Source organism: Saccoglossus kowalevskii, chromosome 5, assembly GCF_978046115.1.
Source record: "Saccoglossus kowalevskii chromosome 5, keSacKowa6.1, whole genome shotgun sequence".
Classification (NCBI taxonomy): Eukaryota; Metazoa; Hemichordata; class Enteropneusta; family Harrimaniidae; genus Saccoglossus; species Saccoglossus kowalevskii.
Genome location: NC_140645.1, coordinates 3543539 through 3687717, shown reverse-complemented (window position 1 = coordinate 3687717; position 144179 = coordinate 3543539). Strand labels below are relative to the sequence as shown.

The following is a 144179-nucleotide window of genomic DNA, read 5'->3' as shown; positions in this document are numbered from 1 at the left end:
AGGAGTGTCCAATCCGTGATTCGAACTTGCGATCTTTTAGTTCCCAGCGCACTGTCTTGTCCACTGTACTACGAGTGTCTTCACACAGGAGTTAGGATTTAAGTCCTATTCATAGGAGCACTGTCTTCACTAGCATTCAAAAATCTAACTAAACATACTGGATCGAACCAGCGATCGCTCACATTGCTGTCATAGTACAAATCAACTGAGCTATGTGGGTGGTCATGCAAATTAAATAATTTGTTGTCATATTTAGCTTTATTGCCAAATGGTGTTTGCGAGAAAAAGATGGGCAGGCAAGGGAATTGAACCCAGGTCCTCCTGTTCACTATGTAGAGAACTGACCCACAAGACCACAATGGATTAACTGGATGTGTTTGCATTTGATAAGACTATATAGTGTGTATATATATAGAAATACAACATATTTCTATTATTGAGTTACAATTGTCCAAAAAATTGCCAATTTTGTGTTTTTACTTGTGTAAACTACATGCATGCCATAACCCGTTAGTGTACATCTTGCCAATTGGGTGTTTGCCATTTGCGTTGCCCATACCTGACCCGACCCTAACCCTAATGTCAAGACACGTTCCTGTTAATAATTCCGTTGCCCATACCTGACCCGACCCTAACCCTAATGCCAAGACACGTTCCTGTTTATAATTGCTCAATAATGATACTCTGTTGTGCACTGTCTGCGGGTACTGTAAAATGACTAATTTTCATTGGGTGTAATTTTCACTGATTTACAATTTCAGGCATATTAAGTGGGTTTTAAATTCACGGTTTCGTCATTTAGATAATGTGTTCTATGCTAAATTGTACATATTCACTGTGTTTTAATTTAGCGCATTTTCCAGTCAGCGAAATAAGCTAAATTAAAACCCAGTGAATAATTACCCCATTTACAGTAAGTTGCATTGATGTCAACTGATTAAACAAGTCGCATTTAAGTAATTTCCACTATTAACAAGTGGTTAAATTGTGACAATAAATGTGTGGACAAATATTTGAGATTATTTTTGGTGTAGACAACTCTCGTTTAATTATTTTACACCATTACAAGTTGTTAAATTGAGAGAATAAATGTCTCAACAAATATTAAATACTTAGTTTGATGTAAACAACTCACGTTTGATTAATTCCCACAATTACAGGTTGTTAAATTGAAAGAATAAATGTGCGGACAAATATTTTAGACTTATTTTGGTGTAGACAGCTCTCGTTTAATTATTTTACACAATTCCAAGTTGTTAAATTGAGAGAATAAATGTATGGACAAATATTTTAGACTTATTTTGGTGTAGACAGCTCTCGTTTAATTATTTTACACCATTACAAGTTGTTAAATTGAGAGAATAAGTGTGCGAACAAATATTTTAGACTTATTTTGGTGTAGACAGCTCTCATTTGATTAATTCCCACAATTACAAGTTGTTAAATTGAGAGAATAAATGTACGGACAAATATTTTAGACTTATTTTGGTGTAGACAGCTATCGTTTAATTATTTTACACCATTACAAGTTGTTAAATTGAGAGAATAAATGTGCGGACAAATATTTTAGACTTATTTTGGTGTAGACAACTCTCGTTTAATTATTTTACACCATTACAAGTTGTTAACGTGAGAGAATAAATGTATGGACAAATATTTTAGACTTATTTTGGTGTAGACAGCTCTCGTTTAATTATTTTACACCATTACAAATTGTTAAATTAAGAGAATAAATGTGCGGACAAATATTTTAGACTTATTTTGGTGTAGACAGCTCTCGTTTAATTATTTTACACCATTACAAGTTGTTAAATTGAGAGAATAAATGTGCGGACAAATATTTTAGACTTATTTTGGTGTAGACAACTCTCGTTTAATTATTTTACACCATTACAAGTTGTTAAATTGAGAGAATAAATGTATGGACAAGTATTTGAAACTTATTTTGGTGTAGACAACTCTCATTTGATTAATTCCAACAATTACAAGTTCTTAAATTGACAGAATGAATGTATGGACAAATATTGACCATTATATTTGTGAGTAAATACCTGTTGTTTAATTAATTTCCACCTCTACAAGGTTGAGAGAATAAATGTGTCGACAAATATTTGATACTTATTTAGGTGTAAGAACTCGTGTTTGACCAACTTCCACCATTGCAAGTTGTTAAAATAATGAAATAAATATACTGGTATCATTGGATATTTGATTTAATTGTGAAACTTTCTAACAAAATGTTAACTGCTGGCTTCAAACCCTCAATCAACAATTCCGCAGACACGGTATAAATTCCACAACACCACAGAAGATATTCGTCTGTTGCCTGAATTGTTTTCGTAATATAGGGAACGCCATCGACACTTTAACAAAACTTACCTTGACTTGGGTCTTGCTCATCTCATGTCACAATCTGGAAACTGTTGAACAAATTGCGCGTCGTTTACTTGTTTACGGTTTGAAAGATTTCAGTTTATTTGATTTACGTTTTTACGGTAGCTCTGAGCGGGACTCGAACCCACTGTCTTTTCAAGCTGATTTTGTTTTATTTTGATGGCACGCTTGTGTACCACGCCACGACGTTGGTCGTTAAGTGGTGTTCATTTTTCTAACTACTCCAGTGTTCCGATGAGTTGAACGAAAAAGCCAAAACGATTGCTGGTTTCTGATTGCTTCGGTTCTGGTGAGTGTGTATCTAGTGTGATTCGAACCCATGTCGTTTGTATTGGGCGTTTTTTTATTTTCCATGTTAGCTACGCCGTAATATGCAACCACTTCCCCGTTTTATTGTGATTTTGAGTGTTTAATGATGTCTTCCTCACCCGTCACGCCATGACCCAGTTTCAACCACACGGCCATTTTGCAACACAGTTCGTGACCCTCGGCGTCACCCGACTGACTATATGAGCGTTCTGTTCAACTGTTAAGCTAGGATTTATTACCGTTATTATCATTATATTGTCACGTGATTTGTTTTACCTTATGTGTAATGTCTTAAGTATCTTTATTGTAATTTGTATATACCAATTCGTATATACCGAGGAAACGACCCCGATTGAAGGTCATGTATTTTATGACGTCGCCAATTCGTGTGTAGGTACTGCTTCTAGATCTGTGCCCCGATCTGTGGAGACTAGTCATCGGAGATTTTTTTTTTTTTTTTTTGAGAACAGGCGAAAACTAATGCGCGCGCGGATGTCATCCATAAAATTAAATCAGTGTAGCCTAATTAAAAAAAAATTATAAAATCAGTCAACTTACATTGTACCTGTTAGGATAAACTTAATTTGTTCACTTTGTACACGTCATATAATACTAGATGTGATTTCTGATTGGCTGAGGAGATGATGTCATGTATAATTAATGAGTTGTACCACAATTCCTTGCGTTGTGTTCTTCAGTGTTATCTGTTAATAAAGTACTCGCATAGATCACTTCGATTCATTGTCTAGCCTTGTATTTTACAAGATGGATCAACGATGTCCAACAGGTTATGGGCCCAGGACGCGGTTGCTGTTTGACGGTGATGAATCGAAGTATGAACTTTGGGAGGTGAAATTCCTCGGGCATATGCGCCTACAAAAATTGGATGAAGTGATTGCACCAGCCCAAGATGGCGCCGAAGAACCAGAAGCGGGTAAAAATAAGGATGCGTATGCCGAGCTTGTGCAGTGCCTCGATGATAAGAGTTTATCGTTAGTTATAAGGGAAGCACACAACGACACAGGCGCTCGGAACGTTTCTTGGCTAATAAAAAACGACCTGAAGTGGGATCGGCAAATTTAGTCAGTCGCCGGTAAATTCCCCTACTACTCATATAATAACACAAGGTAGGAAAGCGTTGACACCATGACATCGAAACTTCCCGAAAATAACACGATTTTCCAAATTATATTTCGATCCGCTTCACACAACTCAAGCATGATATCGGTAGAAACTATCGATCGACTTACATTTCCTTTATTCGAACTAAAATGGGTTAAATCCTGTGAAAATCGAAACACCAGAGCAATATGAATCAACCCGTCTACGCGGATATTTTGAAGCAGAGGCTCGTGCATGCGTAAATGTTTGGAACTGCGCATGGGTGGAGCTGCGCATGCACGAGCCTCTGATACGTCTACGCTGTATATTTGAAGCAGAGGCTCGTGCATGCGCAGCTCCACCCATGCGCAGTTCCAAACATTTACGCATGCTCGTGCCTCTGCTTCAAAATATCCGCGTAAACGGGTTGATTCATATTGCTCTGGTGTTTCGATTTTCACAGGATTTAACCCATTTTAGTTCGAATAAAGGAAATGTAAGTCGATCGATAGTTTCTACCGATATCATGCTTGAGTTGTGTGAAGCGGATCGAAATATAATTTGGAAAATCGTGTTATTTTCGGGAAGTTTCGATGTCATGGTGTCAACGCTTTCCTACCTTGTGTTATTATATGAGTAGTAGGGAAATTTACCGGCGACTGACTAACTATGCCGATCCCACTTTAGGTCATTTTATATTATCCAGGAAACGTTCCGAGCGCCTGTGCACAACGACGGACGAAAGGCTCTCAAAGTTTTACGCGAACATTACGTTGGGCAAAGCAAACCTCGAGTTATCGCTTTATACAATGAGCTGACGACACTGTTGATGAAAGACAGCGAGGATGTGACCGACTATATAATCAGAGCCGAAAGTGCCGCTACGTCACTCAAGGCTGCAGGTGAGGTGATCAGTGACAGTCTTTTAATCGCCATGATGTTGAAGGGACTCCCCCCGCAATTCAGAACATTTGTTGCCGTCATAACTCAGAGGGAGAAGCAGCAAACATTTTCAAATTTTAAAGTAGCGTTAAAGAGCTACGAGGAGACCGATAAATGCGGCCAGCAGCGGGAAAACGTACCCGTGCAAGATGGTGTGATGAAGGTCACGCAAAGCCAAAATTTTTCAAACAGAGAGCGGGCACGCCAGTTTCCTTCACAGACGGGAACAAAATGTTACCGATGGGGCATAAAATAGCAGATTGCTGGGCAAAGCCTAAGAAGTGGTGCGACGTCTGCAAATCCACGACTCACGTGACAAAAGAGTGCAGACGAAAAGATGCGGTCAAAAGCAGTAATGACGAAAATGAACACTCATTTTGTTTTGCGCTCAGTCATGATAATTTTTGTAACTCTGTAACTAAACAGCACAGCTTGTTGGTTGATTGTGGGGCAACTACACACATTGTAAATGATAAAGCAAAATTTGTGAGTTTTGATAGAGATTTTGACACGAAAAGCCATGTGATAGAGCTGGCTGATGGCAGCCGTACAAATAATGTAGTTTATGGCAGGAGCAATGCCTGTGTTGTATTATATGATGTAAATGGTCATGCTCATGATGTTATTTTAGAAAATACTCTATATGTACCATCTTATAAGCAGGATATTTTTTCTGTTCAGGCTGCTACAAGTAAAGGAGTATCAGTAAATTTTTATCCAAATGGTGCCAATATGAAAGCCAGAGATGGTACAATTTTTGATGTAGAAAAGGATGGTAGATTATATTTTTTAAACAAAGTTTCCTGTACATCTGTTTCCAAAACATTAGAAGAGTGGCACAAAATGTTGGGACACTGTAATGTCAAAGATATTATTAAATTACAGAGTGTAGTTGATGGGTTAAAAATAACTGATAAACAAGATTTCAACTGTGACACCTGTATTTTGGGGAAAATGGTTCAAACCTTCAATAGAGAAGCTGATAAACGGGCTACAAAGCCAATGGAGTTTGTCCACTGTGACCTAGCGGGGCCAGTTGAGCCTATTGCTAGAGATTGTTTTAAATATGCTATTTGTTTTACTGATGATTATTCAGGTGCTGTTTTTGTATATTTTCTTGTTAGTAAGAGCGATACTGTTGCAGCAACAGAAAGGTTTTTGGCTGATAGTGCACCCTATGGTGTAATTAAGAGGTTAAGATGTGATAATGGTACTGAATTTACCTCAGAGAAATTTAGGTCCTTAATGATCAAAAATAAAATTAGTCAAGAGTTTTCAGCTCCATACTCACCCCATCAAAATGGCACTGTTGAGCGCAGTTGGCGAACATTGTTTGAAATGGGCAGGTGTATTTTATTTGAGTCCAAACTACCTAAACAGTTTTGGACTTATGCAGTTATGGCTTCAGCTTACACACGTAATAGATGTTATAATCCACGGACAAATCAGACTCCATTTCAATGTTTAACAGGGAAAAGACCCAACTTGAGTAACTTGAATATGTTTGGATCTGTGTGTTACGCCTATGTTCAGGTAAAGACAAAGCTTGACCCTCGCTGTACCAGGGGTATATTTGTAGGGTATGACAAGGAAAGTCCCGCCTATTTGGTGTATTTTCAAGGAAATTAATAAGATCAGAAGGGTCAGATGTGTAAAATTTGTAAAAGAGTTTGAACATGATGTAAACACTAGTGATGTACTTCATGATAACGATTTTCTCCTCAGAAAAAATGATATTATAAATGATAAAAATGAACCTCAAGCTGGTGAGCTTGAATGTGAGCAAAATGCCACGAAAAGTGAAGGGGAAGTGAGAGTTAGACCAAAACGATTGTATAGAAGGCCAGAGTATCTTAAGGACTATGTCACAGTCACTGATGACAATGAAAATAATTGTGTTGACTATTGTTATAGAGTCTGTAATGTACCAAACACTTATCAGGAAGCTATTGAATCGCCTGACAAATGCAAGTGGCAAAAGGCTATGAAAGAGGAAATGTCAGCTCTTGAGGAAAATGATACATTTGATTTGGTTACCTTACCTAAAGGCCAAAATGTAGTTGGTGGTAAATGGGTTTTTAATTTGAAGGTGAGCCCAGATGGTGTTGAGAAACATAAAGCCAGATATGTTGCTAGAGGTTTTTCCCAAAGGCAGGACATTGATTACCATGAGACTTTTGCCCCAACAGCACGTATGACGTCAGTGCGAATGTTAATGCAGTTAGCATTGTATGAGAATTTTATTATACATCAGATGGATGTAAAAACAGCATATTTACATGCCCCGCTTGATTGTGTTATTTATATGCAACAACCAGAGGGTTTTATTGTAACAGGTGAAAATAATGAAAATTTGGTGCTTAAGCTCAACAAGTCTATCTATGGCTTGAAACAAAGCGGGAGAATGTGGAATCAGATGTTGCATACATTTTTGATGAGTGAGGATTTTGAGCAATCTTTAGTCGATTATTGTGTGTATACAAAATGTATTGGTGATTGTAAAGTGGTAATGATTGTTTGGGTTGATGACATTATAATAGCAGCAAATAGTGAGACTGTTTTAATGAACATCAAACAATCACTCAGTCATAAGTTTAAAATGAAGGATTTAGGTGTTTTGTCATGGTTTCTGGGTATTGAATTTGATTACCGTGAGGACACTATAACAATGAAACAAACAAAATATGTGGAAAACATGCTAGACAGATTTGACATGAGTGATTGTAAGCCAAAACCCACTCCATGTGATATGGGAGCTTGCAAAGCTATAAATGATCAGTCATCTCCACTATCAAATGATAAAATTTACCGAGAGATAGTTGGCAGTTTAATTTATTTGATGACTGCAACTAGACCAGATATTTCATTTATTGTTACCAAGTTGTCTCAGTTTATGTCTAAGCCTTTACAGAAACACTTGTGTATGGCTAAACATGTATTAAGGTACTTAAAGGGAACACAGCATTTAGGGCTAAGGTACAGTCGTTTAGACTCTGAGCCAAGTTTATTTGGATACTGTGACTCAGACTGGGCAGGCTCTGATGACAGAAAAAGTATTTCTGGCTATGGGTTTTTGTTAAGTGAAAGCGGGCCACTCATTTCATGGAAAAGCTGTAAACAGCAGTGTGTTGCCTTATCCACCTGTGAAGCAGAATATATTGCATTGGCCAGTGCTGTTCAAGAAATAAAGTTCTTGAAACAGTTGTTTTCTGACATGGGTGGACAGTCAGTCGGAAGGCCGATTTTGTTTGTTGATAACCAGAGTGCCATTGCTTTAGCTAAAAACCCAGTGTGTCATAAACGATCAAAGCACATAGACATAAAGTATCATTTTTTGAGATCTGAAGTTCAAAATGATAATGTTGAACTTATTTATGTTGAAACCAGTAATAATATAGCTGATGTATTTACTAAACCAGTATCAAAGGCCAAGTTGAATGTTTTGAACTTAGAGCCAATTTAAGTTTAAGAGGGGGTGTTAGGATAAACTTAATTTGTTCACTTTGTACACGTCATATAATACTAGATGTGATTTCTGATTGGCTGAGGAGATGATGTCATGTATAATTAATGAGTTGTACCACAATTCCTTGCGTTGTGTTCTTCAGTGTTATCTGTTAATAAAGTACTCGCATAGATCACTTCGATTCATTGTCTAGCCTTGTATTTTACAAGATGGATCAACGATGTCCAACATACCGATTCATAAAAAATCTTCTACTAGTGGTTTGCAAATTCACTTCTGACCTATTCGTGGCCCATCGCTCTATGTTGTCAAAAATATTTATTTTCCTGGCATTCCTTCTCGCGATGGTGCGCTTTTAACGGACTTGACGCAATGTTCCCGGAACCACCGTAGGTGGCGCAGCACACGACTAAGGCTTTCACGGAACACTATCAATATCTTTCGTAGTAAAATATCAGGTAATGACCTAAAATGCCCCACATATGTATGTTGTAGCCAACATTTTCACATTGTATCGGATGGGACGCCTGAGAATGGTTTCAAGGGGGTTGGAAACGATGGAAAACATACGAAACAGTATATATCTGAGCCAGAAAATCAATTTTATGATTACATTTAATAGACCTGTGACGTCACAAAAAACGTCATCTTCGGCAGGTCTTACGAAGTAACGGGCTCGGAAGCATTCGCTTATGATTTCACTGATGTCACCAAAACGTCATCTTCGGCTGGTTTTCGAAAGCAACGTCCTCGGAATCATTCGGGTGCTCTGAAATATTATCCAAACAAAGTTTGAAGATGATGGATAGGTAAGTGATAATGTGATACTTCAAATTCATCTGCAGTAGCCTAACTGTTTACATTTTACAATCGAATCATTATTCGCTACGAAAAAATATATATTTGGAAAAATCGTGGACTTGACCATGCGAAAGATTCATCTACTGAAAAGGAATGTGTTTTGAAACTCGTGTCGTGACATTGTCAATGTTGCTATAGGCGTACAACTCGAGTCGTGTCGTGACATTGTCAATGTTGCTATATAGGCGCACATCTCGAGTCGTGTCGTGACATTGTCAATGTTCCTCTAGGTGTACATCTCGTGACAATTTCAGCAGTGCATACTCAAATATCTGGAAATTGCGGGTTATTAGTTTACACCTATACTTTCCACCGTAACAGCGTCCCCACTAAAAATGGAAACGACGAAACCATACAACGTTGTAGCGCGTGAAAGTCCAACAATGTGCGCAGACGATAACAAAGTCTTGAAACTGAACTGCCGTATTAAACTAGAAGCCTAGTCATAATTTTGGAAAAAATTGGTCATCAATCGCATGACAATGATCATTAGTTTATTATGTACAATCATGAAGCTAATGTCTCATGGTTCAATAAAATAACATTGTTTATTTGAGAAACGTGTCCTAATATTTTTTTTAAAATTGGTATTTTTAGAACAATTCCATAGAACACAATGTTAAAGAAAAAATACATTTTTTTACACTTTTTAAAACGCGATTTTTTAAATAATTCACAACAACCAAAAGTACTCCATCATTAACAATATATGATTTTTTCAGCCTATGTAACCAGGTTAGATTTTCAGATATTGCATAATATCTCTGCCATAGGAACTGTCAAAATGGTCACTTTCCACTAAAAAATAACCATCAATTTCCCGAAAAAAAGGCTGATGACCACCAACTTTTTTTAGGTCAATACTCCATGCCTTAGAGGACAATTTATTGCAAAATAAATAAATTCTGGGTTTTTTTAATTTAGGAGTAGGCTTCTACCTTAAGTTTATTATTTATGTAAATACCGATAATACACAAAACATATTTGATGTATAAACGTGGCGCTAAACAAACATTACAGTCAGAACATTGCCGTTTTGGTTTGTCTGACTAAAACGATCTCATGAATAATTATTCACGTTACTTAATATACCAATGCACAGTTTATGGGGTCAATCTGACATGATTCAGACACTTAAGCAATTTCAGATTATTTGTTTCTCTCCTCTATTTTCACTTCACAATGAACAACAAAGTGGAGTAATTATATCTAAGTTGATTTTTTATGAAAATTTGTTGTCCTTGAAATGAAATTGACTAGAAAATAACCTTTATTTTTGCAATGATTCCGACACCATGTCCATGATTCGGACACATATGAAAAAATGCTTACAACATCATGCCTTGCCAAATAAAATCAATAATCATAATCATTAAGTTGCCACCGTTTATTTTCCTAAAAAATGTCATTTGACTGCGCAAAACTCAAAACAAGAACATTGGTGCATGGACAAATCCAAGATTAGTTTCTCGATTTTATTTGTAATGTCAACTCCTGTTAGAACCCTGCTACTGGTGGATCGCCACTCATTCTTATTGGGTGCGAGCACAAAGCAACTCGGGCTACGTCATTTGATCACTCTAAAAATAGATTCCTGCAATTTTAGATTATTGGAGTACCTTAATGTTTGTTTCTCTCAACTATTTTAAATTAACAATGAACAACAAAGTAAAGTCATTATATCCAAGTTGATATTTTATGAAAATTTGTTGTGCCCTTCAAGCGACAAAAGGCTTAATTAAAATCTTGTGCCTTGCAAACTAAAATTATACCTCATGAATTCAGTTATCAAAATCATTAAGTTGCCATCGTTTATTGGCCAACAAAGTGTCATTGGACTGTGCACAACTACCAATAAGGAAATTGCTGCAGGGACACACAGAAGATTATATTTTCATAGTTTTTTAAGGCAAAGTGCTGCTAAAAACGAGTAATTTCTCAAATTTATTTGGAACGTCAACGTTCACCGCTGGTTGGTTAATGGGTCAATATTTACTAATATTTCTCCAAAGCTTCCTAATTCCCTGACCATTTTGCATGCAACGAAAATCAAAAATTGGTAATACTCTTAGGAACATTTAATTTGGGGTCAATTGACAGTTCAAATGATGAGAACAACCTAATTTTACTAAACAAATTAAAATGTGAAAGGAAGATATTTTACTTGCAGTGAGGTGCGGAACGTCAGCCCATTGACACACTATCTTAATCCAGAATGTGAAAAGACATGCTTTTACGTCTTCAACAAAATTGAAAGTTAGGAACATCACACGACTTTCTCATTCCACGCTTACAATAAAAAAATATGTACAATGAACATATCCAAAGGAAAACTAGCCGTGTTACATTTTAATGCGCAATTTTAAAACATATTTTTAAGCGGTTACACCCACCAGTTTGTGTGTGGATATTTTGATGAAGAGAAATCATACTATAAATGCAAAAGCATTGGGTGCCCCGCGATGGGACCCAAACGCATACAAACAACTTATCATCTCCTACAATCATCGCATTACCTGGGATCGTCGCATCAACAAACAACAATTTCAATTCAACTTTAGTCTGTAACCACACTCACAAATGTCACAATAGTTTTGTCAAAGAAAAACAGTGAATAACATTGCATGACATCCATGGCAGCATTCGTACAGAGAATACTGTATTATCATCAACGGAAACACATTAAGCATCACACAAAAATGGATTCTTGATGGTCAAGCATGTTAATTGTCACTATGTGATGATGTTCACTGCGGACCTTGTATTTTGAGATGTGCGAGTGCGATAGCACACCATTACACACCTAAAATGGTTTTGAGGAGTGCAATTTTTCAGTACACTTGAGCCTGGTAAAATTACACACAATTAGCTACAAAACGCACACCTACAACACACTTGAATTAATTTAAAAGTGCTTTTGGTACCACACCATGTATTTCCAAAATTCAAGGCCTCGGTCAGTCACATTATGCTCACGACTAGAATCGGACACCTGGGGATTTGAAATTGTTTTGCGTCATTAAAAGTATTGATAAATCTTAGGCCTCAGACAGATAGATGCACTATTAGATGTGACATATGTGAATTAATTCCTATCATAAAATGTCATTTTTTAAGATAGAAAATCGGGATGCAGCCTCAAGTTTCAAAATAGAGTGATCCTTAAAGTGTTAAAAATAAGGATGTCAGAAAATGCAAAAAAAAAAAAGAGGAATTAAATTTAGCCTGATATTTGGGATATAAAACTGGTATATTCTGTTCATCAACTTCAAATTATCTACAGCTGCATTGCCAATTTGAACTTGCATAAATTTAATGGTCCAGAATCCAAGGTATGTGCCATGGATTTAGGACAATACATTATTTATACTACCGAGTCACTCAAAGTTGATATAAAAATTTGCCAAAATAATTGGGTCCTTCTGTATCTTCCTGTTTAACATGTTTAACTTGCGTGCATTTCCTATGCAAGTCGACGTGATCACACTTACGATAGCAACTGTTGGTTTGCCGCCAAAAACAAGACATGCATTATTTTGCACATACACATTTCTACATAGGATATTGTGGGCATTATCATGTTTGAGTCACTCACATATCTGCCACTTTTAATCCTTTTTGAATCAAAAACATCATCATAGTCACCTTCTACACATTGTAAGCTACATTTTGTTAGGATCATTTGAGATTTTATAGAGGAAAAACCAGAATCAGGTATGCATTTTGAGAAATATCAAAAACCATAATAAGAATTTGGTAAAATAAACAAGGATTTCACTAAAATGAGATGTTGTTACAAGAGTGCGCAGCAAACTTTTTTTCTTAACCCGATTACAAATTTTGGACCATTTCATTTCGAGATAGATCCAGCACAATGCATACAAACTGTTTACAGAAAGAAATTATGGAGAAAAAAAAAATTGTACTTTAATATGTATTACACACGCCTATTTATAGTCCTTGTAGATCGCCAAATAATGTGGCATAGCAGACTTCTGGCATCAAGTGGCATTGGTGCATCACAGACTACAGGCGAATTTAAAAGGTTATTTTGACAACATGATTTGCCAATGATTTTTTCTTCTTTATAAAATAATTCATGTGCAGAAATTACAAGTCATTTGTATACAAACTCGCTAATACCTGATCTGAGACGGTACACAAAGTGCCTTTCAAAATAAATCTTTTTGAAAAGTTATAAGAATATAAAGGAAACTTCTATGCCTACGCTTCGTGAGCACAAGAACTCAGGGAACTTCTATGACTGGACTGGGCCCTGAAAATGCTATTTTAAAACCTTGAAATTAGTTCACCACAAGCCACCAGGTGCAATTTACCCCCACTCATTGTCATTTTCCTTATCCTTTCCAATTTCAGCAATATTTTGCTATAGTTTCTCTGAGTAGAAGTCATACCCATCATAAATTGGCACATAATCCTCTGTAAACTTGTCTTTCTGCTTTCAGCCATTCCTAGTTATCATCGCATTCCAACAGCTACCTGTCTGTGATCCTTCCGACCTTCAATTCTGCCTGCCACAACGTGCCCTCCGACCTTCAGTTCTGCTTGCCAACTACACTTCATAGCACTGAATCATCAGGTATGTAACGCCTTCCTATCATGTCTAACCATTACATTATCATTTTTATGACCATCTGGGCGATGAGGGGGGAATTTATGTCTCTCATCATGTATGTGCTTTTAAACTCGTTATCCAAAATTATTTTATCACCCTGTGCGTCAAGTTGGCTTTTAAGTCACATCAAAGCCTATTTTGAGGTAGAGCTAAAATAAACATGTAATTTTTTACTTTAAGGAGAAATGCTTGATAAATACCTTACTAAGATTTTATTTACACAATTGGCTCATGCAATCCAGATGCTTTTTAGTACTGAAAAAAACAAGTTTCAATAAGATGTGATGAGTATGAATATTACAAAAAATGCTTCAGTGGATAGACCATTTCTGCAGTGAAATTGACTAATGCTAGGAATCAAGGGTTACTAAGCTATCATTTGCTGTATTCAAAAACATTGTAATCATCACACTAGTTCACAATAGCAATGGATAATAGAAATGGGATTTTCATTCAGTTTACATGCTGGAAAATAAGAAATATAGTTCTTGCTTTAAATATTATTTTGTAGTCTATGAGTCAAATTGAAAATGTTTCTTTATTGGAATATGTTTGGAAGTATGTGGCTAGTATTTCAACCAATTATCATTCTCTATTTATTAAAACAGATGATCACATAAACATAACAAATGGTCTTCCATGCAAAACATTTAGCTAAAGATTATATTTAATTGTCAAGTGTGAGTGAAACATTTTAAATTACTAGTATTTTTCCTATCATATTTTACAAGAATGGTTTTCTTTTAATATGTTGTCAATATCAAAATCGGTTTGCAGCTGTACAGGCCAATTTCATTTTCATTTCATTTGTGCAGGAATATAGTGTCATTTTCATTCATGGTTATATTGTGTGTGGTGGGTATAATAATAAAGTACAGGGGGGTTGTCACTGCAGCGGCCTCAGCCTTGCTTGGGTATTTTACTGCGGTGCTCTTGCCACAGTGCGAGTCTACATTGTGACTCGTACTGTGACAACAGCCCCCTCAACGCCCACTGGCAGGGTTGCTGTATTGGGTGTTGTAATAAATTTTTAAATTTGTATCAATGTGCATTTTCTAATAATCTATACAAAGTTTGATGTTTAACTTTCTAAAAAATAATTTGGCTGATTACGCAGTAATCTGAGTTTAACGTAAAGGACTGGATGCACACCATCTCATCTTGCACTTCTTAATCTTAAGTCGTAACCCTGGTAACACTGGGCCCCACACCTGCAGTTAATTAACTACACCCATCTGTGTTTACATGTCAGCTGACTCCTTTGTTCATGTCTACACCTCGTTAATATTTAATCCACCTTTGCTTATATTCCTTAACGACACTTTTGTTTCATGTTTACATCATGCATGCACATTCATTCCACTTGTTTATTCCATAATCCTCATATCTTCACCCAATCAACTCTTTCCTAATTTGTAATCCTCATATCTACACCCAATCATATTCGTCCTGTACATCGCTATCACTCTCTTCACTAGTAGTACAGACCACTTGCATTGTAACTGCCATCGTGCATGCTGCTAGTTTTCTCACCTCCCACCCACCCAACAAAGAAAAAAAAAAAAAGAAAAAAAAAAGTTACATATATATTGTTGGTACCCAGCGTGTACTCTGTAAAATATGCATTTATTTCTTTATCAATAAAGTTTGATGTTTAACTTTCTAAAAAATAATACATATTTTAAAGGTTCTGATCACATTCTCATCCCCCAGGGCTACACAAGAAGTAGTGTATTTCTGGATGTTAAATTGAAGCACCTATTTTTCTGATTATAAATAAAAAATGTAACCACCAAATTCATTGTAGTTTTGATGATATATAGCATAAAAGGTTATTTTGCTATGCCTATTTTCAATTTCTTATGTATTTACATAACACCCTCATCCCCAGAGTTACATGCTTTCTTTGGTCTCTGGAGAGTAAACAAGAAACAATCTAAAGGTTACATATCACAAAATGCACTTCAGGGTGAAGGTCAATTAGTTAAAAGTAAATATAACCATGTTCAGATAGGAACCTACACCTTTAATAGATTTTATGGGATGTTTCCAGGGTCCCTAAATATAACATGTACTATGCATTGGACTACCCTGGCAAAGGAAGACTTAAAAAATAAATGCATATGAGTAAAATCCATCATGGGAAAAATGCACCCGTTTCCTGATTAGGTGCAGCGCCACATTATTCGAACTCGCGGAATAAATCAAAGCCATTTCTCAACTTATCACTTAGACATGTCTGTGTTATGTAATAATTATTTCAATGCTAGACCCAATAAGGGGTCAAAGGTCAAAAGAAAGGCCAAATTGTCCACTCTGTCCGGTTTCAAAGATGGAGATCCAAAGTGTTAAAGGTGACCTCATTGCCAAATATTTACCTTTTGGTCACAGGTCAAAAGAAAGGTCAAATTTTAAACTTTATGGAATTTCAAAGCTTAAGGTGTAAAATTGTTTTTCTTGCACCAGTAATCAAAAGTGTCAATAGTAACCCCATTCCCGGACCTTTCCCTTGGCATCCAAGGTCAAAACAAACGTCCAATTTTCAACTTTTTCCAATTACAAAGCTTAAGGTGTAAAATTCTTGGACCAGCGATCAAAAGGGTCAATAGTGACCCTGTCATCCAACATTTTCTGGGGGGAAAATGTAAAAAGAGTAGTCAAATTCTCGACTATTTCCGATTTCAAAGGTTAAAGTGTTAAATTGTTCGTCATCGATCAGCAATCAAAAGTGTCAATGGTGGCAACGTCATCCGACCTTACGTCGGATGACCCTGTGACTATGAAGTTATATTTATTGCTTTTCTTATTTATTCACTATTGCATTCCCTTCTGTAGGTTTTTTTCCCTGAAGAGATATGGCTGCATTCCAAAATCCATGCTCCATTTGCCATCAGTCTTCATCAACGCAGTACACGATTCAGATTGCACCATTACGTAATACCTCTTACGTAATACCTTGGCGACAAACAGGGCATGGCAGTTGGCTCACTTACCTGTACACAATGTGCTACTTTCATCTGCCCTCCAACTGAGCAACACAAAAGAGCACCATGTTGGTCTTATGCCTGGCCAGCATGTATTTGGACATGTCTGACTTCTTCAAATTATACTGACCCCAACCAATTTATGAATTTCTTGCCAAGTTCACTCTGACAACTTTGGTTACATTCAATAGACCAATAGCTGCCAGCCATGCAAAATTTAATTCATACACCATCTTACTTCCAAGATGTCACATCTCACTTACAAAGCCTGAAAGCTCACTATGACAGTGGAGTTCTTTCTAACGTGATCAAAGCCCTTGATGACTTCTGTTATCCAACAGTACGGTGCCCAGTTGGTTGCTTCATGTTTATTGATGACCTCCTCAGAGACAGGCTTACTCTTGCCACAGCAACCCATTACATGGCCACTATATGCCACTCCTTTCGTGCTTTTAAAGCAGATCCTCACTTCCTGGATGGGGCCCATTCTGATTGGACTTATCCTTATGAGGACCTAAAATGGAAATGTGCTCCAAGCGTACTAATTGATGATGAAAAAGGCTTAATGTTCCTCATGTGCTCATCTACTGTGCATTGTCCACCACATATCAACAGACTTCATGTGCCCACCAACCCAGTCCTGCTCCAGTAGTGCTCACCAGCAATATGTGCCGACCAGGACACACAGGCCGATACAATTCTTCATTTCCTGTATACAGGCAAACTGGGAACACTTCTGGCCTCTCTACCTTTCGCTTGTCTTCCAAAGGGCAAACATACACTCCATCACCAGAGATCGCTACTGCCAAAGGCTTGGTGTTACAGCATCGGCCAGATATTTTACATGTAGCTCAGCAAACCACTCAAATTGCCGCCACAATTCCAAGTTTACTTGACAACTACACATCTGCTCCTAACCATCCCACAGTCCACGATTTGGCCTCCCACAAAGAAACTGGTTCATACATAGATATGGAAGATGCTTTCTTTTTATCTGATGTGTACAATACATCATACACCACAATTACTCCCCTCCAGCAAACAAACAATCAAAACCCACAAGGCCACAAATTACAACCACAGCACTGTGTTCTTACTGTACACCCGGCAGATGGCACTGGTTCTAAACTACTTCACATACCTAATACACATTTCATTGGCCAATGAAACAACACTTTCGGTCCAATAATATACTCAACCTTAATGATATTCCTCAACAGCTCATCCCTCAATGAAGCCTTCCTACAGTCTGTGAGAAATGCTGAAAATATCTCATCCTTGCAAAATACCTTGCTATCTGTTCTCAAACAGTTGCGAACTTCCCATGCAGGTGGACCTGTAAATCATCAGGACATTCAAAACCTAAGTACGATCCTGGGTACAGTACAAGGCAATTTCCCTGAACAGCGCATCACACGCTTCATCCAGCTTGCATGTCACCAAGTTGGATCCTTTGACTTTCAAACGCTACAGGACTTGCAACAAATCATGCCCAATGCTGAATCTAACATTATCTTCTTCACAACAAATGCACTTGGGCTTGAAAACATCAATGTACCAACTGATATGCTTGATCGTCAGTGGAACCTTATGCTTTCACTTAGTGCAAGAGAAACTTTCCAGATGCATGCACGTTACAGCATCAATACTGCATGGCAAACACTCACTGGTCAAGCAATACCAAACCGTCTGCCTGGACAGCAGCATCTCCTTATGTATGTTCGCTCAGGCTATCGGATCCAACCAGCTCAGAGACTGATGCTTGAAAGATGCTGCGGTCAAACACAAGCATATTGCATCATTCACAATCATTTGCTTATTCGCCAAGCACAAGGCAATCAGCTCACATGCAGTGTACCAACATGCAATTGTGTTCTTTTCTGGTGTTGCCCCAAAAACTTTGGGGAGAAACAACAGTGCACTGTTGGTTTGTGCAAGAAACATTTCAAGTCAGCTATTCATGGCATTCCAAATGGAACATTCACTGTAGGTAATTATGGCCCTAACCCTCAAACGCCAACTATGCAAACTTCTAGAAAACGACGTCGCATTCAAGATGACCACAATGAGCCTTCGGATAATGAACACTCTGACACTGGCGATGACCAAGATGTGACTTTCGCTTTGGAATACCATCACCCTGTTTTTGAGGAAAATGATGAACAACCACAGGACCTGTACCCAATTGGTAACACAAATCAAATTGCAAACATCTGCCCTCTTGTGACCTCTTCGGATATTACTCCCCTTTTCATTGCTGAAAATAGCTCTACTACTTCCGGACACTTCTATCTTAACCACCATCTGCGAGTCATGGCTAGAACATCTTTCTCTCAAAAACCACCAGTCGCAACTCTCCAACTTCTCCAGAACATTTGCAGTAAGAGTCCTAATTGGAGTGTGCCACTCATATATCCCGAAGGTATGCTCTTCCCACGCATTTTCTGGGTTACTGAAGGACATTCAGTTGTTGGTGCTATTCCATCAATCTTCTACACAAATCTCATACAGAAGTTCCACCAGAAAACATTAGCACCCCTAAAAGATCACCTCATGACAAGAATACTGGATAACAGTCTTTTGACATCACATGACATGTCATACCTTCAATTTGCATTTGACATCATACTCAACAGTGACCTAAATAGAAATTCTGCAAAAATTGCTTGCCATAGAGGCTTAGAGGCTGTGGTTAGAGATGGGCAGAAAATACAATCAGAAATAGATGGTGGCCTCCTCCAATTTGATGATATCGACTCTCGAAAACAAGTAAATCAGCTCGTTGCCACACTCAGAACAGAGGGACCTTGGTCGTATTTCCTCACCCTCACCTGCAATGACAGTGCCACTCCAGGTGTGGCCCCACTTAGAGCTGCCATACAGCAACATTCTGACCAACACTACCCAGGAAAACGTCATGACTTGCTACAAAATTACTCTGTGATCCTTACACGATGGGAACGCACAGTTCATTTCATGTGGCAATACATCACAACTAGCCATGAACAACCTTTAGGCCCTGTAAAAAGTTCTTGGATGAGATTCGAATTTCAGAGTTCTGGGGCTCTGGGGAATCGACCTCATGTACATGCAGGCATCACAGTAGAAGATGAACCCCTGCCTACAACACTTGCACGTGTTCGTTGTTCAAACATGTCCATGTGGCCACCAGATACAGGTACTGACTTTCAGACTTTGAATGCACATGGTCTCATCCAGTCTTCCACAGATTTTGAAAACTTGCAACATTTGGCATCAACACTGCAGCAACATTCATGCACAAATGCAGGCGGCAGATGCATGAAACGTAAGGCTCAAGATGACACGTTTCTTTGCCGAGTTCCCAAACACCCTCCAAGTTTCGCCTACAGATTTGAGGACCATGGCATCCTGTATCCTGAGGACACGTACAACAACCTCGCCTCCAGCACCACATATGTCCATGAATCCACTAAATCCCCTGAGTGTCGCTCAGCCATCTTCAAGCACAAACAACCTAATCTTCAACATCACCAACAACAAGATGGTGGTGGTGGACTCCCACAGACAGCTGCTGACCGATTGGCCCTACCACTGTGGAGACAATTCACACCAGCTCAGGTTACTGTCATCTGTAGTCACCACCAAAGCCATTACTACCTAGACAACACCACCGCATTTTCAATTAGACCACCAGAGCTCCTTCTCTTTTCCACTTTGGAAACCTACTTACGCTGGTTCACATGGAAAAAGGACTCTAAAGCACATCTCAATCCAATCTTAAACGCTTCGTATCTTATTGACGGTGTTGGTCGTTGTGTTCGCATTTGTGGTGCTCATGTCTCACATGCTGCATCCTACATCCATGCCCTTACAACCAACCCTGATCCAAATATCGCTGTCATTGCTATTGATCTATATGCTCACATATTTGGACCTGTGCAACAACAACAACAGCAGGTTCAGGCAACTCAACACTACCAGCGTTTCGTTGACACAACAGACATGAGACGCAATGTACCGTAAAATCTGTATTAGAAGCCGCATCCCTAATATAAGTCGCACCCATTCTTTTTGAACAGTTTAGAACCAAAAATTCACCATTTCTCATATGTGTAGATGCTCTAATAGAAGCCGCATCCCCTCTGTTGCATTGTACCATTTTAATAGAAGCCGTGGTTTCTAATACAGATTTTACAGTAGTTGTCTTCAAGGCACCATTTCCATCAAACCTACCTGAATTCTTTGTACACATCATCTTGACCATGGGACATTTCAGTACTGAACAAGACATATATGATCAACCAAACATGACTGCAGCCTTAAGGGCAGCAAAACTGATTAGTGATGATGGGCCTGATGAAACTGATGTCAAGAACATCACCCGTGCATATGTCACAGACCAACTGCTTTGGTATCCCTTCGGCTCAAAAACATTCAGCAAGCACCTCAGTGATGCCCTTCATACATTGCGCGCTATACTACTTGACCCACAAGTAAACATTGAGGTCCCATCAACTACAGAAGAAGACATTGCAGATTCTGTTACACATGACCTTATCCGGCATGAACATTTCCTAAGAGATACTGCTATAGATGCCTTGGGAGGAGAACCTATTCCCAATTTCCCAGACATTGAACATTTTAAAGAAGGTACAGTTGAGTTCCTACCACAAATTACACCAATCAGAAATCAAAATGCAGCATCATTAGAAGAACAGAACAGGGCACTCAATACATGCATTACAGCAATAAACACATTACACAATAACCAACCCAGTACCCGCAATTGCTTTGTGCTTGTTGGTCCTCCTGGAGCAGGGAAAACACACATTTTGCTCATTGGCAGCCATAACCTCAGAACGAGCAAGACGCCTTGGAGGAACCCATATCCATATGCTCTTCAACATTCCAGTCTTAAATGCCAAAATCAAAACAGTACAAAACATTGTGTCCAAAGCTCTCTTGAGTCTCTCAAAGAAACCTGTACAACTCGCTATGCTGCAGCGACTAAAAGTGCTATTCATAGAAGAAATAGGCCTACTTTCAGCTCAACTTTTTGCTGCTCTTGACAACATCCTCCGATATGTTAGAGGCTCCAACCAGCCAATGGGAGGCATTTTGGTCATAGCCACTGGAGATCCATACCAGTTGGCTCCAGTTGATGGCACACCCTTTTGGGCCAGTCATCATCTCATGACCTCTTTCCACATTATTACAATGAGCCACTATGTCAGAGCATGCCAAGATGCCGACCTACAGCAACTTATACAGATACTGCGCAATGTCAACATCACAAATCAGGACATTGAGAATTTCATACACATCATTGCAAATCGATGCCTGCCTCATGCTGTAACATCATGGGATGATGTACCACAACATGCCTTAAAAATCGTGGGTACTAAGGCTGCTTGCCAAGAAATAATTAGCACGTACATCGCACAAAAACAATCTGACCCAACTGTACAATGCAAAACATTCCTTGCTACTGATGAGGTTGAGACTACTCAAGGGGTATGGGGCCAGGCCAATGCCAATGTTCAATTCCAGCTTGACAAAGCCTGTCTGGAGCCTAAGAGGTTGGTACTATTTAAGGGACAGGTACTTCGACTGACATACAACAATACTGTTGCAACAAATGAAGTACCTCGTTTCTCTCAAGGTCAACTCTGTATTATCATAGACTTGCCAAGTGAAACTGAACTATTGCGTTTGATGCTTGTCCCACCGGGAGTAAGGCAAATTCAAGAACACATGCAAAATAACCATCCCTGGTCGTTATTCTCCCTTTCACCAACTCAGGCACCCTTAGTCATTGTTGGGAAGGGTCATACTAAAGCACGCCGCATCCAATTTCGTGTAACCTACTATATTTGTAGCACGGTTCACAAGGCACTTGGGGAGACATGTCCACAAATTGCTACTCAGATTTCAAGTCAACAACGCAAGTACAGACTTTGGGAAAGAGACCAGTTATTGGTCCTCATCAGTCGAGTGAAAAAATTGGAGAACATAATATTTGTGACGCATGATAGCAATGACACTATCATGGGCATAAGGAAACTGCCCCAAAGTACTCCACAATGGTTACACCACATCAAAAACATTCTCTCGGCACTGGACAATACAACACCATCAGCCACAATTCAACATACTCATGACCCCTATCCCCCTACAATTCGAATGCAACAGTTACCTGACAGCAGCATTGGCTTTGTTTACATGTTGGTGAGCAACAACCATCGCAACTTTGCCTATTTGGTGAAACAGCTTGTATCCAACGCAGACTCCAACAACACAACACTCGTCATGGTTCCAATTTTATGAACAACCCACAACTTCGCCCTTGGGTGTGCTTTGTGCTAGTGTACCGATTCCCTAAAAATGGTGACCATCAGGCAAACATCACTGCCAGGAAGAGCTTTGAATATCAGTGGCACACACTCAATGCTCAAGATCACCTTCCAAACACTCGCACCATCTACACGAATGGCCTAATTGTCTTCGATCGCATACGTCAACACTACCCTAATCTAATTTGGGAGGACTTTGGACACTTCCACCCATGAACACCTCCAGCAAATATAAGTACAGACATTATCCCAACATTTCCTTCCAACATCAAAATCAGTAGGTGAGAGGATGCATTCCCCGTATGGGTAATGCTTCCTCTCACCACCAGAATCCTTCAACAACACTCATCCTCCAAGCACAGGACCATAACACAAAAGTAAGTGGAACATCAAAACAGTTCAAGACATGTACCAGTACATTGAAATCCATTCAGCATGCCTTCAACAAACACTCCCTCTAGCTAAAGTAATTGCACCTGTTGATTTAGCTAACACTTTCATGTTTTAATTATTCTCCAACACTAGCATTAACCTATAACTCATACCCCCAAATCTTCAAATCAGAAAGATGTTTTATATAGATTTCATTCTATTCCAGATATCACCATGCTAGCACAATACCTTGAATCAGGGGACCTTGATGCAGCCATGGCAATATTTAATCATCCCACGGTGACTAATGTGACATTATCAGAAATCTTGACCACCACATCAGAGAATACAACATTGACAGCCCAAGTTCTCTCAGTGAAGAAACCCAAGCCCAAGAAGTTACAAAAAGATGGCAACAAATTTTCCAAACTAGAAAAACAGTATGACCGGCTTGTTCTCCTCAGGTAAAAACATAACAAACTTGCAAACAATTGTAATCATAACTTTAAGTCAGTCAGCAGACTTGCCCTCAAAACAATACTTAATCAACCAGAATTGTGAGGTCTATTGCAACAAGACACCTCTACTATGCTTCTCCATCTCAAATATTACCAACATTCTAACATTACGTAGTCACAGTTTTCAAGCACTGTAACTTTCACGCATTACCTAAACATTTTGGTATCAATCTTTCAGAGAACTCACCGAAGGTGACCTCTTCTATCTCCTCACCGAAACACCTATGGACACAAGACAACTCTTCAAAATCCAGAACTATACTTGGATTGGAGCAACTGTTGGGTTATTTGAGGCTGAATACAACACCATGCTGAACCATATTCCCATCCTAAAGCTTGACCAACCACTTCTGCCTATAATACCTACAGTTATCTACCACATCACAAGACCATTTGTCGCAGAGTACTCAGATAAACTCATCCCAAGACCTCTTTACATCAACCAAGCCACACTCACTGTCACCAAAACTAATGTTATCATCGGTTGTGGAGCAGACTTTTGTGACAGCCAACATAACATCAACACTCACTGTCCAGCTACCGTCACCCAGGACATAGCAAAGCGAGTGATACAATGCCGCATTACATCTAAAGAAGCTAATATAACAAACACTCCATTCACCTCTGCATCCTTTTCCAAACTCTTCCTCTCAGAACATGCAATGAAGGTAAGTGACAGTGTATCGAATTTATTCTCAACCATATAATATCAAACCACCACCTCTACACTCAAACTAAATTGGATAGAATGACAGAAAACAGAGCCATTAACAATCATTATGACTATTTACTTTAGTCTGGTTCCCTGCCCAAGTTTTCACCGCTGAGGGCTCAAAGAAAAACAAGGTCAGGTACGGGCCGACATCTTGGTCAGATTTCTGGCCAAAATGGATGACAGTCACATGATGGTCACATGGTTACTTCGCAACAAACAAAATGGCTGCCTCCACTGTGACATGTACGCCGGTCAAGATAAGTAATTCATCTCAAGCGTGTTTTGTTTGTAGTACAGTGGGGACACGAACAAAAAAAATCCACGAAGGTACCGGGAAACATAACTTGAAGTTGTTGTTGTCGAAATATGGCGAAGTAGAGGTGATTGAGGGTTTGATTTGTAGGAATTGTGAACGCCATTTGTTGACACTAGATCGTCAGGTGAATGAATTTCGAGAGAAATGCCAAACTTCGAGCAGACTAAATTCGAATGTGAAGCGATGTGCGAGATCTCCATTGGTTGCTGAAGGAAAAAGCTTTAAGAAACACTCCAATTTGTCAAGTTGTAAGATCACCGAAATCACTGACAGTGTTGAAATAAGATGTGCAGAAGAATGTCCAACTCCATGTTTGTTTACATTTACGGGGAGCGTGACATAAAACTGTCGTCTTCACGGCAACAAAACAGCAGGTGGCCTGGCTGCGTCAGATTTCTTGAACGCGCTCGTAGTTTGTTTTAAAATTGGGTCAAGTCTCAGACTAGTACGAAACCTTTACTCTAATCTCGGGAAAACGATATATTTATTCAGTTACCGGTGATACACACTTCGAACCCAGTTTTAAAACGTTGAAAAATTATTCAAACAAATCGACCACTTCGGAAACATATTTTCTATATTTATTCAATCAATTGGCCCACCCCCCAAAATATTTATTTTTACATGGCCGAATTGATTGAGTTTTTACGGTACAATGTAATTCCCAGGGGACACTTAATTATAATAACTTATTTTGGTGAATATTTGTTCATCCAAACAATTCATATTTCTCTTTTCAAAAGAATTTGATTTTATATATAATGGTCAGCACATTTTGTGTGGCAAAACCCCATCACAAATATGGGTTCCAGGTCTTCAAGCGAGTCAGATTCCAGGGTTTTAGTGGTCCTATGCTATGTTATGCCACCATAAATAGTCTTTAACCCCTATGCTTATCTGATATCACATATTTAGTGTAATGTTTATAATGGCACTAAATTTCCTCTATGATATACTCGACCTCAGAAAATTAATTTACAAGTAATTTGTGTACCATATGTGTATTTGCTACATTAGAAGCGCACCTAAACCAAAATTTGAATTGTTTGTATACTGTAGTGTTAGAGTATCAATTATTTTTGCCAGACAGACCTTGACATGTAGTTAAGAGCATGCGCTTCTAATGTAACAAATACAGTACATCTAAGTATGAGTGAGTGGTCATGTTCACTGGATTTATAAATTAGAAACTGCAACATTTATGCGCATCACAGCCATAGAGTGCCATGTAAAAATCAAAATGTTATTGGCCCAAATGACACTAATGCTGTGACACTGATTTAAATGCATCAGCAATTTTACAAATGTGGGCTTCATAGTGTGACAATTTCCAGGGTTACATCTTTCCACCACTGTGAATATTACATATGCAAGTAAGACAGCACAATGTTTTTTTTAAGTTAAAGATAATCATTTATTATATACATGTTTCACTGCAAGTTTGGTACATACCACATAAAATATTTGTAAATAAACATCCCTGTCTCATCAATTTAGTAATTGTGTCATTGGTATTTTTCGACCCAAAGAAAGCTTCAAAAGGGCTCCCACATATTGTGAACAATCGTATTGGACAGACATCAAGAAATGTGTGCAGAGTTGCATGAACCTAATTGCACATTGCACAAGAGTTGTTACAAGAGTGAGGTTGACTTGATTGCATTAACAAACAAGTCATGCACAGCACAGTCCTTGTGAATTACCAACTTGTATGCTGTGTATCAGCACTTAGATATGCATATGTATAGAAATTAATTGCTGCAGGCTGGCATATCCAAATTATATATACATTTGTAAAACAAGCAGTCTATCGGTTGATACAGCTCTGCTGTATTGTGAAATGTACCAGCTTAACACATTTGAAATATAGCTGCAAGCAGCGATCAACTAGTTTCGAACCTATGGCAGCATTGGTACAGGGCTGTAATACACCAAATTTAGTTCAAGGGGTCTTGAAAAAAACTATATCACACCACCCTCTTCTCCCCTCCAAATATAAGTCCCTTTAAAAACTTTAAAACATTCGATTGGGACCCTTACTCATCACACCAATTTTGGTTCAAATCGGTCACATGGCCTTGGAGTTAAATGAATTCATACCCCCCCCCCCAAAAAAAAAAAAACTGCTATTAGGACACCCGCAGGGGTACTCTTTGTCATCACACCAAATTTGATCCAAATCGGTCAAGGGGTTTTGGAGTAAAACGCAAATATATAAAAATCACACACCCCCTCCCCTCAAAATTTACCCTCTCAGAAAAGTAACACCATTATAACATTCACTAGGAGACTCTTTGTCACAACACCAAAATTGGTCAAGGAGTCTTGGAGTAAAACGCAAATATATAAAAATCACACCCCCCTCCCCTCAAAATTGACCCTCTCAGAAAAGTAACACCATTATAACATTCACTAGGAGACTCTTTGTCACAACACCAAAATTGGTCAAGGAGTCTTGGAGTAAAAGGCAAATATATAAAAACCACCCTCTGCCCCCTCAAAAATGCCCCTCTCAGAAAAGTAACATCATTATAACATTCACTGAGGGACTCTTTGTCATCACACCAAATTTGGTCCAAATCGGTCAAGGTGTCTAGAAGTAAGATGCAAATATATAATGTCTAATCCTTAAATTTGGTACAAATACGTTCAGACAATTCAAACTAAGTAACAAAAACCATATGAGAATTAGCTGGTTAATTCCCAAAACTGATAAACTGATAAGCTCCGAGGATTTTAATGGAAATACCATGAACAGTTTTTTTTAAATAAAGGATATCCTGGTAGATCAAAGCAAAAACATATCTCTTCTCACAGGATAGTGACATAAGTTTTTCCTTCTGATTATCTAAGCAATAGACCCCTTTCATAAATCTAGCATAGTTCCTCTCTAAATACACAGGAAACCTCATCCTTGAACTCTACAAAATATAAAAATACTAATTATTTCACAACCAAGGGAGTTTATTAGCTTTCAAAAGGACCGTCTGCACTGTACACTCTATGGTAAAAACACACTGCTAAGCATTCATTACCTACTGGCCTCACTCTGGGTTAAGGTCAACGGTTAATGAGTGAGGGCGCTTGATTTATGAAAGGGGTCTATGTGCCATGAATTTATTGCTGTGAATCCTGTGCATCCAGGATATCAAATGGTCTAGCCCTAATCTAAATTGCAGTTGAGAGCAAGCATACAAATTGATATATATATATATATAGGACTTCAAGACACACAGATTCAAAACTTAGGTGAAATATATTGTCAAAGTAAGGTGTATCACTGAAAACTGAGGGGGATTATGAACACTAAGGCACAGCGCTTAATTGATGTGTGTGATAAAATGTATCATACAAACACACATTTTTTGTCATGAACTAGAAATCATTGTCAAAGAGTATTGGACATCCAGTTGAAAACAGTATTGTTTTATCAATGTATTGCATGCCATTGTTTGAGCTCCCAATCAGTATATACATTGACAATATATAGAGTATCACTACATGCTAACAATAAGTGAGTTGCCATATTAAGGATAAATTAGTCTTTGGTCACTTTATTGAATATACGTAACAGTACTCCATCAACACATCCAACAAAGTGATCAACTTTCAGAATTTATCCTTATTTTTACAGCATGAAACCCTGCTCTAACAAAATGTCTCACTATTGTTTTGAATATGCATGTCTTGAAGCACCCATATATACATATATATTAATTTGTATGCTTTCAACTGGAAGCAAACACATGAGCAAATAACATTTCCCCTCAGTTTCCAGTGAAAATTTGAGGTACATAACTATAAAGATTCTCCTCTTTCTACACTTGCAAAATAAGAGAAATTATATTATCAACATATTGATCCTCCAAATAAAAATCAGAAATCAAAAACTTGCGATTGGAGTATCTTGTATATTTTGAAGATATCTTCTCCGCTAAAGATGGTGTCCATCCTGTGACAACTGAAGGAGAAGGTGCATTACAGATGTTATTTTCAGCTTCAAAATACTGTAATAACACATCACATATTACCTGTGCTTTGTGATCATCAAAATCACTTTCATCAGCATCTGACTGTACATCAGATTCTGCTCCTGATGGCTGCTAACAGCCATCAGTTTCAGCTGGCTGCTAACAGCCTGCAACAATAGGATCTGATGTACAGCCTGATGATAATGAAACTGAGAATCACAGATGGTACAGTCACACAATAGCTTGCAATTGTCACAGCACTGATGTTTAATGATATAGTCCTTGGGAAATTCCTGACCAAAATGTGAGGCTAGTGACACTCTACGACATTCATCTGTTGTACAGTATTTCCTCATTTCCTCAGTCATGCCTTTCACATTGTGTGCTATGTCAGATGCGTTGTAGTACAAAATAGCCTCAGATTCTTCCCCATCTCTCCCACATCTGCCAACTTCCTGAATGTATGCTAATGAACAAATGAGAATTGTATTTAACATTTAAGTAGCTTCACTACAAGTTACAAAAATAGTGCAATATGGTACTGGACTGTATTTGCTGTATTACTAGAGCATACATTGTATGCATAGGTAAATGACATGGTAATATATCTCTATACAGTACAGGAAAAGTTTAGTTTATTGTACACTTCTATTGAAGATGCACTTCTCATATTGAGCAAATGCGTATTTTCATGAGTTCTCTTGGGTGACTGACATCAATTGTTATATCCATTCTATGATGTAACCTGTGGCATTTCATCATAAAATAACTTTCCTAGCCATCATCGTCATCCAATAACTACACTCATTACAGGATTACAGGATTATTGGGACTTCAGATTCTCTTGAACCAACCAATTGCTTGTGGTCATTAAATAATCAAAACAAATAAAACATTCAAATAGTTGGCAACACTTACAAGCAGTATAATAATAAGATCATGCACACAATAAAGGAACTTGGTTTTACACATTGTATGTCAAATATGTACAATGCGCTCTGAAAATTCATGAATTTTGTGCGTAACATTGCATTACTACATTTAGACTGAACTACATGCATTTTAACATACTTTCCATTGTTCTTGGTACACCAGCATGGATAATTCGCCTGACTTGTTTTGGATCTGCACCCATCCCATATGCCTCAGTTGCAAATAACAATCTGATACCACAATTCATGGTCTGCATGCCATCGATCACCTCTTTCTTCATCTGCTTAATGATAAAAGTATGATATATAAATTGTCAATATGCAAGTTGATATGAAATAGCCAAATGGCTCAAGTTAATTGTTGTGGTAAAGGTAATGTAACAGAATATCATATGATAGTTAAATGACAGAGGTGCATTTATAGTAAAAAAAATGCACAAATTATTAATATACAGAACAGTATACAACAAATTTTGATGGCTTATCTGTTCTTGTGTTGGATATAAACATCTAATATAGCAAATACAGTTAAAGGGGCACAGTCGCTATATCTTTTATACAAATTTGGCTTAAGTGTAAAGTGAACTGCATTCACCAATTTGATAAAGAACACACACTTATCACGTGTCTGATCTTTCAGTGTGTCATTTGATGAGGCAACAGCCACATTGTTTACCTAAATGTTATAGACAAAGCTGCTTATAAACCCGGAACAAATGATTTATATATATAACAATTAACAAATAAATATTCACTTTATTTTTTTATTGGTAAAACCATCAGAGGACCAATTTGTTATTTACTATACAACAACAAAAATAACATACCATACCATACAGAATATGGAAAACAATCGTTAAACAGTAGAAGTCATATCCAAGTTAGTATTTATAGTTAACAAAATAACTTAAATTTACCTTGTTAGTGCATGAGGCATGGAATTGAGCCACCAGACCAGATATATCATCTATATCACTGTCAAAAGTTGGCATTAAGGACAATTCGTGAGCAAATCCACACCATTTAAGTGATGAGTAAACAATTGTTCGTGGAAAACATTCCTGTTTACTGCGCAATTCATCAATAAGTGGTTTGAAGATCTCCTTAAAAGACTCTTCAATTCTGTTGTTTGGAAGTCTTTTTGTCACATGGAACATTATGTTTGGTCTATCTATGCTGGCAGCGATAATAACAGGATTGGTAAGCAGAAGATGTGATGATATTTCTTGCTGTGTTCTTTTCGTACCGGTGGCCATAGGTCTTTCAGATTTCGATATTCCGGACGGAAATCACTTCCCCATTGTACTACACAGTGTGCTTCGTCAACAACAATATGAGATACCTTGTGTTGCCAAATGTCGCCACGAAATACGGCGAAGAGTTTCTTGGTCATTATGTGTTCTGGGTGAGACAGTATATACAAATACTCACAACTAATGAAACTGGACAAACTACAGTCAAACTCCGGATTTAACCGCACTGACCTTGCGCCGAGTCTACGAGACTGTTCTTCTATAATAGCATTCAATGGCGAGATCAAGATCACTGTCCTGGGACTGTGTGAAGCTGACATGTAGGGAAGGCACTCAAAAATCAGTGATTTTCCATAACCGGTAGGCAACAAGCCTATACAATCACTATCAGTGGATGCCTTCAAACAATCAACTTGCTTTGGTCTTAAATATGTGTAACATGAATGACTGTTTGCGTTTACATGTGCTAAAGCAATCTTTGTTTTCATAACAAACTCCATGTCCATGGAAGCCGCCATGTTGAATTGTCTCAGTGACGAATCAGATGTTCCGTACGTAACTACCAATAACCGCCTTGGATGTAATACCCCGTACCTGACCCTTGTCTAAAACCGCCCTCAGCGTTGAAATGGGGCAGGGAACCAGACTATATTTACTTTACTTCATCATGCCATAACTTCTCAGTGCATCAATTCATGTATTCTTTTAGGACCCTTAAAAATTCCTGTATACTTAAAAATCAGGTCTCATTAAAAAAAAACCATTCATAATGGGAGCACTCCTTATTGATTTCAAACTACTTAAAAAGCATGGGTCTGACACAGAGTAATTGTGGTCAAGTAATGCTCCTTACTGGGTCTAATCTAGGGCCACTCGCTGAGCCTGAATTCATGGACTATTCCTGTGTCAATGAGCACTTTCTAAATAAGAGCCCATAGCGATGTCTATTCATATACTTCATGAATATTAGGAAAACACTAAGTACAATTGTTCAGTTCAACCTGATGCGCGTGACAGTATTTTGCAAACTTCTGCCAAGTGTGTGTCACGCTCTTGCAGGGAACAAATCGCAAAACTACCACACACACACCCCCACACCCCCCACTATTGCACCACTGTATTCATATAACTTATTACTTGGAAATTCATAGGGTGATCCAGAACAATGCATATTTTCCTGTGATTTCTGGACGTGTTAACTACACATTCACCAAAAATTAGTAAAACAAATACAACATGGTTTATTTCAGCAGGTATTGCCTTTTCAAGATTACTCGGTGTGACTATTTCCTGTTGCTTGGCATCCGGAAGTTGTCACATGCATCCAACACCTTGCAATCAGTAATTTCCATTAATTCCCTCTATATCATGCTATATTTGTATAATACCTCATCTACAAAATGATATATGTCCTGACTAATGTTACTACCTTTATTTCAGACAACAAGCACCCAAATTCCAATGCTAGAGTTCCGAAATCACGTACGTGACGTACTACGTTATTACGCTGACCAGGGTGTCACCTGGCAAATCTCAGGATGGTATAAGCCTGGCCTTCGGGCCAATGATGAACAAGTGCGTGAACCAAAATTCCATGTCACCTGCGTAACACCAGAGAGGGTCTTGGAAAATGCACCCCTTTTCAACGTAAATATACCTGATGTCGAACGACAAGTTTTACAAGCCGCCATTCAAAGGCCATGCCACCAACGTGTCCTGGCTGCACACCAGCAACGCCCACAACCAAATCCACATGCCCAGCAGCAACGCCAGCAACCACAAGCCACCCCACACCAGCAACGTCAACAACAAAATGCAGATGACCATCAGCAACGCCAGCAACCACAAGCCGCTCCACGTCGTCAACGTCAAGAACATCAAGCTGCACAACAGCAACACCCACAACCCAATCCACATGTCCAGCAGCAACACCAGCAACTACAACCAGATCCGCAGCAGCAATGTCAAGAACAAAATGTAGATGACCATCAGCAACACCAGCAACCTCCACGCCATCAACGTCAACATGAAAATGAAGCTGCACACCAGCAACCCAATCCACATGCCCAGCAGCAGCGACAGCAACCACCAGGAGCTCCGCAGCAGCAGCAACATCAATAACTATAGCCACCTCCACAGCAGCAATGTCAGCAACCGAGTTTACCAGTGCAGTAGGAACGTTAGCAACCACAAACATGTCTCCAACAGCAACATCAGCAACCATCAAACGTATTTCATTAAAGTCTTCATTGAACCAAAGAAGGGACTGATAAACTGTGTATGACACAAACTATAGAAAGCATTGTGTATGTGCTTCCTACTTTATGAGACACTTCTATGGACCTAAAACTGTTACGAGACATCATTCATTATTAGTACCTGTGATGGCAATCATACTTCACCTTTTAATACCAGTGCCATTCTTTGTGGACTTTGAAATATTAGGTGATTCACAAAAAAGCTAGCTCCCTCTCAGTGGGACGAGATTGACAGAAAATGTTCATACTATGTTAATAACCAAATACGCAGTTTGAAAAATGGCCTCACCATGACAATTTTCCTGTCATAATTTCACCATTGGCCAATGCCTTAAAGTTATGACTAAGCACTTCATTTTTGAATACAAATGAATTCAACATTCAAGAAATTATTAATTTTTATCGTAAGAATATTTTAACAAACTTAACAATCATCTATCATTTCAGAAATACGAAGCTAGTGCTGCCGATATATATTTTCCTATTCACAGCCAACTCTTCCATCCCTCTTCTACGGGTCAAACAAAATGTGCTTTATCCTTTTTAAATGAGGTATTCATTCACGTGCATATACTCTAAGTATCATGTATGCAGCAAAAGTCAAATTTCCATATATCACTACTGCACACAGAGGACTCATGCATATACTTGGTTTAATGATACCCATGTTTTACCATATTTATGTGTACATGTATTTAGACACAGTTTCTTTATGATACGAGTGTGCTTAACAACAAACAAAGTAAACCAGCATTTACCTACTGGTATCTGTTTATGAACAGAAACTTTAATCTCATAAAATCAATGCTAAAACAAGCTGCATACTTTTATAATCACATGCAGTGGCAGCACTAATTTCTTTGGCAACCATTACAATCCCCCCCCCCCCAACCGGAATCATAAAAAGTAAAAGAAAATAGAGAAAAGGACAGAAAAATCAAGAAAATTAGCAATTTGGTCTACTGCCAGCAAACAAATATGCCAAAAAAGATGTTTTTTTCCAGGGGGTGCACCCTGAACCCAAATTGCCTTCACCACTTTTCCCCCATTAAATTTGGCTTGCCCTCTACTTGCCCCCCCCCCCCCAACATTCAGATACTGCTGTCGCCACTCCTCACATGTGCCTATATACCATAAATGCCATATTAGGTCAGTTATCAGCCTTTTACCATGTTACTTTACCATCTACTATAACCTTGCACGAGAAACCTCTGAAACTTGACACCCCCCCCCCCCCACAACCATTTCCCTCATCAAGCTTCAACACATCACAAGTGGTTATTAGGTATTTCTAAATACATGTACATCACATTCCTTTTTATATCTCAGTTTCTCGCTATAAGCTGGGTATTTTGCTTGTTGTATAGTACATGTTCTTTTAAAAATGTACCCTAGTTATGAGCATGCACTAATAAATAAAAATCCCTTCAATGACCATTACAACTTGGTACAACCACATTGACTGGCTATTCGGCTCTTAAAGGAGCATTTCATGATCCACTTTCAATCATCAAGGTCAACTCTATCGAAATTCACATTTTTACCTGGTAAGAATCCTCGACTGCTTTATATTACAATCCGCAAACCATTGTTTCAAATATCCTTCCATTTGGCCAAGAACTGAGAAAATGTGTCATTTTCTAATTATTATTGAGAACCTGACAGTAATTACAACACAATAGTCTATGGAGACTTGAAAACGAATGATCTGAATCAAGTGAAATTTTCCAGCTACATTAATGTTTTACTCTATTTTTATTTAGGTAGAAAAGTGGTGAGGTTTTGGGCACAACAGAATCATGAATTGCACCTTCACTATACATCATTTCTTTGTGAAATTGTGGGTCAGAAGTGAATAAAGATAGAAAACTAATATTCAATCATTTCGTTCACTTATTAAGGCAATGTACTTGTATATCTGAAAAAAATCTGCTCCCTTATTATTAGCACTGTGGGCTTAACTGCACATAAATATGATACAAGTCAATTTATCACAACTTCCATCAAATGTACATGTGTAATATTTAATAAAGCATTATTTCTTCACACAAATTTCTCAGCCATCCTTATATACATGAACACGCACTATTGCCGCTGTCGCCTTGTCCAATATCCATCACCCTCTCTCCGGTTTTTCACTTGCTCCCATAATCGCCTCACTGGTAAAGACGTGGGAATGACAGAACAACGAAAAAACTTCTTAGGGAGTGTACCTATAAGGGCATTCCAATACTGCCACAACACTCCACCCCCTACTCTTCTCAAGAGGTTGTTTCCTTGCTCCCATACTTGCTTCACTTGTGAGTGATGACAATCATGCATTATATCTGATTGAAGGAATCCTCATTGCGAGGTGAGTGTACTTCCTCCTCAACTATACGTGTACTCTTCCATGAATGATTAACGTTTGCACCCTCATTCAAAAAAAAAATTATCTTAAATACTAAGGTCAACAGACTTTTCATAAATATAAACATTACTCTTATATCGGGCCACTCAACAGTCTATGGTGTCATTGTCTTTTATTGGGCACAGGCAGGGGGGGATATCTTATCCACATTCTGACCATCCTGCATACCCCTCACCTCTAGAACACCGTGTAAGCATTTCTCCAACACAATATCGCTCATCAAATAAGCACAATTCCAACACATAAATAAAACATTACTGTTGACATGCATAATAGAATTTGCACATGTCCCTCATAACCCCCCTCCCACAGATGCGCCACAACATCTATAAATGTACAGGTAGTCCCTTCCATCTGGCCAGATGCAACACATGGCATCTATCTCTAGTTCCGAAAAACTCTGGGTAAGGAAAGACCAAGCTTTACTTTTCTGCAGCGCAGCCATGTTTGCTCTGTATGTGATACTCACGCATGCGCATTATCAACCTATGACTCTGCAATCTCTGTATTTACATTGATTTTGCTAGTACGTACAATATCAAACCGTAGAATCGTGTTTTGTTTTTTCACTGAACAAATATTATTTAGTGCGTTACAAGAGTTATGCTTTTTGATTCTGATAAATCACATTACAATCTCTTCTATAGCATGTAGTATCAAACGACCGTGAGAAAACATTCAATTTCTCGTCCATATTGCTTCTTTAATACTGGTAAACAAAATTACGATTCTATTTAAAATCATATGTACTACGTTATGGGTTTTGATTAGAGACAGATTTTACAAATACAAACACGGGCAACAATTATTTAAAGCGTGGTAGTTGTATGACAATAGTAAGTAGTAAAACAGTACTACTCACCGTGTCCTGCTGTCCTCCCAGCTGCTCCTACGGATGTTAAGACTTCAAAAGTGTCCCTGACTTCAAAAGTGTCCCAGAGCGTATATGCAGTAAGATAGGGGGTTATGCTCGGTGTGTATCCCATGTGACGATGTAGTAAGTCAGCATAGTGAAATGACAGCAATGCTAGCAGACACTAAACACCGAAGGGATATATAGTTTATTATATAAATATTAAGTTATAAATAAATGATATATACAGGTCGTATAATGTAACATACAAAATAGTTTTAACAAACACAATTAATATTATTTATAATTTAATATTTATAACATATTAAAGTTTCGTTTAGAGATTGCTAAGATTTAGTGACTAAGGCTAATTTGAAAGTGTGATGAAAATTAGTTCATATATGTATTTCTAGTGCGTGCAAAATAAATGCAAATTATTAAATTAAAAATATTAAGTGACTCTTTTGAAGTCATATTAATTTGTTATATTCATGAACAAGTAATGGTGACATATATGCAAATTATTAAATTAAATATATTAAGGGACACTTTTGAAGACACAGGACACTTTTGAAGTCGTATTAATTTGTTATATTCACAAACCACTAATTGTACCATGAATGCAAATTATTAAATTAAAAATATCAGGGGACACTTTTGAAGTCATATTAATTTGTTATATTCATTAACAAGTAATTGTGACATAAATGCAAATTATTAAATTAAAAATATTAAGGGACACTTTTGAAGACATGGGGACACTTTTGAGGTCATATTAATTTGTTATATTCATGACCAAGTAATAGTGACATAAATGCAAATTATTAAATTAAAAATATTAAGGGACACTTTTGAAGACATGGGGACACTTTTGAGGTCATATTAATTTGTTATATTTATGACTAAGTAATGGTGACATAAATGCAAATTATTAAATTAAAAATATTAAGGAACACTTTTGAAGACATGGGGACACTTTTGAGGTCATATTAATTTGTTATATTCATGACCAAGTAATGGTGACATAAATGCAAATTATTAAATTATATATATTAAAAGACACTTTTGAAGACATGGGGACACTTTTGAGGTCATATTAATTTGTTATATTCATGACCAAGTAATAGTGACATAAATGCAAATTATTAAATTAAAAATATTAAGGGACACTTTTGAAGACATGGGGACACTTTTGAGGTCATATTAATTTGTTATATTTATGACTAAGTAATGGTGACATAAATGCAAATTATTAAATTAAAAATATTAAGGAACACTTTTGAAGACATGGGGACACTTTTGAGGTCATATTAATTTGTTATATTCATGACCAAGTAATGGTGACATAAATGCAAATTATTAAATTATATATATTAAAAGACACTTTTGAAGACATGGGGACACTTTTGAGGTCATATTAATTTGTTATATTCATTAACAAGTAATGGTGACATAAATGCAAATTATTAAATTAAAAATATTAAAGGACACTTTTGAAGACATAGGGACACTTTTGAGGTCATATTAATTTGTTATATTCATTAACAAGTAATGGTGACATAAATGCAAATTATTAAATTAAAAATATTAAAGGACACTTTTGAAGACATGGGGACACTTTTGAGGTCATATTAATTTGTTATATTCATGACCAAGTAATGGTGACATAAATGCAAATTATTAAATTAAAAATATTAAGGAACACTTTTGAAGACATGGGGACACTTTTGAGGTCATATTAATTTGTTATATTTATGACCAAGTAATGGTGACATAAATGCAAATTATTAAATTATATATATTAAGGGACATTTTTGAAGACATGGGGACACTTTTGAGGTCATATTAATTTGTTATATTCATTAACAAGTAATGGTGACATAAATGCAAATTATTAAATTAAAAATATTAAAGGACACTTTTGAAGACATGGGGACACTTTTGAGGTCATATTAATTTGTTATATTCATGACCAAGTAATGGTGACATAAATGCAAATTATTAAATTATATATATTAAGGGACATTTTTGAAGACATGGGGGCACTTTTGAGGTCATATTAATTTGTTATATTCATTAACAAGTAATGGTGACATAAATGCAAATTATTAAATTAAAAATATTAAAGGACACTTTTGAAGACATGGGGACACTTTTGAGGTCATATTAATTTGTTATATTCATTAACAAATAATGGTGACATAAATGCAAATTATTAAATTAAAAATATTAAGGGACACTTTTGAAGACATGGGGACACTTTTGAGGTCATATTAATTTGTTATATTCATGACCAAGTAATGGTGACATAAATGCAAATTATTAAATTAAAAATATTAAGGGACACTTTTGAAGACATGGGGACACTTTTGAGGTCATATTAATTTGTTATATTCATTAACAAGTAATGGTGACATAAATGCAAATTATTAAATTATATATATTAAAAGACACTTTTGAAGACATGGGGACACTTTTGAGGTCATATTAATTTGTTATATTCATTAACAAGTAATGGTGACATAAATGCAAATTATTAAATTAAAAATATTAAAGGACACTTTTGAAGACATGGGGACACTTTTGAGGTCATATTAATTTGTTATATTCATGAACAAGTAATGATGACATAAATGCAAATTATTAAACTATATATATTAAAAGACACTTTTGAAGACATGGGGACACTTTTGGGATCATATTAATTTGTTATATTTATGACCAAGTAATGGTGACATAAATGCAAATTATTAAATTATATATATTAAAGGACACTTTTGAAGACATGGGGACACTTTTGAGGTCATATTAATTTGTTATATTCATTAACAAGTAATGGTGACATAAATGCAAATTATTAAATTAAAAATATTAAAGGACACTTTTGAAGACATGGGGACACTTTTGAGGTCATATTAATTTGTTATATTCATGACCAAGTAATGGTGACATAAATGCAAATTATTAAATTATATATATTAAGGGACATTTTTGAAGACATGGGGACACTTTTGAGGTCATATTAATTTGTTATATTCATTAACAAGTAATGGTGACATAAATGCAAATTATTAAATTAAAAATATTAAAGGACACTTTTGAAGACATGGGGACACTTTTGAGGTCATATTAATTTGTTATATTCATTAACAAAAAATGGTGACATAAATGCAAATTATTAAATTAAAAATATTAAAGGACACTTTTGAAGACATGGGGACACTTTTGAGGTCATATTAATTTGGTATATTCATGACCAAGTAATGGTGACATAAATGCAAATTATTAAATTAAAAATATTAAGGGACACTTTTGAAGACATGGGGACACTTTTGAGGTCATATTAATTTGTTATATTCATGACCAAGTAATGGTGACATAAATGCAAATTATTAAATTAAAAATATTAAGGGACACTTTTGAAGACATGGGGACACTTTTGAGGTCATATTAATTTGTTATATTTATGACCAAGTAATGGTGACATAAATGCAAATTATTAAATTAAAAATATTAAGGGACACTTTTGAAGACATGGGGACACTTTTGAGGTCATATTAATTTGTTATATTCATTAACAAGTAATGGTGACATAAATGCAAATTATTAAATTATATATATTAAAGGACACTTTTGAAGACATAGGGACACTTTTGAGGTCATATTAATTTGTTATATTCATTAACAAGTAATGGTGACATAAATGCAAATTATTAAATTAAAAATATTAAAGGACACTTTTGAAGACATAGGAACACTTTTGAGGTCATATTAATTTGTTATATTCATTAACAAGTAATGGTGACATAAATGCAAATTATTAAATTATATATATTAAAGGACACTTTTGAAGACATAGGGACACTTTTGAGGTCATATTAATTTGTTATATTCATTAACAAGTAATGGTGACATAAATGCAAATTATTAAATTAAAAATATTAAAGGACACTTTTGAAGACATGGGGACACTTTTGAGGTCATATTAATTTGGTATATTCATGACCAAGTAATGGTGACATAAATGCAAATTATTAAATTAAAAATATTAAGGGACACTTTTGAAGACATGGGGACACTTTTGAGGTCATTTTAATTTGTTATATTCATGACCAAGTAATGGTGACATAAATGCAAATTATTAAATTAAAAATATTAAGGGACACTTTTGAAGACATGGGGACACTTTTGAGGTCATATTAATTTGTTATATTTATGACCAAGTAATGGTGACATAAATGCAAATTATTAAATTATATATATTAAAAGACACTTTTGAAGACATAGGGACACTTTTGAGGTCATATTAATTTGTTATATTCATTAACAAGTAATGGTGACATAAATGCAAATTAAAAATATTAAAGGACACTTTTGAAGACATGGGGACACTTTTGAGGTCATATTAATTTGGTATATTCATGACCAAGTAATGGTGACATAAATGCAAATTATTAAATTAAAAATATTAAGGGACACTTTTGAAGACATGGGGACACTTTTGAGGTCATATTAATTTGTTATATTCATGACCAAGTAATGGTGACATAAATGCAAATTATTAAATTAAAAATATTAAGGGACACTTTTGAAGACATGGGGACACTTTTGAGGTCATATTAATTTGTTATATTTATGACCAAGTAATGGTGACATAAATGCAAATTATTAAATTATATATATTAAAAGACACTTTTGAAGACATGGGGACACTTTTGAGGTCATATTAATTTGTTATATTCATTAACAAGTAATGGTGACATAAATGCAAATTATTAAATTAAAAATATTAAAGGACACTTTTGAAGACATGGGGACACTTTTGAGGTCATATTAATTTGTTATATTCATGAACAAGTAATGATGACATAAATGCAAATTATTAAACTATATATATTAAAAGACACTTTTGAAGACATGGGGACACTTTTGGGATCATATTAATTTGTTATATTTATGACCAAGTAATGGTGACATAAATGCAAATTATTAAATTATATATATTAAAGGACACTTTTGAAGACATGGGGACACTTTTGAGGTCATATTAATTTGTTATATTCATTAACAAGTAATGGTGACATAAATGCAAATTATTAAATTAAAAATATTAAAGGACACTTTTGAAGACATGGGGACACTTTTGAGGTCATATTAATTTGTTATATTCATGACCAAGTAATGGTGACATAAATGCAAATTATTAAATTATATATATTAAGGGACATTTTTGAAGACATGGGGACACTTTTGAGGTCATATTAATTTGTTATATTCATTAACAAGTAATGGTGACATAAATGCAAATTATTAAATTAAAAATATTAAGGGACACTTTTGAAGACATGGGGACACTTTTGAGGTCATATTAATTTGTTATATTCATGACCAAGTAATGGTGACATAAATGCAAATTATTAAATTAAAAATATTAAGGGACACTTTTGAAGACATGGGGACACTTTTGAGGTCATATTAATTTGTTATATTTATGACCAAGTAATGGTGACATAAATGCAAATTATTAAATTATATATATTAAAAGACACTTTTGAAGACATAGGGACACTTTTGAGGTCATATTAATTTGTTATATTCATTAACAAGTAATGGTGACATAAATGCAAATTAAAAATATTAAAGGACACTTTTGAAGACATGGGGACACTTTTGAGGTCATATTAATTTGGTATATTCATGACCAAGTAATGGTGACATAAATGCAAATTATTAAATTAAAAATATTACGGGACACTTTTGAAGACATGGGGACACTTTTGAGGTCATATTAATTTGTTATATTCATGACCAAGTAATGGTGACATAAATGCAAATTATTAAATTAAAAATATTAAGGGACACTTTTGAAGACATGGGGACACTTTTGAGGTCATATTAATTTGTTATATTTATGACCAAGTAATGGTGACATAAATGCAAATTATTAAATTATATATATTAAAAGACACTTTTGAAGACATGGGGACACTTTTGAGGTCATATTAATTTGTTATATTCATTAACAAGTAATGGTGACATAAATGCAAATTATTAAATTAAAAATATTAAAGGACACTTTTGAAGACATGGGGACACTTTTGAGGTCATATTAATTTGTTATATTCATGAACAAGTAATGATGACATAAATGCAAATTATTAAACTATATATATTAAAAGACACTTTTGAAGACATGGGGACACTTTTGGGATCATATTAATTTGTTATATTTATGACCAAGTAATGGTGACATAAATGCAAATTATTAAATTATATATATTAAAGGACACTTTTGAAGACATGGGGACACTTTTGAGGTCATATTAATTTGTTATATTCATTAACAAGTAATGGTGACATAAATGCAAATTATTAAATTAAAAATATTAAAGGACACTTTTGAAGACATGGGGACACTTTTGAGGTCATATTAATTTGTTATATTCATGACCAAGTAATGGTGACATAAATGCAAATTATTAAATTATATATATTAAGGGACATTTTTGAAGACATGGGGACACTTTTGAGGTCATATTAATTTGTTATATTCATTAACAAGTAATGGTGACATAAATGCAAATTATTAAATTAAAAATATTAAAGGACACTTTTGAAGACATGGGGACACTTTTGAGGTCATATTAATTTGTTATATTCATTAACAAAAAATGGTGACATAAATGCAAATTATTAAATTAAAAATATTAAAGGACACTTTTGAAGACATGGGGACACTTTTGAGGTCATATTAATTTGGTATATTCATGACCAAGTAATGGTGACATAAATGCAAATTATTAAATTAAAAATATTAAGGGACACTTTTGAAGACATGGGGACACTTTTGAGGTCATATTAATTTGTTATATTCATGACCAAGTAATGGTGACATAAATGCAAATTATTAAATTAAAAATATTAAGGGACACTTTTGAAGACATGGGGACACTTTTGAGGTCATATTAATTTGTTATATTTATGACCAAGTAATGGTGACATAAATGCAAATTATTAAATTATATATATTAAAAGACACTTTTGAAGACATAGGGACACTTTTGAGGTCATATTAATTTGTTATATTCATTAACAAGTAATGGTGACATAATTGCAAATTATTAAATTAAAAATATTAAGGGACACTTTTGAAGACATGGGGACACTTTTGAGGTCATATTAATTTGTTATATTTATGACCAAGTAATGGTGACATAAATGCAAATTATTAAATTAAAAATATTAAGGGACACTTTTGAAGACATGGGGACACTTTTGAGGTCATATTAATTTGTTATATTCATTAACAAGTAATGGTGACATAAATGCAAATTATTAAATTATATATATTAAAGGACACTTTTGAAGACAGGGACACTTTTGAGGTCATATTAATTTGTTATATTCATTAACAAGTAATGGTGACATAAATGCAAATTATTAAATTAAAAATATTAAAGGACACTTTTGAAGACATAGGGACACTTTTGAGGTCATATTAATTTGTTATATTCATGACCAAGTAATGGTGACATAAATGCAAATTATTAAATTAAAAATATTAAGGAACACTTTTGAAGACATGGGGACACTTTTGAGGTCATATTGTCAAAGAGTGTATCGGTCGATTTAAGAGGCATTCAGCTTTGCAGTTAAAAAATAAGCAGGTCGATACGTCTAACTATTCTAAATACCTTAACTGGAAGCGAAATTACATAAGATTTCCCACTAGGGTCGATCAAATCGACATTTTCCAACGTCAACCGAAAATATACGCCGCCATCTTGTTCTTGACGCATTCATAAACAAAACGTTGTTTCGTTGCGTAAAACTTGCTTTCGCCAACGTTCCAGTGCTGTAGGTTCATTTTTCGGCCACAAAAAAGGTATTTATGATCGCTAGATTAGTCGATAGATGTTTTAGCTGGTTACAATCATGAAAACTGCAGAACGGTTCTCCGCCATAAATTTGTAGGCGGGTGTCGAATCCTCGGTCTATGCGACTTCTCAGGACTGTGGGGGCCGAATGATCAACGGAAGGAGGCCAACCTACAGGACTGTACTCAGGGCTACATGCAGATTGTCTATCAGGACACGGATTGTTTTTTACCTCCATGATCAGGATAAGTGGCGACCGACTAAACATTTGTTGGGAAATAGCTGTACGTGATCATATCTTACTGCGTCAATGTTTGTTGTTCACATATAAGAGTACCCCATCAGTCATCGCCGAGCAAGTCGAGTTAAAGGGGACACTTCCTGAAAAAAGTCTCAACGCGTCACGATAAAATCGGTTTGGTTCGCAAAAATGATGAGTAAACCATCTATATCTGCGAATTCTACTCTGATGATCCTGATATTACTGATCATATAATTCAAGCTAGTACTAGTACATAGAAAGATGAGAATTAATTAACTTTGTGTCATTTATCAATAGTTAAAGGGACACTTTCCAGTTAAGCCTAATCTAACAACAAATTTACTTTCTGGATTAAAATAACAATGGATAACAAAAGATAGATTAACATTGTAAACAACATAAACAATAGTGTCCCATGATTCTTTGGTGCAATCCCTGGGATTGAGCAGTTCCCCTTTAAGTACTTTTAATTGAATGAGTAGTTTGAGATAATTAACTGTCGACCCCTTGGTTTAACATGTATACATGATTTCAGCTGCGAGGTGTACTCCGTTGGCAAATCCTATTCAACGGAATTCCGGATTCAGGCCGGAATTCTAGCCATAATTCCGGATTCCGGCGAAATTGCGACTGGATTTCCGTCTGAGTACATAATACTTGGCAAGAATGTGATGTTGTCATCTAGAGCGACCCAACGATCTTCTCCTATATAATACATATATATAAATACCATTACATGCACTAGTGTGAAGTAGCGTTCAGTGAGGTATGTAACTACGGTGAAACTAGTGAACACTACCCCAAGCAAAACGCCGGAGAAGCTAATAAACCCTCTTTTGAAAAATTAGCATAACTCCCTTAATTTAATAAAAAAAATAATAAGCAAACTGTCCCTGTATTATATATATACTAGTATGTTATATATATTGAACATATAAGTGAACTTTTTGGTCTAAGTAGTAATAGCTTAAACTAGTTTTCGCAAACGAGTTTTGTTTTCGATATTTCATGCTGGACACGGTTCACAAATGGATGAGTTATAAATATGCGAGACATATAAAGGCCAGCCAGTACGATTTTATCATAAAAAGGCTCCCTTAGAAGTAAAATAACAACAAAAGAAGTGGTGACAGGTAAAGACTGGTAGGTGAAAATGACGGAAAATTGACTGCCGTGCATTGGAAATCAATTCTCAAACTAATTGTTGCTACCAGTATAGTAATAATAATAATAATAATAATCTTTATTGAAACCGTATCCCGGAGTGGGATCTTAGTTGAAAATACAATAAAGTAATACAAAAAAGATAAAAAATAACACAAGACATTCAAAGACAATAGAAAATAAAAAATAAAATTAAATTATTTGGCGGTTGGTTGAGGCAACTGGCATTTTAAGATTTTTTCTTGTCGTAATTTGAAACAAGTGTGGATGAATTTTCCTAGTTCAATGATTGTTTTGTCATTTTTAATTTTTAGTATATTTGTAAGTTTTTCGTCATCCGTCCCCAAGTTGCTTATATTGTATTTAATATTCTTGATCATGATTTCTCGTTCCTTCTTGTATAAATCACAATTGAGAAGAAAATGTTTTTCGTTTTCAATTTCCTGTTTGTCACAAACTGGGCAAATTCGGTCCTCCGCTAAAATGTTATTATATCTGCCCCTTTCGATTTGAAGGGTATGAGCACTTATTCTGAGTTTTGTCATAGCTGCTCTATGATTTGGATTTTTGATTGTGGTGAGATATTTTTCATATGCAAATTCTGTTTTAATTTTCCTATAGGTTCGTAACTTGTTTTTATGGTTTTTACCTTTATTGTCATCGTGTAATGTTTCTGTACTATGTATTTCAAAGGATTGTTCTAGTTTGCGCGTTACTGTTTCAGTGATTTGTTTTTCATCAAGAGATTTATGGTTTTCCCAAATATTTCCCATATTTAAATTTTCTAAAATTTGTTTTATGTCTGTTACCCAGTTGTCTTTTCCTTTTTTATCAAGATGTATCCCAAGATTGTAAGCTTCATGTACTAGCGAATTTGGGTTAGAATTATTAATTTTGATCCAATATTTGATCATATATTTTAAGCTTGATGCTAGGAGAGGATATCTTCCCAACTCTAGTAGGCTTGCCAAATTACTTGCTTTGCTATTTACTTTTAGAAGGTATTTGCAGAAATGTATTTGTACTTTTTCCATTGGTGTTGACAGATTTGCCATTAGATGCGATTTATTGATGTTCTCGCTCGTCCAAATTTCACTGCAGTAAAGCATAATTGGTTTTACAATTGCATCGAACATTTTTAAGTATGTTTTGATTGGAGTTAGTTTTTCTGAGAATAGCATTTGTTTCATTTTGAAACATGCCTTCATTGCTCTAGCTCTGAGGTCTTCTTGTGCTCCGATGAATTTACCTGATTTGTGTAGTTTAATGCCGAGGTATGTGTAGGTTTTTGTATTTTCAAGTTCCTTTCCATCAACATAGAATTTTAGTTTGTCCTGTGATTTTTTTGACCTACTAAACATGATGATTTTTGACTTAGAGATATTAATATTGAGTTTCCATTTCTGACAGTAAGTTTCAAGAGAATTTATGGCATTTTGTAAGCCAGTATGTGATTGGGATAATACTACAAGGTCGTCTGCATATAGCAGACATGGGAGACTTGTGTTTAGGAGACTTGGTGGGTCATTATGAGCCAAGTCTAATGATGTTTTAATGTCATTTACATAGATATTGAAAAGGAGTGGGCTGAGTCCATCCCCTTGTCTAATTCCTCTATTAATTGTGAAGCTGTCTGTTACACACTGTTTAAGTTTAACACATCCTGTTGAGTTCAGATAAATGGATTTTATGATGTTGTAGAATTTACCTGTAATACCACTTTGGATAAGTTTCCAGAAGAGACCTAGATGCCAGATGGAATCAAAGGCTTTCTGGAAGTCAATGAAACAAGCAAACAAAGTCTTTTTGTTGCTCAGGTATTTTGTGGTTAGTTGTTTGAGGACAAATAAATGGTCTTTGGTGCTACAGTTTGGCATGAATCCTATTTGTTCTCTGATAATTGTGTTGTTTTCCTTTAGATGTTTCAAAAGCCGTTGCTTAAGAATGGAGGTGAAAAGTTTACTGACACTATTAAGAAGTGTGATGCCTCTGTAATTGTTTGGATTTGTTTTGTCTCCTTTTTTGAAAATAGGAGTGATCATACCTAAATTCCAGCGATTAGGGATGTATCCACTCTGCAGGATTAAATTGAATAGTTTTTGTAGTGGTTTTATTAGTGGGTTCCTGCTGGCCTTGATCATTTCATTGGTAATTTTATCTGCGCCTGGAGCTTTTTTATTTTTGAGTTTAGTTATAGCATTTTGGATTTCTAATTGTGAGATGTACTTGTCTAAGTTGGCTTTAGGTAGAGAGAGTGATTCATGATTTTTTAGTTGTAGCTGCAATGAGTTTTCGCTCATTGTATTACTTGTTTCTTTACTCAGTTTCCTAAAATGTTCAAACCAGGTTTGACTGTCAACATTATCAGAGTCATTATTTATTTTGGTGTCTTTTAGCTCTCTTAATAAATTCCAGTACTCACTGGGGTTTGATTCACTAAAACTTTCGAGCTTGTTCAATATATCATTTTTAAAATCTCTCTTTTTCTTTTTTATTAGCCGCTTGTATTCCCTCTTCAGACTGTAGCATTTTTCTCTCAGTTTAATGTTGTATGGGTTTGCACTAAATTTACTGCAGATACCCAAAATTTCTTTCTTTAGATTATATAGGTCCTTGTTGAACCATTTTGGTTTACATTTAGTTTTTTTTGGTTTTCTCCTGATATGTTTTTTCAGACATCTGCCAGCTGCTTCAATGTAAATACTTGAAAGCATAGTATTTGCCTCATCAATTGATTGTTGTGTATTGTCAAAATGTTTAATGTTAAAGTTATTAATTAAATTTGTAATATCTCTGCTTTGTAGCGTTAGGTTGAATATCAAATTTGACTCGCTATTCCAAATGTAAGTGTCAGTTTCATGTACTAATTTATCACTGTGGGAGTGTGTTATTTTCGAAATATTATTTGTGTAAATTGCATTTGTTTGAAGATGAAAAGTTATTTGGCAGTGATCTGAGAGTAATAAATTAAGAGGGTGAACATAGAATAGATTAATTTTGTTAAATAGATTATTGCTAACAATAGTGTAGTCAACTACACTGCTGCCTTTAGTTTGATGACAAGTGTACTTGCCAGTTTTATCTCCTATACATCTACCATTGAGGATGGTTAGTTCTGCGGATAAACATAGATCCAACAATGAGTCACCATAATGATTTTTTACTGCCAAGTCTTGAGATGCCCTTTTTCTAATGTTAATATTTGGAGCAGATGACTGATAGTTAATTTTACTGAAAGAGGTCAATTCCATAATGTTTTTGGTTCTGGCATTGAAATCGCCTGATATAATAACTGAACCACATTTTGAATATCTATTAATATCATCCTCCAATACTTGAAATAAATTTGCGTCTTTCCATTTAAAAATACTTGAATACTCTGGGCTAAGATAAATGGTGCCGTAATAAATATCCTCGTCAAGATTAAAAAATTCTTTGTCTAGGAGCAGCCAGAGAAAATCATCACTTCCACTCTTCACTTGTTTAATGCCCTTTTTTAAAGTGTTTCTGAAATAGACAATGATTCCTCCCGAGTTAGAGCGGGCTTTTTTGTGTTTATCAGCTCGAAATGAATGAAAATGGCAAAAATTTGGCAATTGGATACAGGAATCTGCACCCGTTTTGGTTTCCACCAAACTAATAATATCAAAGTCACTAATAAGATCTAAAAAGTTATTATCTCTAATTTTGAGATCTAAACTACCATGAATGTTCCAGGAAGTACATTTAAGGGAGGGCTTATTAGCAACATTCATCATAAAAAAAAAAAATAATACATTGAAAGCACACAATACCTGAATTCTAGGTCAGAAAATGTTTTCTAAAATGAGAATTTTTTGGAGTGAGTTCATTGAATCTATTGTTTTTTTTATATAGCTCGCCAGGCTGGTAAGTAGGTCATCAAGTAATGAATATTGTCTACTGTGTTTTCTTCTGTTGAGTGTTGTTTGCTCTTTGTTTCTGTGACCATTGTTTCGCTCCATGTTGTGTTTAGTGTTTTGCTGGCCCAAAGGGTTGGTGTTAAAATCGTAATCTTGTGATTTGCCTTGATCCATTCTTTGCTCTGTAGCATCTGTACGTTTTATGATGGTCTGATATATATTACGTTTGAAGTTGGTGACTAGGAATTTAGTTCCTCTGTCATTTAGGTGCACTTTGTCTTCGTACAAGTACGATTTAATATTGTTTGTTGCGTCAAGTAGATTGTTTTGTATAAAGTGCACATCCGCTGTGTCTTCACATAATGACTGTAAGGATGAGTTGAAACTAGTTGCTGTTGTGTTAAACTGGGCTTTGTCAATTCTGGGTAGAATACTAGAGACGAATATTCTACTCTGTGGATATGTTTTACGGGTGACGTCAATCAGGTTTACAAATTTCTGATGGTAGTTGTCGAGAAGTGCTTCTTTCTTTGACTCTGTAGTTCTGTCCAGGTCATTAGATCCAACATGTATTACTATGTTACGTGGGTTCTTGAAACTTGAGTTTTCCAGATAAGTTGTCACTTCGCTAATACCTTTTCCATTTAACGCTTTGACATGGGTTTTCCTGACTGTTGAGAATTTACGTGGATCAATGTGCTTGATAATAGAGTCGCCAATAATAACAGTATTGTATGCATTTTTGTGTGATGGACTTTGATTGTTTTTGTTTTTTTCAGTCGGTGTTCCGTGGAAGTCCTTTTTTTGTGAGTTTGTAGTCTTGGAGGTATGGGTCATGGCATATTTGGAATCACCAGTAGAGTTAGCACTGTCATCTGCTGAGGTAGATTGTAGTGGATCTTGATGGTCCTCTCTCAGAATGTCATAGGAGTTTTTCACCGGGATGTTGATGATAAATGGTGTAGCGTCAATATTTAGATTTGAGGTTTCTTCGACCGGAGGTGTTGTTTGGAGAGGTGGATTTGTTTGTATTGTGGCATTGGCAGTTGTTAGCGACTTTTCGGAATTGGTTGTATTAAATCTTGTCTGTGTTGCTTCGTTAACATAGGCAACGTTCTTGTTTTCCGTAAGAGCATAATTGCGTTGTATGGTTTTCAACATGGTTAATATCTGTGATTGTGTGTCATGCATCCTATTGAAGCTTTTGTTCAGTTTAGTTATGTCGTTATTGTTCTTGAGTACATTGGCGTTGATGTTGTCTAGTGATGTTTGTAAATTCTTGATCTCACTCTGACAGCTTGCCGTTAATTTGTCATGTGAGGAAAACTTTGCCTTGCTGTCCAGTTTTTCCTGTTGTAGATCATCAAGTTTATTGTTGATGTCTATATATCTGTCTTCGATATCTTCTATAATTTCCCGGAAGTTGGATTCCTTGTTTAGAATAACATTTCTTGCTTTGTTTAGTAGATGTGATTTTGAGCGAATAGGTGTCTGTTTTGTTGTATTCTGAAGATCACTGGCTTGGTTGACTGATTCTGATATGGATTGGCTAGTGTTTTCTGATACTGGTATCTGTGATTCCGTATTGGTGATCACATCAGTTTGAGGTTGTGGAGAGCATATACATAGCATATCATCAGGGATAGTTGTTGCGTTGCAGTTATGAACGCCGTCGCCGCCATTTTGGGGGATAGGTTCACGTGCCGACTGTGCGTCGCCATCTTGGTTTGCTTGTTTATATTTTGGTTGTCTGTTGTTGCTCTCGCACTCTTTCGTCACCGATTCAGAAAGAAATTCATGTACTTTTGCTTTAAGGGCAGGATATTCACGTTTAGACCACTGTAAGATATATTTACCTTGGATATAAATGACGCCAGATGAATAATAGAAACTGACAGTGACCTGTTTGCTGTTGTCTTCGTCACGGCGTCGATCTACCCACTTCATTTGAGTACCTCCGGAAATGTTACACCATTGCATGTTAATATTGTTTTTGTCCTGAAAGAAGTTACTATATCTGGTCTTTGCTACTTCTATCCAGGTTATAATTCGAGCAGGTGTTGTTCTGTAGCAAACGTCGTTAATTTCAGGATGGCTTGCGTCGCTGTGTTTATTACGCCAATGGGTTACTGTGTCCTGTTCGTCGGGGATAAGGTCTTTTCCTCGGCGTTGAGAATAGGTTACAGGGGTGACATCTTCTACGTCAGTGGTCTGATTTTTCTTCGTAATTTCAGATTCGTGGATAAAGTTAGCGTCCTTTGTAGAACGAACAACACGGCGTTGTTTGGTTTGTTTGGTTTGATCTGCAAAGTTCTCTTTGTCTTTGTCCATTGACGCCATCTTGGATGCTTTGTGAATCTTGAACTTGAACAGTGGAATTTTGTCTTGCGATTTTCTTCGTATAAATCCAATTTTGAAATACTTGACTTGTTATTACAACATCTTATATGTTTCATAAAATGGTTGATGATGTTTAAAGACCTAGAATCAGCATTAGAATGCTAAATTCAGCAGTTAGACATGGAGCCGATATACAAGCTGTGTTCTCAGCTTGTGAGCGCCCTCATGTAGTATGAAGACAAGTGTAAAATTAAAACATGCCACCATAGTCATTCATAGTATTGCCGTTTTATTTTAATGAAATAAATAGGAAAGAATTATTTATTTGGATGTTCAAACATATATACAATAGTAACTTTGTTTCAAATATAATTCTCCGTCTAATTGACCTATAACATATCTAAAATACATATTTAAACATACGTATTTTTTATATTAATATATCATTGACAAGCAATTTGTAACATTTGTAAACGATTAGTACTAATTTGAATATAAATTAGTCACGACCAGGGCAAAAGTCATTTAATTGCTTCTGTTTTTAATTCCAAATGTTAATTGACATATACACCTGCTTTGCAGTATTTGTCAGATGTCGTCATGTTGGCCTTGGCAACCATGAAAGATGGACATGGCGAACTTCTTTCTCCTATGTCGACAATAATAGTCCCTCTGGCCTGATGTTTTTTCAGTAAAATGATTTAAGCAATGCATTTGACCTGGGCGCGACTTACACTAATTACCACCGGCAACTATATGTTAGATACGAAATAATCAACTGAGTACTGCACTATCAGAGTCATTGTGGTCAATGAATTCGGTTGAAGTGCCGACATCTATTGCCACGGTACTCTCCGTCAGCGATCTGTTTATTTCGATTGTTTCCAAGTTTGTGAAAGTCGAGTTTGACGTCTGGCTTGTCTTCTTGTTATTTATCGGACTACTAGGTATATTCAATCGATCGTCTATGTGAAAAAAAATCAAAATGTTTTAACATTCTAAACATTGAACTATAGCGATCAATGAAATAGAACAATAATTCAAAATGATATAATGAGTCGATGATTCGTAAATCACAGTTACTTACTATATGATAGCCGTGTGCAAGTAAATTGACATTGACATTGACCTGTTCAAATGGGTGGACGGACGTTTCAGCCAAGAGTTTCGACCAGGGCGGACGTTTCGACACAATAGAGTAGAGTTCATAATAGACTATGTATTAAATATTTTTGTAAACAACTGTATGCCGACATCACGTATCAGACTGTTAAATATTTCTGTGATCTGTATACATATATTTCTTCCATTTATTTAATAATAATAATAATAATAGATTTAATAAATAGAGGCATAAATATAAGACACTTAAATACTTAAAACAAAGTAAATATAAACAATTTAAAAAAACAATGGATATCTAAATGTCCTTGCTGAATGGCACGTCACTCAAAAAAATCACTATGTTCCATTCCAGAATAAACTGAATAATTTTAAACAAATCTATACTGCCAACATTTATTGTTATGAAATGACTGATATCAACAGATATAATGATATGTGTGAATTTCACAATGAAATAAATCATTATGTCCTCTCATGCCCATTACGTTAACAATAAATGTGGTAAAACGTTGCTTTCTTACATGTTACCACTGTTTGCTTGATCTGATTGGGATATATTTCTGTATGGCTTCACTAACGTCGGCAACATTACTTGTAACACTATTTCAAATACTGAAGAACGTTTATTTTACAGAAGAGAGCCACGGACCGAAACGTCCGCTCTGGTCGAATATCTTGGCCGTAACGTCCGGGAATGTGGATGACCAAAATAAATCAGAAACATTTAGACAGCGTAATTAAAGACAATTGCCAACGTGCTGCGCGATCATTTCCTGTTTGGCAGACACATCGGTTTTCGTGTCACGTCCTTGCAATCTCTTACATATCATAAACTACGTGACCTCTACAAAACACGTAGTAAGTAGTTTACATTCGACATTTACATAGGCACAGGTTTATGATAGTGGAGTGCTTTGCCGGAACATTCACCTTGAAAATTCAAGATATGTTTGACCGACGCTTTCGTTTTAGTTACGTCTTTGCTAACTACTAATAACATGGTCTCCGTCTCCCAAACGTTAGAGGGCGCTATTATTGTATTGGGCATAACAATTTGCAAGTGGCATAATTTGATAGGTGAATAATATCAGATTTAGTGTTGTGTTGCTGGTAGTTTACCTATAAATTAGTTATATATAATATACACACCAATTGGACTGTGATGCAATAAATTGGTCAACAGTCAGTTATGAGGAAGCCAGAATGCAAATGATTTCAAAAAATTGACAGAAGGAACGAAATAAAAAAAAAAAACTTGGTCATGAGACAGGAACACCTTGTGTTTATTAAACATTGCCAGCACCTCACAGGAGTATTACAGGTAGATATATTGTAATGCATTTCTGCACGCGATGGACAGTAAATCTTGTAATTTGTAAATTTAATTCGTTTTCACTTATCTTTTACTGTTGATCATTTTTTTTTTTATTGTCTTGCAGTTTTTAATTACCTTACTCTTTCTGAACACATTAAAATGTTCATTTTAATGTTGTTTGGTATATATCTTGTTTTGATTAAATTTGATTACTTCTAGGTAATCTACAAAATCTGAGTGGAATCAAAACTAATTAAATTTGAAATTACACTTGAATCAGGGAATGCAAGCATTTTAAATGCTTTCAATTTGTATCAGATTTAGATCAGAGCCAATAAATACAATATTCCACAAAGTTCAAAAGCTCATACTTAACATGCCATCCAGCCATCAAATAAAATCAGAAATATTTGTTAAAAATTTTCATTATATTTAATGTCATCTACATGAATATTACAACTTTCTAAATTCACAATCTGGATTTGAACAATTTGTCTTATAACAGTGCTTAGTTCAAAATCATTCACATATCTAAGATAAATTGCTTGAAAATTTCTTGGTTATAAAAATTTCATACATTCATTGAATCTTGTTAAAATGTTTTTTAATTGCTCACAGTTTAGCATTCAGGTAAATTACCTCAAATTCAGTTGCAGAAATCAAGATGCCATATTTGCTCTATTAATGACAAGGTAACCGTCAAATTATTGTCATATTTTAATAATCCAGCATACAATTTGATGTGTGCTTCTAATAGAGCAAATACTGCATCATATAATTGATGAAGCCTGCATATGAAGCTTTTTTTTTTAAATTGATCGAAGCAAAGGAAATGCTGACCAGGTATTTTAAGATTGAAAACAATGCAATCAGAATTTCCCCAGGCTCAATATATATTAACATGGGAATTCTTTCTGATATTTTGTAAACATTAATTTACCTCTAAATATTGCCATAAAACTAAAATGTTTACAAACTGATACTTGTTATATAAAAAATCATAAATTCAAATTAGTTATTAAACATAATACATTCTACATATACAAACAAGTTGTCAAGGCAACATGACCCTAAATAGAAACTAATTGATAAGTGACAGAAAATATTATAGTCTCATCAGTATAGGAAATATATAACTTGACCCACAAATTAATTATTTTACCTGAAATAAATACAAACGAGTCAATATGAGAAATCAATTTTGTTGAAACTTTGTTACAAATAGTTAGGAATAATAGTAAATCTTAAAAAGATTTGTTTTCACAGCTTGCTCTAAATATTTGCATTCATAAAAACATTCAAGTGTAAAACAAATATATTGGTTAAATTGATGACTTTAATAATATGCAAGCGAAACCTTTCATCAAGATTATGTTGAATATCTCTATTCTATGTAGGACAAATAATGTGTGCTGTTAAAAACATTTATGTCAAAAATACTGATCAATTAAATCCGTAATAATTATAAGGCTACTATTACAGGTTAAGGTGAACAAATATGTCAACTTGAAAGAAAAACAGGTTAACTGCACATGTACACTGTCTATTTTGTCAGCCCTATTAGAATCGTGCAAATATGAATGAATACAAGATTGTTTTGCCCGTTTTTAAAGTGTGCCAAATATGGATGCTAATTAACATGATACAGCTAATCTGTCAATCCAAGCCTGACTGACCACAGCACAGCACAGCAACCCATACAACATTCTGGTGTTCGATTTAGACAGGTTTCATTGCAACACCAGAACTGATATTTATGTAAATAGAGGAAACCTATAGGTAATGAGTAAACCGAAGACCGAGCTGGAGCTGGTTAATCGCTCCAGATAATTTTAAACTAAAGCAACCAGATTATTTGCATAAATTTAAGTCTTTAATAGTACAAATGGTTTGTGAGAAACTTCATTAAACTTGTGTCCTTGGTACAAATTGCACAAACCTAAATAACCAACTTGATAACATATTGTGGCCTTGGTACAATGCTAGGAAATATCAATTCCATACAATCTGTTAAAACAATGTTTAAAAGTTACAAAACAAAATTTGATTTCTTTCTCAAGCAAAATGTGTAAACCCTTATATGTCTGAAAATGACAAATTCAAAAATGTATGCAATTAAAAAAAAATACCCCCTTTCCAAAAAGTCCCATCCTGTATTGAAGCTCTTTAGAATGCGAAAAGCAATATTCATTGCAGTCAGTCTCTCAGAAGCATATTTTTTCATTGGCAGAAGACTACAGACTATAATATTGATGTCTTCTACATTAAAAGACTTCTTCTCCTGGGGGTATATTGCTATTCTATTCAGTTAAACATTCCCTTAGACTAATGATTTATGTTATCAAGAATAAATACAACCTACACTACATACTGTACTACAGACATAGATAAATAGATAGAATTACAAAAATAGGTATATTCATTTTTTGGTTTAAAATTTTAAATGCATAATCAATGTTATAATTAGGACAAAAATGTTTTTTGGACACAAATCTACGATAGGTTTGTGTAATTAGCTCTTACTGACTAACTGCACAGATGACAACTTACCATTGGACGAATTTGTTTAGAATATTAAGTAAAATGTGGAGTATATATTATGTGAAACAATTTAAAGATTTGTGCATGTTTTATATGGTCTGAAATACTTCAACCACACATCACATGCTTTAATGGAGATTACCACAGATATAATTTCATTTTTAGAATGACTTCAAAATCTCTTCACTAATTATATCATTATTAGACATGTTAAAATTCTTGCTTATTTTCCCCATTTCTTACGGCAATTACTTTGACATCATAATTAGAGGATGAGAGATGCAAACAGAGCTGTTACCATCACAACCGCTGATGCTGTAACTGAAGTAGCAATATCAACACTCTCTGCAAAAAAACAAAGATAAAACTAAGATGTTACCAAGGTTACCAAGCTGATTTGCAAATGAAAATGTATCATTTGTGTAACTTAAATAAAAACAATTCATTGAGAAGAAAAGCATTATTAAATATATTCTGCATTTCAAGTGTACTTGTAAACTAATCTAAAAAGTAACATGGTAAATACTCACTGCCTGCATCAGGATCAGCATCTGATTCACCTCCTAACAATTAAAAAAGCAAAAATGAATTAGCAAATACAAACATCATGGATTGATTATCCAGTTCAGATATCTTTAGGATTAAATATTACTTTTATTATAAAACTATATTTTATTGAGATTAAAAATACCCCTAAAAACACAAAAAAAAAATAAGGCCTCGAAATTCTTACCATGGTTATCAAATAAAATGTTGAAGACAAGAAACAGTAATTCCATATTGGGAAAAAATTATTCTTTATCAATATTGTTATTTATTTTCAATTAAAAAAGTACAATATTGGAAAATCCCAAATCTACAACCAAGAATACAAAAATGTCATTCTTTGTATTTGCAGTTGAAAATGTTTTGACAAATGTGAATAATGTCAGTAATTTCAATGGTTAAAGAGTTTTAGAGTTGATATGATGCCACCAGACAATTTGCAGGTCAATGTGACAATCTGCCACAGAAAATACAGACTTCTTTCATTTCATAGTTAGGTAGTAGTGTATACAAAATGGTGTTCATCTAACCCATATTTTTTCTCTATTTGCCAAAAGGCCACACATCTGGTACTTGTGTAAAACACCCAAAGGTCACACATCCTGGTATTTTGTTGTTGTGAACACAAATAATTAGCATACAAATTATTCTTTACACGCGTGTGATTAAAAATGAATGTGTTTTTTTATTTATTCTCGGATAATGTGAAGCTTTCTGATCTAAAAAGATAATTTTAAATTCTTTTTGGAAATTTATGAATTCAGAATACTTTGATTGATTTGTTGGGTGCTTGATTTGAATGATTTTTTTATGATTCTTGACTGACTTCTCCGAGTCAGTGACCATGAAGGATTGTGCACAACAATGGCCAGATATTTAATTGATCAAACATCTGAACAATGCAATAGTTGCAATTACTTCACATATACATTTACCGCAGTTGTTTGGAATTCTTTTTCAAAATAGACTGTTTAACAATTCTGCACTTTTGATAAAAATTTGATCAAATGGTGTTGAACGGCAATTCAATACAAGTTGACTGCCCTCTAGTGGCAATTCACAAAATTACTTTGTTTTTCAAACAAGTGCATTTACCGGTATATATACTGTTACCTGAAGGCAAAATTTTGAATTACAAGGTATGCGATTGATAAACAAAATGATTTACTGTACTAATGTTTTAGTGAATCAAATAGAATATATTTAACAAATACACAAATTTTAAGCAGCACTTTTGAATTTTCCACATCGTTACCCAAGACTATCAAAAATATATGGTAAGTGTGTCGTATATATAAATATCACTATTTTACTAAATATTGTTACAATATTTTTATGTAGGTGATAATATAAAAAACTTTACTTTTTAAAATGTGTGTAAATGAAATGAATGTAGCATCTACAAAAAAAACATGTGCATGTTTGCTAATGTGACAAAAGCTGTGCCAGAGAACTTCAAGCCTGCATTACAGAAGGTGATAAAATAAAATGATCACTATAAGTGACATCTCCATAGCAAAACTGTAAGAACACTACCAATGTTTAAGCCAAAACAACAAGTTTCATGAGAGGTACTGGATAGCAAAAAAAAAAAATATATTTGACAATTTACAAGACTTATGTACCTAATGTAAAAATATTTATTGTCACTGTCCATTAATTTCACTACATGTATTTAATTTCATTTTTCGGAGAAACATGAATTTAATTTAGCAAATTTTAGTTATAGTGTTCAACAGTATATTTTAACAATAGTGACACAAATAACATCTTCTGTTGATGCATCAACATCATTTTTGAAATTGTTGTTCTATTGAAAAGGAAGTGTGACATGGAGATATCAGTTTTCAAATTCACACTCATTAGTAGGTATCATTACCAGTAAATGCTGAAAACAACGATGAAACAAAGTTAGTCAGATGAATACAGCTACAGTGAATGGGATAGACAGCTACAGTGAATGGGATAGACAGCTGCAGTGAATGGATAGACAGCTGCAGTGAATGGATAGACAACTGCAATGAATGGATAGACAACTGCAGTGAATGGGATAGACAGCTGCAGTGAATGGGATAGACAGCTACAGTGAATGGGATAGACAGCTGCAGTGAATGGGATAGACAGCTGCAGTGAATGGGATAGACAGCTGCAGTGAATGGATAGACAACTGCAGTGAATGGATAGACAACTGCAGTGAATGGATAGACAACTGCAATGAATGGGATAGACAACTGCAATGAATGGGATAGACAACTGCAATGAATGGGATAGACAGCTACAGTGAATGGGATAGTCAGCTACAGTGAATGGGATAGACAGCTACAGTGAATGGGATAGTCAGCTACAGTGAATGGGATAGACAGCTACAGTGAATGGGATAGACAGCTGCAGTGAATGGATAGACAGCTGCAGTGAATGGATAGACAACTGCAGTGAATGGATAGACAACTGCAATGAATGGGATAGACAGCTACAGTGAATGGGATAGACAGCTACAGTGAATGGGATAGACAGCTACAGTGAATGGGATAGACAGCTACAGTGAATGGGATAGACAGCTACAGTGAATGGGATAGACAGCTACAGTGAATGGGATAGACAGCTACAGTGAATGGGATAGACAGCTACAGTGAATGGGATAGACAGCTACAGTGAATGGGATAGACAGCTACAGTGAATGGGATAGACAGCTACAGTGAATGGGATAGACAGCTACAGTGAATGGGATAGACAGCTACAGTGAATGGGATAGACAGCTACAGTGAATGGGATAGACAGCTACAGTGAATGGGATAGACAGCTACAGTGAATGGGATAGACAGCTACAGTGAATGGGATAGACAGCTACAGTGAATGGGATAGACAGCTACAGTGAATGGGATAGACAGCTACAGTGAATGGGATAGACAGCTACAGTGAATGGATAGACAGCTACAGTGAATGGATAGACAGCTACAGTGAATGGATAGACAGCTACAGTGAATGGATAGACAGCTACAGTGAATGGATAGACAGCTGCAGTGAATGGATAGACAGCTGCAATGAATGGATAGACAGCTGCAATGAATGGATAGACAGCTGCAATGAATGGATAGACAGCTGCAATGAATGGATAGACAGCTGCAATGAATGGATAGACAGCTGCAATGAATGGATAGACAGCTGCAATGAATGGATAGACAGCTGCAATGAATGGGATAGACAGCTACAGTGAATGGGATAGACAGCTACAGTGAATGGGATAGACAGCTACAGTGAATGGGATAGACAGCTACAGTGAATGGGATAGACAGCTACAGTGAATGGGATAGACAGCTACAGTGAATGGGATAGACAGCTACAGTGAATGGGATAGACAGCTGCAATGAATGGATAGACAGCTGCAATGAATGGATAGACAGCTGCAATGAATGGATAGACAGCTGCAATGAATGGATAGACAGCTGCAATGAATGGATAGACAGCTGCAATGAATGGATAGACAGCTGCAATGAATGGGATAGACAGCTACAGTGAATGGGATAGACAGCTACAGTGAATGGGATAGACAGCTACAGTGAATGGGATAGACAGCTACAGTGAATGGGATAGACAGCTACAGTGAATGGGATAGACAGCTACAGTGAATGGGATAGACAGCTACAGTGAATGGGATAGACAGCTACAGTGAATGGGATAGACAGCTACAGTGAATGGGATAGACAGCTACAGTGAATGGGATAGACAGCTACAGTGAATGGGATAGACAGCTACAGTGAATGGGATAGACAGCTACAGTGAATGGGATAGACAGCTGCAGTGAATGGATAGACAGCTGCAGTGAATGGATAGACAACTGCAGTGAATGGATAGACAACTGCAATGAATGGGATAGACAGCTACAGTGAATGGGATAGACAGCTACAGTGAATGGGATAGACAGCTACAGTGAATGGGATAGACAGCTACAGTGAATGGGATAGACAGCTACAGTGAATGGGATAGACAGCTACAGTGAATGGGATAGACAGCTACAGTGAATGGGATAGACAGCTACAGTGAATGGGATAGACAGCTACAGTGAATGGGATAGACAGCTACAGTGAATGGGATAGACAGCTACAGTGAATGGGATAGACAGCTACAGTGAATGGGATAGACAGCTACAGTGAATGGGATAGACAGCTACAGTGAATGGGATAGACAGCTACAGTGAATGGGATAGACAGCTACAGTGAATGGGATAGACAGCTACAGTGAATGGGATAGACAGCTACAGTGAATGGGATAGACAGCTACAGTGAATGGGATAGACAGCTACAGTGAATGGGATAGACAGCTACAGTGAATGGATAGACAGCTACAGTGAATGGATAGACAGCTACAGTGAATGGATAGACAGCTACAGTGAATGGATAGACAGCTACAGTGAATGGATAGACAGCTGCAGTGAATGGATAGACAGCTGCAATGAATGGATAGACAGCTGCAATGAATGGATAGACAGCTGCAATGAATGGATAGACAGCTGCAATGAATGGATAGACAGCTGCAATGAATGGATAGACAGCTGCAATGAATGGATAGACAGCTGCAATGAATGGATAGACAGCTGCAATGAATGGGATAGACAGCTACAGTGAATGGGATAGACAGCTACAGTGAATGGGATAGACAGCTACAGTGAATGGGATAGACAGCTACAGTGAATGGGATAGACAGCTACAGTGAATGGGATAGACAGCTACAGTGAATGGGATAGACAGCTACAGTGAATGGGATAGACAGCTGCAATGAATGGATAGACAGCTGCAATGAATGGATAGACAGCTGCAATGAATGGATAGACAGCTGCAATGAATGGATAGACAGCTGCAATGAATGGATAGACAGCTGCAATGAATGGATAGACAGCTGCAATGAATGGGATAGACAGCTACAGTGAATGGGATAGACAGCTACAGTGAATGGGATAGACAGCTACAGTGAATGGGATAGACAGCTACAGTGAATGGGATAGACAGCTACAGTGAATGGGATAGACAGCTACAGTGAATGGGATAGACAGCTACAGTGAATGGGATAGACAGCTACAGTGAATGGGATAGACAGCTACAGTGAATGGGATAGACAGCTACAGTGAATGGGATAGACAGCTACAGTGAATGGGATAGACAGCTACAGTGAATGGGATAGACAGCTACAGTGAATGGGATAGACAGCTACAGTGAATGGGATAGACAGCTACAGTGAATGGGATAGACAGCTACAGTGAATGGGATAGACAGCTACAGTGAATGGGATAGACAGCTACAGTGAATGGGATAGACAGCTACAGTGAATGGGATAGACAGCTACAGTGAATGGGATAGACAGCTACAGTGAATGGGATAGACAGCTACAGTGAATGGGATAGACAGCTACAGTGAATGGGATAGACAGCTACAGTGAATGGGATAGACAGCTACAGTGAATGGGATAGACAGCTACAGTGAATGGGATAGACAGCTACAGTGAATGGGATAGACAGCTACAGTGAATGGGATAGACAGCTGCAATTAATGGATAGACAGCTGCAATTAATGGATAGACAGCTGCAATGAATGGATAGACAGCTGCAATGAATGGGATAGACAGCTACAATGAATGGGATAGACAGCTACAATGAATGGGATAGACAGCTGCAATGAATGGATAGACAGCTGCAATGAATGGATAGACAGCTGCAATGAATGGATAGACAGCTGCAATGAATGGATAGACAGCTGCAATGAATGGATAGACAGCTGCAATGAATGGATAGACAGCTGCAATGAATGGATAGACAGCTGCAATGAATGGATAGACAGCTGCAATGAATGGATAGACAGCTGCAATGAATGGATAGACAGCTGCAATGAATGGATAGACAGCTACAGTGAATGGGATAGACAGCTACAGTGAATGGGATAGACAGCTACAGTGAATGGGATAGACAGCTACAGTGAATGGGATAGACAGCTGCAATGAATGGATAGACAGCTACAATGAATGGATAGACAGCTGCAATGAATGGATAGACAGCTGCAATGAATGGATAGACAGCTGCAATGAATGGATAGACAGCTGCAATGAATGGATAGACAGCTGCAATGAATGGATAGACAGCTGCAATGAATGGATAGACAGCTACAATGAATGGATAGACAGCTACAATGAATGGGATAGACAGCTACAATGAATGGATAGACAGCTGCAATGAATGGATAGACAGCTAATAATAAAAATGTTCTGTATACTGTCTAGATATGTAATCTCTGTAAAGGTCTAATGTATTTGTAGAGTTTGATGGTAGTAGATTTTATGTGCCATAGATATTCACTAAATTTTGAAATCACTGGTTTGTGAAAGAAACCATATACTTAAAATACTTTATTTTTTAGCTGGATTTAATTTTTGCTGAATAGACTTTTTGGTGTTTTGTATGGAATTTATTTTCACTAATTTTTGACAAGTTTGATGTAAAATATAGGGAAAAAGGTATGTTCGCTAGATTTTATTTTCACTGAATCATTCCTTCAGCGAAAATAGCAAAAATTAATTCCAAGCGAAAATAAGTATTCCACAGTATTTAATTGTTAAATTTGCATATTTATTTAGTTTTAATTTAGATTCATTTAGCTATTGGCAAAATAATTTTAAATAAAACCAAGCGAAAAATTAAGCTCCGAATTGGGTCATGGCTTAAAAGACATACTCAACAATGTGAGCGTAATTGGCATATAATTTGTTGAATGACCTCTGAGGTGACCTTCAGTGCCCTCATCTCCGAAGAAAAAAACCCTCTGCATACTGGTAATGAAGCCAAATTGTAATGACAAAACATTGGTAGTTTACTCCAATTTTGACTGCATCCTCTAGAGGTGGTAAGCATATGCCCCTCAACTTAACGAGGAAAATTGTTATTTCAGATTTATGCTTGTGTATACATTTGGATAGTGGATTGTTATTTCAGATTAATGCTTGTGTATACATTTGGATAGTGGATTGGTATTTCAGATTAATGCTTGTGTATACATTTGGATAGTGGATTGTTATTTCAGATTTATGCTTGTGTATACATTTGGATAGTGGATTGTTATTTCAGATTAATGCTTGTGTATACATTTGGATAGTGGATTGTTATTTCAGATTAATGCTTGTGTATACATTTGGATAGTGGATTGTTATTTCAGATTAATGCTTGTGTATACATTTGGATAGTGGATTGTTATTTCAGATTAATGCTTGTGTATACATTTGGATAGTGGATTGTTATTTCAGATTAATGCTTGTGTATACATTTGGATAGTGGATTGTTATTTCAGATTAATGCTTGTGTATACATTTGGATAGTGGATTGTTATTTCAGATTAATGCTTGTGTATACATTTGGATAGTGGATTGTTATTTCAGATTAATGCTTGTGTATACATTTGGATAGTGGATTGTTATTTCAGATTAATGCTTGTGTATACATTTGGATAGTGGATTGTTATTTCAGATTAATGCTTGTGTATACATTTGGATAGTGGATTGTTATTTCAGATTAATGCTTGTGTATACATTTGGATAGTGGATTGTTATTTCAGATTAATGCTTGTGTATACATTTGGATAGTGGATTGTTATTTCAGATTAATGCTTGTGTATACATTTGGATAGTGGATTGTTATTTCAGATTAATGCTTGTGTATACATTTGGATAGTGGATTGTTATTTCAGATTAATGCTTGTGTATACATTTGGATAGTGGATTGTTATTTCAGATTAATGCTTGTGTATACATTTGGATAGTGGATTGTTATTTCAGATTAATGCTTGTGTATACATTTGGATAGTGGATTGTTATTTCAGATTAATGCTTGTGTATACATTTGGATAGTGGATTGTTATTTCAGATTAATGCTTGTGTATACATTTGGATAGTGGATTGTTATTTCAGATTAATGCTTGTGTATACATTTGGATAGTGAATTGTTATTTCAGATTAATGCTTGTGTATACATTTGGATAGTGGATTGTTATTTCAGATTAATGCTTGTGTATACATTTGGATAGTGGATTGTTATTTCAGATTAATGCTTGTGTATACATTTGGATAGTGGATTGTTATTTCAGATTAATGCTTGTGTATACATTTGGATAGTGGATTGTTATTTCAGATTAATGCTTGTGTATACATTTGGATAGTGGATTGTTATTTCAGATTAATGCTTGTGTATACATTTGGATAGTGGATTGTTATTTCAGATTAATGCTTGTGTATACATTTGGATAGTGGATTGTTATTTCAGAATGCTAAATAATTTTACGTAGCATCTGTTTACAATCAAGGTTATAAAAAACATGCTGCATTCCGGTTACCAGAATTAAAATTTCTCTGAGAACCACAAAAGTGCTAACACATCTATTTGAAGTGAAACACAAACTATAATTTCATTAAATTAATGAATTCTTCAGAAACTAACACTCTTGCTTTGATTTAGCTGGTGGAAATTGTTGGCAGTTCTTACCGCTCTATAGCATTATATAGAAGAAAACTTAAACATGGATAAACAGATTATAATTGACATAAATTAATACAATAGATGATTAACATAAATTACTGTAATGCAAATTATCTGATACTCCAGTTCCAGGCATTTTCTGTATCACCAGAGGGCGCTGTCTGAAGGTACTAGAAGTGCAATGTGGTTAGATTATTTTATTTGTGCAACAGTAATACATGTGAATTATAGAGACAACAGCATGTTAGTGAACTGTAACACAGACTGCAGGAAGTCAGCACAGCTACACTGCCACCACCAACATAGGTACATTTCTCATGCTCCAGACACTCAAAGATTAAGTCAGTTCATCATTGCTTTTCATTGTGGTTGTTATTGCTATGGTAACAGTGTCATGCTTGCTTACTACTACATTAGATACGCTGTGCTTACAAGACAAAGAAGACGCATTACAGATATGAATTGAAATAGAGGGATATTATTGTTTATTTTAAATTTGATTATAAAAGCATCTAAAATGGCATTTTGGTTTGGATAAGATGTTAAACTAACTGAGTGCAAACTATGGTGTTCAGCCAGTACCGGTAGTGGTCCCTTTTGGCCTTAGACAATAGCACTTTTTATTGCAACTGAAGCATCAAATCATTTTCAAAACAAAATTTTCTAAATAGGTTTGTAGGTACCGGGTATTATTTTTCACAGCCTATAACAATGATTAGATCAGAATGATTGTTCACATTGCAGTGAATTTTATGGGGCTTGATCCAAAAAGCAATACCAGCCGAGAAACAAGTCAAAAGCCAAGCCAAGCCATCAACATCTTTCATATTGCAGAAAAAGGCAAGACAATGGGTGTTAAATGCCAATAATAATAGGTTTTTATGATGAATTAAATACATAAAGCAACAAGTTATTAAAATTTTCTTTCAGAACTAAGCTAAAAATCCATCAAATTATCAGCAACTTGGCCATTATTGTGACTTATTGAAGTGCTACTTAGTGAGGAATCACTGTATTTTAGCCATAGTATTCACATTGAAGTGCTACTTAGTGAGGAATCACTGTATTTTAGCCATAGTATTCACATTGAAGTGCTACTTAGTGAGGAATCACTGTATTTTAGCCATAGTATTCACATTGAAGTGCTACTTAGTGAGGAATCACTGTATTTTAGCCATAGTATTCACATTGAAGTGCTACTTAGTGAGGAATCACTGTATTTTAGCCATAGTATTCACATTGAAGTGCTACCTAGTGAGGAATCACTGTATTTTAGCCATAGTATTCACATTGAAGTGCTACTTAGTGAGGAATCACTGTATTTTAGCCATAGTATTCACATTGAAGTGCTACTTAGTGAGGAATCACTGTATTTTAGCCATAGTATTCACATTGAAGTGCTACTTAGTGAGGAATCACTGTATTTTAGCCATAGTATTCACATTGAAGTGCTACTTAGTGAGGAATCACTGTATTTTAGCCATAGTATTCACTCCGGGCATATTCTAATTTGTTTATTTGAAGAGAATTTAGTATCTTGTATTTCAATTGTAAATAAATTGCTTCTAATTATTTGTGGGTCTCTTGAGAAGTTCATCACTTTGCTATGCATTGGCATTGACATACAGATAGATGAATTAAGAAGTTGACATGGATTAGAAAAAGAGAATGCTTACATAACAAAACAAATAATTAAAACAATGATGAACTGAATTCTTAGGGCAGTGACTGTGAGAAATAACATTACCTGTTGATGAAGGTGGTGGTTGTGGTGGTGATGATGGTAGTTTTGTTGTTGTCTGTCGATCCATTGGTTGTGTATTTTCTGTGGATTAAGGGTATGGGATGAAACTAACAATGAATGAATGAGTGTGACATGATTACAAAGATAATGTAATGCAAAGAATAATTTAAGCATATTCTATTGTGTAGCAGTTATATTTTATATATGTACTTTATAAAGTCAGTTTTCTAACCATCTGTCAAATCAAATTTAGATACATTATAAAGATCTCTTATATTCTTGAATGTACTTAAATTATGCTTGAAATGTACATTTCTGTAATGCTACTACAAGATATGTGTTGTGAATTCCATGCAATGATGAGGTGGTGGGTTATTTACATGATAATTAAAACCAGTATTTTCAACTTTTAAATATTGACGCAATTACATGCTTTATTTAAAACAAATTGGCAACAAAATGAAGCTAGTTTACCTTCAGCCATATATCAAAGTACTATTTGTACAAACACAATTAGTGTACTTAATTGTTCTATAAGTAACATGCTTATATGAATAACGAGTGTTTCTGTGGTCAGAATAAGTAACTAGTGTATTTTAATGAATTAGTACACACATCCAATTTGTTTTATATATGGTTCTTTTAGAGAAGTGATTTTAATAGAGCATACGAGATATAAGGGACATATATAATGCTTTAGTTCTAGTCTATTCAATGATAAAATGAAGTTCCACAACTTTACAAATAAACTATCTTTTTTTGCATACTAAACGACAATACTCGCACACTTGTTAGTAACATCAAAATACAATGTTATGGTCACTGCTGCTATTTTTGCATCATGTTGTTGATAGTGTGTATATTGTGTTTTTTGTCCCTACAGAGGGCCCAATGAAAATTACTTTATTGTATATTGGCCTACCCTCTTTAAATAAAGTGTTAAATAAAGTGTTAAATAAATAAATAAATGCACACAATCATTGAAAACACTGATTATATAAATAACAATATACTTTTACTGCTGATTTCATATAGATAAGGTACAACTCTTTTCTCAGGTTCACTTTAAAATACTGACAGAAACAAGTCTATCCAACAAACATGGCAGACATGATTTCTTGGTGCACCCATCAAACAAAGAATTTATAGTTTATTTTATTTAATAAATTAACAACTACATAGATACATTAGATACTTACGGTCAAGCCTAATAATTTTTGATGTTTTTCCTTTTGGATTGCGGATTTCACATCTGTACTCGCCAAAATCTTCCGTTTTAACATCTTCAAAGGAAAGCTTGGTCTCTGATTCGTTGCTATCAACATTTATACCATCTTCTGGTGATTCACTACAATTCAAGTATGCAACACAAATTCATATTTATAACATCTTCTGGTGATTCACTACAATTCAAGTATGCAACACAAATTCATATTTATATCATCTTCTGGTGATTCACTACAATTCAAGTATGCAACACAAATTCATATTTATACCATCTTCTGGTGATTCACTACAATTCAAGTATGCAACACAAATTCATATTTATACCATCTTCTGGTGATTCACTACAATTCAAGTATGCAACACAAATTCATATTTATACCATCTTCTGGTGATTCACTACAATTCAAGTATGCAACACAAATTCATATTTATACCATCTTCTGGTGATTCACTACAATTCAAGTATGCAACACAAATTCATATTTATAACATCTTCTGGTGATTCACTACAATTCAAGTATGCAACACAAATTCATATTTATACCATCTTCTGGTGATTCACTACAATTCAAGTATGCAACACAAATTCATATTTATAACATCTTCTGGTGATTCACTACAATTCAAGTATGCAACACAAATTCATATTCATACCATCTTCTGGTGATTCACTACAATTCAAGTATGCAACACAAATTCATATTTATAACATCTTCTGGTGATTCACTACAATTCAAGTATGCAACACAAATTCATATTTATAACATCTTCTGGTGATTCACTACAATTCAAGTATGCAACACAAATTCACATTTATACCATCTTCTGGTGATTCACTACAATTCAAGTATGCAACACAAATTCATATTTATATCATCTTCTGGTGATTCACTACAATTCAAGTATGCAACACAAATTCATATTTATACCATCTTCTGGTGATTCACTACAATTCAAGTATGCAACACAAATTCATATTTATAACATCTTCTGGTGATTCACTACAATTCAAGTATGCAACACAAATTCATATTTATACCATCTTCTGGTGATTCACTACAATTCAAGTATGCAACACAAATTCATATTTATACCATCTTCTGGTGATTCACTACAATTCAAGTATGCAACACAAATTCATATTTATATCATCTTCTGGTGATTCACTACAATTCAAGTATGCAACACAAATTCATATTTATACCATCTTCTGGTGATTCACTACAATTCAAGTATGCAACACAAATTCATATTTATACCATCTTCTGGTGATTCACTACAATTCAAGTATGCAACACAAATTCATATTTATATCATCTTCTGGTGATTCACTACAATTCAAGTATGCAACACAAATTCATATTTATACCATCTTCTGGTGATTCACTACAATTCAAGTATGCAACACAAATTCATATTTATACCATCTTCTGGTGATTCACTACAATTCAAGTATGCAACACAAATTCATATTTATAACATCTTCTGGTGATTCACTACAATTCAAGTATGCAACACAAATTCATATTTATAACATCTTCTGGTGATTCACTACAATTCAAGTATGCAACACAAATTCATATTTATAACATCTTCTGGTGATTCACTACAATTCAAGTATGCAACACAAATTCATATTCATACCATCTTCTGGTGATTCACTACAATTCAAGTATGCAACACAAATTCATATTTATAACCATCTTCTGGTGATTCACTACAATTCAAGTATGCAACACAAATTCACATTTATACCATCTTCTGGTGATTCACTACAATTCAAGTATGCAACACAAATTCATATTTATAACCATCTTCTGGTGATTCACTACAATTCAAGTATGCAACACAAATTCACATTTATACCATCTTCTGGTGATTCACTACAATTCAAGTATGCAACACAAATTCACATTTATACCATCTTCTGGTGATTCACTACAATTCAAGTATGCAACACAAATTCATATTCATACCATCTTCTGGTGATTCACTACAATTCAAGTATGCAACACAAATTCATATTTATATCATCTTCTGGTGATTCACTACAATTCAAGTATGCAACACAAATTCATATTTATACCATCTTCTGGTGATTCACTACAATTCAAGTATGCAACACAAATTCATATTCATACCATCTTCTGGTGATTCACTACAATTCAAGTATGCAACACAAATTCATATTTATATCATCTTCTGGTGATTCACTACAATTCAAGTATGCAACACAAATTCATATTTATATCATCTTCTGGTGATTCACTACAATTCAAGTATGCAACACAAATTCATATTTATATCATCTTCTGGTGATTCACTACAATTCAAGTATGCAACACAAATTCACATTTATACCATCTTCTGGTGATTCACTACAATTCAAGTATGCAACACAAATTCATATTTATAACATCTTCTGGTGATTCACTACAATTCAAGTATGCAACACAAATTCATATTTATACCATCTTCTGGTGATTCACTACAATTCAAGTATGCAACACAAATTCATATTTATACCATCTTCTGGTGATTCACTACAATTCAAGTATGCAACACAAATTCACATTTATAACATCTTCTGGTGATTCACTACAATTCAAGTATGCAACACAAATTCATATTTATACCATCTTCTGGTGATTCACTACAATTCAAGTATGCAACACAAATTCATATTTATAACCATCTTCTGGTGATTCACTACAATTCAAGTATGCAACACAAATTCACATTTATACCATCTTCTGGTGATTCACTACAATTCAAGTATGCAACACAAATTCATATTTATAACCATCTTCTGGTGATTCACTACAATTCAAGTATGCAACACAAATTCACATTTATACCATCTTCTGGTGATTCACTACAATTCAAGTATGCAACACAAATTCACATTTATACCATCTTCTGGTGATTCACTACAATTCAAGTATGCAACACAAATTCATATTCATACCATCTTCTGGTGATTCACTACAATTCAAGTATGCAACACAAATTCATATTTATATCATCTTCTGGTGATTCACTACAATTCAAGTATGCAACACAAATTCATATTTATACCATCTTCTGGTGATTCACTACAATTCAAGTATGCAACACAAATTCATATTCATACCATCTTCTGGTGATTCACTACAATTCAAGTATGCAACACAAATTCATATTTATATCATCTTCTGGTGATTCACTACAATTCAAGTATGCAACACAAATTCATATTTATATCATCTTCTGGTGATTCACTACAATTCAAGTATGCAACACAAATTCATATTTATACCATCTTCTGGTGATTCACTACAATTCAAGTATGCAACACAAATTCATATTTATACCATCTTCTGGTGATTCACTACAATTCAAGTATGCAACACAAATTCATATTTATACCATCTTCTGGTGATTCACTACAATTCAAGTATGCAACACAAATTCATATTCATACCATCTTCTGGTGATTCACTACAATTCAAGTATGCAACACAAATTCATATTTATATCATCTTCTGGTGATTCACTACAATTCAAGTATGCAACACAAATTCATATTTATATCATCTTCTGGTGATTCACTACAATTCAAGTATGCAACACAAATTCATATTTATACCATCTTCTGGTGATTCACTACAATTCAAGTATGCAACACAAATTCATATTTATAACCATCTTCTGGTGATTCACTACAATTCAAGTATGCAACACAAATTCACATTTATACCATCTTCTGGTGATTCACTACAATTCAAGTATGCAACACAAATTCATATTCATACCATCTTCTGGTGATTCACTACAATTCAAGTATGCAACACAAATTCATATTTATATCATCTTCTGGTGATTCACTACAATTCAAGTATGCAACACAAATTCATATTTATACCATCTTCTGGTGATTCACTACAATTCAAGTATGCAACACAAATTCATATTCATACCATCTTCTGGTGATTCACTACAATTCAAGTATGCAACACAAATTCATATTTATATCATCTTCTGGTGATTCACTACAATTCAAGTATGCAACACAAATTCATATTTATATCATCTTCTGGTGATTCACTACAATTCAAGTATGCAACACAAATTCATATTTATATCATCTTCTGGTGATTCACTACAATTCAAGTATGCAACACAAATTCACATTTATACCATCTTCTGGTGATTCACTACAATTCAAGTATGCAACACAAATTCATATTTATAACATCTTCTGGTGATTCACTACAATTCAAGTATGCAACACAAATTCATATTTATACCATCTTCTGGTGATTCACTACAATTCAAGTATGCAACACAAATTCATATTTATACCATCTTCTGGTGATTCACTACAATTCAAGTATGCAACACAAATTCATATTTATACCATCTTCTGGTGATTCACTACAATTCAAGTATGCAACACAAATTCACATTTATACCATGTATTTTCATTCACAGTTCTAAACAAGCTACATCTGTTATATTTTAAGGTTTAAGCTTAAACAGACTTTATTTAGTGAACAGTTGATTGTTCAATGACAGATTGTAAAAGTTCAGATGAATTTTATAATTGTTTTATAGGTTGAACTTCATTCCCAAGAAAAATGTTTGTAATAGTAACAATAAACAATTCAGCAAATGAGCATGTCACATGGCATAACTGACGTTGTAAAGTTGGTACAAATATCACAGAATGATCATATGTTAAACAATAAGTTTTAAACAGTACCCAAAATGAGAATAAATCATTTAACTGACAATATTCTCTTATTTTGTTTAAAATTTATTCTTATTTTTCAAAAACAAAGTTGATTTTGTATGAGATGCCATTCTCAAAGTAAGGTTGTATGTTGGCATATTCTTCCAGTTATTTACTTAAAACGTTGTTCAGCTCAGGCAATGTCCATGGTGGAGAAATGAGAGTAAAAATACCAGTTAATTCCCCAACTCACTACAACATCATTGCCACTAAATTAGTGGCCATTCCAGTTTATATCTGCACCCCCCCCCCCCCCTGTTGATGAGCTTGTGTGTTTACTTCATACAGGGTACAATTTCCATGGGTGTATAAGTCATACAAAGTTTTATTTCCAAATCACCATTCACCATACAGTAATGGAAATCCAAAACTATAGTTCCTACTTATGGTGTTGATGAGTTCCATTGTGCCACCATACAGAGTAGGATTTCCAAATATAACTCTCATCATATGCTAATTTACCAAGTTCATAATTTTATATTTGATAATGGAAATCCAAACAAGTCCTGATTCACGGTGTTGATGAGCTCATTCGTGCCACCATCCTTATCTAATTTCAGTAATAACTATTTCATACTGGCCCAATTTTTTTACCATACACAGTCAGAATTCCAAGTTTTTTTAGTCATACTGTTGGAAATCCAACCTCATCAACCGGTATGTGGTGAGATAAGCTAGGCCATATTTTATTAAGTAGCCATAACTGCCTGGATTAGAATTTTTTTTCCATAATCGTCTGGATTTCCAGATTCAGTTTCTCCATATACAGTTGGAATTCCGGGGTATTTCCCCATCATACAGTGCTGGAAATCCGACCACATCAACAGGGGGGGTGCAGATATAAACTGGAATGGCCCAATGTCAGGAAAGTGTTGATTGTCACACGATTCAAATCATGAGAATTAAGTCGCTTATTGGACAAATGTATTTTGCTAATCACAATTCATCATTACAAAGTCTGAATTGATTGATGGTTTGAATACCGACTTACTTAATTGTACGTCCAGAGTCAACTTTAATCCACTGTGTTAAGCTTGCACTGGGGTTAGCCTCAAATAAACAGGTAAGTGATGCAGTTTCACCGGGCCATGCCAATACAACTTCCTTTACAACAGTTACTTCTGGTTTATCTGAAATGCAAGAAAACAAGATTACTTGCAAGGATTATTTTTGATTCATGTGTTAATTTTTGATATCACATTTGACAAAGCTATGAATACTATAGCTATCAGTGCAGGTGTGCATTTTCCATGCTAGTCCATACATGTGGTGACTATTTTCTTTGTTGTAAACACCATATAGAATGAATGGTGTATGGTTTCCATGCTAGTGAATAGATGTGGTGACTATTTTCTTTGTTGTAAACACCATATAGAATGAATGGTGTATGGTTTCCATGCCAGTCAATACATGTGGTGACTATTTTTATTGTTGTAAACACCATATAGAATGGTGTATGGTTTCCATGCTAGTCAATACATGTGGTGACTATTTTCTTTGTTGTAAACACCATATAGAATGAATGGTGTATGGTTTCCATGCTAGTCAATACATGTGGTGACTATTTTCTTTGTTGTAAACACCATATAGAATGAATGGTGTATGGTTTCCATGCTAGTCAATACATGTGGTGACTATTTTCTTTGTTGTAAACACCATATAGAATGAATGGTGTATGGTGTCCATGCCAGTCAATACATGTGGTGACTATTTTTATTGTTGTAAACACCATATAGAATGGTGTATGGTTTCCATGCTAGTCAATACATGTGGTGACTATTTTCTTTGTTGTAAACACCATATAGAATGAATGGTGTATGGTTTCCATGCTAGTCAATACATGTGGTGACTATTTTCTTTGTTGTAAACACCATATAGAATGAATGGTGTATGGTTTCCATGCCAGTCAATACATGTGGTGACTATTTTTATTGTTGTAAACACCATATAGAATGGTGTATGGTTTCCATGCTAGTCAATACATGTGGTGACTATTTTTATTGTTGTAGACACCATATAGAATGGTGTATGGTTTCCATGCTAGTCAATACATGTGGTGACTATTTTCTTTGTTGTAAACACCATATAGAATGAATGGTGTATGGTTTCCATGCCAGTCAATACATGTGGTGACTATTTTCTTTGTTGTAAACACCATATAGAATGGTGTATGGTTTCCATGCTAGTCAATACATGTGGTGACAAGGTCCATAGCACCAAAAGCCAAATGATTTCCAAGACTTTTCCAGACCTTTCCCCAAACTTTCTTGCATTTTTCCAAGACATTTTGACCTTTAATTCAGGCCAACATGGTAGAAGGGCGGGCACCGGGATAGCAATTACTGCCGACACTTGTCTGAACTGGGGTAGAAAACGCTTTATTAAAAAAAAAAGACTATGCAGAAAAAAATGAGCATTTCTAAAATGAATTACTGTAAAAATCGTATTTGAGGCTGCAGCTTTAATAGAAGCTGCACCCCTGACTTGAGACATTGTTTCATGTTGAAATTTACAAGTTTTGATCCCAAGAGAACCCTGCAATACAAGCCGCACCCCAAACTTTCACAAACCAAACAGCCAGCACACAGTTAAAGCGAACCTAAATGCGGCCTTAATTTATAGTTGTGTATATTCTAAACTGTATTCGAAATAATACAGTACTCATTTCGCCCAGCCTCCCGCCCGCTTCCGGATTTCGATCGCTTTTTTTTTCGCTCGCTTTGTTTTTCGACCGCGCAAATCCGGAAGTATCCGCTCGCGCAATCGCTCGCTCGCTCGCTCGCCTGGCAGAGCAACCGCCCGCATTTACAGTTCATTACCTACTGTTTCATGTACAAGTGTGTCAATTTTGTTTTTATGATGTTAAAATAAGAATAAATACAATCAAAAATTTATAGAACGACCGTTGAAAAAAATACGGTGGATCACACGGCCATATAGAATTGGTAATAATACATACGCGTAGCAATAATGTCCACCATAAACAAGATCGAACCAAACATGTGAAATCAAATACGAGACTGACACAGACACAACTAATATGAAATAAAACCATTCAATTTTTGGTGGAGAGCTAAAAATGTATACTGTAGAGTATGGTATTCATTGAGTAACCGTGTGTAGGGTGACGGTTGTCATGCACGCATGGTTTGGGTTTAACACGGGTCAAGTTGTAGATATGTAAATCTATGGCACCTATAACAATTGAAGAATATCTGCAGGAATAGTAAGACTGTGAAAAAAACTACCAATCGATTGTTATAGAATGACAGCAGTGTAAAATTTGTCAAACAAATACAATACTTGCAAATGTAATGTCGGCCAGCGCCCATCTTACTTGTCCGAAGTTGTCGAAGCCGACATCAATGGAGATCGCGTTTTTCAACTAGGCGGCTGGCAAGCGGACTAACACGTTACATAAACTTGTTGAATTACAATTATGGTTTTTATTTTTGCGCCCAATGTCTCGTTATAAAATAAAGGATTCAAAGTTTGCAGGGTATTCCGTATTTTGCGAACTCTGGGCGAAATACTTTCATGAGCTGTACGTAGTTCACTTACAGCCAAAACAAAGTCAGCTTGGACATTAAGTTGTGAGACGCGACAAAACAAACGCTGCCAGTGATAGATTACGTGAATAAAAAAAAACAAAATAAACGCAATCAAAGGCGCCGACCACACGCTTTGGAAATAAATAGAACGCGTTGCTAAGAGGAATCGCACCTGCATCTCGACGACGTCTCCGGTCATGAGCAGGGTTTGCCGCGTCTTAGAAAAATTGAAAGTTAAAAAGGAATCAGTGTCGGGGAACCATTCACAATGTTTGCATGAAAAATCCCCCGCGAAAACCTTTTTTTTCTGTTACAAACACTATGGTACCTGAATGCCGATTAATTCATAAATATGAATCGTTAAGGGTCAATTTCCTGCAATCCTTCAAGATTAAATTTGCCTCCGAAATTCTTTCTAACGATGACCTGGAAGATTGCCATGATTGAGTGCCACCATTTCTGTTCTAAGATTTATTCAGTATAATAATACAAATGTTCACCCCAACAGAGGTGCACATACAGTTTTAGCGACCCGAAGGGCTCATTGTCAACCGAGGCGAAGCACTACGATAAAGACTTTCCGTTCCCAATAAATAATAATAATAACAAAAAAAAAACTTCTCGTTCCCGACATTATGAAATTCTTTCGTTTGGGGGAAAAAACCCTGAAAAAAAAACTGATTTTGACAAGATAATTTAGAAATTGATATTAAGAATAATTCATAACGAAATGTATTCCATATGTACCCATAATTTTTTTTCATAATTACTGATTACACACGAATATTACAGAAAAAAATAATTTGCTATATTATCTATATTTGTGCCTTTTATTTGTCTTGAATTGTGACTGAAAGGAGCTGGATGAAATTACAAACTATGTAGTGTGTTCGACAACTCATGTATGAACAATAATTTTAATAAATATGATTTTACTTGGTAAAATTACTGTATTTTTCTACATAAAAACAAAATAATTTCACAATGTCTTTATTATCATAGCGTTGTTGGTAAAAGTTGAAAATGATACATTCACGTGAACCTGCTTATATGAGATCGAAGGAGTCTCTGTTTTCAACAGCCGTATACATCTAAAACTGCGTCATCGCTAAGTTTCCTTGGTGGACCACGAGCTCTGTTCCTTGTTTGGACGTTATCATGTTCACACAATCGCAGACATTATTTGTAAGGGTGCTCTTTGAAATGGCACATTTTCTCGATGTTTTAGCGAGTACTCCGCGGGTATATGGCTTGTTCTCACATCAGCATAATTTTTCTCGAATTCACTCATCGCTTTCCCACATGCACTTCTCGTTCTTTGCTGCTAGCTTTTTTGCACTCTAATATGTTGTTGTTTTTGTCTTTCTAAACATCGAGTTTATTTTTGACATTCAACGAGATCGCTTGAATTTTGAATTTGATGACTGTTCGAATTTATCCACTTTTACAGTGATCAACATTGCGTTCGAGTAGAGTTACTAGTAATTATAAGCCTGATTTACATTTTTCTTGCGGTGTTTTTCGTCAATGTATTAAATATAAGTGCTTTGGGAAATAACATAATTATATTGCGCGAGTGAAAGAGTTTGGTGAGACTGTCACAACATACTAAAACAGATGTTTTATTTATTTCCAACGCGCGTGGTCGGCGCCTCTGATTGCGTTTATTTTGTATTTTTGTTTTCAAAATGTATCACTAGCTGCGTTTGTTTTGTTTTCCTCAACAAATTAACTGTTTCGAGATCTCTTTCATTTTTCGTCCGGCTGCTGCCAATCCAATAATTCGTCGTCGCATGTAATCAGACAAGCGATTAATCGTCACAGTCATTATACTAGTAGTTTAAGTCCAATTGATTTGTAGAAATTCAGCTATGCGATAATTATATGTGCAGTTTTGTTTTGCGCACCCAGACACGATCAAAAGTTAACCAATAGATTTTCTGAACTACACCATTCGTATTACTTGTGCAAATTGAGTAAGAGTCATAGTGTGAGTTGCGTTCGCAAATAACAAAGTGTCAAATTATTTTGAGCGCCGTTCGGAATAAATTTAGTCAAAATCACACAGAAACACACACACAACACACAAATACTAGTACTCAATACATATCGCGATTGACCAGTCATATAGCTGCTTGAACTACACACACAAGGACGTAAATATGTAAATACAGGTCACAGTTCGACTTGCGTAGCAAACGTTACAATGTGTCAAGTGATTTGAAGGCGTCTTTTTTCCAAAACAGAGAAGCAATGGGCGTTGTATTTTGAATCGTCATTAAAACCTAAATTTATTACGAATAAAAACTTAAGTTTATACATACAATGTACGATCATTGTTACTCCAGCGGTCGGTTGGCAAGCGGACGGTGTTTCTGAAGCCAGTCATAGCAGAAGCGAGCGAGCGAACAAAAGCGAGCGAGCGAGCGAACAAAAGCGAACGCGAGCGAGCGGAAAAAAAGCGGTCGGTTTCCGGTCGGAAAGCAGCGAGCGGTCGGAAATTAAGCGATAAGCGGTCGGAAAAAAAGCGATAAAAGCGGGAGGTTGGGCGGAATGAGTACTGTATTGCAGTGGTTTAATTTTGTTTTAATTATAACTGTAGCTTGGATAGGCATTTGAAGTGCTTGCCATGGAGGCCATTCATGGAGGGGAATAATTAACGAACGAACATATTTAACATCCGGGTACTTTTCAAAGCTATGATGTTTTAGTATCTGATCGCATTCGTATACGCCATTGTATATAGCCGTTCATGCTGCCAAGCATTGTGTACTATTAGTATAAACTCAACTTTTATATGCACAATGTGCTTTTTAAAACTTGGTGCATGGCGAACGTACACAACGTGATTCGCATCGTTTCTATTCTGTCATTTACTCAGGATGAACATCGATGTTGCAATTCTGGAGTAATCCATATTTCTTTGAGTAGTAGCCTTCGAAAAGCCAAAAATGTGTTCGTCAAGGCGTGTACCTGGTTATTGGGCATGGTTTACTTTGAGACTATTATGAAAGGCCTAGGTTTTGAATGATGAGACATGTTGGCGACCGAGAAAGATGTTTAAATTCTTCCTCCACACTCAGTTTACCCACGGTTACTATTAACCATCGTTTATATTTCGGAAATTGCGAATCGCCAGTTTTTAGGGGAAAAAAATCATCATTTTTTCGTTGCAATCAGTGCTACAGATCGCATTTTAACATTGCGGCCGGTAATTCACTTCCGCATTTCGTTAAAAAATCATCGTCAATAATCGAAAAATTTCATCATTACGACACATCATTTTGATTGGTTAATGAAAGACATGACCTGTTATGTCAAAGGAAGTTGTTCCAGGTCAAATCGTGCTGAAAAACCTCATGGTGGAAAATTGTTTTGCGTCGTCGAGAGTTTGCGTACGATCGAAAACATACCAAAACGAAGATAATGATAATGATAAATGCCTTCGTCCACTGTTTCCTCACAGACCCTACCCATTATTTCACCGTAAATTCAGACGGTATGTAAATCGTATTGTAATAAAATGTGTGTGTTTTTTATGAACATGTTTGTTTCTTCATTGTAAGTATCGTTCAAATCAATGACGCATTTTTTCCAAAAATAAGTATTATTTTCCCGAGCCCGGCGTGGTGAACGAATATTTTTTTTGGATAATTTTTCGTTGTTTGCAAGATGGTTACAGTGTTTAACCCCAAAACAAAATCATTTTTTCTGAGTTGGTCCTTGAGTACAAGCTCATCCCTTACTTTTCCTTTACGTGTTCATGCCTCCGGGCTTATGATCAGGGAAGTACGGTATACTGTGACGATTGAGATCAGTCCAGTGTGAGTGATGAGAGTATATCGTCGACGATGCCCCTTGTTCGGATGAAAGTTATATTTCAAATTGCATACTCCAGCATCCATACTTTGAATAATTTGCACGCCGCACAGTGCAGTACTGGAAACAGCATTTATTAGACAGTTAGACAAAAAACAAAACAAAATGATCAATCGCACATCCATAATGTTTGTATGTTGATATGCTTGTAAATAACATTAACGTAAAAGTCGAAACAATCTAGACTAGAAGTCAATTCACCAGTCCATCCAGCTATGGCTCCCTAAGTTGCTTATATTTAATCAGATACTATTTCGTCATCATGCTTTGTTACCTTACCTGTTTATACCTCATGAGGGCGTTTTTTTATGGCAAGATGGCGCAAACGGAAGTCCTTCGCAGGTTTATGGTTTCTCATATTTAAATCATCATAACTCTGAAGATAATCATTTTTTTTATTTTTTTTTTCAAATTTATAATCAATATACAAAACTTGATAAATACAAACACCAAAATAGGCTCTATTTAGTTCCCCTTTAAGAAAAAGATGTACCATTTAGTTTAAAATTAAGGCATCAGTTTTCGAACATTTCAATATTTCCTGATGCCCAGATTAGAGTAAATCTCTAATCTAATCTAACTAGAGTCAAATATAGGTTTTCCGTAGTCAGTGATGTCTATTCAAGTGTGCAATGTTTATTGTGGGTAGCATGAATGGGTAAACTGTGTGAAAAGTGTTACATTTTTCTTCAATGCTCAGCTTATCTTTTGAAGTAAATCTCTTCCGTGTTGCATTCACCATGAAGTCGCTGAACTTTCATTAACATATTTAAATGAGCTATGGTAACTCAAACACTTTGGCACCATGCTGCGTTTTGATTGGTTAATTAGCGACTTGACCTATCAGGTCAAAAAACAGTTTCAAGTCACGAATGTGCTTGGACAAACATATCGTATTGAGCGTTTACATGTGATCAAAATCTTTCACTTGCAATGAAACTAAGTTGAATTTTACGTACATTTCATAACAATTCAGTGAATTTATTTTTTGTATGTTATTGTAATCACTACTGAGTAATAATCATCAATTGTGACACTTCGAAAATAAGTAAGTTATTCACTTATTAAAAGCAGCATTACCAGCCGGATTGTGATACTGTTACGTGATCATTTGCTACAAAGCAATGCATTCGTGTTTGTATTTGAAATTATTTTAGAATATACTTTTTGTTATCAACAAAATTTTAAAAATTAATGCATAATACATTAAATATATTTTTTTTGTAATGTGAAAATTTTTTTGGATTGACTAATTTTTCAATGTTTTGTGATGTACTCCTATTTCGAAATTAAGGCTTTGAACTCTTCACAGATGTCTAAATTAGAGCATGGAAGGTACTAACGAATTATTATCTCTACTCAAGAGAGTACACAGTACCGTAATCTGCAAATGCAAATCTATTATTTATCGTGTAGTATGTTGTACAGTGTGAATTTTTGTTTGTGTACAAGTTTGTCTGTGTGTGAAAATCCATTTAGAATTGCAACAAAGTTGCAATCGAGTGTTGTGCATATCATTAGCATATCATTATCCCTTCAGGCCTTTGTTTTCAGAAAAAAGTCCCACTCTTACCAAAGTGAATGCCCTAATTAAAGCCGCACAAAGACTTCACACATCTGAAGTCGCTCATTAAAAAAATAAATTTGAATTAAAGCCGTGGCCTCAATTAGGAATTTTACGATAATAACTATGAAGAAATTTAAAGACTTTTCAAAGATTTGTTATTTTTCCTGTAATTTAAAGACAACTCAGACTTTCCAGACCTCAAAGAATCCAACGACTTTCAAAAGATTTTCCCAATGCCGATTTTCCCTGGATGATCATTTTCTTTGTTGTAAACACCACATAGAATGAAAGGTGTATAGAATTGATCTTAATATAACAGCTTACAATTTTTGATTAGCAATTTACTTACGGTCCATTGTGATTTCTACAGTCCTTTTAACACTGCCCTCAGTGTTACTGGCAGCACATTGATAAACACCTCGATGTGAACTGCTCATGTTCACTAATTCCAATATACTACCATGTGATAAATATTCACCACTCGGTAACATGTCTCCTGGTCTGGACCAGACAATGCTTGGTTTAGGACTTCCAAACGCTGTACACTTCAATTCATATGTCTTATTTTCATGAGCAAAGAAATTGTCAGTGATGCGGTCGATCTCTGGTACCGCTGTGAAAGAAAACATAATTGTGATGTCAATGTAATTTGCTGTACAGCTGGGCCAGCACATTGCATGATAGCTATTGAACTAATGACAGATGTACAAGTATAGCAACAATGTGTCTCATTAATTAAAATAAACATTTGCATTACTGTATTATCGGTTATATTCGCACACACTGGAATGACAGCTGTATCTATGGTAACAAGTCACATTTTAATAATCCAGCATACAATAGATACAAGTTGAATATGATCTGTATTGTATTACTTTTTATAGTAGTAAACAACTACAGTACTGTTTCACTTAACCTCTGATTTTACCATTTTATTATTGCTTAATTTTTCTGAGAGTGAAACAAATACATTGTACAAGTAGTTTCAATAAAAAATGTAGCTACATGTTGTCGTGACAACACTCTTCTGATTGAATCCAGGATTAAATCACAGTTCTGTGAGGAAGGCAATACTGACTCATTGTGTCAGTCTTTTTGAAAGTTTTCTTTGAAATAAATTCCCAAATAGTGGCTGGGATCAATCTAAACAAAATCAAAGAAAGCTTAGAAAGAACTCCCATGTGCTGAGAGTATTGGAGACACATTAAATATAATTTGAAATTACTTAGCTGAAAACTAATTATGCAAATCAGAAAATTAACATGAACAGATTTGATTGTAAAACTAATGAGGTCTGCGCAATGCAACAAAAACTATGTACCAAGTTTAATTGAAATGTGATTAGAACCAAAAGATTATGAATTATTACGCTAATTATGGAAATAATATGAACAGAGTTTTACCCCAAACTAATTAGGTTTGTACATTGTCCTAGAGCATCTTTGTACTAAGTTTCATTAAAATGAAAATTAGTACTTTAGATATCAGTGTGAAAGCTTAAAATTGGTTAATTATGCAAATTGGGTAATTAATATGTACAGATTTTAACCCACAATTATCCAGGTCTGTCTATTGTCCTACAGCATCCATGTATAAACATTCATTGATATGTGATGATTAGTACCTGAGATATCAGTGTGAAAGTTGGAAATTGGTTAATTATGCAAATTAGGTGATTAATATGCACAAATATTTACCAAAAACTAATTGGGTCTCTGCATAATTATAGATTCATTGAAATGTGATGATTAGTACTTTAGATATCAGTAGAAAAGCTGAAAATTAATTATGCAAATTAGGTAATTAATATGCACAACTATTTACCCTGAAACTAATCAGGTCTCTGCATAGTCCTAGAGGATCTATGTACCAAGTTTCATTGAAATGCGATGATTAGTACTTGAGATACCCGTGGAAAAGTTGAAAATTAATTATGCAAATTAGGTAATTATATGTACTGATATTACCATAAAAACTATCAGGTCTGTGCAGTGTCATATGACATCTATGTACCAAGTTTCATTGAAATGTGATGATTAGTACTTGAGATATCAGTGGAAAAACCGAAAATTGACTAATCATTATGCAAATTAGGTAATTAGTATCCACGGATTATTACCAAAAACTAATCAAATCTGCGCATATGTTAAGAGCATCTATGTACCAAGTTTCATCAAAATCCAATGAGTGGTTGTTTAGATATCAGTGAAACAGTCATAGAACAGCTAAAAATTAGCTAATTATCATGCAAATTAGGTAATTAACGAGCATGGATTTTTACCTAAACCTAATCAAATCTGCGCATTGGCCCAGAGCATCTATGCACCAAGTTTCATCAAAAACCGATGTATGGTTCTTGAGATAACAGTGGAACAGTCGGACACACATACACACATACAGACACACTAACTGCAAAGACTCCCATTTTGTGCTTCACACATGGGAGTCAAAAAGCTATCACAGATAGCATCAGTATCTACAAACGCAGCTTGAACTATTATTTGCAATAGTGTTCCAGTTATACAAGTTGTGCTTTATTTTGATCAGATCATGAGCCTGTGGCGGGTTTCACAAATGCATTTAATAGCAGGCCATCATCCTGTAACAGACCAAAATAAACAGCGAAGCACTGTAGTGAATATAATTATAAATCAGTACAGCTTGGTGCGACTATCTGCATTGGTACAGCACAGATGAATTCTGTGCAGCATAGACACAGCTACCGTAACCATATAACCAAAAGCAGGAATGTCTCTCATGCCCTGTCATTTCTGTGCAGCATAGACACAGCTACCATTACTGGATAACTAAAGACAGAAATGCCCGTTATAAACTCAAATATTTCTGTGCAGCATAGATGCAGCTACCACTAATGTATGCCCAAAATTATTTGTGGAGTTGCATATGGAAATTTTCAGTATATGATCACTATCAGGATGATCGAAATAATCACTTTACCTGATTGACTGAACTGGTTTGACTCTTATCACACAGTAGGCGTTTGTTTGTTTTTTAGGGAAATTGTTTTGTACTATTTCAAGCTAGGTAGGGATAGATATAGTAATGTTGTGAAGTGGACCAGTGGTTTGGTGGTAGCGACATCCTTACAGCAAGTTTTGAAAACTTGATTGTAATAATCTGTGCAGGAAGTAGCAGCATCCATGTCTGTGCAGCAAGGACTACAGAGCATGGCTGCAGCAACACTGCAGCAAGGACTGCAGAGCATGGCTGCAGCAACACTGCAGAGCATGGCTGCAGCAACACTGCAGCAAGGACTGCAGAGCATGGCTGCAGCAAGGACTGCAGAGCATGGCTGCATCAACACTAAGCAGCAAGGACTGCAGAGCATGGCTGCATCAACACTGCAGCAAGGACTGCAGAGCATGGCTGCATCAACACTGCAGCAAGGACTGCAGAGCATGGTTGCAGCAACACTGCAGCAAGGACTGCAGAGCATGGCTGCAGCAACACTGCATCAAGGACTGCAGAGCATGGCTGCAGCAACACTGTGCAGCAAAGACTGCAGAGCATGGCTGCAGCAACACTGCAGCAAGGACTGCAGAGCATGGCTGCAACAACACTGTGCAGCAAGGACTGCAGAGCATGGCTACAGCAACACTGCAGCAAGGACTGCAGAGCATGGCTGCAGCAGCTCTACGACGGACGCCGCAACACTGTGCAGCAAGGCTGAAATTTTTATAAGTGAAGTGTGTAAATTGATTTTGAACAGTGGTGTCTTTTTCATTCAAATTTTGTTAGGTATTAATTTTCTTATTGCTTGTGAAAACCAGCAAGGACAATAACAAGCAGCCTCTCGGCTGAGATAGCTCCATTGTTAGCACTGCACATTTCAATTAAAGAACAGAAGATATCATTAGAAAATGAACAATATGCATAGTATCAATGCAATGGGACTTGCTGTTTTCAACAAGAATTCAAAAATATCATTTTTCAACATAAATGATTGTGGTTTTTAACAAGAAATCGAAAATATCACTTTTTACCAAAAATGATCAAAATATTCATCAAAATTAGAGAATTGAAGTGTCATCATGAAATGAACAAATCTGAGAGTGGTCCACATATACCGTAAAAACTTGATTAATTCGCGGTAGTAAAAATAATTATTTTTTCAAGTGCACGAATTAATAGCGTAAAAGGGGAAATTATTGGTTTTTGGTAAGCAAATTAAATGAGTACGTTTAGATCGATTCAAAAGGGAGCTGGTTTCATAAATTTATTAGTGATTTGTTTTGTTTTCCAATGAACACTATTACAGGACGTTTTTTTAGTGCCTCTAAGACTCGTGGCTAGCGACATTCATGGCGTAAAGTCGGGCAGGGACCAGCACCATGTAACACTTGAAATGAAACTAAAATGGCGAAGGTCACTCTGTACACAAACAATAAACATGTGGCTACAAAGTAGCCGTCTGGCTGCACTGCCTTTTTTTATTTTTCTAGGCATCGCCCAGAAAAATAACCCTGCGTTAATAAAAATGATCTCAGAAATTGTTTAGAAAAAATAATGCACTGATATTTAAAATTAATCTTGCCCAGCATCTGTAGTGTTGTGGGGGAATGATTTTTTTCAGGTCAAATCTTTACCGAACCTAACTGCTTGCTAACTGAAAGGCTGTGATGACTGAGATCATCTGCGATTGCGGCTACACCAAGTACTGATAACATAAAAACTCAAACAAAATGTATATTTTTAATGTCTTCATGTAATATATTCTGAGTTATCCACTTTATTCTGGCCTGCGAATTAATAGGATACAATTTTAAACATGTTTTTGAACGCCACGAATTAAAAGGATACATTTAAAAATTAGCATTAGAAAATAAAATGGGTGCGCAAATTAATAGAGAGAGCGAATTAATCAAGTTTTTACGGTAGTACCTATATATGTAATATCAAAGCAATTGGACTTGTGGTTTTTAACAAGAAGTCAAAAATATCACTTTTTACCAAAAATGACAAAAATATTCACCAAAATTAGAGAATTAACCTTTTTCCGGGTCAGGGGAGTTTCAGGCTATCAGGTTAAGTTGGTGAAAAACGGTCATGATTTAATGCACTACAGTAGCCAGCATCTGTGCATGCTATCCTGCCAGACATTTTTGCAAAAATAGGCCATAGTTAACAGACTGTATCGACCTCAGTTTTCACATTTTTTGCAATCTGTTCACATACACACTTCATTACCACCATGTACAACAATTTCTCGTATAAAAAAAAAAAAAAAAATCATCGTTTTATTTCAATACACATTTTTTACTGTCGTTAAGTAACGATGTTTTGCCCTTTGTACAGTCTCAATAAACACTTGTTAAACATTGAAATAAATATTGCTTAATTGAAAACACATTACAAGCAAGTACCCTGTCACTACATGAATGCAAGTTCGAAGTAAGAAGAAAAAAAACGCACGAGTATGGGGATAGTTGGGACATGTACGGGGGAAAACGTGTTTGACGTACTCGACCCGTCAGCGTACATTTCAAATTGCAACGTATATTCAACGACTTGAACTACATGTGTAACATATCACAACGTACTTTCCGTGACTTAACTGATGTTATATTCAAGCTCTAACGTATATTAACCGACTTGACCGTATGAGTAAGCCCACACTTACAACGTATATTTAACGACTTAAACTGAGACTAAAACGAACAAGATCGTAACTGCAACAACCTTCACACGGCAACGTATATTCACAGACATGACCCGATTGACTAACTAAATATTTCAACGTATATTTAACGACTTGAAATAAAACGAACTAGCGAGAACGTAACTGCAGGGACTTGGCGTGTATATATACTCGCACAGAAACTTATTTCCACCGTCTAGACCCGATGAACTATCCTGACATTAAAACGTATAAATACTGAGTGAGCATGAAACTAAATTAACGATAGCGTATTTTCACCAACTCAAACTATTGTACAGTTTGTGACGCTGTAATAAGTCCCAAATTTATTTGTTGTACGCGTCCACCCCAGCGGGCTGCTCCCATGCGTCTGCCTGGTGTCGAGGGCTGCTCTTCCGTACTTCGTGTTTGTGTTCCCACGGTGCGTTTTCCCCTCAGTGCCATGTCGTGATGAAAAGCAGCAAAACATTCGCCCGCATGAAGGTGAACTTTACAAATTAGGCATCCTTTCGATGTTTCTGATAATCTGGCACTCGCTGTTTTTCTCCCGTCCTTGCTGCACTGCTTACACGATTTTTGATGCCCAAATAGTCTGCATATTTCGTGCGAATCCATGTTTTCACTACGAATAAATGACGTGTTACTTGAAAGAGAGCCAACTTCTCTTATAGATTTTTGAATTCTACTCGAGTGTCCACCAATCAGTTGTTTACCTGTTACTTTAGTCGTGTGATTCAATGCCTTGAAACATTCATAAGCATTGACCAATGCAACATCTATGAGGTAACAGGCCATGTAGATCTACCAACGATTGTTTTTTCTGCCCGTGTGATAGTATCTTCGCCTTTGGTTAGGAATGATCCACGCTACCCATGTAATGTAACATTGTAACGATACAGGCACTTGTCTCTCGTCATCTACTGCTTCTGCCGACGGAGCCAGTGGGGGATAGACTGTATTTAAAATCAATATTTGCGCGCTGTCATCCTGGTATGCAGTAATATTGATAGTGTCGTCCGGTCTAGTTGCTGCTTTCTTTTCACCAATTTTCAATTTCAGCTTCTTGCTTTTCCCCTCAGGAATTAATTGCGGCGGCATGGTTTTCCAATTTCGTCTGCTAAAACTACCGACCATGTACACTTTCTTGTCTTGTAATTCAAGGGTTGTATTAATTGACACAAAAAGCGAATCACAGAGAAGAATACGTTGGTTTTTTCTGTGAAGGGCTGTAGCAATCGATGTGTTGTTTTTTTGATTATCCCAGTTTCTTTCCTTCTCCCCTCAATTGTAGTTTTATATTTCACCCCCAAATATGGTTCAAAGTTTGCAATGTAAGACGTTGTCGAGTCTCACACCTGCCATATTTTGAAGCCATCACGGTCAGGTTTGTGGGGCAGTCTCTGCTTAAACTTGGACTGACCCTTGAATCTAATCATACCCTTATCAATCGAAATTTCCTGTCCCATCTGGTAGTATCGCTGAAAATTTTCGAGTACGGGTTTCAGCCACAGGTTGATTTTATACAACGGGTCGGCCTCTGATTGTTGGCGACGACGTTCAATGTCAGGATCCCGCCGTGGATCAGCTAAATGAAAATAACGCATTAGCATTTGAAATCTGGCCCGATTCATTACTGACGCAATTCCCGTATTCTGCAGAAAGGGGTCACTCGACTAATAATAGTCGATTGCTGATTTGTGATCAACACCCATACATATCATCACACCAAAGAATGCTTGTATTTCACTGAAATTTGTATTACGCCAGCGGGCATTTAATTTTTTTGTTGCAATGTATTTTTGATGATATTTGGTGTATTTATTAGTCTCGATGGAAGCCAGTTCTATCAGTTCTGGTGGGATAAATTTGTAGAAATATTCCACCTCACGAGCATATGAAGGCAGTTCGAAAGTTGGTCCAGGTTCGGGTTCAAAAACTGGAATAGTCAATATATCGCCGTCTTCCTCCGTTGCCATTCTCCATTCACCAGTGCCGGAGGCAACATAATTGAATGTAGCACCAATTTCTGTGTCTGATTCAATTTCAATTTCAATATCGCTATCGAGTACAGGTGGGTAACGTTGCTCTAAAAAAATCGTCATTCTCAGCACGATCTTCATTGATTTCTGAATCTGTATCGTCGTCATTTGCAACTATGAAGTCATCTGGTATTTTGTGTCGTAGTTCACCCGTTTTTTCGTCCAATACAAGTTCATCATCACGCGTGTCCATTGGCGATGCGTGTGCATACACAACACGTTTTTTAACAGTTTTTCGGGGAAACTCGCAAGTGTTGATTGTTCTGTATCGCATACATTTTCTTGTACCATTTCTTTGGTGACATCGACGTTTTTTTGGCATCTGTTTTGTCGGCAGTTGGCGATTCAACCACTTTACGATTAGTCTTCGATTTACGTTTGCCTCCTGGTTTGCCCCCTAGTTTGCCCCCCCCCCCCAATCCTTCAAACGACTTTCTTCTGTAATCGCATGTTCATTGACAGAGGAGACAGTCTCCGACTTGCATTTGTTCTTATTCTTTTTACTCCTTTTCTTGAGTGAACTATTATCACTGGTGTCCGTGGTACGTTCGGCTGGTAACTCACCGACGTCAAATGTTTCCTTTGCTTTGGATTTCTTTCTTTTTCCACGCTTTGCTGGTGAAAAATCTGTCTATTAATGTCAAACTTATCACTCCCCGTGCCACTGCACGATTGACGCGTTTTCTTCAGTTTCCTTCTTGCCTTCATAAACACTTCTTATCTGTATAGGACGGCATATTAACGTACGTGTCGGAAAGTAGAGTCTGGGCTTTATCTCACTTTCTTCGGCCATATTTATGCTGAACGACCAGATGTCCACAAGACTGCATCGCCCCACAATTTGAATATTTATTGTTATGTAAATAATGTTATTTTTTCGAACACGAATTTGTTACAATTTGCATACACAATAAAATTGCATATGCTAGCTCATACGGTGAAATCACGTGGACATGAATATTTCCCACCAGCTGTACCGGTCATTTTACGTTGGTGATTGCCGTTGGAATCCGTCATGCTATTCATTCTAAGTGCCGGGACTATTTGCCAAGCTGGTGAAAATACGTTACTACCGTTATAATCGTGAATCGTGTCGTTCAAATACGGTTGTAATGCTGCAGTTTGCAATGTGGTCAAGGCATTTTTTTTATGTCGTCGCAAACGACGAGTTGTGACAGTAAAATAGTGAAATGATCAGACAAGTGTACAGAATTACATTCTTTATTTACTTGGTTAATTTATTTGACCTGACGGAATTGAAAACAAATTCTCTCCCTCCATAATTTCGCAAGTGTAAAATATCAGGTTCCGTACAACGTATTATAAACGCTTGACCGTCTGAGCAACCTAAACAGCAGGCCATTTTTCAACGAATTAACCAGTTAGCTAGCTGGAGTAGTAAATTCTAGCATACCCATATTGACGACGGTTTTTCACCGACTTGACCGGAAAAGGAATAAAGATATCATTACAAAATAAAAAAATCTGGGAGAGGTCTACCCAAGGTACATATACACCAAGTATCAAAGCATTCAAGCTTGTAGTTTTCAAGAAGAAGTCGAAAAAGTAAAACATTGATACGGACGACGACAACGGACAATCACTCCTATGATAAGCTCCGCTCGACAAAGTCGACAGCGGAGCTAAAAAGATGGCTGGTGGCCGACATTCTGCGTGTATCCTAAACAAATAGAATAGTAACAATCCGCAACTTTTTGACCTGGTCAAAAATTTTGAGTGTTGATTGCTTGCGACAGGCACTTGCAGAACACTGCCTCAGTCATGTTCATCAAATGTGCATACCTTTATTCAAGGCATTTGGTCAGAAAATATTTTATAATATACACTTACTTTTTACAGTTAACCAGACTGCCTGCTTTTGATCTGTTCCCGAGATGCTGCATTCGAATTTACCTTCATCTTCCATTTTGGCATCGTCAATTTCAATAGTGTACCTGGTACTAGTTTTTATGAGACGGTATCTAGCAGGACTATTGGGTACATTAGGGTCACTTCCATCAATAGTAAGTTGATCATTAAATGCAATAATATCAGAAGTAACACCCCCACTGTCAGTTTCAGTAATTCTGGTCCATGAAAGAAACTGATCGACAGCAACACCACTTATTACACACTCTAAGTCAACATCATTTCCATTGGGAATTGTGATATTCTTATCAAATGGTTCCACTCGCTGTCCAATCACTGTAAATAAGAAAAAATATGTAGCAATAATCATTATAGTATTCATGTATCCATGTTAGTCTGATGAATCATAAAAAAGTAGGAATCATAGATAAAATATAAATAATAAGCAAAGTAATTATTACTTCTATTATCTTTTTTTGTTAATCAAACAGTTATGAAAGCATGTACATTATTTAATTTATTTTCCAGTTTTCTTGGTTGAAATTAGATCATGATTACGGGGGAAAATCATATTGTCAGTGTTGACAATTCATCTCCAAATTCATCATTTACATATACACGATATATGAAGTAAAATAAGTTATAGTAAAAAAATCTTAGTAAGAACTTGTGTGTGCCGAGTGTCAGATGCAACATGTAAAGGCAGGAAACACAGGAAATATTTAAAATTAATAAAACTAAAGAAAAACATTTTTAGGAATGGTTACTATGGTTTCATGCTAACGACATTATTTCAAAACATGTACACACAAATCCAACGATGTGGTACATTTCTAACAAAAGACTACCTAAACTCATGAAAAAAACTTTCACAATTTACTACTAAGATAACAATAATGAATGTTAATTTGTCATGAATATTAATTAGCAACCAGACTGGGAAGAACCCTGGGCAGAACGAAAAGATTTAATTTGGTTCAATGAAACAAACTGTTTAAAGTTTAGAATCAAAGAAAAAAATTTAGTATTGCCACATACTCTGATTATAATGTGATATGCATTTTAAATTGAGTATTGCCACATACTCAGTGATTATAATGTGATATGCATTTTAAATTGAGTATTGCCACATACTCAGTGATTATAATGTGATATGCATTTTAAATTGAGTATTGCCACATACTCAGTGATTATAATGTGATATGCATTTTAAATCGAGTATTGCCACATACTCGGTGATTATAATGTGATATGCATTTTAAATCGAGTATTGCCACATACTCGGTGATTATAATGTGATATGCATTTTAAATTGAGTATTGCCACATACTCAGTGATTATAATGTGATTTTAAATTTGTTGGTAACAAAAAATATAGCCTAGAGAAGTTTTCAAACAAGCAACTTCTAGGCCGAGATAGCGCTGCTGTTTTTTTTTGTTTTGTTTTTTTGTTTTATTTTAAAAAAATAATTTGTGCCAGGCGACAGTTCCTGACATTGAATGTCACCGTTGTCTATCCTGACTTTTTTTTGTATGTGCAAATTGCAAGTGCTAGTGCTGACACTGCATTTTTGCCACAGAAGTCATATTCATGTTTGGTACTACATGACAGGGATGTGCGACCATCTTCCTATCAAATGGCAATTCAATGCGTCAACCAGGCTAGGTCGAACACAAGCACCTGCGGAACTTAACCAAGGTTCCTCAAAAGTCGCATTCGTTAGTGAATAAATCTCGGCCAGTGGAATCACATCAACAGTATAATTAGAAAAAAATGTGGCCTATTATATAAACTTAGAAACGTCATACCCCTTAACATTTTAATAACATTTTAATATTGCTTTATAATTCCCTTATACAGCTGAATATTACTTATGGTCTGGAGGTTTGGGGTAATACATATCACTCACACTTAAATACCATTTATATGACCCAGAAAATGTTAGTTCGCGCAATGACGTTTAGTTCGTTCACTGAACACTCGGCCCCTTTATTCAAAAAATTAAACATCCTTGATATCTATAAAATGCACAAATTAGTCACCAGTGCTTTCATCCATGACTTAATCCACCATAATTCTGCCCATAATATTAATGACTGTTTCAAAGCTATCCATCATTCATATTAAACCAGACAACTCCACAATCAAAATCATTTTGTTGAATATACCCGTACAACATTTGGCCAGTTTTCGATGACATACTCGGGTGGAAAAATATGGAATAAAATCCCAGCTAAAATTAGGTCAGTTATCTTGCGCAGCTCGTTCAAAAAAATGATTAAACAATTATTATTGGCAGAAAACTAGATACATATGCGGTGTTTGGTGGTGCTGGTGCTGGTGCTGGTGGTGTCGGCAAAGCGAGATGCCATACAAACATTTGTTCACTTATTGATTAATAAGCTACATGTTTATTCATCACCGATTTGTATTAACTTTCATATTCATTTGTTTAGTTATTTATTAATTTGGTTAGTTAATCTTCATATTAATATACTTATTTTTGGCCCTCTACTATGTACATTATAATTTACTTTCAATGTATATAGGAAATCAGACTAGACTAGCAGTAAGCTATTTTCTGATTTCCTTTTTACCCAATATTTATATATATGTATTTTTCTTACCATTTGTTTTTCTGTATGGCTTACTTTTGTTTTGTTTTTTTCTGTGTTTTTTATTGTTATTATTATTGGGTAAATAAATAATCAAAGAAAGCTTAGAAAGAACTCCTGTGTGCTGAGAGTAATAAAGACACATTACTTGTACACGAGATATTGAGGGAAAAGCTGAAAACTAATTATGTAAATCAGGTAACTAATATGAACAGAACAGAACAAAAAAATTATGAATTATTATGCTAATTAGAAAATTAATATGAACAAATTTTAACCCCAAATTAATCAAGCCTGTCTATTGTTCTAGAGCATATATATACTAAATTTTATTCAAATGTGATGATCAGTAATTGAGATATCAGTGTTAATTAATTAGGTTAATTAGGAGATTAATAAGCATAAATATTTACCAAAAACTAATTGGGTTTCTACATAGTTCTCTTTAAAAGTTTCATTAAAATCCAATTTGTGGTTCTTTATATATCAGTGGAACATTATGCAAATTAGGTAATTAATATCCAATTAAAACTAATCAGGTCTCTGCATAATCCTAGAAGATCTATGTAGCAAGTCTCATTGAAATATGATGATTACTTGATATATCAAAAGCTGAAAATTAATTATTATGCAAATTAGGTAATTAATATGTACTCATAATTACCCTAAAAACAAGACATGAAATGTCAGTCCCCGTTATTTGATTATAAAGTTGTACAAAGAACATCTGCAAACAGGTGAATAAATATGTACTCTTTGTGGTTACAACTCATCATAAAGTGATTTCCGATGATCTAGTTTTGTACTGACAACTAATAACTTCCACTGACCCATGTTCAGAATCTCAGAGTACACAAGTGCAACAAAACTATTTGTCATACATGTATACTTGCTCAAGAAACTGCATTCATAAATCTGAGTGAACCTTGATGTACATGACTTCTTTGTTAATCAGGTCTTAGTATATTACCAGGACCTGGGTTTGTTTGAACATCATCACTGGGCATCAGAATCATTCTCATGTTGACAAATACAATTTGTTATTAACACAGTAAGGTTTATTAATTTAGGTCTGTTAATTTAAACAATTGTAAAAGCTATGTTTTCAGAGCAAGTAAAGGTTGGTCTGCTCATAACCTTCAATGGAGAAGTAACAATAATTGTTTGAAGTCTTTTTAGTGCAGTGATATTATTGCATTTCAATTATTAATGGGTATAAAATACTGTAAACCATTTAATTTTGACTTCTAGATATATTCAGGATTTTATGAAATTTGTGTACAACATTTCAATAAAGTCCCTGACACTCCATGTTGTAGGAACCCAGAAAAAATTCAGTTCACAGCACCACTGTAAAAAAAAAAAAAAAGGTTAAAATGAGTATAGTCAAAGATATACACATGTGGGTTCATAAGACATATGTCCCAATCTGAGTGGTTCTAGGGATTAGTATCACCAGATTTTACTCTCCGTGATTCAATATCAGTCCTATGTATAACGCTGTGTTGATTAGGCGAACTAATTGACAATGGCCCTACAGGTATCGCTATGAAATCACAGTAGCTTTGTATTCTTCTTGCATTTCGACTATGGAAAAATATTTGTTTTTGAAAGTGGCCGAATTATTAGAAGAAAAACAGAAACTATTTTTTTAGTATTAATTCTAGTAACTGAAATGCAGGATTGAAAAAGAACAAGACAATACGCAGGATTGATAAACCTTCAGCGAGCACTCCTGAAATTTCAGATCATTGGTACCATGTTTTTGGATACATTCAATGACCTAATACATAAAATCACATTTGTTATTGCTCAATCACTTGACCCTGTATGGCACAAGATTGCAAGCTTCTATCATAAAATTGGGTTATTTATTTGATGCAACGAAACATGCATTCACAGCAGACGAAAATTCGTTTGAGATATTACTGGATTTTTGTATTCAGTTTTCCATTTCAACCACCATCATCACTTAGTAAGCTGTGATCGTGCATTGGGATACTGACTGTGCATAAATGTGCAGTGTAGTGTCATCAGAAGACCGATTGTTTGAGAATATTTTGCACCATTACGCCATTTCAAATATTATATTAATTCACAGACAACAAAATAAAGATTTTCAATAACATACAAGTTTTCCCACAAATGATGATTGTATGGCAATTACAAGGCTTCGCCAGTTTTACTTTGGAAGAAGATGAAAACAGGTAACAGGAAGGGGCTACATGACTACCCGGTACATCTTTTTTTTTTTATTTTAATCAAGCATGATTTTTTTACTTTCTTTTTTTTTTTACAAATGTCTATTTCAGGGCAACAGAAACAAAAACAATAAATGTGTAGGTAGGCATTTTAACAATTGCACAATTAATATTGGATGAAAACGTCATTACCGATATAAATCATAATCATAATTAAAAATAAGATCACATTTAATTTATTCAGTTTTCATAATGAAATGCATAATAACATGTACTTATAAATTTTAATAAGGTTCAACAGCCTTTTCATTTAGTGCCAGTTTATACACCATAAAACCTCTGGTTTAGGTGTCACACTCAGAGAAGAGTGAAAGGCCTTTGGTTCATAGGCATCGCGAAATGTTGGAATTGAATCTCCCCAAAAAATTCACATACTGTAACATGCATTATTTTTTTTATAATCTTGTTGATAACGAAAAGTAAAGTATGTTCTAAAAGAAGTTTCGAATAAATACAAACACGAATACATTGCTTAGTCGTTAGTACCGGTAGGGAATGATCACGGTAGCACAATCTGGTCATTCTGTGTTTCGCAAGTGAATAACTTACTTGTTTTCGAAGTATTGCAATTGTTGATTATTATTATTCAGTAATGATTATAAAAACGCACAAAAATTTAATTCGTTGAATTTATATAAATTGGAAGTAATATTTCACTTAGTTTCATCGTAAACGAATGATTTCGGTCGAATGTAAATGCGCGAAGCGATAGATATCTGCCATGTTCTCATTTACACGTGGCTCATTTAAATATGTTAATGACGGTTCAGTGACCTCGTGGTGAACGCAACGCGGTAGTAGATTTACCGATGTTCTGGCAAGATCTTTATGCTTTGATTTTGACGGGGAAAACGGCATGATTTTTTTTTTAATCAAAAAATTAGTTGTTTTAAAAATATAAACTGAGCATTCAAAGAATAATTTAACATTGTTCGCAGAAATAACAGCTTACCCATTCGAGCTATTCACAATATGTGTCAATGACTACTATGGTACAATATAAATTAGACTCTTTTAGGCGCCAGGAGTAAATGAAGTATCTAAAATATTTTTTAAAAAAACTATAAAAAAAACGCCGGGCGATTTCATGGTCCGTTGCAGACTACTCGACCGACCGTCCATACACGTGTTGTCACTGCACATCGGCCATGTTGAATCGCACGAGACCGACAAAATCTTCATTACAACTAACAGTTTAATGCTCACAACATAAAAATACGAATATAATCATAGGCAACCTACTATTATATAATGAATAAGTTGATCGACACAGGGACATCCCCTCCCCCCGAGTTGTGGATATTTCGGAAATCACGACACAAGCAAAAGACCGGATAACGATTTTACTTGAAACTATGTCCCCATGAATTAATCGTCCGTGTACAATAATTGACAGGGTATACAATTTACAAACTAGTTTCGTAGATTGGAGACAATTGTTTGCTTTTTTGGCTTTTCACAAGAATATAAAGCTGGCAATCATCATAATATTCACGTCCGTACGTACGTCACGGAATGTACACCCATCGCACCCCAAAATACATTCAATTTTGTAGAAACTGGAGAACTTACCTTTGCAAACACGTCTCTTATTCCGCCTTCTTGAAGTTCTTGAAATCAAATAAGGTTACTAGTTCTTCTAGTAACTAGTGAATAAGACCACTGAGCCAAACAGAATACATGTATAAACAGTACTATAATAAATTGCACGCAATAGAGAAATCACTTGCTGTAGCATTCCTCACAGATCTAATCTACTGTAAAATATTTTATTTCAGCTGGAATTATCATTCGCTGAAAAGACTTTTTCTGGCAGTTTTTTGTATTGAATTTACTTTCATTGATTTTTGACAAGTTTGACTGTAAAATATAGGAAAAAGGGAATACTCACTGGATTTTATTTTAACTGAAACATTCCTTCAGCGAAAATAGCAAAAAAATGTTGCAAGCAATAATAAAGTATTTTACAGTAATTAATTTATTCTGAGCATAAGCAGACGTTCTGTCAATGTTGCCGGGAGAGGTAATTTTTGATAAAAATCGTGAAAAAGACCCACTTGGGATTTTCAGATCTGAAAAAAAATTACGTGCATACTCGGAATACACTTGTTCATCAACCTGCCAAGTTTCACTGATACCTGCTGTAGAATTTCTGAGAAAATGTTGGAGACGGAAAACGGACAAAACCTGAATTATAACTCCCCTTTTCAGGCTGCGCCTGAAAGGGGGCTAACTATCAGGTCTGTGCAGTGTCCTATGACATCTATGTACCAAGTGTCATTGAAATGTGATGATTACTACTTGAAATATCAAAAGCTGACCAGTGGCAATACGGTGGTTACTCATCACATAAGACAGACCAAACCAGTGGCAACATGGTGGTTACTCATCACATAAGACAGACCAAACCAGTGGCAACACGGTTACTCATCACATAAGGCAGACCAAACCAGTGGAAACATGGTAGTTACTCATCACATAAAATAGACCAAACCAGTGGCAATACGGTGGTTACTCATCACATAAGATAGACCAAACCAGTGGTAACACTGGTTACTCATCACACAAGATAGACCAAACCAGTGGCAACACGGTGGTTACTAATCACACAAGACAGACCAAACCAGTGGCAACACGGTGGTTACTCATCAGACAGACCAAACCAGTGGCAACATGGTGGTTACTCATCACATAAGACAGACCAAACCAGTGGCAACATGATGGTTACTCATCACATAAGATAGACCGAACCAGTGGCAACATGGTGGTTACTCATCACACAAGACAGACCAAACCAGTGGCAACATGGTGGTTACTCATCACATAATACAAACCGAACCAGTGGCAACACGGTTACTTATCACATAAGACAGACCAAACCAGTGGCAACATGGTGGTTACTCATCACATAAGACAGACCAAACCAGTGGCAACATGGTAGTTACTCATCACATAAGACAGACCAAACCAGTGGCAACATGGTAGTTACTCATCACATAAGACAGACCAAACCAGTGGCAACACGGTGGTTACTCATCACATAAGACAGACCAAACCAGTGGCAACACGGTGGTTACTCATCACATAAGACAGACCAAACCAGTGGCAACATGGTGGTTACTCATCACATAAGACAGACCAAACCAGTGGCAACATGGTGGTTACTCATCACACAAGACAGACCAAACCAGTGGCAACATGGTGGTTACTCATCTCATAAGACAGATGGCCTGTATATACAGGTCACTATAACACATGCATCATTTTTGTACTCCTAAAACAGTTCATGTAAATTACACTGAGATTATCAACACTGACAAATGTATTTTATGTTACAAATTTGTTTTAATTTAGTCATAATTTATATCACAGACTGTCAAATGTTTTTTAAATGACTGTATTGCCATGATCAAATTAATGTTCCAGCGCCACCCTGTGTGTTTATTGTATTTACAATCATGTTAATGCCCTCTTGTGTTCGCTTTACATTTTGCTACACATGCTCTGTTCTCTTGTGTTTTCCCCGCCATGTTGGTTTTGTTTTCCCGTTGAGAAATAAACGGAGTTACTCGCTCGTTAGCGCTCCAACTGAAGTGTCTGGTTGTAGTCCAAGCTCTGTATACAACAGGTCTGTGTCCATACTGGTGTGGTGGCACTCTCATTAGACTCAAATTTTGCACAGTTCCTCGGTGAGGGCGTACAGTGGACAAAGCGAACCAAGGCTACACCGCTGAGAGGTTTCACAGATGATGGAGAAGACATCCGGGCCGGCAGACGACAAACTGCCCAGCAGAAGGTCAGTGCCCTAGAACTAATGTTGGGGCAAATAGCCAACTTCTGTCCAATCATATCTCGCAACACGATAGTCAAAAATTCGACATCCATGAGCAGTATTTGGCAGGTAATCCGTCTCCACTTTGGGTTCCAGTCCACTTGTGCACACCTGCTAGATTTTTGTAATATACACCTTGAACCAGATGAACGCCCAGAAGATCTCTTCCAACGCTTAACAGCATTTGTTGATGATAACCTGTTACGCAGCGACAATGGTATTTCACACCACGGTGAGACAATAACTGACGATGAGGAAATTTCCCCTTCACTTGAGAACTACATTGTACTCACTTGGTTACAACTAATTCATAGTGACCTCCCCAAACTGGTTAAACAGCGGTATGGGACTGAGCTGCGGACACGGACTCTAGCTTCTATAAAGCCCGAGATCTCGCAAGCATTGAGCTCACTTTTAGATGAAATCCACATGACTGAGGACGCCACTGTCATGCTCTCTGCTTCTTCAAGGCCTCAGAGGGGACGCATCACACCAAATCCAGTGAGATATCAAAAGGCTCGGCCCAGGGAACGCAAAAGCCGCTCATGCCCATTATGTAAGCAGGCCAGCCGTCCAGACAACCATTTCCTCAGCGAGTGTGACTTCCTGCCGGACCAAGATCGTAAATTCATGACCAAGGCCAGACAGATTGTTAATATACTCGATGACGTTCCCCAGGACACTCAACAGGGCGATGATGACCTCAGTGACTCTGACACTGCGGACGTCCCTACTGCCCTTAGAATACAGGTTCGTCAGTCACCATATATTGATACATTTTATGGCCACCAGGTTACACGTCTTACCATCGACAGTGGTGCCACTGGCAATATGATTCTACTGGCCACCGCAAAACGTCTCGGCATCCCAATAAAGTCTAGTTCTCAATCAGCACGTCAAGCAGATGGTTCATCTCCCCTAAAAGTTGTGGGTGAGACTAAATTCGCAGTGAGTCGCGATGATACGAATTTCAAGTTTGAAGACCTCGTTGTCGAGAATCTCGATGTTGAAATACTCGCAGGTACCCCTTTCATGGAGGCCAATGATATAAGTGTTCGTCCAGCCAAGCACCAAGTCACTGTGGGAGACAACACTACATATACATACGGTTCATCGCCAAATGGCAGTCATCGCATTCGCCGGACACTCATACTACGCGCACCACCAAACAACAATTTGGCCCGGTGATTTCATTGAACTTGACTTGCCTACAGAAATCAAAGACTCAAGCGAGGCATTTGCACCACGAGTAGAATCTCGCTCGCTCTCAGTCATATCATCTGACAAGCCATGGCCTGCTCCAAACATTTATTCAACCATATCGGGTAAAATTCGGATTCCGAACCAGACCAACACACCCCAAAATTTGAAACGCAATGAATATTTTTGCCAAATATGTCCTGTCTTCGTACCACCGACAAACAAAGACAGCATAGACACTACACTTCATGTAACATCACCACACAAATCAGTTCTTCCAGAAAAGAGCTACTCAGATTCGGTTAAAATTGATCCCGACCAACTCCTCTCTCCGTCTCACCGAGCAAAGTTCGCAACATTACCCCATGAATATGATGATGTCTTCAACACTGCAATCAAGGGTTATAACGGTGCTTCTGGCCCATTTCAAGCAGTCGTCAACATGGGTCCTGTTCAACCACCGCAGCGCAAGGGCCGTGTTCCCCAATACTCCCGTGACAAGTTGGCCGAGTTACAACAAAAGTTTGACGAACTTGAAGAGCTCGGTGTTTTTGCTCGCCCGGAGAACGTACATGTCAATGTAGAATATGTGAACCCCTCATTCTTAGTCAAAAAACCAAACGGTGAATTCTGTCTTGTCACCGCTTTTGCAGACGTTGGCCGCTACAGTAAGCCACAACCCGCCCTCATGCCAGACATCGACAGCACACTACGCCAAATTGCACAATGGAAGTATATCATCACCACCGATCTCACTAAGGCCTTCTACCAGATTCCCCTGTCACACGAGTCACAAAAATACTGTGGCGTTGTAACTCCATTCAAAGGTGTCCGCGTATACGTGCGTTCAGCCATGGGAATGCCAGGCTCTGAGACAGCGTTGGAGGAGTTAATGTGTCGCGTACTTTGTGACATGCTTGAGGATGGTAGCATTGCCAAACTCGCAGATGATCTGTACTGCGGTGCAAATACAATCGAGGACCTTCTTGTAAACTGGAGATGTCTCCTGTGTAAGTTAGCAGCCAATGACTTAAGACTGTCACCATCGAAAACTGTCATCTGCCCGGCAACAGTCACAATTCTCGGTTGGGTATGGAATGAGGGAACCATCCGCGCAAGCCAACACCGTATCTCTACGTTGTCGTCATGTTCTCCACCGGAAAAGATACGCAACCTACAATCATTTATAGGCGCATATAAGGTCCTAGCTAGAGTGCTACCAGGCTGTGCTTCTCTTGTTGCTCCACTAGAAGATGCGACTATTGGACAACAATCCCAAGATAAAATTCAATGGTCGGATGAGCTTCGCGATTCCTTTCGTGTTGCTCAGGCAGCATTATCATCAAATCACACGATCACACTCCCCAGACGCACAGATCAGATATGGATCGTCACTGATGCAGCCATTAAAAAACACAATGTTGGGTCCACCATGTATGTCTCGCGTAGTGACAAGCTCCACCTCGCAGGTTTCTTCAGTGCCAAGCTTCAAGGCCGTCAGGCAACATGGCTTCCATGTGAAATTGAGGCCCTTTCTATTGCCATCGCAACAAGGCACTTTGGGCCATACATCATTCAGTCCCACCATAAACCGTGTATTCTTACCGACAGTAAGCCATGTGTGCAAGCGTACGAAAAACTTTGTCGGGGTGAGTTCTCAGCAAGCCCACGCATAACAACATTCCTCTCTTCTGTTAGTCGTTACCAGGCCAACGTGCGCCACCTGGCGGGCAAGGACAATATTCCATCAGACTTTGCCAGCTGCAATGCCGCAGAGTGTACCACCCCTACCTGTCATATGTTCGTTTGTAGAACGTGTGGAAGACTGTTGTCATGAACACATCCGTTGAAGACATCATCAGGAAATAAACGCCTACCATTCACCAATAGGGCAGCGTGGCAAACTATCCAGTTAGAATGCGCTGATTTAAGACGCACACATTCTCATCTCACCCAGGGGACTCGTCCATCAAAAAAGCTAACTAACATCAAAGACGTCAAACGCTACCTCAACATCGTCACTATTGCCAAAGATGGTCTACTTGTAGTCAAGCGTACTGATCCATTCGCTCCACCTCGCGAGTGCATTGTTGTACCTCGACAGGTGTTAGACGGCCTCCTGACAGCAATTCATATTCGTCTCAGTCACCCGTCTTGTTACCAAATGAAGCAGGTCCTCCATCGTTATTTTTTCGCACTGGACATGGACAAGGCAATCCAACATGTATCCACCTCTTGTCACCAGTGTGCCTCACTTAACAAAGTACCTCACACAATTGTTAAGCAATCAACTTCAGATCCACCAGAATCTGTGGGCAGTTTATATGCAACAGATGTAATTAAACGTGAAAGACAATTAGTCCTAGTCGTCAGAGAATGCGTCACGTCATACACCACAGCGTGCCTCATAGAAGACAAACGCAGTGAAACATTGCGCAACGCCTTACTGCGACTTTGCATTGACCTGAGCCCCCTTGATGGTCCACCCACAGTTATACGAACAGACCCAGCTCCAGGTTTTGTAGCCCTATCAAAAGACAGCATTCTTCGAAAATACCTTCTGAATATTGAGGTCGGCCGCATCAAGAATCGCAACAAAAACCCTGTCGCAGATAGAGCAATACAGGAAGTTGAGGATGAGATACTCCGTCAGGTTCCACTGTGCACAACTATTACGCCACTCTCCCTCTCCATAGCAATCGCTCATGTTAACTCTCGCATACGTTCAACTGGCTTATCGGCACGTGAAATGTGGACCCAAAGAGACCAATTTACCAATTACCAGCTTCCTATTAGCGACCGTAAACTTATTTTAGACCAACACACGAAACGTTTGGCTAACCATAAAGCTAGCGAGAAATCAAAAGCTCATACAGTAAAAACCACCAGTGCACCCAAACTTGAAGTTGGGGACCTCGTCTATCTGCACTGTGACCGCAATAAGTCTAGTGCCCATGATCACTACTTAGTGACGGGTATCGATGGCCAATGGCGCAACATCTGCAAGTTCCGCGGTAGTCAACTCAGGCAAACGTCATACCGTGTCAAAGAGTCGGAATGTTATATCGTACCTTCTCCGAAAGACACCGATCAAAACCCTATGTCATATCATCTGGACGAAGACGACACTCCACTATCTCCAACACATCCACCAATACCACCAAGTATACCTTCCGATCTAACACCGGCAACAGGTTGCACTGACACTCCCTTAGAAACTGAGTCGCAAAGTATTGGCTCAATAAACCCAATATTGTTGACTCCTGGAGACCAGACACCAACATCCCTGGCTGATGATAATCCAAAAGTCATGCAGCCCGTTCAACATAGACGATCAAGCCATAACCGCCGGCTTCCGGAACATCTAAAAGACTATGTCATGGACTTTTAAGTCTGTATTCTGTTTAGATTATTTTTTGTGTCTTTCCAACAACAATTTTGAATTATCATGTTGCCTGTCATTTTTCGTCATGTGTTTTCTTTAGTCTTTTCGAAAATGATGCAAGTTAAAGACAATAAGTGGTTACGCCACTATGCGTGTTTATTGTATTTACAATCATGTTAACGCCCTCTTGTGTTCGCTTTACATTTTGCTACGCATGTTCTGTTCTCTCGTTGTGTTTTCCCCGCCATGTTGGTTTTGTTTTCCCGTTGAGAAATAAACTGAGTTACTCGCTCGTTAGCGCTCCAACTGAAGTGTCTGGTTGTAGTCCAAGCTCTGTATACAACAGGTCTGTGTCCATACTGGCGCAGGTCAGCATGCTACCTTTACACAGTACCCTCTATTGGTGAATTGATTAAACCTTGTGTGTGTAAATTATTGCAGTATCAACAATTTCAACAAAAAAAGTAAGAAAAAATGCCTTTAAGAACAATTTGAATGAAAAACATTCATATTATTTTGGCTACATACATGCATTAAAATAATTTAATTTTTTTTCAATTATTTTATTTGATGTTTTTATTAATAAATTAATAAAAATTAACAAATTGCAAATATAAGTATAAAAACCAAAAATACATTTGACATGCAATAACCACAACTGAAATGCAGTCCGCTAAAATAAACCTTAATATTTTATAACCAGCCATGAGTTGAACAACCTCACATGGATGTAAATTAAGCCTTCATTGCAGTATATTTGTGATAATTATGATAGACTTGATAATAAACACAAAGCAATATGCAGACATTGAAAACGTCATCCCATGATGCATCAGATGGCCAATGATGAAATGAAGATGTCATGACAGAATTTATAAGGCATACAATACACAACAGCATTAACACCATTCATAATAGATTGTTTCTTATAAAACAATTCAACTCAATGACAATTGTCATTAACATTCTGTTAATTTTTTTTTTAATTCCTGTGTACATATAAATTTTTTACCATTTTTTTAAATATAAAAACAAAATTCAGGTCTATTTTGTAAAAAGCTAGTCTACAAGTATGGTTGTTATAGTTATTATAATCATTTTCTGTTGCTATAATACTGTAAAGGGGTTAATTCTTCACCGGGTAGTAATTTTGCTTATTTCGCTGACTGGAAAATGCGCTAAATTTAAAACCCAGTGAATATGTACAATTTAGCATAGAACACATTATCTAAATGATAAAACCGTGAATTTAAAAACCCATTGAATATGCCTGAAATGGTAAATCAGCGAAATTTAAACCCAGTGAAAATTAGTCATTTTACAGTACCCTAAATTTAACTATTTTGAATATACAATATATTGAAGCTGTGATGTGTGCAACAATGTGGTAAATGTTATTCATTAAACTAATCTGATACTATCAGATTAGTAATAATTTTAAAATTACAATAAAAAATGTGGGATTAATACTAAATTATTATTTATTCTTAAATATAATTTTATCTTTCCAGCATTATTATTATTCATCGTTAAATTCTATTTTTTAACATTAGTTTTATCAAATTTTTACTAATAAAAGCATGTCAAATGAATCTGTTGTACAAGTGATTTCTTTTGAATAAATCTTTGTCTTTCTAAAGTGTTAATTTTAATAAGAAGTACATTGAAAAAAGTCTAATTGGTAAAAGACACTAGTATTGATTAAGCTGGAAAACATTGACCAAAATAGCAGCAATTTGTTTTATTGGCATGGAGGGGTTTGGCAGTAAGTCAGTATACCAATTAGGAATTATTGCTGGGGTTATACAACTTGAGTGTAGCGTTTTGTACAAACGTTTTCAAGCTGTTTGACTACTTGTAGGGTAGCAATGCCAGTAAAAATTACTAGATATTACCAATTTGTACCTTGATAAAAATGTGACACATTAAAGCAGATTGCACCAAAAACACCACATACTGAGCAAATAAACCTATACCAAAATTATTGTATCAAAAAGTATTATGATCATGCAAATTGGTAAAATGTGTTGCAGATGGGCGAGCAGGCAAAAAGCGAAATTGTGATCAGGTAAGTCAGCAAAATACGTATATATATATATATATATCATGAAACTATAAACTTTCAACCATTTAATTAAATTTAAAATAATTGTGTCTGAAAAATTTCAAGATTTTATTTAAATTCTGAAGAGATTGAATTTTTAGAAAAAAATTTACATATACCAGGCAACCAAAGAAAAATATGTTTTGTATGCAAGTATGTTTGCAAATTAAGCAATGCTTTTAAAACATCAGAAATGTTCAGTTAGCAATTTGTTTGGTTTCTTCCAGTGTCTTACCACACAATACGAGTAGACTGATACCCAAACAAAGAGGTTAACTACATTACTCGTGCATAATGTAAGATTTGACCTATTTCCTTGGTAACACAAAGCAGCCATTTTTGAATTGAAGAATGTCTTGAAAGAATATCGAACAAATAGGATGTTAACAGGTGGTTGCTAGTCAACATTATACATGTATATTGTATCAGTTACTAGGTACTCTGAATGCCTTTGTTTTCAACAAAATTATTTACAGAGATACTACTTGCATGCAGTACAAAAGAAATATTGAACGACAATTTATGAACAAAGGCTAGAAAAATGATAACCCACATGTCACTTGAGATATACATTATGTGGTGGACAGCAGTACACGCCATGTGGTGGACAGCAGTACACGCCATGTGGTGGACAGCAGTACACGCCATGTGGTGGATAGCAGTACACACCATGTGGTGGACAGCAGTACACACCATGTGGTGGACAGCAGTACACGCTATGTGGTGGACAGCAGTACACGCTATGTGGTGGACAGCAGTATACGCTATATGTGGTGGACAGCAGTACACGCCATGTGGTGGACAGCAGTACACGCCATGTGGTGGACAGCAGTACACGTCATGTGGTGGACAGCAGTACACGTCATGTGGTGGACAGCAGTACACGCCATGTGGTGGACAGCAGTACACGCCATGTGGTGGACAGCAGTACACACCATGTGGTGGACAGCAGTACACACCATGTGGTGGACAGCAGTACACACCATGTGGTGGACAGCAGTACACGCCATGTGGTAGACAGCAGTATACACTATATGTGGTGGACAGCAGTATACACTATATGTGGTGGACAGCAGTATACGCTATATGTGGTGGACAGCAGTATACGCTATATGTGGTGGACAGCAGTGTACGATACATGTGGTGGACAGCAGTATACGATACATGTGGTGGACAGCAGTATACGATACATGTGGTGGACAGCAGTATACGATACATGTGGTGGACAGCAGTATACGATACATGTGGTGGACAGCAGTATACGATACATGTGGTGGACAGCAGTATACGATACATGTGGTGGACAGCAGTATACGATACATGTGGTGGACAGCAGTATACGATACATGTGGTGGACAGCAGTATACGATACATGTGGTGGACAGCAGTATACGATACATGTGGTGGACAGCAGTATACGATACATGTGGTGGACAGCAGTATACGATACATGTGGTGGACAGCAGTATACGCTATATGTGGTGGACAGCAGTATACGCTATATGTGGCGGACAGCAGTATACGCTATATGTGGTGGACAGCAGTATACGCTATATGTGGTGGATAGCAGTATACACTATATGTGGTGGACAGCAGTATACGCTATATGTGGCGGACAGCAGTATACACTATATGTGGCAGACAGCAGTATACGCTATATGTGGTGGACAGCAGTATACGCTATATGTGGTGGACAGCAGTATGTGTGATTTTGGCTTGCTAAAATCAATTTTGTAAAACGCCCTGAGCTTGGAGTCTAATCCGGATTCTGGCTGTCTTGCCTTCAGCCTATCACAGCTCGTTTATTTTGACCTATCACAGCTCTGTTTACCTACCACAGCTTTGTTTTTTGCGGACCACTCAATGTCTTTTTGCACACATCCCCTAGCGTCCCTTGCTAATTGCTTTCTTTTGTGTGCCTTTGTCTTAGTCATTCATGTATTTAGCCATGCTTAGTGAGCATTGTTTTGTTTTCAATCAATTGCTTTTCCCACCACCACCCCAGTGGTGGACAGCAGTATACGCTATATGTGGTGGACAGCAGTATACGCTATATGTGGTGGACAGCAGTGTACGCTATATGTGGTGGACAGCAGTATACTCTATATGTGGTGGACAGCAGTATACGCTATATGTGGTGGACAGCAGTATACGCTATATGTGGTGGACAGCAGTGTACGCTATATGTGGTGGACAGCAGTATACGCTATATGTGGTGGACAGCAGTATACGCTATATGTGGTGGACAGCAGTATACGCTATATGTGGTGGACAGCAGTGTACGCTATATGTGGTGGACAGCAGTGTACGCTATATGTGGTGGACAGCAGTGTACGCTATATGTGGTGGACAGCAGTATACGCTATATGTGGTGGACAGCAGTGTACGCTATATGTGGTGGACAGCAGTGTACGCTATATGTGGTGGACAGCAGTGTACGCTATATGTGGTGGACAGCAGTATACGCTATATGTGGTGGACAGCAGTATACGCTATATGTGGTGGACAGCAGTATACGCTATATGTGGTGGACAGCAGTGTACGCTATATGTGGTGGACAGCAGTGTACGCTATATGTGGTGGACAGCAGTATACGCTATATGTGGTGGACAGCAGTATACGCTATATGTGGTGGACAGCAGTATACGCTATATGTGGTGGACAGCAGTGTACGCCATGTGGTGGACAGCAGTATATGCTATATGTGGTGGACAGCAGTATACGCTATATGTGGTGGACAGCAGTAACGTTGATTGAGTTGCATGTCTGAGTTGAAAAGTGACTTATCAACATTCAGTCTACTATGTAGTTAGAACCACAATTGTCATTGCATATTACAGTACATCACATGACATGGTGGGAGTGTGTACAAATCCTCAGCAGTAGCTGGTTTGTTAGCTGTTGTATGTAGCTTGTAGTGTCACTTATGTGTGGGCTTTGAATATGAAGGCAATGTTCAGCACCATCAATGTGGTGAAACCCATTGACGCTGCTGAACGTGATGATGCATGCAACGTAAATTGACCTCACTGTGATGACTTGTGCTTTGTGGAGTACAGAAATCATGAATCTGACGCTGCTGAACATGACGATGCATGCAACGTAAATTGACCTCACTGTGATGACTTGTGCTTTGTGGAGTACAGAAATCATGAATCTGACGCTGCTGAACATGACGATGCATGCAACGTAAATTGACCTCACTGTGATGACTTGTGTGTTGTGGAGTACAGAAATCATGAATCTGACGCTGCTGAACATGACGATGCATGCAACGTAAATTGACCTCACTGTGATGACTTGTGCTTTGTGGAGTACAGAAATCATGAATCTGACGCTGCTGAACATGACGATGCATGCAACGTAAATTGACCTCACTGTGATGACTTGTGCTTTGTGGAGTACAGAAATCATGAATCTGACGCTGCTGAACATGACGATGCATGCAACGTAAATTGACCTCACTGTGATGACTTGTGCTTTGTGGAGTACAGAAATCATGAATCTGACGCTGCTGAACATGACGATGCATGCAACGTAAATTGACCTCACTGTGATGACTTGTGCTTTGTGGAGTACAGAAATCATGAATCTGACGCTGCTGAACATGACGATGCATGCAACGTAAATTGACCTCACTGTGATGACTTGTGTGTTGTGGAGTACAGAAATCATGAATCTGACGCTGCTGAACATGACGATGCATGCAACGTAAATGGACCTCACTGTGATGACTTGTGCTTTGTGGAGTACAGAAATCGTGAATCTGACGCTGCTGAACGTGATGATGCATGCAACGTAAATTGACCTCACTGTGATGACTTGTGCTTTGTGGAGTACAGAAATCATGAATCTGACGCTGCTGAACATGACGATGCATGCAACGTAAATTGACCTCACTGTGATGACTTGTGTGTTGTGGAGTACAGAAATCATGAATCTGACGCTGCTGAACATGACGATGCATGCAACGTAAATGGACCTCACTGTGATGACTTGTGCTTTGTGGAGTACAGAAATCGTGAATCTGACGCTGCTGAACGTGATGATGCATGCAACGTAAATTGACCTCACTGTGATGACTTGTGCTTTGTGGAGTACAGAAATCATGAATCTGACGCTGCTGAACATGACGATGCATGCAACGTAAATTGACCTCACTGTGATGACTTGTGTGTTGTGGAGTACAGAAATCATGAATCTGACGCTGCTGAACATGACGATGCATGCAACGTAAATGGACCTCACTGTGATGACTTGTGCGTTGTGGAGTACAGAAATCATGATATCATGAAATTATTTGAAAGAGAAATTATTAATAGAAAGCATTTAGTCTGAAACGCCAGAATAACATATTCGGTCTTGAACCCAGTCTGTCTATTGCGATTATTTGAAGACTGTAAACACTTTCTATCATACATGTACTAAGCTGGTCACCAAATTTAACAACTGCTTTCTCGTTTTACAATACAAACTAAATGAGCTACGGCAAGCCGAAATAGATCTTGATTGCATACAGCGCCATCAGTGGCTGTTCTCTGCTTCATGCTTCTAGATACACTTACTGGGTTTGTACACTTTAAGATGATATTCCAGGGCGAGTGACCATATAAGTGCAAAGTAACACACATTAAGAGCCAATTATCCCCACAATTGCACACTGCCTAATCACTCTCACTGAAGAGAGCTATTTCCAGTTCCCTAGGCTGTGTATTCAGTAAAGTATACAATTACAGTTTTTAAGGTATAGCTATACTCCCAAGTTTTAGTGTCAGGTTGTGTTCTTGTCTCAGAGTATACTCAATAGTCAGCTGTTTTAAAATTAATAAAAGTGAAAATACACCAAGCTAAATGAAGCAGAACTATTCTGCCTGATAGTTCAAGGCCTTATAAGAAACGTTAGACCTGTTTATTTGTTAATGGTCTAATGGTTGTAGCACCACTTCCTGTTTGATACAGAACCCATAGCAATGAACAACGCATACATTTTTCAAAACTATAGCTTGCACTGCCCAATAAACTCTGCACATTAACTAATGGTTGTAAATCCATGCTGCAGGTAAAAATATGTGCAAAATAAATTTTTTTACAGTTTACAATTGTATCTGTCTCCCAGAGACCAATCTGACAAAACAGATTAGTTATCTCATTTCTAAGATTGATTAATATTACCAGAGGTACATTCCTTTGGGTTTGCAATGCACATAGCAGTAGTTATCACAACTAATCTTTATTGCTATTAACTGATAGAAACATTGTATTTCTAAGGATGCAATAAAGTTATTATTATTATTATATAGTACTGTATGGTGACATGTCAAGATCACATTCAAGTCGCGTATCATAGATAGCGAGACTGATGCTACGACTTTCCAACAGGACATAGGCTGTAATAAAACAATAAACATGTATTACCACATTCATAGTGAAAAAATGTAATACATCGAAAATGTACAGAAAATATAGTTATCGTAATCCGTCATATCGTAGGCAGCTATTTTGATTTTGTAACCTAGTTGCAAATCCCAAGTAATGTACCTCTGATATTATTTATTAGCTAATAGTTACACACAATTTGCTTCAACTGAAATCAATAGGATGTTAATTACTTTACATGTCAGAGCATATACTCACTAAATGACAAACTGGGTTTTCCTAAGAGAACTATAAAATAAGACCTACTACCCTGAAACTTAAGATAAACAATAGATCATAATTAGCATAACAATAAATACAATACAGATGGCTAAAACCTTTATGTGAATGAATTCTAACTATAGTTACATGCATGATATTTTTGTGTTTGAAAACACTTAAAATGCAGACTAGCTTTAACAATTTGTATAAAACTATTGTTACCAATAGAAAGCGGGACCTCTGCAACACCTTCAAATTTACATGCAAACTAAATTATATAATTTAGCTACATTACCAGATTCAAAATAATGCAAACTGATATTGAAGATGTATTCATTGAACACTGACAACATCTCAATTAGACAAATTAATAGGATATTAAACAGAATTAAAATGTACTATTCAATTATGCATTTTTCACAGTAAACTAAACTCATCTAATTATTCTCACAACAATAACTATATTTAGATGACAATTTACATCTCCTTATATTGTCACCCCTAATTTAAACCCTCACGCTAACATTCCAGCCCCCAATGTAATTCACTATGCCTCTTCAATTAACTACAAGTGAAGCAAAGAGGGGTATATACAATTGAAAATGGGGAGGAGCAAGGTTAGGGCTAGAGTTATGGGTGAGGGGACCCAAAGGAACTCTAACCTAAACGTAGAAGATTTTTTTTTCTGCCAGGACATCACACTGCAAATGTACTGCCTTCTTTGGTCAGCCACATCACTGCAAGCATTCTCCAATGTATCTAATCTTAATAAGATATCTTTTCATGTTAAATTACTTGTAATGCATTTTGATATATTGAAATTATAATAATTGTAATACAATTTACAAAACACAGAAAATTGGGGATGTTCAGAACACAAGGGACAATTTATCCACACGCATTTTAAATCTAAGAAGGTGGACAGAGACATTTCATTTATAACAGAGCAAATTAATACTATTTAACTAAAATTCAAAATTATATTTACACAATTTTAATTTTTGGCAGAAAACGGAATGAAAATAAAAAAGGAAACACATTCTGTTCAAATATAAATAACTTATCCACAAAATGACAAATGCATACTTGTAAAGCCCTGATAGTATTAATAAAATTGGTTGAAAAGGCTATTCTATTAACCAATACATGATTCAGTTTTGGGTCATGCCTCATTGGCCATGTTGTAAAGCCATCAAATGTACAACAAAATGTCCTACCACAAAGTGTTGCCCCAAAGGAATATTTGTATTTATCTATACAGACTTCTAGAAATGTTGAATTACTTCTGTTTTTGTTTTCAAATAACTACTTGAATGTGATGCAATTCATATTTTTGAAACGAAAGTTGAATTTTTGTCCAATGACTAGTAGTGCAAACAAGCTTTGGAATGTGAGCAATGACTGAATTAGCATTGCAAAGTCTGCTTTTCAAAAGAAAAATTTACAGCCCTAACAACTTCACCATTCTGCTGCACTTAGGGTGTATTGTTACAAACAATGGTCTGTGCCACTTGAAAAAGTATAGCTGGGTTAGAGGTAAGGGGGTCATCGTGGTCAAAGGCATAGAAAATACACCAATAACAAATTTAGACAAGGTACTCTTAAACTAATAAACTGCTACACATTAATATCAACAAGAAAGTTTCAGATTCACACCACAATTCCAATGTTGCATGATATGTTCTGTAAGCCCCTCCAGTGATTAACCAAGCTCTGTTCCTTTCTGACAAATAGAATGCACTGAACCATACAATATGTGGAATGCACAAGGTAGAAGAGGGCATTGATAAACTGTCATATACCAAAGTACATACAGTGACTGATTGCTATACAATTGTCAGATGGCACAACTAGCATACACCAATTGAATGTACAGTTCAGGTGACCGACAAATGACTATCGGCCGTGGAGTGGTCAGATGGCAGACCAGCACAGACCAATATACATGCATGATAAAGATCTGGTGATTGATCATTATACAGTTTTCAGATGGCACAATTTGCATATACACCAATAAACATACAGATCTGGTGACTACATGATAACTCAGTCATAGGTGGTCATGACAAAACTTACCAGTACCACATGGCCATTACAACTCATGGCAGTGACAGGCTGCTGGTCAGATGGCATTGCAGAGTCAAATACTAGTTACTAGTCATATTGTGGTCAGACAATGCACATTTAGGTAACATTAGGTAGTGCTACAATATATAGTACAAGTGGTAATTCAAATGATTCTGCCAACACAGAGACCAAGAACGAAAGTTTAATAGCACCATGTGGCCACAACGTTAAGAAACCAGAGATAAAAGTTGAGGATAGTCCAGCTGTTGCGTCGGGACACAGATAAATGATCACTGCAATTATTAGTAATGTTGATAACATTGATGTCTTTCAAACTCAACATTATAATAGCAGAATGAACAAAATAAGACCAACTAGCGAGAAAATGATAAAATACTGCAGGAGTTAAAAAGGACAGACAGTTTGAGTAAAATAATATCAGGCTAGAAAACATATACATGCAAGTGTTTATATACATGTAGGTAGAGCCACAACTAAGATACCTTTTCTAGGAGAGTGATCATTCTACTCGCCTATCACCAACACAAATCAAGGCCCAGAAGAGTTGATTACTTTCCCAATTTATTTTAAAGAGACTTTAATAGCATAGCCTCCCTAATTACCCATGTTACTGTGTTAAGAAAAGACAAGGCCCAAGCTGAGCATAGCTATAGAACCTGTTGAATAAGCTCCACCTGAATGGATTTCATCATATCATATATATCATATATACCACAATGATCACATATAGTGGTATCATGTAATTAATTATGTCCTCTTAATAAGCAGTAAATTGAAATCAGCCTGGTAGTAGTCAAACATTTTGTTTTACTTTCAGGCTAGTGTGCACAATACAAGTCTTCATCAGGCAGAGTAAAATTGCAGCAGAAATTATAGGCTACCCAAATTTGTCACTCATGTTAAATTAAGCTAATTATGGTACCACTGTCCAACACAACAACCAAATACAGTATATTGTAACGAGGACAAAAGAATCTATTAATATAACTGTAACCAGACACACACTGTCCATTGTTATATTTATAGAAAAACCACAATGAGACGATATAAAATGAAATAAATAAAATTTGTAACAAGTTTAATGACAGACAAAAATGATTATTTTTTGGCAAATACTATAATTTAAAAAGTTTGCAGAACACTAGTATTTTATAAATTGCATGACAACTTTTCTGTAATGCACTGTATGATTATAACTGAATGGTTTTAACATAAATGAAACGCAAGGTATAATTTACCTATTTATCAAAACTAAACACATCACAAATTGGAAAAGTTGCTGTAAATGAGGATTTAAAAAGGAATAAACTTGGTCAAAGAATTGTTTTATTAAACATATAATATATGCTTGAAGTAGAGTGAAATACTCTACACTTCCAAACAAACAAAATTGACATTGGTGTAGATACGATTTTGGTTTCTGTTGCCATTTTGAAAATTTTGCTGATAAATAATTTCAACATTGTTTCACCCTAAACTTTGGTGATAATTTCATTATTGAACTCATCATGCAGCCCTGACCTACCCCTCAACTTTAACTTCTCCAACCTAACCCTAAATTCTCCATCAAAAGTGAATAATACTAAAATATTGCACTCAAGATGCGCTATTAAAATTAGCATTCTTATGACAGTAGTATTCTGCACCCTCAAACTGAAAAAATGTCGTGAGATGTCTGTTGAATCAACCAACTGGATTGTCAAATGGATTACTAGGGATTATAAGCTTAAACAGAATGTCATGGGCTCAAAACAATGATGCATGTAGTTGAAAACAATGTTGTCTCATAATATACAGAAAACAATTCCATTACTTTTGATATTATAACAATAATCTGTGATTTACGCTGCCGAGCATGCCAATACTGACCTGCCTACCACAGGCCTACCTACCACGCCCTCCTGGTGGTTAATTGCTGGAATATTCTATCAAGTAGCACACTTCTTTGTCCCATTTGCAACAATGTTACAAATCCATATAAAAGCGAAAATTAATAGCATAATCTTTGTAATGTACACATTGATACATTTTAATTAAATTGCAGAACAATTATCAGCAGCGTAAATATGAGACGACTGAACAGCGTACACACTTACGACGTTAAATGGAGGTCCAGTTTACAACGTTATATGGCGCCAATCAATAAACCCTCGAATTTGCTAATAGAGAAAGTTCGGGCGCATTATTAGAGGTCGTGCGGGGAAACTGGCTTGTAGAAACATAATTAGTGGTGTACAATAAACGTTGAACTTAGGGTGTTGTTTATGCACTAAAAAATCGAGGTCACAGGTAGTGAATATATTATGACGTATTTCAAAGCAAGGTTGTGCAAAACGAAAAACAGCCAGCTGATCAACTTTTTAACATCACGGTTATATTAGCAATACCACAGTGACAAGATGTGTTTCACCGAAAATGTTATCGTCAGTCGATGAATGTGGGAAACTGTTTGGACCACCATTTACAGGGCGTTGATATGCATGGGTTTATGTAAATGTGACAAACTGCGGTAACGACACAAAACACTTTCACTCTACGCTACCACCTACCTGAAACTACAAGAAGCGATATCGCAAGCAACACAGTATGCATGGCGGTGTATTTTCAAGGCAGTCGCTAGGAGTCTTCAATAATGTTATAATGATCTTTACACGTAACGTCAGGGTTCCTTTTCTGTTAACAGCGGACGTTTTCGGTGAAACTGCAAGGACGACTTATGAATTTTGCGCCATTCAATAGCTCTGCGTTGCATTCAAAGATATATGTGGTCACGTGATTATGACTACCGCGTCCCCGCACTGCATACTGGGACTTCGAACTATTCACCTGAAATTTGCATGAGAAAAAGTAAGAGTCAGTCTTTGCATGGAGGTAAAAAAAGATGTGTTTCACCTCCATGATATTTGCATATATCGGCAACAAGTTCAAGGCTGGTGGAGTGTTGATATCGACTATCTGTATACGTACTTTCGCTTATATTGCGACTATCTCGGCAGAATATTCGGTACGAATAAAACAGAATTATTGTTAAACTGTCGCACCCCCGTACGGTGCCAACCACCTGTTCGAACGAATTGTTGGTTTAGCAAATTTGACGATATTGAGTGGTTACTTTTCATTTCCATTTTTCTACTGCTGGTATACAAAATGGAAGTGGATTGTGCTAGCTATTTTACCATTATTTACACGTGGATACTTTGTATTGGTAAAGTCCGATAGGGTGGCCGCGTATCAAGTTGTTAACAACGTGAAATAAATTAGTCACGTTACCGGGCACATTGAATCGTTCGCGTGAGTCAAAGAAAGTGCTGGCAGTCTTGGTCATAAATTAAGCATTAAACAATTACTTTCAGAGCCAGAATAAGTGACGATTTGACGACCAGTCACGGTGCAATGATGGCCAATAACGATTGGGAAATCCACTAATCATTCAAATCCACTTATCATTTAAATCCACTTATCATTCAAATCCACTACTTATTTTCCCAATCATATTAGGGTTGGCCATTATGAATTTTTCGGGGAAGATGTGTGTTTGGTTAAAAAAATGTGCCAAGAAAAATGTTTATTTTTTTTAAATATATACAAAGAAAGAAATATATATATATATACATACATTTGATAGGAACATCGCCAAAGAAATAAAATCTATCCCAATCTAGCTAAGATCTAAAAGAAGAATATAATTACAAATAATTATCAACATCTGAACGTTGCCAACCCCTGAGTGTATCGTAGTTGAAAAAAAAACATGGCGGGAGGCTTGTGCGTATCAGACCGTGTCCCATTTTTTTTATATACGGTTGCAGCTGGAATCAGGTATCACGAGAAGCTTCATTTTTACTGTTTCAAGAAACGCCCAGGAAAATGGGTGACTGTAGTGAGTTAAGATGTAATACGGGGATATAAGTAATCATGGGTGTTTGTAGTGAGTTAAAATGTAATACGGGGATATAAGTAAACACGGGTGACTGTAGTGAGTTAAAATGTAATACGGGGATATAAGTAATCATGGGTGTTTGTAATGAGTTAAAATGTAATACGGGGATATAAGTAAACACGGGTGACTGTAGTGAGTTAAAATGTAATACGGGGATATAAGTAATCATGGGTGTTTGTAGTGAGTTAAAATGTAATACGGGGATATAAGTAAACATGGGTGACTGTAGTGAGTTAAAATGTAATACGGGGATATAAGTAAACATGGGCGAATGTAGTGAGTTAAAATGTAATACGGGTATACAAGTAAACACGGGCGACTGTGGTGAGTTAAAATGTAATACGGGGATATAAGTAAACATGGGTGTTTGTAGTGAGTTAAAATGTAATACGGGGATACAAGTAAACACGGGCGGCTGTGGTGAGTTAAAATGTAATACGGGGATATAAGTAAACATGGGCGAATGTAGTGAGTTAAAATGTAATACGGGGATATAAGTAAACACGGGCGACTGTGGTGAGTTAAAATGTAATACGGGGATATAAGTAAACATGGGCGAATGTAGTGAGTTAAAATGTAATACGGGGATACAAGTAAACATGGGTGACTGTAGTGAGTTAAAATGTAATACGGGGATATAAGTAATCATGGGTGTTTGTAGTGAGTTAAAATGTAATACGGGGATATAAGTAAACATGGGCGAATGTAGTGAGTTAAAATGTAATACGGGGATACAAGTAAACATGGGTGACTGTAGTGAGTTAAAATGTAATACGGGGATATAAGTAATCATGGGTGTTTGTAGTGAGTTAAAATGTAATACGGGGATATAAGTAAACATGGGCGAATGTAGTGAGTTAAAATGTAATACGGGGATATAAGTAAACATGGGCGAATGTATTGAGTTGAAATGTAATACGGGGATACAAGTAAACATGGGTGACTATAGTGAGTTAAAATGTAATACGAGGATATAAGTAATCATGGGTGTTTGTAGTGAGTTAAGATGTAATACGGGGATATAAGTAATCATGGGTGTTTGTAGTGAGTTAAAATGTAATACGGGGATACAAGTAAACATGAGTGACTATAGTGAGTTAAAATGTAATACGGGGATATAAGTAAACATGGGCGAATGTAGTGAGTTAAAATGTAATACGGGTATACAAGTAAACACGGGCGACTGTGGTGAGTTAAAATGTAATACGGGGATATAAGTAAACATGGGTGTTTGTAGTGAGTTAAAATGTAATACGGGGATATAAGTAAACACGGGTGACTGTAGTGAGTTAAAATGTAATACGAGGATACAAGTAAACATGGGTGACTGTAGTGAGTTAAAATGTAATACGAGGATACAAGTAAACATGGGTGACTGTAGTGAGTTAAAATGTAATACGGGGATACAAGTAAACATGAGTGACTATAGTGAGTTAAAATGTAATACGGGGATATAAGTAAACATGGGCGAATGTAGTGAGTTAAAATGTAATACGGGTATACAAGTAAACACGGGCGACTGTGGTGAGTTAAAATGTAATACGGGGATATAAGTAAACATGGGTGTTTGTAGTGAGTTAAAATGTAATACGGGGATATAAGTAAACACGGGTGACTGTAGTGAGTTAAAATGTAATACGAGGATACAAGTAAACATGGGTGACTGTAGTGAGTTAAAATGTAATACGGGGATACAAGTAAACATGAGTGACTATAGTGAGTTAAAATGTAATACGGGGATATAAGTAAACATGGGCGAATGTATTGAGTTGAAATGTAATACGGGGATACAAGTAAACATGGGTGACTATAGTGAGTTAAAATGTAATACGAGGATATAAGTAATCATGGGTGTTTGTAGTGAGTTAAGATGTAATACGGGGATATAAGTAATCATGGGTGTTTGTAGTGAGTTAAAATGTAATGCGGGGATATAAGTAAACACGGGTGACTGTAGTGAGTTAAAATGTAATACGAGGATACAAGTAAACATGGGTGACTGTAGTGAGTTAAAATGTAATACGGAGATATAAGTAAACATGGATGACTATAGTGAGTTAAAATGTAATACGGGGATATAAGTAATCATGGGTGTTTGTAGTGAGTTAAAATGTAATACGGGGATACAAGTACACATGGGTGACTATAGTGAGTTAAAATGTAATACGGGGATACAAGTAAACACGGGCGACTGTGGTGAGTTAAAATGTAATACGGGGATATAAGTAAACATGGGCGAATGTAGTGAGTTAAAATGTAATACGGGGATAAAAGTAATCATGGGTGACTGTAGTGAGTTAAGATGTAAGACGGGGATACAAGTAAACATGGGTGACTGTAGTGAGTTAAAATGTAATACGGGGATACAAGTAAACATGGGTGACTGTAGCGAGTTAATATGTAATACGGGGATACAAGTAATCATGGGTGACTGTAGTGAGTTAAGATGTAATACGGGGATACAAGTAAACATGGGTGACTGTAGTTAGTTAAAATGTAATACGGGGATATAAGTAATCATTGGTGTTTGTAGTGAGTTAAAATGTAATACGAGGATACAAGTAAACATGAGTGACTATAGTGAGTTAAAATGTAATACGGGGACACAAGTAAACATGGGTGACTGTAGTGAGTTAAAATGTAATACGGGGATACAATTAAACATGAGTGACTATAGTGAGTTAAAATGTAATACGGGGATACAAGTAAACATGGGTGACTGTAGTGAGTTAAAATGTAATACGGGATACAAGTAAACATGGGTGACTGTAGTGAGTTAAAATGTACTACGGGATACAAGTAAACATGGGTGACTGTAGTGAGTTAAAATGTAATACGGGATAAAAGTAATCATGGGTGACTGTAGTGAGTTAAGATGTAATACGGTGATACAAGTAAACATGGGTGACTGTAGTGAGTTAAAATATAATACGGGGATACAAGTAAACATGGGTGACTGTAGCGAGTTAATATGTAATACGGGGATACAAGTAATCATGGGTGACTGTAGTGAGTTAAGATGTAATACGGGGATACAAGTAAACATGGGTGACTGTAGTTAGTTAAAATGTAATACGGGGATATAAGTAATCATTGGTGTTTGTAGTGAGTTAAAATGTAATACGAGGATACAAGTAAACATGAGTGACTATAGTGAGTTAAAATGTAATACGGGGACACAAGTAAACATGGGTGACTGTAGTGAGTTAAAATGTAATACGGGGATACAAGTAAACATGGGTGACTGTAGTGAGTTAAAATGTAATACGGGGATATAAGTAATCATGGGTGTTTGTAGTGAGTTAAAATGTAATACGGGGATATAAGTAAACATGGGCGAATGTAGTGAGTTAAAATGTAATACGGGGATATAAGTAATCATGGGTGTTTGTAGTGAGTTAAAATGTAATACGGGGATACAAGTAAGCATGGGTGACTGTAGTGAGTTAAGATGTAATACGGGGATATAAGTAATCATGGGTGTTTGTAGTGAGTTAAAATGTAATACGGGGATATAAGTAAACACGGGTGACTGTAGTGAGTTAAAATGTAATACGAGGATACAAGTAAACATGGGTGACTGTAGTGAGTTAAAATGTAATACGGGGATACAAGTAAACATGAGTGACTATAGTGAGTTAAAATGTAATACGGGGATATAAGTAAACATGGGCGAATGTATTGAGTTGAAATGTAATACGGGGATACAAGTAAACATGGGTGACTATAGTGAGTTAAAATGTAATACGAGGATATAAGTAATCATGGGTGTTTGTAGTGAGTTAAGATGTAATACGGGGATATAAGTAATCATGGGTGTTTGTAGTGAGTTAAAATGTAATGCGGGGATAGAAGTAAACACGGGTGACTGTAGTGAGTTAAAATGTAATACGAGGATACAAGTAAACATGGGTGACTGTAGTGAGTTAAAATGTAATACGGGGATATAAGTAAACATGGATGACTATAGTGAGTTAAAATGTAATACGGGGATACAAGTACACATGGGTGACTATAGTGAGTTAAAATGTAATACGGGGATACAAGTAAACACGGGCGACTGTGGTGAGTTAAAATGTAATACGGGGATATAAGTAAACATGGGCGAATGTAGTGAGTTAAAATGTAATACGGGGATAAAAGTAATCATGGGTGACTGTAGTGAGTTAAGATGTAATACGGGGATACAAGTAAACATGGGTGACTGTAGTGAGTTAAAATGTAATACGGGGATACAAGTAAACATGGGTGACTGTAGCGAGTTAATATGTAATACGGGGATACAAGTAATCATGGGTGACTGTAGTGAGTTAAGATGTAATACGGGGATACAAGTAAACATGGGTGACTGTAGTTAGTTAAAATGTAATACGGGGATATAAGTAATCATTGGTGTTTGTAGTGAGTTAAAATGTAATACGAGGATACAAGTAAACATGAGTGACTATAGTGAGTTAAAATGTAATACGGGGACACAAGTAAACATGGGTGACTGTAGTGAGTTAAAATGTAATACGGGGATACAATTAAACATGAGTGACTATAGTGAGTTAAAATGTAATACGGGGATACAAGTAAACATGGGTGACTGTAGTGAGTTAAAATGTAATACGGGATACAAGTAAACATGGGTGACTGTAGTGAGTTAAAATGTAATACGGGATACAAGTAAACATGGGTGACTGTAGTGAGTTAAAATGTAATACGGGGATAAAAGTAATCATGGGTGACTGTAGTGAGTTAAGATGTAATACGGGGATACAAGTAAACATGGGTGACTGTAGTGAGTTAAAATGTAATACGGGGATACAAGTAAACATGGGTGACTGTAGCGAGTTAATATGTAATACGGGGATACAAGTAATCATGGGTGACTGTAGTGAGTTAAGATGTAATACGGGGATACAAGTAAACATGGGTGACTGTAGTTAGTTAAAATGTAATACGGGGATATAAGTAATCATTGGTGTTTGTAGTGAGTTAAAATGTAATACGAGGATACAAGTAAACATGAGTGACTATAGTGAGTTAAAATGTAATACGGGGACACAAGTAAACATGGGTGACTGTAGTGAGTTAAAATGTAATACGGGGATACAATTAAACATGAGTGACTATAGTGAGTTAAAATGTAATACGGGGATACAAGTAAACATGGGTGACTGTATTGAGTTAAAATGTAATACGGGATACAAGTAAACATGGGTGACTGTAGTGAGTTAAAATGTAATACGGGGATACAAGTAAACATGGGTGACTGTAGTGAGTTAAAATGTAATACGGGATACAAGTAAACATGGGTGACTGTAGTGAGTTAAAATGTTATACGGGGATACAGGTAAACATGGGTGACTGTAGTGAGTTAAGATGTAATACGGGGATACAAGTAAACATGAGTGACTATAGTGAGTTAAAATGTAATACGGGGACACAAGTAAACATGGGTGACTGTAGTGAGTTAAAATGTAATACGGGGATACAAGTAAACATGAGTGACTATAGTGAGTTAAAATGTAATACGGGGATACAAGTAAACATGGGTGACTGTAGTGAGTTAAAATGTAATACGGGGATACAAGTAAACATGGGTGACTGTAGTGAGTTAAAATGTAATACGGGGATACAGGTAAACATGGGTGACTGTAGTGAGTTAAGATGTAATACGGGGATACAAGTAAACATGGGTGACTGTAGTGAGTTAAAATGTAATACGGGGATACAAGTAAACATGGGTGACGGTAGTGAGTTAAAATGTAATACGGGGATACAGGTAAACATGGGTGACTGTAGTGAGTTAAGATGTAATACGGGGATACAAGTAAACATGGGTGACTGTAGTGAGTTAAAATGTAATACGGGGATACAAGTAAACATGAGTGACTATAGTGAGTTAAAATGTAATACGGGGATACAAATACAAAATGAGTGACTGTAATGAGTTAAGATGTAATACAGGGAGACAAATACAAAATTAGTGACTGTAATGAGTTAAGATGTAATACGGGGAGACAAGCAAACATACTTCACTATAGTGAATTAAGATGTAATAAGGGGATACAAGGTAACATGGGTGACTGTAGTGAGTTAAAATGTAATACGGGGATACAAGTAAACATGAGTGACTATAGTGAGTTAAAATGTAATACGGGGATATAAGTAAACATGAGTGACTGTAGTGAGTTAAAATGTAATACGGGGATATAAGTAAACATGGGCGAATGTAGTGAGTTAAAATGTAATACGGGGATGCAAGTAAACACGGGCGACTGTAGTGAGTTAAAATATAATACGGGGATATAAGTAAACGTGAGTGAGTGTAATGAGTTAAAATGTAATACGGGGATATAAGTAAACACGGGTGACTATAGTGAGTTAAAATGTAATACGGGGACACAAGTAAACATGGGTGACTGTAGTGAGTTAAAATGTAATACGGGGATACAAGTAAACATGAGTGACTATAGTGAGTTAAAATGTAATACGGGGATACAAGTAAACATGGGTGACTGTAGTGAGTTAAAATGTAATACGGGATACAAGTAAACATGGGTGACTGTAGTGAGTTAAAATGTAATACGGGGATACAAATACAAAATGAGTGACTGTAATGAGTTAAGATGTAATACGGGGAGACAAGCAAACATACTTCACTATAGTGAATTAAGATGTAATAAGGGGATACAAGGTAACATGGGTGTAGTGAGTCAAGATGCAATATACGAATACCAGTAAATCTGAATGACTATAGTGAGATGGGCGTAATAGAGAAATACCAGTAAATGCAGATGAATCTGGCGAGATGAACGTGATATACGAATACCAGTAAATATGGGTGACTGTAGTGAGATAGACGTAATACAGAAATACCAGTAAATGCGGGTGACTGTAGTGAGATAGACGTAATACAGGGATACTAGTAAATATGGGTGACTGTAGTAAGCTAGACGTAATACAGAAATACCAGTAAATGCGGGTGACTGTGGTGAGATGAACGAAATATACGAATACCAGTAAATATGGGTGACTGTAGTAAGATAGACGTAATACAGAAATACCAGTAAATGCGTGTGACTGTGGTGAGATGAACGTAATACAGGGATACTAGTAAATATGGGTGACTGTAGTAAGATAGACGTAATACAGAAATACCAGTAAATGCGGGTGACTGTAGTGAGATAGACGTAATACAGAAATACCAGTAAATGCGGGTGACTGTGGTGAGAGATGAACGTAATACAGGGATACAAGTAAACATAGGTGACTGTAGTGAGATAAACGTAATATACGAATACCAGTAAATGTGAATGACAGGTGAGAGAGATATCATATCGAAATACCAGTAACAATGGGTGAGGTAGACGTAATAATGAGACGCTTTGGGAAAATCTTGCTCTTATTTTATCCTGAAGAATGATCAGCAATAATCTATCCGAGACACCCCCTTCTCCCCAGTTCATTGCAAACGGCACAAAATTATTTTTCACCGGAATACGAATTTTGACTTTCTGGCTGTGGAAGTTGTAGATTTATAAAATCCGAGGTCCATTCTGATTATTGTTATTCAGCCGTAGTTCAATATGAACGTGAACACAATGGATCGTTTTGGTAACATCAAGGTCATTTATCGGAACACGCTGATTTTCCCACAATCCAATGCTCTCTTCTAATGGAAATCACGAGTAGGAGTTTTGATCTTGGCGCAACGTGCACTAATTATCACAGATGACTCTTTTGATACCTTCAAATCACCAATGAAATTATATTGTCAAAGCGTGGTAACGTAAAACAGTCAAAGTTGCCACTTGGTTCTTATGAGTCCATGTCTCGCGCATGCGTGGCACGACGACCACCGTCCTTTAAATGACTCTGAGCATCAAGTGGTTAATTGGTTCTTTAGCTGTTGTTGTTACAAATGTTATTCTTTTTATCGTTTTGTCGAATGCTGCACATCACCTATAGTCTAATACCGTTATTTGTTTTCGATCGCATCGATAGTTTTGGTCACTGATGTTTGTATTGTTTTTCTTATTTTATTTACATTTTTTCGATATTGATTATTTATTTGTCGTAAACTTAGACAGTCGTTTAGATCGTGCACAAATATTATTACTGAACGTGCGCATGCGTGTGCAAATGTTGGTACGTACGGATAAAATAAATTGCATGCATGCGTAGTTCATTATTTCACTCAATGTTTTTATTATCGAGGTATCGTGATGTACAATTATTAGTCAATTTAAAGTAAAATCAAAGCAAAAAAAATATGTTTTCACATATGATCAATCGACTGAGCTTAAATCGGGAAAATATTGTACATTAAGAACGTTTTGTGACGATGCTGCAATGCTTCTCGGTACACGCAACAATACAAGCTGATACTATTTTAATTCTGAATACACTTTAAAAATAGTTTTGTACTTTATAACGGCAGGTACGTACTGTATTAATCTAATTAATGGATACCAGCAGTACGTCAATGTCATCAGTACATCGATGCGGGTAACAGCACTCGTCCAACGCCTCAGTTGTCTGATGCATCAGTTATCCGACCCCATTGAAAAAGTCGTGAATATCGAGAACATTTAAATAAATCGGAAATAAATCGCGCAAAAAATACACATGTATTAATTTCCCGAAAATTAAGTAATGCGCGAACAAATTTCAGTAACACACAATTTTTACGAAATTATTCAAAACGACAAATATTCGCACCTTTTTAGTTTTTTTTCCTGACAATTTTGAGATCTTTACGGTATTCATCAATAGTCAATGTCAGTAGTACAACAGTTGCAAATTATGATTTAATCACGTGATTACAGTGAAAACACTACATCTACGGATAAAGCCCGACTAATCACGTGATTACAGTGAAAACACTACATCTACGGATAAAGCCCGACTAATCACGTGATTACAGTGAAAACACAACATCTACGGATAAAGCCCGACTAATCACGTGATTACAGTGAAAACACTACATCTACGGATAAAGCCCGACTAAGCACGATTACTAGTAACCGTAGACTACGAGAACTCTTCAGAGATATAAAGCGTGCGTTGAACTTTCAGAATCTGTGACCGTTGTTTGAAATCTAGATATTAGTAGTTCAACTAGTTACGTGTCTGTCTGATAAACCTGTGTTTAGTGTATGTACAGTGGAGAACAGGACATTTAGTGTATATACAGTGGAGAACAGGACATTTAGTGTATGTACAGTGGAGAACAGAACATTTAGTGTATGTACAGTGGAGAACAGGACATTTAGTGTATATACAGTGGAGAACAGGACATTTAGTGTATATACAGTGGAGAACAGGACATTTAGTGTATATACAGAGGAGAACAGGACATTTGGTGTATATACAGTGGAGAACAGGACATTTAGTGTATATACAGTGGAGAACATGACATTTAGTGTATATACAGTGGAGAACATGACATTTAGTGTATATACAGTGGAGAACAGGACATTTAGTGTATATACAGTGGAGAACATGACATTTAGTGTATATACAGTGGAGAACAGGACATTTAGTGTATATACAGTGGAGAACAGGACATTTAGTGTATATACAGTGGAGAACAGGACATTTAGTGTATATACAGTGGAGAACAGGACATTTAGTGTATATACAGTGGAGAATAGGACATTTAGTGTATATACAGTGGAGAACAGGACATTTAGTGTATATACAGTGGAGAACAGGACATTTAGTGTATATACAGTGGAGAATAGGACATTTAGTGTATATACAGTGGAGAACAGGACATTTAGTGTATATACAGTGGAGAACAGGACATTTAGTGTATATACAGAGGAGAACAGGACATTAAGTGTATATACAGTGGAGAACAGAACATTTAGTGTATGTACAGTGGAGAACAGGACATTTAGTGTATATACAGTGGAGAACAGGACATTTAGTGTATATACAGTGGAGAACATGACATTTAGTGTATATACAGTGGAGAACATGACATTTAGTGTATATACAGTGGAGAACATGACATTTAGTGTATATACAGTGGAGAACATGACATTTAGTGTATATACAGTGGAGAACAGGACATTTAGTGTATATACAGTGGAGAACATGACATTTAGTGTATATACAGTGGAGAACAGGACATTTAGTGTATATACAGTGGAGAACAGGACATTTAGTGTATATACAGTGGAGAACAGGACATTTAGTGTATATACAGTGGAGAACAGGACATTTAGTGTATATACAGTGGAGAACAGGACATTTAGTGTATATACAGTGGAGAACAGGACATTTAGTGTATATACAGTGGAGAACAGGACATTTAGTGAATATACAGTGGAGAACAGGACATTTAGTGTATATACAGTGGAGAACATGACATTTAGTGTATATACAGTGGAGAACATGACATTTAGTGTATATACAGTGGAGAACATGACATTTAGTGTATATACAGTGGAGAACATGACATTTAGTGTATATACAGTGGAGAACAGGACATTTAGTGTATATACAGTGGAGAACAGGACATTTAGTGTATATACAGTGGAGAACAGGACATTTAGTGTATATACAGTGGAGAACATGACATTTAGTGTATATACAGTGGAGAACAGGACATTTAGTGTATATACAGTGGAGAACAGGACATTTAGTGTATATACAGTGGAGAACAGGACATTTAGTGTATATACAGTGGAGAACAGGACATTTAGTGTATATACAGTGGAGAACAGGACATTTAGTGTATATACAGTGGAGAACATGACATTTAGTGTATATACAGTGGAGAACAGGACATTTAGTGTATATACAGTGGAGAATAGGACATTTAGTGTATATACAGTGGAGAACAGGACATTTAGTGTATATACAGTGGAGAACAGGACATTTAGTGTATATACAGTGGAGAACAGGACATTTAGTGTATATACAGTGGAGAACAGGACATTTAGTGTATATACAGTGGAGAACATGACATTTAGTGTATATACAGTGGAGAACATGACATTAAGTGTATATACAGTGGAGAACATGACATTTAGTGTATATACAGTGGAGAACAGGACATTTAGTGTATATACAGTGGAGAACATGACATTAAGTGTATATGCAGTGGAGAACATGACATTTAGTGTATATACAGTGGAGAACAGGACATTTAGTGTATATACAGTGGAGAACATGACATTTAGTGTATATACAGTGGAGAACATGACATTAAGTGTATATACAGTGGAGAACATGACATTTAGTGTATATACAGTGGAGAACAGGACATTTAGTGTATATACAGTGGAGAACAGGACATTTAGTGTATATACAGTGGAGAACATGACATTAAGTGTATATACAGTGGAGAACATGACATTTAGTGTATATACAGTGGAGAACAGGACATTTAGTGTATATACAGTGGAGAACATGACATTTAGTGTATATACAGTGGAGAACATGACATTTAGTGTATATACAGTGGAGAACAGGACATTTAGTGTATATACAGTGGAGAACAGGACATTTAGTGTATATACAGTGGAGAACAGGACATTTAGTGTATATACAGTGGAGAACAGGACATTTAGTGTATGTACAGTGGAGAATAGGACATTAAGTGTATGTACAGTGGAGAACAGGACATTTAGTGTATATACAGTGGAGAACAGGACATTTAGTGTATATACAGTGGAGAACATGACATTTAGTGTATATACAGTGGAGAACAGGACATTTAGTGTATATACAGTGGAGAACAGGACATTTAGTGTATATACAGTGGAGAACAGGACATTTAGTGTATATACAGTGGAGAACAGGACATTTGGTGTATATACAGTGGAGAATAGGACATTTAGTGTATATACAGTGGAGAACAGGACATTTAGTGTATATACAGTGGAGAACAGGACATTTAGTGTATATACAGTGGAGAATAGGACATTTAGTGTATATACAGTGGAGAACAGGACATTTAGTGTATATACAGTGGAGAATAGGACATTTAGTGTATATACAGAGGAGAACAGGACATTTAGTGTATATACAGAGGAGAACAGGACATTTAGTGTATATACAGTGGAGAATAGGACATTTAGTGTATATACAGAGGAGAACAGGACATTTAGTGTATATACAGTGGAGAACAGGACATTTAGTGTATATACAGTGGAGAACATGACATTTAGTGTATATACAGTGGAGAACATGACATTTAGTGTATATACAGTGGAGAACAGGACATTTAGTGTATATACAGTGGAGAACAGGACATTTAGTGTATATACAGTGGAGAACATGACATTTAGTGTATATACAGAGGAGAACAGGACATTTAGTGTATATACAGTGGAGAACAGGACATTTAGTGTATATACAGTGGAGAACATGACATTTAGTGTATATACAGTGGAGAACATGACATTTAGTGTATATACAGTGGAGAACAGGACATTTAGTGTATATACAGTGGAGAACAGGACATTTAGTGTATATACAGTGGAGAACAGGACATTTAGTGTATATACAGTGGAGAACAGGACATTAAGTGTATATACAGTGGAGAACAGGACATTTAGTGTATATACAGTGGAGAACAGGACATTTAGTGTATATACAGTGGAGAACAGGACATTTAGTGTATATACAGTGGAGAACAGGACATTTAGTGTATATACAGTGGAGAACATGACATTTAGTGTATATACAGTGGAGAACAGGACATTTAGTGTATATACAGTGGAGAATAGGACATTTAGTGTATATACAGAGGAGAACAGGACATTTAGTGTATATACAGAGGAGAACAGGACATTTAGTGTATATACAGTGGAGAACAGGACATTTAGTGTATATACAGTGGAGAACATGACATTTAGTGTATATACAGTGGAGAACAGGACATTTAGTGTATATACAGTGGAGAACATGACATTTAGTGTATATACAGTGGAGAACATGACATTTAGTGTATATACAGTGGAGAACAGGACATTTAGTGTATATACAGTGGAGAACAGGACATTTAGTGTATATACAGAGGAGAACAGGACATTTAGTGTATATACAGTGGAGAACAGGACATTTAGTGTATATACAGTGGAGAACAGGACATTTAGTGTATATACAGTGGAGAACAGGACATTTAGTGTATATACAGTGGAGAACAGGACATTTAGTGTATATACAGTGGAGAACATGACATTTAGTGTATATACAGTGGAGAACAGGACATTTAGTGTATATACAGTGGAGAATAGGACATTTAGTGTATATACAGAGGAGAACAGGACATTTAGTGTATATACATTGGAGAACAGGACATTTAGTGTATATACAGTGGAGAACATGACATTTAGTGTATATACAGTGGAGAACATGACATTTAGTGTATATACAGTGGAGAATAGGACATTTAGTGTATATACAGTGGAGAACAGGACATTTAGTGTATATACAGTGGAGAACATGACATTTAGTGTATATACAGTGGAGAACAGAACATTTAGTGTATATACAGTGGAGAACAGGACATTTAGTGTATATACAGTGGAGAACAGGACATTTAGTGTATATACAGTGGAGAACAGGACATTTAGTGTATATACAGTGGAGAACAGGACATTTAGTGTATATACAGTGGAGAACAGAACATTTAGTGTATATACAGTGGAGAACAGGACATTTAGTGTATATACAGTGGAGAACAGGACATTTAGTGTATATACAGTGGAGAACAGGACATTTAGTGTATATACAGTGGAGAACAGGACATTTAGTGTATATACAGTGGAGAATAGGACATTTAGTGTATATACAGAGGAGAACAGGACATTTAGTGTATATACAGTGGAGAACATGACATTTAGTGTATATACAGTGGAGAACAGGACATTTAGTGTATATACAGTGGAGAACATGACATTTAGTGTATATACAGTGGAGAACAGGACATTTAGTGTATATACAGTGGAGAACAGGACATTTAGTGTATATACAGTGGAGAACAGGACATTTAGTGTATATACAGTGGAGAACAGGACATTTAGTGTATATACAGTGGAGAATAGGACATTAAGTGTATATACAGTGGAGAACAGGACATTTAGTGTATATACAGTGGAGAACAGGACATTTAGTGTATATACAGTGGAGAACAGGACATTTAGTGTATATACAGTGGAGAACATGACATTTAGTGTATATACAGTGGAGAACAGGACATTTAGTGTATATACAGTGGAGAACAGGACATTTAGTGTATATACAGTGGAGAACAGGACATTTAGTGTATATACAGAGGAGAACAGGACATTTAGTGTATATACAGTGGAGAACAGGACATTTAGTGTATATACAGTGGAGAACAGAACATTTAGTGTATATACAGTGGAGAACAGGACATTTAGTGTATATACAGAGGAGAACAGGACATTTAGTGTATATACAGTGGAGAACAGGACATTTAGTGTATATACAGTGGAGAACAGAACATTTAGTGTATATACAGTGGAGAACAGGACATTTAGTGTATATACAGTGGAGAACATGACATTTAGTGTATATACAGTGGAGAACATGACATTTAGTGTATATACAGTGGAGAACAGGACATTTAGTGTATATACAGTGGAGAACAGGACATTTAGTGTATATACAGTGGAGAACATGACATTTAGTGTATATACAGTGGAGAACATGACATTTAGTGTATGTACAGTGGAGAACATGACATTTAGTGTATATACAGTGGAGAACAGGACATTTAGTGTATATACAGTGGAGAACATGACATTTAGTGTATATACAGTGGAGAACAGGACATTTAGTGTATATACAGTGGAGAATAGGACATTTAGTGTATATACAGAGGAGAACAGGACATTTAGTGTATATACAGTGGAGAACAGGACATTTAGTGTATATACAGTGGAGAACAGGACATTTAGTGTATATACAGTGGAGAACAGGACATTTAGTGTATATACAGTGGAGAACATGACATTTAGTGTATATACAGTGGAGAACATGACATTAAGTGTATATACAGTGGAGAACAGGACATTTAGTGTATATACAGTGGAGAACATGACATTTAGTGTATATACAGTGGAGAACATGACATTTAGTGTATATACAGTGGAGAACAGAACATTTAGTGTATATACAGTGGAGAACAGGACATTTAGTGTATATACAGTGGAGAATAGGACATTTAGTGTATATACAGTGGAGAACAGGACATTTAGTGTATATACAGTGGAGAACATGACATTTAGCGTATATACAGTGGAGAACAGGACATTTAGTGTATATACAGTGGAGAACAGGACATTTAGTGTATATACAGTGGAGAACAGGACATTTAGTGTATATACAGTGGAGAACATGACATTTAGTGTATATACAGTGGAGAACATGACATTAAGTGTATATACAGTGGAGAACATGACATTTAGTGTATATACAGTGGAGAACAGGACATTTAGTGTATATACAGTGGAGAACATGACATTAAGTGTATATGCAGTGGAGAACATGACATTTAGTGTATATACAGTGGAGAACAGGACATTTAGTGTATATACAGTGGAGAACATGACATTTAGTGTATATACAGTGGAGAACATGACATTAAGTGTATATACAGTGGAGAACATGACATTTAGTGTATATACAGTGGAGAACAGGACATTTAGTGTATATACAGTGGAGAACAGGACATTTAGTGTATATACAGTGGAGAACATGACATTAAGTGTATATACAGTGGAGAACATGACATTTAGTGTATATACAGTGGAGAACAGGACATTTAGTGTATATACAGTGGAGAACATGACATTTAGTGTATATACAGTGGAGAACATGACATTTAGTGTATATACAGTGGAGAACAGGACATTTAGTGTATATACAGTGGAGAACAGGACATTTAGTGTATATACAGTGGAGAACAGGACATTTAGTGTATATACAGTGGAGAACAGGACATTTAGTGTATGTACAGTGGAGAATAGGACATTAAGTGTATGTACAGTGGAGAACAGGACATTTAGTGTATATACAGTGGAGAACAGGACATTTAGTGTATATACAGTGGAGAACATGACATTTAGTGTATATACAGTGGAGAACAGGACATTTAGTGTATATACAGTGGAGAACAGGACATTTAGTGTATATACAGTGGAGAACAGGACATTTAGTGTATATACAGTGGAGAACAGGACATTTGGTGTATATACAGTGGAGAATAGGACATTTAGTGTATATACAGTGGAGAACAGGACATTTAGTGTATATACAGTGGAGAACAGGACATTTAGTGTATATACAGTGGAGAATAGGACATTTAGTGTATATACAGTGGAGAACAGGACATTTAGTGTATATACAGTGGAGAATAGGACATTTAGTGTATATACAGAGGAGAACAGGACATTTAGTGTATATACAGAGGAGAACAGGACATTTAGTGTATATACAGTGGAGAATAGGACATTTAGTGTATATACAGAGGAGAACAGGACATTTAGTGTATATACAGTGGAGAACAGGACATTTAGTGTATATACAGTGGAGAACATGACATTTAGTGTATATACAGTGGAGAACATGACATTTAGTGTATATACAGTGGAGAACAGGACATTTAGTGTATATACAGTGGAGAACAGGACATTTAGTGTATATACAGTGGAGAACATGACATTTAGTGTATATACAGAGGAGAACAGGACATTTAGTGTATATACAGTGGAGAACAGGACATTTAGTGTATATACAGTGGAGAACATGACATTTAGTGTATATACAGTGGAGAACATGACATTTAGTGTATATACAGTGGAGAACAGGACATTTAGTGTATATACAGTGGAGAACAGGACATTTAGTGTATATACAGTGGAGAACAGGACATTTAGTGTATATACAGTGGAGAACAGGACATTAAGTGTATATACAGTGGAGAACAGGACATTTAGTGTATATACAGTGGAGAACAGGACATTTAGTGTATATACAGTGGAGAACAGGACATTTAGTGTATATACAGTGGAGAACAGGACATTTAGTGTATATACAGTGGAGAACATGACATTTAGTGTATATACAGTGGAGAACAGGACATTTAGTGTATATACAGTGGAGAATAGGACATTTAGTGTATATACAGAGGAGAACAGGACATTTAGTGTATATACAGAGGAGAACAGGACATTTAGTGTATATACAGTGGAGAACAGGACATTTAGTGTATATACAGTGGAGAACATGACATTTAGTGTATATACAGTGGAGAACAGGACATTTAGTGTATATACAGTGGAGAACATGACATTTAGTGTATATACAGTGGAGAACATGACATTTAGTGTATATACAGTGGAGAACAGGACATTTAGTGTATATACAGTGGAGAACAGGACATTTAGTGTATATACAGAGGAGAACAGGACATTTAGTGTATATACAGTGGAGAACAGGACATTTAGTGTATATACAGTGGAGAACAGGACATTTAGTGTATATACAGTGGAGAACAGGACATTTAGTGTATATACAGTGGAGAACAGGACATTTAGTGTATATACAGTGGAGAACATGACATTTAGTGTATATACAGTGGAGAACAGGACATTTAGTGTATATACAGTGGAGAATAGGACATTTAGTGTATATACAGAGGAGAACAGGACATTTAGTGTATATACAGTGGAGAACAGGACATTTAGTGTATATACAGTGGAGAACATGACATTTAGTGTATATACAGTGGAGAACATGACATTTAGTGTATATACAGTGGAGAATAGGACATTTAGTGTATATACAGTGGAGAACAGGACATTTAGTGTATATACAGTGGAGAACATGACATTTAGTGTATATACAGTGGAGAACAGAACATTTAGTGTATATACAGTGGAGAACAGGACATTTAGTGTATATACAGTGGAGAACAGGACATTTAGTGTATATACAGTGGAGAACAGGACATTTAGTGTATATACAGTGGAGAACAGGACATTTAGTGTATATACAGTGGAGAACAGAACATTTAGTGTATATACAGTGGAGAACAGGACATTTAGTGTATATACAGTGGAGAACAGGACATTTAGTGTATATACAGTGGAGAACAGGACATTTAGTGTATATACAGTGGAGAACAGGACATTTAGTGTATATACAGTGGAGAATAGGACATTTAGTGTATATACAGAGGAGAACAGGACATTTAGTGTATATACAGTGGAGAACATGACATTTAGTGTATATACAGTGGAGAACAGGACATTTAGTGTATATACAGTGGAGAACATGACATTTAGTGTATATACAGTGGAGAACAGGACATTTAGTGTATATACAGTGGAGAACAGGACATTTAGTGTATATACAGTGGAGAACATGACATTTAGTGTATATACAGTGGAGAACAGGACATTTAGTGTATATACAGTGGAGAACAGGACATTTAGTGTATATACAGTGGAGAACAGGACATTTAGTGTATATACAGTGGAGAACAGGACATTTAGTGTATATACAGTGGAGAATAGGACATTAAGTGTATATACAGTGGAGAACAGGACATTTAGTGTATATACAGTGGAGAACAGGACATTTAGTGTATATACAGTGGAGAACAGGACATTTAGTGTATATACAGTGGAGAACATGACATTTAGTGTATATACAGTGGAGAACAGGACATTTAGTGTATATACAGTGGAGAACAGGACATTTAGTGTATATACAGTGGAGAACAGGACATTTAGTGTATATACAGAGGAGAACAGGACATTTAGTGTATATACAGTGGAGAACAGGACATTTAGTGTATATACAGTGGAGAACAGAACATTTAGTGTATATACAGTGGAGAACAGGACATTTAGTGTATATACAGAGGAGAACAGGACATTTAGTGTATATACAGTGGAGAACAGGACATTTAGTGTATATACAGTGGAGAACAGAACATTTAGTGTATATACAGTGGAGAACAGGACATTTAGTGTATATACAGTGGAGAACATGACATTTAGTGTATATACAGTGGAGAACATGACATTTAGTGTATATACAGTGGAGAACAGGACATTTAGTGTGTATACAGTGGAGAACAGGACATTTAGTGTATATACAGTGGAGAACATGACATTTAGTGTATATACAGTGGAGAACATGACATTTAGTGTATGTACAGTGGAGAACATGACATTTAGTGTATATACAGTGGAGAACAGGACATTTAGTGTATATACAGTGGAGAACATGACATTTAGTGTATATACAGTGGAGAACAGGACATTTAGTGTATATACTGTGGAGAATAGGACATTTAGTGTATATACAGAGGAGAACAGGACATTTAGTGTATATACAGTGGAGAACAGGACATTTAGTGTATATACAGTGGAGAACAGGACATTTAGTGTATATACAGTGGAGAACAGGACATTTAGTGTATATACAGTGGAGAACATGACATTTAGTGTATATACAGTGGAGAACATGACATTAAGTGTATATACAGTGGAGAACAGGACATTTAGTGTATATACAGTGGAGAACATGACATTTAGTGTATATACAGTGGAGAACATGACATTTAGTGTATATACAGTGGAGAACAGAACATTTAGTGTATATACAGTGGAGAACAGGACATTTAGTGTATATACAGTGGAGAATAGGACATTTAGTGTATATACAGTGGAGAACAGGACATTTAGTGTATATACAGTGGAGAACATGACATTTAGTGTATATACAGTGGAGAACAGGACATTTAGTGTATATACAGTGGAGAACAGGACATTTAGTGTATATACAGTGGAGAACATGACATTTAGTGTATATACAGTGGAGAACAGGACATTTAGTGTATATACAGTGGAGAACAGGACATTTAGTGTATATACAGTGGAGAACAGGACATTTAGTGTATATACAGTGGAGAACATGACATTTAGTGTATATACAGTGGAGAATATGACATTTAGTGTATATACAGTGGAGAACATGACATTTAGTGTATATACAGAGGAGAACAGGACATTTAGTGTATATACAGTGGAGAACAGGACATTAAGTGTATATACAGTGGAGAACAGGACATTTAGTGTATATACAGTGGAGAACATGACATTAAGTGTATGTACAGTGGAGAACAGGACATTTAGTGTATATACAGTGGAGAACAGGACATTTAGTGTATATACAGTGGAGAACAGGACATTTAGTGTATATACAGTGGAGAACAGGACATTTAGTGTATATACAGTGGAGAACAGGACATTTAGTGTATATACAGTGGAGAACATGACATTTAGTGTATATACAGTGGAGAACAGGACATTTAGTGTATATACAGTGGAGAACATGACATTTAGTGTATATACAGTGGAGAACATGACATTTAGTGTATATACAGTGGAGAACATGACATTTAGTGTATATACAGTGGAGAACAGGACATTTAGTGTATATACAGTGGAGAACAGGACATTTAGTGTATATACAGTGGAGAATAGGACATTTAGTGTATATACAGAGGAGAACATGACATTTAGTGTATATGCAGTGGAGAACAGGACATTAAGTGTATATACAGTGGAGAACAGGACATTTAGTGTATATACAGTGGAGAACATGACATTAAGTGTATGTACAGTGGAGAACAGGACATTTAGTGTATATACAGTGGAGAACAGGACATTTAGTGTATATACAGTGGAGAACAGGACATTTAGTGTATATACAGTGGAGAACAGGACATTTAGTGTATATACAGTGGAGAACATGACATTTAGTGTATATACAGTGGAGAACAGGACATTTAGTGTATATACAGTGGAGAACAGGACATTTAGTGTATATACAGTGGAGAACAGGACATTTAGTGTATATACAGTGGAGAACATGACATTTAGTGTATATACAGTGGAGAACAGGACATTTAGTGTATATACAGTGGAGAACATGACATTTAGTGTATATACAGTGGAGAACAGGACATTTAGTGTATATACAGTGGAGAATAGGACATTTAGTGTATATACAGTGGAGAACAGGACATTTAGTGTATATACAGTGGAGAACAGGACATTTAGTGTATATACAGAGGAGAACAGGACATTTAGTGTATATACAGTGGAGAACAGGACATTTAGTGTATATACAGTGGAGAACATGACATTTAGTGTATATACAGTGGAGAACATGACATTTAGTGTATATACAGTGGAGAACAGGACATTTAGTGTATATACAGTGGAGAACAGGACATTTAGTGTATATACAGTGGAGAACAGGACATTTAGTGTGTATACAGTGGAGAACAGGACATTTAGTGTATATACAGAGGAGAACATGACATTTAGTGTATATACAGTGGAGAACAGGACATTTAGTGTATATACAGTGGAGAACAGGACATTTAGTGTATATACAGTGGAGAACATGACATTTAGTGTATATACAGTGGAGAACAGGACATTTAGTGTATATACAGTGGAGAATAGGACATTTAGTGTATATACAGTGGAGAACAGGACATTTAGTGTATATACAGTGGAGAACAGGACATTTAGTGTATATACAGTGGAGAACAGGACATTTAGTGTATATACAGTGGAGAATAGGACATTTAGTGTATATACAGTGGAGAACAGGACATTTAGTGTATATACAGTGGAGAACATGACATTTAGTGTATATACAGTGGAGAACAGGACATTTAGTGTATATACAGTGGAGAATAGGACATTTAGTGTATATACAGTGGAGAACAGGACATTTAGTGTATATACAGTGGAGAATAGGACATTTAGTGTATATACAGTGGAGAACAGGATATTTAGTGTATATACAGTGGAGAACAGGACATTTAGTGTATATACAGAGGAGAACATGACATTTAGTGTATATACAGTGGAGAACAGGACATTTAGTGTATATACAGTGGAGAACAGGACATTTAGTGTATATGCAGTGGAGAACATGACATTTAGTGTATATACAGTGGAGAACAGGACATTTAGTGTATATACAGTGGAGAACATGACATTTAGTGTATATACAGTGGAGAACATGACATTTAGTGTATATACAGTGGAGAACAGGACATTTAGTGTATATACAGTAGAGAACAGGACATTTAGTGTATATACAGTGGAGAACATGACATTTAGTGTATATACAGTGGAGAATAGGACATTTAGTGTATATACAGTGGAGAACATGACATTTAGTGTATGTACAGTGGAGAACAGGACATTTAGTGTATATACAGTGGAGAACAGGACATTTAGTGTATATACAGTGGAGAACAGGACATTTGGTGTATATGCAGTGGAGAACAGGACATTTAGTGTATATACAGTGGAGAACAGGACATTTAGTGTATATACAGTGGAGAACAGGACATTTAGTGTATATACAGTGGAGAACATGACATTTAGTGTATATACAGTGGAGAACAGGACATTTAGTGTATATACAGTGGAGAACAGGACATTAAGTGTATATACAGTGGAGAACATGACATTTAGTGTATATACAGTGGAGAACATGACATTTAGTGTATATACAGTGGAGAACATGACATTTAGTGTATATACAGTGGAGAACATGACATTTAGTGTATATACAGTGGAGAACAGGACATTTAGTGTATATACAGTGGAGAACATGACATTTAGTGTATATACAGTGGAGAACATGACATTAAGTGTATATACAGTGGAGAACATGACATTTAGTGTATATACAGTGGAGAACATGACATTTAGTGTATATACAGTGGAGAACATGACATTTAGTGTATATACAGTGGAGAACATGACATTTAGTGTATATACAGTGGAGAACAGGACATTAAGTGTATATACAGTGGAGAACAGGACATTTAGTGTATATACAGTGGAGAACAGGACATTTAGTGTATATACAGTGGAGAACATGACATTTAGTGTATATACAGTGGAGAACATGACATTTAGTGTATATACAGTGGAGAACATGACATTTAGTGTATATACAGTGGAGAACATGACATTTAGTGTATATACAGTGGAGAACATGACATTTAGTGTATATACAGTGGAGAACATGACATTTAGTGTATATACAGTGGAGAATAGGACATTTAGTGTATATACAGTGGAGAATAGGACATTTAGTGTATATACAGTGGAGAACATGACATTTAGTGTATATACAGTGGAGAACAGGACATTTAGTGTATATACAGTGGAGAACAGGACATTTAGTGTATATACAGTGGAGAACATGACATTTAGTGTATATACAGTGGAGAACAGGACATTTAGTGTATATACAGTGGAGAACAGGACATTTAGTGTATATACAGTGGAGAATAGGACATTTAGTGTATATACAGTGGAGAACATGACATTTAGTGTATATACAGTGGAGAACATGACATTTAGTGTATATACAGTGGAGAACAGGACATTAAGTGTATATACAGTGGAGAACAGGACATTTAGTGTATATACAGTGGAGAACAGGACATTTAGTGTATATACAGTGGAGAACAGGACATTTAGTGTATATACAGTGGAGAATAGGACATTTAGTGTATATACAGTGGAGAACAGAACATTTAGTGTATATACAGTGGAGAACAGGACATTTAGTGTATATACAGTGGAGAACAGGACATTTAGTGTATATACAGTGGAGAACAGGACATTTAGTGTATATACAGTGGAGAACAGGACATTTAGTGTATATACAGTGGAGAACATGACATTTATTGTATATACAGTGGAGAACAGGACATTTAGTGTATATACAGTGGAGAACATGACATTTATTGTATATACAGTGGAGAACAGGACATTTAGTGTATATACAGTGGAGAACAGGACATTTAGTGTATATACAGTGGAGAACAGGACATTTAGTGTATATACAGTGGAGAATAGGACATTTAGTGTATATACAGTGGAGAACATGACATTTAGTGTATATACAGTGGAGAACATGACATTAAGTGTATATACAGTGGAGAATAGGACATTTAGTGTATATACAGTGGAGAACATGACATTTAGTGTATATACAGTGGAGAACAGGACATTTAGTGTATATACAGTGGAGAACAGGACATTTAGTGTATATACAGTGGAGAACATGACATTTAGTGTATATACAGTGGAGAACAGGACATTTCGTGTATATACAGTGGAGAACAGGACATTTAGTGTATATACAGTGGAGAACAGGACATTTAGTGTATATACAGTGGAGAACAGGACATTTAGTGTATATACAGTGGAGAACAGGACATTTAGTGTATATACAGTGGAGAACAGGACATTTAGTGTATATACAGTGGAGAACAGGACATTTAGTGTATATACAGTGGAGAACAGGACATTTAGTGTATATACAGTGGAGAACATGACATTTAGTGTATATACAGTGGAGAACAGGACATTTAGTGTATATACAGTGGAGAACAGGACATTTAGTGTATATACAGTGGAGAACAGGACATTTAGTGTATATACAGTGGAGAACATGACATTTAGTGTATATACAGTGGAGAACAGGACATTTAGTGTATATACAGTGGAGAACAGGACATTT

The 144179-nt window shown here is 36.2% G+C and overlaps 1 protein-coding gene and 2 pseudogenes across 3 annotated transcripts; 1 reads left to right on the top strand and 2 right to left on the bottom strand.

Annotated features, from left to right (window-relative positions):
* Positions 1-26339: 26339 nt before the first annotated feature.
* Positions 26340-31701, bottom strand: LOC146742823 (uncharacterized; annotated as a pseudogene). Its single transcript, XR_014929398.1, has 3 exons — positions 30770-31701; positions 29992-30133; positions 26340-29386 (listed from the first exon to the last, which is right to left on the bottom strand). The product of XR_014929398.1 is annotated as an uncharacterized LOC146742823 (transcript).
* Positions 31702-57284: 25583 nt separating this feature from the next.
* Positions 57285-118375, bottom strand: LOC100373705 (neurotrimin-like). 2 transcript variants are annotated; one of them, XM_085499075.1, is made up of 7 exons: positions 118165-118375; positions 92475-92828; positions 83275-83538; positions 74920-75058; positions 69127-69275; positions 57662-57694; positions 57285-57476 (listed from the first exon to the last, which is right to left on the bottom strand). In XM_085499075.1, exons 1-7 carry the CDS (start codon positions 118205-118207, stop codon positions 57397-57399), a joined length of 1062 nt encoding a protein of 353 aa, XP_085355201.1. In that variant the 5' UTR covers positions 118208-118375; the 3' UTR covers positions 57285-57396. The 2 variants fall into 2 exon arrangements, with proteins under 2 accessions (XP_085355201.1, XP_085355202.1); XM_085499076.1 differs by lacking the exons at positions 57285-57476; positions 57662-57694; positions 69127-69275 and adding an exon at positions 73406-73570.
* On the top strand, positions 102033-105792 carry LOC146742822 (uncharacterized; annotated as a pseudogene).
* Positions 118376-144179: the final 25804 nt, after the last annotated feature.

Excerpts from the sequence above, each read along its gene's own strand:
- LOC100373705 (XM_085499075.1), bottom strand. The coding sequence starts at position 118,207 with ATGCATACTGTGTTGCTTGCGATATCGCTTCTTGTAGTTTCAG. Across the intron at positions 75,059-83,274 it reads TGTAGAAATCACAATGGACC|ATAAACCAGAAGTAACTGTT; the intron begins GTAAGTAAATTG and ends CTTGCATTTCAG. Across the intron at positions 69,276-74,919 it reads GACTCTGGACGTACAATTAA|TGAATCACCAGAAGATGGTA; the intron begins GTAAGTCGGTAT and ends CTTGAATTGTAG.